This window comes from Dendrobates tinctorius, unplaced genomic scaffold (genome assembly GCF_039654945.1).
Source record: "Dendrobates tinctorius isolate UK_male_01 unplaced genomic scaffold, ASM3965494v1 ptg000020l, whole genome shotgun sequence".
Classification (NCBI taxonomy): Eukaryota; Metazoa; Chordata; class Amphibia; order Anura; family Dendrobatidae; genus Dendrobates; species Dendrobates tinctorius.
In genome coordinates, this window is record NW_027361688.1 from 27803627 (window position 1) to 27931036 (window position 127410).

A 127410-nucleotide genomic window follows, 5' to 3' on the forward strand; every position below is an offset into this window, starting at 1 on the left:
ATACACACAAGGTTCCGCTTTCTATGGTTCGCACACACACGGCTCCACTCAGTACACACATGGCTTCGCTCCGTAAACCTCATACACATGCGTGTTATGAGCTCATTTTCTCCTTCACCTCTGATGTCCGATGAACTCCCTCTGCTGGTGAAGGGAGGTAGTAAAAATGATCTGGATGGGAGAGACCTGTCTTCAGATCAGGTGGAGTGTGATTGGACATCCGGAATCTCTGAGTGGATATAAGGCTGCCGACGCCCTGCTGGGTTGCTGGTGATACTTCTCTGCTCAGAGCTCTGGCCTCCAGTTTATTCCAATCTTCTAAGAGCTAAGTTTGCTCTTCTGTTGTTTCATGAGATTTTGTCTGGTTTACTTAGTGCCTGTGTTCAGCCAGCCCTGGCTAGGACTGGCTGGACTCCATTTTTGTCTCTGATCAATTGCTCTTTTTTTTGCTCTGTTTGCAGAATATACCTGAGGGCTGATATAGGTATTTGGAAGTCTAGTGACTGCAGGGCCTTTTTTCTATCAGACGTGTTGGCATTATTTTTGGTAGGGTGTTTGCGTGATTGCAGACAGCCGCTTTTCTGTCCTGTCCTATCTAGTTAGTAAGGGCCCCATCGTTTGCTCAGCCTGTCTTTCTATCTGTGTTTGTGTTTTCTTCTGTTTTCACCGTCAATACATGTTGGGGGCTGCCTATTGCTTTGGGGTCTGCTCTGGGGCAGTTTAGATTTCCCCTTCCTTCTTTAGGTTTATTTAGCTCTCCGGCTGTGATCGAGGGGTCTAGGACCACCGTAGGAACCCCCCACGGCTACTGTTAGTTGTGGTGTATAGGATCAGGGGTCTGCAATCCACTAGCTACCAACCTCTCAGTTTTCTGGACTCAGCTTGTATTTTTGTTTTCCTCCTCCGGTGACTCAATCATAACAGAATCACAAGCCAAACTGCACATTCTAGGGTACTCAATAGCAGGAAAGAATTGTAAAAAAAAAAAAAAGTGTCATAATTTTTTTTGTATATTTTTTCCTCTTTTTCTCTGGGGCCGTAGGAGGAATTTTTCTTAATGGAGATTAAGCAATTGTCTGATCGTGTGGAGCAGCTGACTGCTGAAGTGCAGGGAATTTCCACCTATCTTTCTCATTCACACACTGCTGAACCAAAGATTCCTACTCCTGATGTGTTTTTTGGGGATCGGACTAAATTTTTGAATTTTAAGAATAATTGTAAATTATTTTTTGCCTTGAAGCCTAACTCATCAGGGAGCTCTGCGCAGCAGGTTAAAATGGTCATCTCTTTGCTGCGCAGCGATCCCCAGGATTGGGCGTTTTCTTTGACACCTGATGATCCTATTCTGGCTAATGTGGATGCATGTTTTCAAGCCTTGGGGTTGTTGTATGATGAACCTAATGCTATTTATCAAGCTGAGAAAGCCCTGTTGGCATTGAGCCAGGGTCAGGATTCTGCAGAGTTATACTGTCAAAAATTCCGAAAGTGGGCGGTCCTTACTACCTTGAATGATGGTGCCTTGGCAGCTCTCTTTCGGAGGGGTTTGTCAGAAACCGTAAAGGATACTATGGTGGGATTTCCTGTTCCCTCTGGTCTTGACGATTCTATGTCATTAGCCATTCAGGTTGATCGGCGTCTGCGTGAACGTAGAGGTACACGAGAAATGTTGCCTGTTGAACAAATGTCTGAACCTATGCAATGTGATAGTTTTTTCTAGGGCGCAACGTCAGGAGTTCAGAAGGCGTAATAAGCTGTGTTTTTTCTGTGGAGATGCCTCTCATATGATTTCTGTCTGCCCTAAACGAGAAAAACGTTTTGCACACACATTTGCTGTGGGTGGTGTTCAACCTAAGTTTCTTCTGGCAATTACTCTGATCTGCTCACTGTCCACATTTTCCGCCAAGGCTTTTGTGGATTCGGGAGCGGCTCTGAACCTGATGGACTTGGATTTTGCTAAACGTTGTGGGTTTCCTATGACACTTCTGCGGACGCCTATCCCTTTGAGGGGTATTGATGCTACTCCTTTGGCGAAAAATAAACCTCAGTTTTGGACCCAGGTGGTAATGCGGGTCGCCCCAGACCATCAGGAGAATTGCAGATTTTTGCAGAATTTGCATGATACCATTGTTCTGGGATTTCCCTGGTTGCAAATTAATAATCCAGTTTTGGATTGGAAATCTGTGTCTGTGGTGAGTTGGGGTTGTCGGTGTGCTATTGGTGACGCTCCTGTCTTCTCCACCTCTCCCCAGTCGCATAATGTTCCTGACTATTTGGCTGATTTTTATGATGTATTTAGTGAGAATAAGTCTGCGTCGTTACCTCCTCATAGGAGTTATGACTGTGCAATTGAGTTGAGCCCTGGGTGTAAATTTCCCAAGGGTCGACTTTTCAATTTATCTGTACCCGAGCACGAGGCTATGCGATCTTATGTTAAGGAGTCGTTGGAGAAGGGTCATATTAGACCATCCTCTTCACCCTTGGGTGCTGGTTTTTTTTTCGTGGCCAAGAAATATGGTTCATTAAGGCCTTGTATTGACTATCGTTCCCTCAACAAAATTACTGTTAAATATCAGTATCCGTTACCCCTGATATCTGATCTATTCTCCAGAGTTAAAGGTGCTTGCTGGTTTACCAAGCTTGACCTCAGGGGGGCGTATAATCTTATTCGCATTAAGCAGGAGGATGAATGGAAGACGGCGTTTAATACTCCGGAGGGACATTTTGAGTACCTGGTGATGCCTTTTTGGGCTCACTAATGCCCCTTCTGTCTTCCAGTGCTTCATGAATGATATTTTCCGGGACTTTGTGGATACATTTCTGATCATCTATCTGGATGATATTTTGATCTTTTCCAGGGATTGGGACTCTCATGTGGAACATGTTCGTACTGTGTTTCGGATTTTGAGGGAGAATTACCTGTATGTTAAGGGATCGAAATGCCTTTTTGGAGTACAGAGGATTTCATTTTTGGGGTTTATTTTGTCTCCGTCAACTATTGAAATGGACCCGGCCAAGGTACAGGCCATTTATGATTGGGTTCAACCCACTTCTTTGAAGGCCCTCCAGAAGTTTTTGGGTTTTGCTAATTTTTATCGCAAATTTATAGCTAATTTTTCTGGTATTGCCAAACCATTGACTGATTTGACTAAGAAGGGTGCTGATGTACTGAATTGGTCTCCAGAGACTGTTTCTTCCTTTCAAGAGCTGAAGCGGAGGTTCACTTCTGCTCCGGTTTTGCGGCAACATGATGTCTCACTCCCGTTTCAGGTAGAGGTGGACGCTTCTGAGATTGGTGCAGGAGCTGTTTTGTCCCAAAAGGATCCTGTGACATCTAAAATGAATCCCTGTGCTTTCTTTTCCCGAAAGTTCTCCCCATCTGAACGCAACTATGATGTGGGGAATCGGGAACTGTTGGCCATGAAATGGGCATTTGAGGAGTGGAGACATTGGTAGGAGGGAGCTAAACATCAAGTCGTGGTCCTTACTGACCACAAAAATGTGATTTATCTTGAGTCGGCCAAACGCTTGAATCCTAGACAGGCTAGGTGGGCCTTGTTTTTCACACGTTTTGATTTTGTGGTCTCTTTTCTTCCGGGCACTAAGAATGTCAAGGCAGACTCCCTCTCTAGGAGTTTCTTTGCTGACTCTCCTATTGTGACCAAGCCTGCTACCATCTTAGGTGAGGGGGTAGTTCTTTCTGCCATCTCGCCCGATTTGAGACGTGCTCTGGAAGAGTTTCAGGAGGACAAACCTGAGCGTTGTACCATTGGAAAATTGTATGTTCCTGACCAGTGGAGGAAGAGAGTGATGTCTGAAGTTCATTGCTCCGCATTGGCTGGTCATCCGGGTATTTTTGGTACTAGAGATTTGGTGAGTCGGTCTTTTTGGTGGCCCGCCTTGTCTCATGATGTCAGGAATTTTGTGCAGTCCTGTGGGACTTGCTCCCGGTTGAAACCTTGCTCTCGTTCTCGTGGGTTGTTGATGCCTTTGCCGGTGCCCAGGAGGCCATGGACCCATATTTCTATGGATTTTATTTCTGATATGCCTGTCTCTCAGAGAATGACTGTTATTTGGGTGATTTGCGATAGACTCTCTAAGATGGTCCATCTTGTACCACTCCCTAAGTTGCCATCTTCCTCAGAGTTGGTGCCCATGTTTTTGCAGCAAGTGGTTCGCTTGCATGGGATTCCTGAGAATATTGTGTCTGACAGAGGAGTTCAGTTTGTTTCTAGATTTTGGAGGACTTCTTGTTCCAAGCTGGGAATTCAGTTGTCCTTCTCCTCTGCGTTTCACCCTCAGACCAATGGGCAGACGAAGAGATCAAACCAGACTTTGGAGTCTTATTTCTGCTGATCAGGACGATTGGGTTTCATTTTTGCCCTTGGCCGAATTTGCTTTAAATAATAGAGCTAGTTCTGCCACTTTGATGTCACCTTTTTTTTGTAACTTTGGGTTTCATCCTCGATTTTCTTCAGGGCAGGTGGAGCCTTCTGCCTGCCCAGGTGTTGACACTGTGGTGGAGAGAATGCACCAGATCTGGGACCAAGTGGTGGATAAGTTGTCTCTCTCCCAGGAAAAGGCCCAGCGGTTTTCCAACCGGCATAGGACCATTGGTCCCCGGTTTAAGGTGGGTGATATGGTTTGGTTGTCATCAAAGAATATCTCTATGAAGGTGGCTTCTCCAAAGTTTAAACCTAGATTTATTGGACCTTACAAGATTTTGGAGATTCTTAATCCGGTCTCTTTTCGATTGTCTCTTCCTGTTACATTTAAGATCCATAACGTGTTTCATAAGTCTCTGTTGAAGAGGTTTGTTGAGCCAGTGGCTCCTGTGGTGGCACCTCCTGACCCTGTATTGGTTGATGGTAATATGGAATACGAGGTTGAGAAGATACTGGATTCTCGTGTGGCTAGACAGAGACTCCAGTATTTGGTTAAGTGGAAGGGTTATGGCCAGGAGGATAATTCTTGGGTCTCTGCATCCGATATTCATGCCGAAAGATTGGTTCGTGCTTTTCATTGGGCCTATCCTGATTGCCCTGGTGGCGTGGATGAGGGTTCGGTGACCCCTCCTCAAGGGGGTACTGTTATGAGCTCATTTTCTCCTTCACCTCTGATGTCCGATGAACTCCCTCTGCTGGTGAAGGGAGGTAGTAAAAATGATCTGGATGAGAAAGACCTGTCATCAGATCAGGTGGAGTGTGATTGGACATCCGGAATCTCTGAGTGGATATAAGGCTGCCGACGCCCTGCTGGGTTGCTGGTGATACTTCTCTGCTCAGAGCTCTGGCCTCCAGTTTATTCCAGTCTTCTAAGAGCTAAGTTTGCTCTTCTGTTGTTTCATGAGATTTTGTCTGGTTTACTTAGTGCCTGTGTTCAGCCAGCCCTGGCTAGGACTGACTGGACTCCATTTTTGTCTCTGATCAATTGCTCTTTTTTTTTGCTGTGTTTGCAGAATATACCTGAGGGCTGATATAGGTATTTGGAAGTCTAGTGACTTCAGGGCCTTTTTTCTATCAGACGTGTTGGCATTATTTTTGGTAGGGTTTTTGCGTGATTGCAGACAGCAGCTTTTCTGTCCTGTCCTATCTAGTTAGTAAGGGCCCCATCGTTTGCTCAGCCTGTCTTTCTATCTATGTTTGTGTTTTCTTCTGTTTTCACTGTCAATACATGTTGGGGGCTGCCTATTGCTTTGGGGTCTGCTCTGGGGCAGTTTAGATTTCCCCTTTCTTTCTTTAGGTTTATTTAGCTCTCCGGCTGTGATCGAGGGGTCTAGGACCACCGTAGGAACCCCCCACGGCTACTGTTAGTTGTGGTGCATAGGATCAGGGGTCTGCAATCCGCTAGCTACCAACCTCTCAGTTTTCTGGACTTAGCTTGTATTTTTGTTTTCCTCCTCCGGTGACTCAATAACACATGCGGCTCTGCTCAGTAAACCTTGTACACATGCGGCCACGCTCTGTACACACACGGCTCCACCCTGTACACACACAGCTCTGCTCCGCACACCCTGTGCACACATAGCTCCACTACGTACACACACAGCTCTGCTCCGCACACATATGGCTCAGTTCCGTACACCCCAGTACACGCACGGCTCCACTCCGTACACCCCGTACACACGCGGCTCCACTACGTACACACACAGCTCTGCAGACACACGGCTCCGCTCCGTACACCCTGTGCGCACACGGCTCCACTCCGTACACACCGTACATACTCGGCTCAGCTCCGTACACACAGGGCTCCGCTCAATACACTTCGTACAAACGCGGCTCCGCTCTGTACACCTCGTACACACATGGCTCCGCTCCGTACACCCTGTGCACACACGGCTCCGCTCCGTACACGCCGTACATACGCGGCTCAGCTCCGCACACACCGGGCTCCGCTCCGTACACCTCGTACACACGCGGCTCCGCTCCGTACACCTCGTACACACGCGGCCCCGCTCTGTACACCTCGTACACACGCGGCCCCGCTCCGTACACCTCGTACACACGCGGCCCCGCTCCGTACACCTCGTACACACGCGGCCCCGCTCCGTACACCTCGTACACACGCGGCCCCGCTCCGTACACACGCGGCTCCGCTCCGTACACCTCGTACACACGCGGCTCCGCTCCGTACACCTCGTACACACGCGGCCCCGCTCCGTACACCTCGTACACACGCGGCCCCGCTCCGTACACCTCGTACACACGCGGCCCCGCTCCGTACACCTCGTACACACGCGGCCCCGCTCCGTACACCTCGTACACACGCGGCCCCGCTCCGTACACCTCGTACACACGCGGCCCCGCTCCGTACACCTCGTACACACGCGGCCCCGCTCCGTACACCTCGTACACACGCGGCTCCGCTCCGTACACCTCGTACACACGCGGCTCCGCTCCGTACACCTCGTACACACGCGGCTCCGCTCCGTACACCTCGTACACACGCGGCTCCGCTCCGTACACCTCGTACACACGCGGCTCCGCTCCGTCCACCTCGTACACCCGCGGCTCCGCTCCGTACACCTCGTACACACGCGGCTCCGCTCCGTACACCTCGTACACACGCGGCTCCGCTCCGTACACCTCGTACACACGCGGACCCGCACCGTACACCTCGTACACACACGGCTCCGCTCCGTACACCTCGTACACACGCGGCTCCGCTCCGTCCACCTCGTACACACGCGGCTCCGCTCCGTACACCTCGTACACACACGGCTCCGCTCCGTACACCTCGTACACACACGGCTCCGCTCCGTACACCTCGTACACACGGCCCCGCACCGTACACCTCGTACACACACGGCTCCGCTCCGTACACCTCGTACACACACGGCTCCGCTCCGTACACCTCGTACACACACGGCTCCGCTCCATACACCTCGTACACACACGGCTCCGCTCCGTACTCCTCGTACACACACGGCTCCGCTCCGTACACCTCGTACACACGCGGCTCCGCTCCGTACACCTCGTACACACACGGCTCCGCTCCGTACACCTCGTACACACACGGCTCTGCTACATCCACACTGTAAACCCCTCCTGACCCCACTCTTCCTCATACAAATCACTGTTCACCCAGCTTTCCCCTATACAAATTATTATACACCTACAAATACCGCCACTCCATGACAAGACCACCCAGGGCTGGGCTGGGGGGCAGAGAGGCATTTGCCCCCCCACGAGGCCGGTTAATTAGCACCAGACAGGGCCTCGCCGCTTGCTCGCCAGCCCCGCAGCCACAGCGTGTACATACATGACAGAAAACAACATGGCCGCGGCAGTGGAGCGGAGAGTGAGCGGCCAACCACACACAGAGCAGACACAGCGCGGAGCGGGTGGGCGGGGCTCAGTCACGGCACTAACTGCAGGCTGAGAACGCGTTGCCGAGGCAGCCGGCGGCGCGCTGGGATTGGGGCAATGGCGTAGCTCAAATGCTCAAATCTCTTCTGTGTGCACAGGACCTGTGATGAGGTCACAGGAGGGGAGGAGTCAGGGGTCACATGATCAGGGGCCTCAGTGTAACTGTATGCAGGACTCTACTGTGCTGGTTGTCATTGTGCTGTATGAGGGGAAGTGGTGTATGTGTGAGGTAGGTACTGCTTTGTATGGAGGAAAGCTGGGTGGACACTGGTTTTATGGAGGAAAGCTGAGTGGATACCAATTTGTATGGGGGAAAGCTGGGTGGATACTGTTTTGTATGAAGGAAAGCTGCGTGAATACTGATCTGTAAGGGGGAAACTGCTTTACATTGTATTTGTTCTGGGGGGAAAGCTGGGTGAATAGTGATTTGTATGGCAAAAAGTTGGTGCATACTTATCTGTATGGTGGAAAACTGAGTGGATACTGATTTGTATGGGAAAAGCTGGGTGGATACTGTTTTGTATGTAGGAAAGCTGAGTGGATACCAATTTGTATGCGGGAAATTGGGTGGATACTGATTTGTATGGAGGAAAGCTGAGTGAATACTAATTTGTAGGGGGGAAACTGCCTTACATTGTCTTTGTTCTGGGGGGAAAGCTGGGTGAATAGTGATTTGTATGGCGGAAAGTTGGGTGCATACTGATGTCTATGGGGGAAAGCTGGGTGGATATTGATTTGTATGGAGGAAAGCTGAGTGGATACTTATTTGTATTGGGGAAAGCTCAGTGGATACTGTTTTGTATGTAGGAAAGCTGAGTGAATAATGATTTGTAAGGGGGAAACTGCTTTACATTGTATTTGTTCTTGGGGGGAAGCTGGGTGAATAGTGATTTGTATGGGGGAAACCTGGGTGGATACTGGTTTGTATGGGGGGGGGGGGAAGCTGGGTGAACACTATTTTGCATGGAGGAAAGCTGAGTGGATACCAATTTGTTTGGGGGAAAACTGGGTGGATACTGGTTTGCAAGGAGGAAAGCTGAGTGAATAATGATTTGTAAACTGCCTTACATTGTATTTGTTCTGGGGAGAAATCTGGGTGAATAGTTTTTTGTATGCCGGAAAGTTGGGTGCATACTGATTTGTATGGGTGAAAGCTTGGATACTGTTTTGTAAGGAGGAAATCTGAGTGAATACCAATTTGTATGTGGGAAATCTGGGTGGATACTGGTTTGTATGAGGAAAGCTGGGTGGATTCTGTTTTGTATGAAGGAAAGCTGAGTGAATACTGATTTGTAAGGAGGAAACTGCCTTACATTGTATTTGGTCTGGGGGGAAAGCTGGGTGAATAGTGATTTGTATGGAGGAAAGCTGAGTGAATACTGATCTGTATGGGGGAAAGCTGGGTGGATACTGTTTTGTATGGCGAAAAGCTGAGTGAATACTGATTTGTAAGGGGGAAACTGCCTTACATTGTATTTGTCCTGGGGGGAAAGCTGGGTGAACAGTTATTTGTATGGTGGAAAGTTGGGTGCATACTAATTTGTATGGGGGAAAGCTGGGTGGATACTGTTTTGTATGGAGGAAAGCTGAGTGGATGCCAATTTTTATGGGGGAAAACTGGGTGAATACTGGATTGTATGGGGGGAAAACTGGGTGAATACTGTTTTGTATAGACGAAAGCTGAGTGTATAGCAATTTGTATGGAGGAAACCTGAGTGAATACTGATTTGTATGAGGGAAAGCTGGGAGAATACTGTTTTATATGGAGGAAAGCTGAGTGAATACTGATTTGTAAGAGGGAAACTGCTTTACATTGTATTTGTTCTAGGGTGAAAGAAGGGTGAATAGTGATTTGTATAGCTGAAAGTTGGATGCATGCTGATTTGTATGGGGGAAAGCTGGTTGGATACTGTTTTGTATGGAGGAAAGCTGAGTGGATACCAATTTGTATGGGGGAAAGCTGGTTGGATACTGTTTTGTATGGAGGAAAGCTGAGTGGATACCAATTTGTATGGGGGAAAGCTGGGTGGATACTGTTTTTTATGGAGGAAAGCGAAGTGGATAGCAATTTGTATGAAGGAAAGCTGGGTGGATACTGTTTTGTATGGAGGAAAGCTGAGTGAATACTGATTTGTATGGGGAAAAACTGGGTGGATACTGTTTTGTATGGAGGAAAGCTGAGTGAATAATCATTTGTAAGGGGGAATCTTCCTTACATTGAATTATTTCTGGGGGGAAAGCTGAGTGAATAGTGATTTGAATTCTGGAAAGCTGGGTGGATACCAATTTGTATGGGGAAAAGCTAGGTGGATGCTCTTTTGTATGAAGGAAAGCTGAGTGGATACCAATTTGTATAGAGGAAAGCTGGGTGGATACTGGTTTGTATGGAGGAAAGCTGAGTGGATAACAATTTGTATGGAGGAAAGCTGAGTGGATACCAATTTGTATAGGGGAAAGCTGGGTGGATACTGTTTTGTATGGAGGAAAGCTGAGTGGATACCAATTTGTATAGGGGAAAGCTGGGTGGATACTGTTTTGTATGGAGGAAAGCTGAGTGGATAACAATTTGTATGGAGGAAAGCTAAGTGAATACTGATTTGTAAGGGGGAAGCTTCCTTACAGTGTATTTGTTCGGGGGGAAAGCTGGGTGAATAGTGATTTGTATGGCAAAAAGTTGGGTGCATTCTGATCTGTATGGGGTAAACCTGGGTGGATATTGTTTTGTATGGAGGAAAGCTGAGTGGATAACAATTTATATTTGGGAAAGCTGGGTGGATACTGTTTTGTATGGAGGAAAGCTGAGTGGATACCAATTTGTATGGAGGAAAGCTGAGTGAATACTGATTTGTAGGGGAGAAACTGCCTTGTATTTGTTTTGGGGGGAAAGCTGGGTGAATAGTGATTTGTATGGCAAAAAGTTAGGTGCATGCTGATTTGTATGGGGGAAAAGCTGAGTTGATACTGTTTTTTATGGAGGAAAGCTGTGAGGATACCAATTTGTATGGAGAAAAGCTGAGTGATTACTGATTTGTAAGGCTATGTGCACACGGTGTGGATTCTGCTACGGATCCGCAGCGTTTCTGGCCCTGCGGATCCGCAGTACCATTCTTTGCAATGGTAAAACCAAAAACGCTGTGCACATGCTGCAGATTTTTCCGCGCAGATTTCCTGCGGGTTACAATCCGCAGCATGTCAATTCTTTGTGTGGATTCCGCTGCGGTTTCACACCTTCACCATTGTAAGGTGATAAACCGCAGGCTAATCCGCAGGTAAACCGCAGGTATTTTGACCTGCGGATTTTCCCAAATCCGCAGCACCTAAAACTACGTGTGCACATAGCCTAAGGGGCAACTGCTTTACATTTTATTTGTTCTGGGTGAAAGCTGGGTGAAAAGTGATTTGTATAGCGGAAAGTAGGGTGCATACTAATTTGTATGGGGGAAAGCTGGGTGGATACCAATTTGTATGGAGGAAAGCTGAGAGGATAACAATTTGTATGGGGAAAGCTGGGTGGATAATGATTTGTATGGGAGAAGCTGGGTGAATACTGTTTTGTATGGAGGACAGCTGAGTGGATACCAATTTGTATGGCGGAAAGCTGGGTGGATACTGTTTTATATGGAGGAAAGCTGAGTGGATACCAATTTGTGGGGGGGGGGAGCTGAGTGGATACTGATTTGTATGGAGGAAAGCTGAGTGAATACTGATTTGTAAGGGGGAAACTGCCTTACATTGTATTTGGTCTGGGGGGAAAGCTGGGTGAATAGTGGTTTGTATGGAGGAAAGCTGTGTGGATACTGTTTTGCATGGAGGAAAGCTGAGTGGATACCAATTTGTATGGGGAAAGCTGGGTGGATACTGTTTTGTGTGGAGGAAAACTGAGTGGACACCAATTTGTTTGGAGGAAAGCTGAGTGAATACTGATTTGTATGGGGGAAACTGCCTTACATTGTAATGGTTCTGGGGGAAAGCTGGGTTAATAGTGATTTGTATGACGGAAAGTTAGGTGCATGCTGATTTGTATGGGGGAATGCAGGGTGGATACTGTTTTGTATGGGGAAAAAGCTGTGTGGATACTAATTTGTATGGGGGAAAGCTGGGTGGATACTGTTTTGTATGGAGGAAAGCTGAGTGGATACCAATTTGTATGGGGGAAAACTGGGTGAATACTGTTTTGTCTGGAGGAAAGCTGAGTGAATACTGATTTGTAAAGGGGAATCTGCCTTACATTGTATTTGTTCTGGGGGGGAAAGCTAGGTGAATCGTGATTTGTATGGCAGTAAGTTGGGTGCATACTGATTTGTATGGTGGAAAGCTGCGTGTATACTCTTTTGTATGAAGGAAAGCTGAGTGGATAGCAATTTGTATGGGGTTAAGCTGGGTGAAAACAGTTTTGTATGGAAGAAAGCTAAGTGAATACTGATTTGTATGTGGAAAGCTGGGTGGATACCAATTTGTATGGGGGGAAACTGGGTGGATACTGTTCTGTTTGGAGGAAAGCTGCGTGAATACTGATTTGTAAGGGGGAAACTGCCTTACATTGTATTTGGTCTGGGGGGAAAGCTGGGTGAAAAGTGATTTGTATGGAGGAAAGCTGAGTGAATACTGATCTGTATGGGGGAAAGCTGGGTGGATACTGTTTTGCATGGAGGAAAGCTGAGTGGATAACAATTTGTATGGGGAAAGCTGAGTGGATACCAATTTGTATGGAGGAAAACTGGGTGGATACTGATTTGTATGGGAATAGCTGGGTGGATACTTACTGTTTTGTACGTTGGAAAGCTGAGTGGATACCAATTTGTATGCGGGAAAACTGAGTGGATAATGATTTGTATGGAGGAAAGTTGAGTGAATACTGATTTGTAAGAGGGAAACTGCCTTACATTGTATTTGATCTGGGGAGAAAGCTGGGTGAATAGTGATTTGTATGGCGCAAGGTGGACGCATAGTGATTTCTATGGGGGAAAGCTGGGTAGATGATCTTTTGTATGAAGAAAAGCTTGGCTAATACAGTTTGTATGGAGGAAAGCTGAAAGGAAACCAATTTGTATGGGGGAAAGCTGGGTGGATACTGATTTGTATGGAGGGAAGCTTGGTGAATACTCTTTTGTATGGAAGAGAGCTGAGTGGATACCAATTTCTATGGAGGAAAGCTGAGTGAATACTGATTTGTAAGAGGGAAACTGCCTTACATTGAATTTGATCTGGGGAGAAAGCTGGGTGAATAGTGATTTGTATGGCGCAAGGTGGACGCATAGTGATTTCTATGGGGGAAAGCTGGGTAGATGATCTTTTGTATGAAGAAAAGCTTGGCTAATACAGTTTGTATGGAGGAAAGCTGAAAGGAAACCAATTTGTATGGGGGAAAGCTGGGTGGATACTGATTTGTATGGAGAGAAGCTTGGTGAATACTCTTTTGTATGGAAGAGAGCTGAGTGGATACCAATTTCTATGGAGGAAAGCTGAGTGAATACTGATTTGTAAGAGGGAAACTGCTTTACATTGTATTTGTTCTGGGGTGAAAGAAGGGTGAATAGTGATTTGTATAGTGGAAAGTTGGATGCATGCTGATTTGTATGGGGGAAACCTGGGTGGATACTGTTTTGTATGGAGGAAAGCTGAGTGGATACCAATTTGTATAGAGGAAAACTGGGTGGATACTGTTTTGTATGGAGGAAAGCTGAGTGAATACTGATTTGTAGGGGGGAAACTGCCTTACATTGTATTTGTTCTGTGGGAAAGCTGGGTGAATAGTGATTTATATGGCAGAAAGTTGGGTTCAAACTGATTTGTGTGTGGGAAAGCTGGGAGGATACCTATTTGTATGGGGGAAAGCTGCATGGATTCTGTTTTGTATGGAGAAAAGCTGAGTGGATGCCAATTTGTATGGGGAACAACTGAGTGGATACTGTTTTGTATGGAGAAAAGCTGAGTGAATACTGATTTGTAAGGGGGGAACTGCCTTACATTGTATTTGTCCTGGGGGGAGAGCTGGGTGAACAGTTAACTATTTGTATGGTGGAAAGTTGGGTGCATACTAATTTGTATGTGGGAAAGCTGGGTGGATACTGTTTTGTATGGAGGAAAGCTGAGTGGATGCCAATTTTTATGGGAGAAAACTGGGTGGTTACTGGATTGTATGGGGGAAAACTGGGTGAATACTGTTTTGTATAGAGGAAAGCTGAGTGTATAGCAATTTGTATGGAGGAAACCTGAGTGAATACTGATTTGTATGAGGGAAAGCTGGGAGAATACTGTTTTATATAGAGGAAAGCTGAGTGAATACTGATTTGTAAGAGGGAAACTGCTTTACATTGTATTTGTTCTGGGGTGAAAGAAGGGTGAATAGTGATTTGTATAGCGGAAAGTTGGATGCATGCTGATTTGTATGGGGGAAAGCTGGTTGGATACTGTTTTGTATGGAGGAAAGCTGAGTGGATACCAATTTGTATGGGGGAAAGCTGGGTGGATATTGTTTTGTATGGAGGCTAGCTGAGTGGATACCAATTTGTACGGGGGAAAGCTGCGTGGATACTGGTTTTTATGGGGGAAAGCTGGGTGAATACTGTTTTGTATGGAGGAAAGCTGAGTGGATACCAATTTGTATGGAGGAAGTCTAAGTGGGCCATGCCCCCAACCACACCCATTTCACAACTAGTCACACCCATGTCCACTCCCAACCTCACCCATTTAGCACTGCTGATCACACTGACTGGCATTGAGGGCACACTGACTGGTACTGAGGAAAACAGAGAAAGAACAGAGAGTGAAAGAAAGGAGAGAGAAAAAAGAAAGAAGAGGTTGAGAAATAAAGAAAGAATAGAGAGAGAAAGAAGAGGGGAAAGAAAGAACAGAGAGAGAACAAAGAGAAAGAAGGAGAACAGAGAGAGCAAGGAAGAACAGAGAGAAAAATGAAGGGAAAGAAAGAACAGAGAGATAAAGAAAGAGGGGAAAGAAAGAGAACAGAGAGAGAAAGAAAGACAGAAAGAGGGGACAGAAAAAAGAACAGAGAGTGAAAGAAGGGAAAGAAAAAAGAAAACAGAGAAAGAAAGAGAACACAGAAAATGAGAAAGAAAGAGGGGACAGAAAAAAAGAACAGGGAGAGCAAAAGAAAGAAAGAGGGGAAAGAGAAAGAAAGAGGGGAAAAAAAACAGAAAAAAGAAAGATTAGAGAGAGAAAGAAACAGAAACAAAGAAAGATTAGAGAGGGAAAGAAAGAACAGAGAAATAAATAGAGAGAAAGAAAGAACAGAGAAAGAAAGAAGGAAAGAAAGATTCTATAAAGATACTATAGCAGCCCGGCTCCCATTGTAGTGCCCACCTGAGCCTCCCATGCAAGACATATCATGATCCGCTCACATGGTCGGCATCCCCGATTTCAAGGCGATCCTGCTGTCCGCGCTGTCGGAGGAGGACATGGTGATGGATTTGAAGCATTCCCTGAAGTGCCTCCATGGTTTCGTCACAATTTCCTCATGAAATTACCTAATTTCCGGTCAGCTTTCAGCACATCACTTCCGGGGGACCGTCATGTGCGTGTTTTAAAGTGCTCCTCGGGGTTCTGCTGTGTACTACTGTGTGTGCGGGAAAAGTAAGCTCCCGGCCAGGACAGCGGGGCAGACTTTTAAAATCGGGACTGTCCTGCTGGATCTGGGATGGTTGGGAGGTATGAATGCTCCCCACCAAACACCTTGTACACGCACGGCTCCGCACACCTCATACATACACGGTTCCGCTTTGTATGCCTCATACACACATGGCTCCACTCCGTACACCTCGCATACACACGGCTCCACTCAGTACATACATGGCTCCACTCTGTAAACCTCGTACACACATGGCTCTGCTCTGCTCCGTACACACACGGCTCAGCGCCTTACATTTCGTACACACAGGGCTCAGTTTCGTACACACATGGTTCCGCTCCGTATACCTTGTACACACGGCTCCTCTCCACACACCCCATACACACGTGTTGTGATTGAGTCACCGGAGGAGGAAAACAAAATATAAGCTAAGTCCAGAAAAACCGAGAGGTTAGTAACTAGCGGATTGCAGACCCCTGATCCTAAACACACAACTAACAGTAGCCGTGGGGGGTTCCTACGGTGGTCCTAGACCACTCGATCACAGCCGGAGGACTAAATAAACCTAAAGAAAGAAAGGGGAAATCTAAACTTCCCCAGAGCAGACCCCAAAGCAATAGGCAGCCCCCAACATGTATTGACGGTGAAAACAGAAGAAAACACAAACACAGATAGAAAGACAGGCTGAGCAAACGATGGGGCCCGTACTAACTGAATAGGACAGGACAGAAAAGTTGCTGTCTGCAATCACGCAAAAACACTGCCAAAAAATAATGCCAACCGTCTGATAAGAAAAAGACCCTGAAGTCACTAGACTTCCAAATACCTATATCAGCTCTCAGGTAATTCCTGCAAACAGAGCAAAAAGGGCAATTGATCAGAGACCAAAAATGGAGTCCAGCCAGTCCTAGTCAGGGCTGGCTGAAAACAGGCACTAAGTAAACCAGACAAAATCTCATGAAACAACAGAAGAGCAAACTTAGCTTTTAGAAGACTGGAACAAACTGGAGGCCAGAGCTCTGAACAGAGAAGTATCACCAGCAACCCAGCAGGGCGTCGGCAGTCTTATATCCACTCAGAAACTCCGGATGTCCAATCACACTCCACCTGATCTGATGACAAGTCTCTCCCAGCCTGATCAGTTTTAATACCTCCTTTCACCAGCAGAGGGAGTTCATCGGACATCAGAGGTGAAGGAGAAAATGTGCTCATAACACACACGGCTCCGCTCAGTACACGTATACACACGGCTCCGCTCCGCACACTCCGTACACACTGCTCCGCTCCGCATACCCCATACACACACACACAGCTCCACTCTGCACACCTCGTACACACGCGGCTCCGCTCCGCACACTTCATACACACACGATTCTGCTCTGTACACCAAGTACACACACGGCTCCGCTGCGTACACCTTGTACACACACAGCTCCACTCCGTACACCTCGTACATGCATATCTCTGCTCCGTACACCACATACACACACGGCTCCACTCAGTACACCTCTTACACGCATATCTCTGCTCTGTACACCTCGTACACGCATATCTGCTCCGTACACCTCATACACACACGGCTCCGCTCCGTACATCCCATACACATGGCTCCGCTCGGTACACCTCGTACACGCATATTTCTGCTCTGTACACCCCATACACATACAGCTCTGCTCCGTACACCCCATACACACATATCTCCGCTCCGTACACCTCCTACACACGCGGCTCCACTCCGTACACCTCGTACACACAGGACTCCGCTCCATACACCTCATACACACACGGCTCCGCTCCGTTCACCTCGTACACACATGGCTCCGCTCTGTACACCTCGTACACACACGACTCCGCTCCTTACACCTCGTACACACACGGCTCCACGCCGTACACCTCGTACGCACGGCTCCGCTCTGTACACCTCGTACACACGGCTCCGCTCCATACACCTCATACACACATGACTCCGCACCGTACACCTCGTACACACATGACTCCGCACCGTACACCTCGTACACACACGCTCCGCTCCGTACATCTCGTACACACACACGGCTCCGCTCCATACACCTCGTACACATACAGGTCCGCACACCTCGTACACACACGGCTCCGCACACCTCGTACACACACGGCTCTGCTCCGTACACCTCGCACACACGGCTCCGCTCTGTACACCTTGTACACACACTGCTCTGCTACATCCACCCTGTAAACCCCTCCTGACCCCACACGTAAACTTTACCTCATCCAGCACCATTACAACCAGCACAGCAGAGTCCTGCAGACACAGAGGCCCATGATCATGTGACCCCCTGACTCCTCCTCTCTTGTGATCTCATCACAGGTCCTGTGCACACAGCCACAGAACAGCCTAGCGAAGTCATTGCAGGCTGCGGCGGCTCTCTGGGAGGGTGAGAATGGGGTCGGTGCATGGGGGGGGCGTGCGGCTTATCAGTGCAGTGCGGGAAAAATAGAGTCCCGGGTGGGACGCGGGGGGTAGGGGTCAAAAACGGGACTGTCCCGTGAGAATCGGGGTGGTTGGGAGGTATGGCAGCACCTGCTAACCGGAGCGCGGGAGACTAATGTGGATGGAGCCGAGGACGGGAGCAGGCTGCTGAACTCTGCCCTCACTGCCATGGACAGACGGAGCTCCATCTTCATTCGGGTAGTGGAAGGGAAGAACTTACCGGCCAAGGACATGTATGTAGCTGCGGTGCCCACAGAAGCATGGAGCGGCTGGGGAACATGGGCAGTGGAGGAGCGGGCTGTGTCTGGGGTCAGGCTGCAAAGTTCAGTAGCGACTGAGGAGGGTGGGTGAGCGGGCCAAACCCCGGACTGAAAATAAAAACAAACCTTGCTCAGGTGCTGCCCCCCCACATCCTGGCTCCCTAGGCACGTGCCTAGTGGCAAATATGTCTCTGCCTGCCCTGCTGCCAACTCATGTGCACCCCAATAAGCCTTTGAACTCACATACTGGATGGGCACAGGAAAATCCTCTAGACATTATTCATTTTGTACTCCCGTACTGTTTTCTTATGTATTATGCCCTGCCAGCAAATCATATGCACCCCAATAAGCCCAATCCCCCGTTGAAAGAAACATGGAGGCGGGCCTCTTAACAAAAAATGTCCCATTAAAAAGGAGCGTGTCTCCTAGACTTGTAATGCCCATACACTACGTGTGTTGGCTGGCAAACATTTAGCCCTGTGAGGTACACCTCAACCTTTTCCATAACAAGTATTTAACGCCCAGCAAAAACACCAACCCTTGTTAGGATTTTGACACTGGCTGTAGCAGCACGGAACACTTTAACCCTGGTCATCTAGTGGCGGAGAATGAGGAGACATTGATGAAGGCCTCAGTAAAAACTAGGCCCAATGTAAAGGATCGGCTCTCCTAGACTTGTAATGCCCATACACGCAGTGCCTGGGCTGACAAACATTTCCCCATGGGGGGTACATTATTTGAAAATCTACTATAGGCATCAGAGACACCCTTGGCAAAATTTGAGTGACTTTTGCATCATGGAATACATTCACCCGGGTGTTCTACTGGATGATGAGGATAAGGAGGAGGATAACACCAAACAGACCAAATCATGAAGCGGATAGATACCCATGTGTGGTTATGAAAAGGTTCATGAGAATACTCCACAAAAAAGACTATGTATTTGAGGTTATGTTTCGCTGCTTTCACTTGGTGGTGTACATAAGTCTGTCCCAATCCAGGCCTTGTTCATTTTTATAAGAGTCAGCCGGTCAGCATTGTCAGATGACAGTCGGATGCACTTATCTGTTGGAATTCCACCAGCGGCATTAAAAACCTGCTCTGACAGAACGCTAGCAGCAGGGCAGGCCAGGACCTCCAAGGCGTAGAGAGCCAGTTCATGCCACGTGTCCAGCTTGGATACCCAATAATTAAAAGGCACAGAGGACTCTCAGGGGACATTTGTACGGTCGGCAAGGAACTCCCTCAGCATATTCCCAAACATTGCACTTCTTGTGCCAGCACCCCTTGCCTCTGTGCCGGCACGATGGGAGGGTCTGAGAAAACTGTCCCAGAATTTTGCCATTGTTCCCCTGCCTGAGCTGGATTGTACTTCTGTCTCTTTTTCTTGGACTACTTGGCTGTACAACAAACTCTGACGTCTGCTGCCAGCGTTCTCACATAGGAATTTTTTCAGTATTTTCGTTACAAGGGCCCTCTGGTACAGCAACATATTTGTAAACCTCTCTGCCTCTGGAAGAAGAGATTGAAAGTTCTCCTTGTAGCGTGTGTCTAGTCGTGCAACCAACCAGTAATGAGTGTCACTGAAAATTTTTATAATGTGAGGGTCACGGGAAACGTAGCACAACATAAAGTCAGCCAAATGCACCCCAGACTGCTAACAGGCAACACTTCCGTGTCCTCACCAACAGGACGACTGACCATGCTGTCCTCCTCCCTGTCCTCAGACCATCCCCGGTGAACAGACGGTATGACAGCTGTGCTTGTAGTACCGTCTATAGCGCATGAAAGTAGCTCCTGTTCTTCCTCCTCCTCATTGTCTACCAATCCACGTTGCGACAACATGAGGCTGGGCTGAGTGTAATCACCCTGTTTGGTTCCTTGCTCCATGTCCTCGTGCTCTGCCTGCAATGCATCATCTTTAATTGTGAGCAGAGAGGTTTTCAGAATGCTGAGAAGCGGGATGGTGATGCTAATTATGGCGTCATCGCCGCTCACCATCTTGGTGCAGTCCTCAAAGTTCTGGAGGATGGTACATATGTCTGACATCCATGTCCACTTCTGAGGTCTTATGTGTGGAGTCTGAATTGAATATCGATGGCCTTGTTGAATCTGGTACTCAACAACTCCCCTCTTCTGCTCACAATCCTTCCCAACATATGCAGTGTAGTTCCAATTCTTTGGGACATCACACACCAGTCGGTGAGCCGAAAGCTGCAAACGCTGATGAAGCACGGCAAGGGCGGCTGAAGCTGTAGCTGACTTTCTAAAATGGGCAGACAGATGGTGTGCTTTCACTAGCAGATCCAGCAGCTCCAGGTAGCTTTTGAGAAAACATTGAACCACGAGGTTAAGTGGAGCACCCCCAGGGTTGTGGGTTTACTCACTCGGTACCAGGACAGTCTCTTAAAGGGGAGGTGTCGCGGCAGCGGTGACCCGGTCTGTGGCACTGGGCGCCCATGTAAAATAGGTGGACTGAAGCTGAATAAAGTTTATAGGTAGATAGTTCGTGACGCTACCTGTGGTATCTGGTCAGAAGGGGGGACCAGCGCTGCAATGCAGATCCTCTGGGACAGATGGTGTGGTGCATGAGATGTGCAAGATGTAATAGCTCTCCACAGGCAGAGCTGTAGTCCCAGGGCAGCAGTAGTAGATTTTGAGGTAGATTATGTGGTGTTAGGCACAGAGATGTAGCAGTGCTGAGTAGGTTGGCGCAGGAAGAAGGCAATGACACAGCTGAATGCAGTTCCGAAACTTTACTCACGTTTCTGGCATAGACAAATGCCCGCTTCAGTGCCGTCCTCTCCAGGTCAGTGGCTCAGCTAACTCCCAGGCAGATGGAATACACACTTCCAGCACTCCCTTCCGAATATGCCTTTTCTGAACGTCTCCTTTCTAGCGCTAATCTGAAGTACTTGTAGTTCTGACTTACACTCAAGTTCTTCCTTCTTGATGTTACGTATAACTCCACTCGCATGACAGGCAGCTGTAGCCTGCTTCAGGGACTCCTTACAATCATGTCCCGGCTCACACACGTTGCTGCTGTGTCTCAAAGTCGTATGTGGTAATATAGTGGTCACAACTTCTATTCCTCCGGTTTCTGCTGTAGGATCATTAGTATCACGCACAGCCTCGGATACCAGTTCCCGGCCTTTGGCGCTAAAACTTAGGAAAGTTCTCTGCTCTAGCCCTAATCCCCAGTCTCTCTCTCCTCACGTTTCGTACTTTTCTATCTTCCTTCTGAATAACTGATCTTCTCTTTCTCTCTCTTTCCTTGCTAGCAGCTCCAGCTCACCGGAGGCTGCTGCATCTATATCCTTACCCTCCTTCCCTCAGTGGGGAAACTGTCTTCCTCCCCCTCTATGGGGATTCTGACCTAACTTCCTGTCAGCTTTCCCCTCTTAGTGCAATCTAAACTCACTCACCACCCAGCACCCTTCATGAACCAAAGCAGCTGCCATAAAGGGTGCTCTGCTGTTCTGATCCTCTCTTGAGGTACCCAGCCGGAGCTGCAGCGGACCATCCTCATTGTATCTACTCCCACCGCCAGCCTGGCGCTCCCTTTGAAGCCGTCTACCTGACTCTGTCTACAAAGGTTCCGTCCGGTAAGGTTGGTAGTTTTGCTACCCCTGCTGATGCTGGCATGACAGGTGTTGCAAATGGCCTGTTTGGGTTTATCGGCAGAGTCTTTAAAAAATAACCAGACTCGGGAAGATCTAACAGTTGGAATGGCAACTACCATCCTGTTGGTGTTGTGGGGAACGGATGGACGCCTTCTGTCTGCGGTCACCACACTGCTTCTTCCTGCCTGTTGCGGTGATATGCCTCCTTCCCCATATGTGCTGCTGTCATCGCTCTGCATGTCCTCCTACCAAGTTGCGTTAGTCACTATGTCATCCACCACCTTGTCTTCCACATCCGCACCCTGCTCCTCCTCCTGACTTTCCGGCAATTGTGTCTCATCATCGTCCACCTCTTGTGACCGTGGTTGCTCAAAGATTTGTGCATCGCTACATGGAATATCATCTTGCCACGCTTCAAGTGGAGCGGGCGAGAGGCACGAATCTCCAAATGTGAAACTGAACAGCTCTTCGGAGTGTCCGAGTGTGGCATCACTTGTCTCAGGGCACTCGGCATGGTGGGAAGAAGGAGGATCAGGGTGAGTAATTTCCGGTCCACACTCACGGCTACTCAGACTTGACCGTGTGGAAGACATGGTGGTGTTGGTGGCTAAGTGACTGGAAGCATTATCCGCTATCCAACCAACAACCGTTTCACATTGCTCTTGCTTCAATAGTGGTGTGGTGCGGTCCCCTAGAAACTGGGACAAGAATTTCGATCGCGAAGATGTGGGTCTTTGCTGTGGCCCACTGTAAGCTTGGCCACGGCCTCGCCCTCTGCATGCACCATCAGCATCACGTCCACTTCCCCGTCCCTTGCCACTTGTCTTGCCCATTTTACATGGACTACTGAAATATTTGAAAAGCTCAATACAAATGGATTTATTTGGAGAAAAATTATATTTGATAAGTTTGCCTGCAAAGCGAAGATTTTTCCACCACAGAAACACCAAGCCTCAGCCTGAGATAACAGACTGTATTAATTTCTTTTTAGGTTTTGTGTTATTTTTTGAAAACACAAAGTAATGAGTAGAACAAGGCTAGCCAGTGCCGCCATCAGGGCATTACTGCCCTGACTGGTGTATGGGGCCCGGTGGGCAGAGGGGGCCTGCATCAGGCCCTGTCTCATCTGCTCACCGGGCACCTACCGGCAGGCTAAACTGGGCCCTTAGCGGCGCTGCGGTGCGGCAGTTGAACGCTATTGACATGCGGGCCCACCGGCCCACACGTCAATAGTTAACAGCCGCCAGCCAATTGGAGGCTGGCAGCTGACGTCAGCCGCAGCGCACACGTCGCCCGCGTCTGACGTCATTGTCAGTCGCCGGCGAGTGCGCGCTTCAGCAGCGTGGAGGGAGCTTCACCGCTGGAGCGCGGCTAGGTAAGAAGAACTTTTTTTTTGTTTGTTTGTTTTTTATTGAAAGCAGCAATCCGGGGGGCCCAGGGCAGACTGAGATACGTGGACAGAATGCCAGACATGGGGGCAGAATGCAGACATGGGGGCAAAATGGAAGACATGGGGGCAGAATAGAAGACATGGGGCAGAATGCAGACATGGGGGCAGATTGCAGACATGGCAGAATGCTGACATGATGGGGCAGAATGCAAGACATGATGGGGCAGAATGCAAGACATGATGGGGGCAGAATGCAGACATGATGGGGCAGAATGCAGACATGATGGGGGCAGAATGCAGACATGATGGGGGCAGAATGCAGACGTGATGGGGGCAGAATGCAGACATGATGGGGCAGAATGCAGACATGATGGGGCAGAATGCAAGACATGGGGGGAGAATGCAGACATGGGGCAGAATGCAAGACATGATGGGGCAGAATGCAAGATATGGGCACAGAATGCAAGACATGATGGGGGCAGAATGTGAGACACGGGGGCAGAATGCGAGACACGGGGGGGCAGAATGTGACAGTGAGACACAGGAGGGGGAAGAATGTGACAGTAAGACACAGGAGAGGGCAGCATGTGACAGTAAGACACAGGAGAGGACAGAATGTGACAGTGAGACAAGAGGGGGCAGAATGGACACGGGGGCGGAATGTGACAGTGAGACACAGGAGGGGGCAGGATGGGAGACACATGGTGCAGGATCATGGGGCAGGATGGATACGATGAAGACGGATCGGGAGATTTTATGGGGCACAATGAATACTCATGAGGGCGGGATATGAAAACATATGGCTGGAGCCAGGAATGAGGCACATGGGGGTCAGGATGGGGGATATTATTGCCATAGGGGCTAATTAAGGGATATTATTACTGCAGTGATGTATTTATTTTATTTTTTGAGTATACTGTTTTAAATGGGGGGGCGGTCCTGTTACTGTGTAGAGTGATACTGTGTTGCCTTTTTTTCTTCATGTGATGAAATGTAGAAGTTGGGAAAAAAATAAGTAATGTGTTCTGCAAGTGGAGCTCTAGATAACTGTGTTATTTCCTGCAGAGACGAGTCCTGGCTGGAAGACATGATGGCGATCTGTGCTGGATGAAAGATGAAAAGCAAGGATGAAGGACTTCACCTAGAGACATCACTGGTGAGTTAGTGTGTTACCTATACACTGACACTATATACTGTATACAGAGGTCCTGTGTATAATGTCTTTGATCACTGTAATACCTGTACACAGACACTGCATACTAAGTACAGGTCCTCTGTGTATAATGGGACTTATGGTGATAGTATTGGGTTTTTTTATTATTGATTAGTATTGTAGTATTCAGTCACTATGTGGTGGTAATATGTGGTCTGGACATGGTGTTGCAGTATTTGACCCTTGTATGTGCTATTATTTGGTCACTTTGTGGTGGTAATATGTGGTCTGGTCATGGTGCAGTGGTATTTGTTCCTTGTATGTGATATTATTCGGTCACTGTGGTAGTAATATGTGATCTGGTCATGGTGTGGCGGTATTTGTTCCTTGTATATGGTATTATAGGTCACTATATGGTGGTAATATGTGGTCTGGACATGGTGCGGTGGTATTTGTCCCTTATATGTGATATTATTGGTCATTTTAAAAATTGAAAAATAAATTAAAATATACCTAAACTGTATTGCATATTTTAACAAATATTTAATAGGTTACAGTAGAGTATAGCTCGGCCAAAAGTGTCTACCGTGTTGAGATGGCGGCTTAAAAAATCTTTTGGCCAAACCAAAAGCTGCCGGCTATATGTGTGATCTGGTGATGGGAACTATTAATGTGTGATTGGTGAGAAGTGGAATTTTTCCAAGAGAGGGCGGTGGGACTGTGGACAGTTTGAGGGGTGGAGGTGGGGCGGAGTCTAAAGGGGGCCCCGAAAATGTCAGTATGGGGCGCTGAAATTCCTAGTGGCAGCCCTGACCACACTAATAAATCCCCAAATCTGACCCTATCTCGGCAGCCGCTCTCCCTACACTCAATCCGGAGCTGAATGCGCCGAGCAGGGCGGCGTCCAGTCTCTTATACCCCTGATAATGCTGTGCGGCCAGCCGATCACTGCATGACCACAACAAAGATGGCTGCGTCGTTTTATTGCCTGGCAGACAATCCCTGCAGCGTGATTGAGTCTCTAAAGTCCGCCAAAAATGCTGGGTGGAGACCTGAGTTCCCGCCGAGTAATCCCGGAAATGCTCGGTGCTTGCCGAGTACACAGAGTGCAGTGATACTCGGGCAAGTAACGAGACATGGCGAGCACGTTCGCTCATCACTAGTCCTCACCATAAAATTAATGAGGTTAAAATAGAACTCTTTGGCCTTAATGACCAAAGGTATATGTGGAGAAAAAAAAGGTACAGAATTTCAGGAAAAGAACATGTCTCCAACCATTAAGCAAGGAGGTGAATCATGCTTTGGGGTTGTGTTGCAGCCAATGACACGGGGTACATTTCACAGTTGGAGGAAAGAATGGATTATATTAAATTTCAACAAATTCTTGATGCAAACATAACACCATCTGTAAAAAAGCTGAAGTTGGAAAGAGGATGGCTTCTACAAATGGATAATGGTCCTAAACACACGTCAAAATCCACAATAGACTACCTCAAAAGGCACAAGCTGAATGTTTTACAATGGTCCTCACAGTCCCCTAATCCAGACATCATTGAAAATCTGTGCCGTGGCTACTTGATAGATGAACGCTCTGTAGGAAGATCGATCTGGTGCAAGCCTAGATAGGTCCACCAGGGTCACAGGCCCACAAAGCAAGAGAAGGCTATAAGGAGATAAAAAAGCATTGTCAAGTTACCCTTTCCTCAGTTCGAAATATAATTAAGAAAAATGCAGTTAACAGGAGGACAAGATAAAGTCTGGAAGACCAAGAAAATTTTCAGTGAGAGCTGCTCGTAGGATTGCTAGAGAGGCAAATCAGAACCCCCCTTGATGGAAAAAGACCTTCAGAAAGATTTAGAAGACTCTGGTGTTGTGGTACATTATTCTACTGTTCAGAGATACCTGCACAAATATGGCCTTCATGGAAGATTCATTAGACGAAAAACTTCCCTGCTTCCTTACTAGTAATGGGCGAGCACTAAAATGCTCGGGTGCTCGTTGCTCGGGTCGAGCAAAGTGGAATACTCGGGTACTCGGACAGAACAACAAACCCCATGTAACTCTATGGGAGACCTGAGAATTTTTACCATGATCCCCCCCGGGGGTCCTTTTAAGATCTAAAAACATCTGAAAATGATGGAAACACTGCTCAGTTGACATGGGGACATCATAGGGATCGCCCCTGGAAGATTTCCTGACTCCTAGTTCACAGCTTTAAACAATGTTGTCAGGGTTTCATGCCATTTTTACCGGCGCACCAAAAAACATACCAAAACGTATTTTGCTGGGAAATATGTCAAGGTACATCTTTTCCAGGTGAATTACTTGTATATAAGGCAAAATAATTAACCCCAGACCAAAATGTTCCTCCGCCACTTGGACTATGTTCAGACGCAGCGTTTTTGAAGCGTTTTTCAACTTCAACATTGCTTTTAACCAATACAAATGCATTCACTGGGAAATGTCATTGTAACATTTACTAACCCTAGCTAGCCATGTGGTGTGTGACACATAAGAAGACCCATCTTGTTTCATTTATGAAGGAGAGACTCTTAAAGTCACAGAGCCTATTTTTACCAGGGCATCAGGCGGCATTAATCTTCTTAAAGGGCCATTATTAAACAGTGGGTCTCCTAAACTGTTGTAGCCTATGCAGTGAGTGGATGGGCTGACAAGAATTACGACGCACCCCAATACCCCTTTCACAAGATGTCCAGGAGGGCCTCCATAAAATATGTTCCAGTGACTGCAAGGCCTGCCCTGCTACCAAGTCATATGCACCCCAATAAGCCTTGAACACACATACTGGATGGGCACAGGAAAATCCACTTTACATTATTCATTTTGTACTCCCATTCTGTTTTCTTATGCATTGACAGCAAGGTCTGCCCTCAGAGACATATTTAGAGTTTATGCTGCCCTAGGCACTTTTAGTGCTGCCACCCCCATTGGTGAGTATGACTAAGGCTGGGGTCAGACATGCGATAAACTCGCACGAGTCTCGCATGTTAATACCCGGCACGGCTGTAAGGGGGTGGTGCTGTTATGGACAATAAGAAACACGCTGCAACTTTAAGAGACAGCACTCCCTTGTCTGGTGTGATGGAATGATCTGCTGCCCCTGTAAAGGACTGTGTTAATGAACTGCCCGAGGCTGAGGAGGGGAGCAGTTGAGCCTGTGAGAGCGTGAGCTGGAAGCTGCTGCTGAGAGCTGCTGTGCATGGAGCTGTGTAAAAAGGTCGCACATCCTGAGACTTAGTGGACTTGGGAGATTGAACAGACTCTTCTGTTGTTGCAAAGGTGGCTGTCCTGTGCCATTTTGAGAAGCCACGAAGAGACCGAGAAAGGGATTTACAGTTTCCAGGAGCACCTCCTGGACCCTGAAGCAAGGTGAAGAAAACGTTTAATGGATCTGCCTGGCAGAGGTGCGCACCACCGTTCAAGACTGTTGGGGGCCCTCGAGACTGGACCTGAGTCCCCAACATCATCGTGAGTTTGTTCCCATTTGTGGACATATCAGGACATAGTGTAGGCTTCAACAGACACAACACGGCAGCCGTGTGGCCTGTTTAGTAGAGGCCAGGGAGGCTACACTTAGAGCAGCATCATTCTTTGTTTATTGTTTGGTTTTGCTTGTGTGATATATATTGATCCTCTGGAGCACCGTGATATTTAACGGCCCAGCTAAAGAATACAAACTCTTGTAAACTATCTTTTGCCATTGCATACCCCTGTTTGCACCTTCCTTATCCACTTAATTCCTTGCCTTCCAATAATTTTACCCTTTGTTGTTTGCACTTCATCTTGTGTACCATTGTCTCCCTGCACCGTGGTGGCTCCTCGGCCATCGCTTCAAGTGGCGCTGCGAGCAGGGTACTGTCACCAAGATAGAGGCAGCAGACAGAAATGGCGGGAATGCTAATAATAATAATAATCTTTATTTTTATATAGCGCTAACATATTCCGCAGCGCTTTACAATTTACACACATTATCATCACTGTCCCCGATGGGGCTGACAATCTAAATTCCCTATCAGTATGTCTTTGGATAGTGGGAGGAAACCGGAGTACCCGGAGAAAACCCACGCAAACATGCTAATGTTAATGGGGATGCTGTGTGCATTGGTGGAACCCCTTCAAGGACACTCCCTATGGGCACCATATTTACTTTAGTGTGCTACCAAAGTTTGACGGCAATAATATGCCACTGTCCGACTGGGTGTCCCGGCTGCAAAGCACCCTGAAGATTTATAACATCAACCCAGACCTTGAAGTGGACATCGCTTTAACTGCCCTAGAGGGAGAAGCCCATATAAACAACTGCCTACAATCAGAACTCACCCGTAGTCCTCTGAAGGAGTTAGTGAAGTTACTGGAAGAGACCTACGGTGAAACTGCTAGCGCGGGACACCTCCGCAACAAATGTTTCTCGAGGCTGCAGCGGGAAGATGAAGGAATTTCTCAATATGCGACAGCACTGCAAGAAGTGATAGCGGAGGTGCAGAGAAAGGAGTCGGATGGACTTGGCAGCATGGGCTCTAAAGACCGGATACTCTGGGAACAATTCATTCTGGGACTGCACAACAAATTCTTGAGGCGAACACTGTCAGAACGGGTGCGGGTTAGATCCGGCTCTCATATTTTGTCAAATCCTGGCAGAAACAGTGGCCCAAAGCAAGGAAGAAAGCTACGCATCTGGGGTGATGCATGTCCAGGGCGCTAATACCTTAGGGGACCCAAACCATCAGGAGGTGCTGGTCCAGGTGGGGCAAGATTAAAACGGTCCCTTGCCAACGTGCAAGAGAAACTGACCCAGATGGAGCGAAGAATGGGAGATCTGTCCACTGAACGTCCCTACTCGGCCGTGCCGGCCCCCTGTCGGCCCAGCCCATCGCCTGCAGTGAGAGAACTACAAGAGGCACGAGGAAAGGCTCGAGGTGCCCCCAGGTGAGGAGGAGGCATCCAATGCTGGGAATGTCGAGGACGGGGGCACCTTGCCAGAGACTGTCGGAAATACTCTCAAGACCAGCGGAAGCCACCGTTAAACTACCAACCCCCGCAGTAGTGCAGCACTCTGCAGGGGAGGCGAGGAGAGAGGCCGCTCCCTATCATAACGAACACTTGATTGCTGGGTGTCCCATCCTGCATGCTGAATTTGAGGGTGTTCCAGTGGACTGCTTGATAGATACCGGGTCACAAGTGACGGCGATCCCCAAAACGCAATTCAAGCAGCATTTTCAGGCCCTGGCCAAGCCAGAAAAAGAGACATTGATCAGGGTGTTTGCTGCCAATCAACAACCGATCACGGTCACAGGGGTCATGTGGATGAATATTCGAATCTGTGGGAAAGAAGTGGGGAGAAAAGGGATCCTGCTAGTCCCTGAGCCCATCAAAGAAGATGTACCTGTAGTTCTGGGATGAGTATCCTACGTGAACTCAATCAGATTATTTTTACCAAACAATGACCCGGTAATTGGAAAATTGGAAGAAGGCTACTACACATCAGCCTACTCAAGAAGCCCTTCAGCGACTGATCCATGTCTGTGAGATGCAGAAGAGTGTGCCATCTTATCAGACGGTAGAGGTCATCGGGGACCAGACTTGCCAAAAACTAGAGTGGCTGGAGCATGATGGAATACGTTCACCCTGGTATTCTAAGGGTGGTGGATGGTGAAGATGAGGAGGAGGAGGACACTAAATAGCCAAAATCAGGAAGCGTATACCCATGTTTGGTTGTGAAGAGGTGCATGGGAATACACCTCCCAAAAAGACACTACATTGTAGTTTATGTTTCACTGTCATCATTTGGTGGTGTTGAGAAGTCTGGCCCAATCCAGCACTTGTTCATTTTTATAAGAGTCAGCCTGTTTGCATTTTCCGCTGACAGACAAATGCGCTTATCTGTGATTATTCCACCAGCGGCACTAAAAACTCGCTCAGACAAAACGCTAGCGGCAGGGTAGGCCAGGACCTCCAAGGCGTAGAGAGCCAGTTCATGCCACTTGTCCAGCTTGGATACCCAATAATTAAAAGGCACAGAGGAATCACGGAGGATGTTGGTACGGTCAGCAAGGTACTCCCTCAGCATCTTATAAAACACTCCATTCCTTGTGACATTACCCTGCGCCTCAGGGCCAGAGCGATGGGAGGGTCTGAGAAAACTGTCCCAGAACTTTGCCAGTGTTCCCCTGCCTCTGCTGGATTGCAGTTGTGTCTCTCTCGCCTGTACTTCTGGGCTGTCCAATGAACTGTTATGTCTGCCGCCAGCGTTTTGAAATGGGAATTTTTTTAATAATTCTGCAACAATGACCCTCTGGTATTGCACCATTTTAGTACACCTGTCTGCCTCTGGAACAAGAGAATGAAAGTTCTCCTTGTAGTGTTGGTCTAAAAGTGTCACTACCCAGTAATGACTGTTACTCTATATTTTTACAATACGAAGGTCACGGGAAAGATAGCGTAACATAAAGTCAGCCATGTGTGCCAGACTTGTAACAGGCAAGGCTTCCGTGTCCTCACCAACAGGACAACTGACCAAGGTGTCCTCCTCCTTGTCCTCAGACCATCCACGCTGAACAGACGGTATGACAGTTGTGCTTGTAGTACTATCTATTGCGCATGAAAGTAGCTCCTGTTCTTCCTCCTCTTCCTCACTGTCAACCAATCCACGTTGGGATGATATGAGGCTGGGCTGTGTGTAATCACCCTGTATGGTTCCTTGCTCCATGTACTTGTGCTCCGCCTGCAATGCATCCTCTTTCATTGTAAGCAGAGAGCTTTTCAGAATGCAAATGAGCAGGATGGTGACGCTAATGATGGCGTCATCGCCGCTCACCATAGTGGTGGACTCCTCAAAGTTTTGGCGGATGTTACATATGTCTGACATCCATGTCCACTCCTGAGGTCTTATGTGTGGAGTCAAACCTGAATAACGACGGCCTTGTTGATGCTGGTATTCAATAACTGCCCTCTTCTGCTCACAAATCCTTTCCAACATATGCAGTGGAGAGTTCCAACGTGTGGGGACAACACAACAGTCGATCGCTGCTGAAGCATGGCAAGGGCGGCTGAAGCTGTAGCTACAATAACTTTCTAAAACGGGCACACAGGTGGCGTACTTTCACAAGCAGATTCAGCAGCTCCGGGTAGCTTTTTAGAAAATGTTCAACAACGAGGTTAAGTACATGGGCCAGGCATGGTATATGTGTCAGTCCGCCTCGCCTCAGAGCCGCCACCAGGTTCCTACCATTGTCACACACAACCATGCCTGGCTGAAGGTTCAGCGGTGTCAGTCACACATCTGCCCGCTCTTTCAGAGCTGTCAACAACTCTTCAGCATTGTGTGGTTTGTCACCTAATCAAATTAGCTTCAGCATAGCCTGTTGCCGCTTGGCTTTGGCAGTGCTGCAATGTTTCCAGCTTGTAACTGATGTGCTCATTTCGGAGATGGAGTCTGAAGACGAGGAGGTGCAGGAGCTGTACACAGTGGGGGGCTACCCTGACTGACGTAGGGCCCGCAATCTATAGCGTCGGAAGGACGTGTTCCATCCCAAGGTCTGACGGGGTCCAGGCTTCCACTATATTAACCTAGTGTGCCGTCAGCAAGATGTACGATCCCTGGCCACAAGCACTTGTCCACGTGTCCGTGGTTAGATGTACTTTCCCAGTAACTGCATTGTTGAGGGCATGGGTAATGTTGTGGGACAAGTGCTTGTGTAATGCTGGGACGGCACAGCGTGAGAAATAGTGGCAGGTGGGGACCGAGTACCTTGGGATGGTTGCCGCTATCAGGTTGCGGAAAGCTTCCATCTCCACAAGCATAAAAGGCAACATTTCGAGCGCAAGCAGATGAGAAATGTGTGAATTTAGTACTGTGGATTGTGGGGCGTTGGCTGCAAATTTCCGCCTACATTCCAATGACTGGGGTATGGACAACTGAAGGCTGCGCTGGGACAAGGACGTGGATGTACTCGATGATGGTGCTATTTCACCGTGGGCAATGGCAGGTGCAGGGCATGAGGCATCTTCACATGCACCGTGGACAGGGGATTGGCTTGCACGCACAACAGTGGAAGAAGCAGTGGTATCACCAGCAGACTTTGTTCCTGGAGCCTGGGGTTGGGCCCACAAAGTCAGGTGCTTTGCTGCCACGTGCCTGATCATGCTGGTGGTGGTAAGGCTGGTAGTTTTGTTACCCCTGCTGATGCTGGCATGACAGGTGTTGCAAATGACCTGTTTGGGGTTATCGGCAGAATCTTAAAAAATAATCAGACTCGGGAAGACCTAACAGTTGGACTGGCAACTTCCGTCATGTTGGTGTTACGGGGAATGGTTGCCCGCCTTCTGTTTGCAGCCACAACACTGCTTCTTCCTGCCTGAATGGGTGCTATGCTTCCCTCCCCGTGTGCTGCTGTCCTCGCTCTATATGTCCTCTTGCCAGGTTGGGTCATCCACCACCTCATCTTCCACTTCCGCACCCTGGTCTGCCTCCTGACTTTCTGGCTATTGTGTCTCATCATTGTCAACCTCTTGTGATCATGGCTCAAATATTTGGGCATCGCTACATGGAATCTCATCTTGCCCCACTTCAAATGGACCAGGCGAGAGGAACGAATCTATAAATGGAAAACTTAACAGGTCTTCGGAGTGTCTGAGTGTGGGATCAGTTGTTTCTGGGCACTCAGCATTTTGGGAGGAAGGAAGATCAGGGTGAGGAATATGCAGTCCAGATTCACGACTGCTCAGACTATACCGTGTCGAAGACAGGGTGCTGGTGGTGGTGAATAAGTAACTGGAATTATTATCCGCTATCCAACCAACAACCTTTTCACACTGCTTGGGCTTCAATAGTGCTGTCTTGCTGCGGTCCACTAGGACTTCGGACACTAAGGTCCAGCGAGAAGATGTGGGTGTTTTTTGTGGCCCAATTTCAGCTTGCCCACGGCCTCGACCTCGGCATAAACCATGACGTCCACTTCCCCGTCCCTTGCCATGCGCCTTGCCCATTGTAAATGGACTAGAATATTATACATGTTCACTACAAATGGCTGAATTGGGAGCAAACTTGTATGTGATACGTGTGTGGGAAAACCACACTCTAAACTATCTAGACTGTAGTTAAAAAGGTTTTTTTTGCTATCAAATTGGTGGCAATAAGTACGGTAACAGACAGCAAAAACACTAGAATATGTAGGCCTAAAATGGCCAAAATTTTTGCACAGATAGATGAGGCCTGTCATTGAGATATCACACTGCCAAATATGTGGCCTGTTTTTTGTTTAAATTGCAAAATAGTGCTGTATATAACTAGAGTGACAGACAGGAAAACACTGGAATACCGGCCTAAAATGGCCAAACTTGGACCATGCAGATATATGAGGCCTGGCACGGAGATACCACACTGCCAAATATGTGGCTTGTATTTTTTAAAATGCAAAATAGTGCTGTATATAACTAGAGTGACAGACAGCAAAAAAATGGAATTTAGGCCTAAAATACCCAAATTTTTAGCACACAGATATATGAGACGTGTCACAGATATACCACACTGTAAAATATGTGGCCTGTATGTATTTTTTGGGGGGTTCAGCAAAATGGTGTCAAGAAATTGTGTAAGACACTCAAAAAAATTTCCACTCTACCATACCACATAAAAAATGAAAGATTTCTCTGCGCACTGAAAAGTGATGTTTGGGACCCCTTTAAAATGGCTGGATTTTTATGATGTGCTAGGAAAAGGATCTGGCTGTATTGTGCATTGTCAAAAAGCACATGCAGAAAAAAAAGGCTCTAGATTGCTTTACAATAAAATAATCTCTATTAATCTGGCAAAAAATTTTTCCTAGCCAATTAGACCTGGGGCTAGGTATATACGGTCAATATATGTTATAGATAGCAGCAGCACCAGCAGACAGGAAGGGAATGGACCCTCTTGATGTATGCAATAATATGTATATACATACAGTGCCTGCAGGCCTTGTACTGATATGTATAGAGTGACGTACACTACCCTGCCTGCCTAACACTGGAACCTATATACTCCAGAATTAGTCCTTAGAAGGACTGTTGGTTTAGCTGGATTTGAGTAGTTTACGAAGGTAGAACCCACACTGACTAATATATCCCCAAATCTAACCCTATCTCAGCAGCAGCTTTCCCTACACTATCTCAATCTGGAGCTGATTGCGCTGAGCAGGGCGGTGTCCGGTCTCTTATACCTCTGATGATGCCGTGCAGCCAGCCAATCACTGCATGACCACAACAAAGATGGCTGCGGCGTTTCATTGCCTAGCAGACAATCCCTGCATGCTGACTGGGTCTCTAAAGAACGGCAAAAATGCTGGGTGGAGATCCGAGTTCCCGCCGAGTAATCCTGGAAATGGTCGGTGCTCGCCGAGTACACTAAGTACAGTGATACTCGGGCGAGCACGTTCACTCATCACTACTTCCTAACAAAAAAAAATTTGGTTCTAAAATTGTGCTGCTGTAAAGTAAACATGTGGGAAATGTTACTTATTAAGTTTTTTGTGTGTCATATCTCTGTGATTTAAGGGCATAAAACTTCAAAGTTGGAAAATTGCGAAATTTTCAAAATTTTCGCCAAATTTCCACTTTTTCACAAATAAATGCAAGTCATATCAAAGAAATGTTACCACTATCATGAAGTACAAAATGTCACAAGAAAACAATGTCAGAATCACCGGGATCCATGGAAGCGTTCCAGAGTTATTACCTCATAAAGGGACAATGGTCAGAATTGTAAAAATTGGCCCGGTCATTAACGTGCAAACCACTAAAGGGGGTAAGATACAAAGATTATGACTTACAGTCGGAGCACATCACCGGTAAGTGTGGGAGCAGAAAAACAATATAAATGATCATATTCTTAGAAAAATACACAATGCATGCAGTCATTTCCATTAGAAGCGAGACATTTGTGATTTACACCGACCTTAACAACACCCCATATATTCTGAGGTGCTAGAATACATTTTAGGTAAATTATACCTGTGGATTAAGTTTAGATCCCTTCTAAGTGCACATATTACATGTGTGGAGCATGTTTTGTATAATGTCTAATTTGTCTTGCCTCAGCTCCCTAAATTCATAGTTTCTAATGTTATAAAAGTTTGTGCGCAATTTTTAGCTAATTTTGCCGATCCTGTAAGTTTGCTCCTTGAGCGCTCGTTCTAGGTATGGCATGTATACTTCAGGTTATGCTTACAGGTAAGAAGATATGAATGATAGGTTAGAATTACTCATCATGGTCTCTGTACCATTTTTCCAAAGCAGAAACATTTTATGAAGAATTTAATCATCCCGGTAGGGACAGACTGGGACTGAAATTCAGCCCTGGCATCTAAAAGCGCACAATCCCACACTGTCCCCACGAACAAAGCCCTGATAGGGATATCTATTAATAATATTACCCTGGAAGGAGGAAATCAAGATTTACTGCACAACCAATATTTCCAAAAATACTGCTATATAAGGTGCAATAATAATAGAAATATCACAATAATAATATACCCAAATATTACCAGCATATATAGTATTGATAATACCACCATACTGCTCATTAATGGGATTGTCCACTAGTAAGACAACCCCTTCTCAATCCGAACGTTTGCTCCTGTTAAAAATAAAACCCTTACACTCCCCTCTGGTGCCAGTGCTATTCCAGGGGTGTTTTTACTCACGTTCCCGGGGCTCATGTGATTTTGATACATTATACGAGCCATGCGGCAAATCAGTAGTGGCTTCACTCTCCCCATCTTCAGAGTAAGGCCAGGGTCAGACATGCGAGAAACTCGCACGAATCTCACATGTCAATACCCGGCACTGCCGCCGGCACTTGGGACCGGAGCGTGTGGCTGCAAAGAAATACATAGGGCCACACGCTCCTGTCCTAGTGCCGGCGGCAGTGCAGGGTGTTGACATGCGAGACTCGTCCGAGTTTCTCACATATCTGACCCCGGCCTAATAAGTAGTCAAGAGAAAGTCAGGGCTGTGGCTGGCCGCTCACTTTCTCTCGATTACTCAGAATCGAGCTGCGGATGTGACTTCTTCCAGCAGTGAGAACAGGTCGGTAGACTGGCATTAGTAGTACAATGTCAGGCTGCCTTACTTGTTCTCCCCGTCACTGCTCTGATGTCCGACCTCCTGTCACTGCTGAACACTGCAAGTACCGGTGACAGGAGGAAACTGGAGCTCAGCTCAAAGTGCTGGGCTGCAACAAGATGGCGCCAGCTACATGTACAGTAATGCACTGGGCAGCTCAGGAGACGTGCAATGTTTGCAGCTGCGATAGCACCAAGCATAGAAGTAGAGATGGACGCCTGGGTCCCTTATAGCCCGGGGCTTTAGTATTTGTGGTGTGTAAGTGTCATTCTATGACACACATAAGAGAAAAAATGGCAGACCCCAGTGGATGAGTAAAAAAGTAATAAAAAAATGTTAATGCAATAAATGTTATTATGCTTTGAAAATTATCACAAAAATAAAAATGCTGATACAGAGCCGTACAGCTAAAGCGTTTAACCCCTTCCTGACATATGACGTACTATCCGTCCATGTGCCCTGGGCCTTAATGCCCATGGACGGGATAGTACGTCATCGCAATCAGCTGCACTCACGGGGGAGCGCAGCTGATCGCGGCCGGTTGTCAGCTGATTATCACAGCTGACACCCGGCACTATGTGCCAGGAGCGGTTACGGACCGCTCCCGGCACATTAACCCCCGGCACACTGCGATCAAACATGATCGGTGTTCCGGTGGCATAAGGGAAGAATCACGCAGGCAGGGGGCACACTGCGTGCTTCCCTGAAACCCTCGGAACAACGTGTTGTTCTCACATTGTTCAGAGGGTCTCCTCCCTGCATGCCCCCGGATCCAAGATGGCCACGGTGGCCTTCCGGATCCTGCAGGGTGCTGGCTTCTCAGTGCTTGCTGAGATCAGGCACTGAGAAGCCGCCTGCAGTGCATGTCAGATCGCTGGTCTGACACAGTGCACTGCAAAATGTCAGATCAGCGATCTGACACTATATAGTAATGTTCCACACTGGGACAATGTAATAAAATAAAAAAAGTGTAAAAATTTTAAAAAAATTCACAACAAATTCTGTTTTTTGGTAAATAGTACACATATTTAATATCGCCGCGTCCGTAACGACCCGCCCTATAAAACTGTCTCACTAGTTAACCCCTTTAAAAAAAAAACAAGGCAAAAACCAATGCTTTATCATCATACCACCGAACAAAAACTGGAATAACACGCAATCAAAAAGAAGGCTATAAATAAACATGGTACCGCTAAAAATGTCATCTTGTCCCGCAAAATACGAGCTGCCATAGAGCATCAGCAGCGAAAAAGTAAAAAAGTTATAGCTCGCAGAATAAAGCGATGCAAAAATAATTAATTTTAATATAAAATTGTTTTTATTGTATAAAAGCGCCAAGACATAAGAAAATTATATAAATGAGTTATCGCGGTACTGACCCGAAGAATAAAACCGTTTTATCAATTTTACCACACACGGAACGGTGTAAACGTCCCCCCCCAAAAGAAATCCATGAAATGCTGGTTTTTGTTCATTCTGCCTCCCAAAAATCAGAATAAAAAGAGATCAAAAATGTCACGTGCCCGAAAATGGTACCAATAAAAACGCCAACTCTTCCCACAAAAAATAAGACTTCACATGACTCGGTGGGTCACAATATGGAAAAATTATAGCTCTCAAAATGTGGTGATGCAAAAACTATTTTTGCAATAAAAAAGCGTCTTTTAGCTTGTGACAGCTGCCAAACATAAAAACCTGCCATAAACAGTAAATCAAACCCCCCTTTATCACCCCCTTAGTTTGGGAAATATAATAAAATTTAAAAAAAATGTATTTATTTCCGTTTTCCCATTAGGGTTAGGGCTTGGGTTAGGATTAGGGGTGTGTTGGGGTTAGGGTTGGAGTTAGAATTGGGGGGTTTCCACTGTTTGGGCACATCAGGTGCTCTCAAAACGCGACATGATGTCTGATCTCAATTCCAGCCAATTCTGGATTTAAAAATTCAAACGGTGCTACTTCCCTTCCATGCTCTGCCATGCGCCCAAACAGTGGTTTACCCCCACATATGGGGCATCAGCCTACTCAGGACAAATTGGACAAGAACTTTTGGGGTCCAATTTCTCCTGTTACCCTTGAGAAAATAAAAAATTGGGGACTAAAAGATAATGTTTGTGGAGAAAATGTGATTTTTTTATTTTCACCCCAGGCGTTACAAACTTCTGTGAAGTCCTTGAGGGTGCAAAGTGCTCACCAGACATCTAGATAAGTTCCTTTGGGGATCTAGTTTCCAAAATGGGGTCACTTGTGGGAGGTTTCTACTGTTTAGGCATATTAGGGGCTCTCCAAATGCGATATGACACCCGCAGACCATTCCATCAAAGTCTGCATTCCAAAACGTCATTACTTCCTTATCGAGCCCCAACATGTGCCCATACAGTAGTTTTCTCCCACAATGGGGTATCAGCGTACTCAGGACAAATTGGACAACAGCTTTTGGGGTCCAAATTCTCCTGTTATCCTTGGGAAAAAAAATTGGGGACTAAAAGATCATGTTTGTGGAAAAAATATGTTTTTTTATTTTCAAGCCCGGGCATTGTAAACTTCTGTGAAGCACTTGGGGGTTCAAAGTGCTCTCCACACATCTAGATAAGTTACTTGGGGGTCTTGTTTCTAAAATGCGTCACTTGTGGGGGTTTCCACTGTTCAGGCACATCAGGGGCTCTCCAAACGCGACATAGCATCCGATCTCAATTCCAGCCAATTCTGCGTTGAAAAAGTCAAACGGCATTACTTCCCTTCCAAGCTCTGCCATGCGCCCAAACAGTTGTTTACCCCCACATATGGGGTATCAGCGTACTCAGGACAAATTGCACAATAACTTTTGGGGTCCTGTTTCCCTTGGGAAAATAAAAATTGGGGTGAAAAGATCATTTTTGTGGAAAAAATATGATTTTTTAATTTTACAGCTGTACGTTATAAACTTCTGTGAAGCCCTTGGGGGTTTAATTTTCTCACCACACATCTAGATAAGTTCCTTGAGGGGGGTCTAGTTTCTAAAATGGTGTCAATTGTGGGGGTTTTCCACTGTTTAGGCACATCAGTGGCTCTCCAAACGCGACATGGCGTCCAATCTCAATTCCAGCCAAATTTCCATCGAAAAAGTCAAACTGCGCTCCTTCCCTTCTGAGCTCTGCCATACACCCAAACAGTGGTTTACCTGTATATATGGGGTATCAGCGTGCTCATGAGAAATTGCACAATGACTTTTGGGGTCCAATTTCTCCTGTTTCCCTTGGTAAAATAAAAAAAATTGGACCTGAAGTAATTTTTTTGTGAAAAAAAGTTAAATGTTCATTTTTTTTAAACATTCAAAAAATTCCTCTGAAGCACCTGAAGGGTTAATAAACTTCTTGAATGTGGTTTTGAGCACCTTGAGGGGTGCAGTTTTTAGGATGGTGTCACTTTTGGGTATTTTCTATCATATAGACCCCTCAAAGTGACTTCAAATGTGATGTGGTCAGTAAAAATAAAATGGTGTAAAAATGAGAAATCGCTGGTCAAATTTTAACCCTTATACAGTGGGGCAAAAAAGTATTTAGTCAGTCAGCAATAGTGCAAGTTCCACCACTTAAAAAGGTGAGAGGCGTCTGTAATTTACATCATAGGTAGACCTCAACTATGGGAGACAAACTGAGAAAAAAAAATCCAGAAAATCACATTGTCTGTTTTTTTTTTCATTTGATTTGCATATTATGGTGGAAAATAAGTATTTGGTCAGAAACAAGCAAACAAGATTTCTGGCTCTCACAGACCTGTAACTTCTTCTTTAAGAGTCTCCTCTTTCCTCCACTCATTACCTGTAGTAATGGCACCTGTTTAAACTTGTTATCAGTATAAAAAGACACCTGTGCACACCCTCAAACAGTCTGACTCCAAACTCCACTATGGTGAAGACCAAAGAGTTGTCAAAGGACACCAGAAACAAAATTGTAGCCCTGCACCAGGCTGGGAAGACTGAATCTGCAATAGCCAACCAGCTTGGAGTGAAGAAATCAACTGTGGGAGCAATAATTAGAAAATGGAAGACATACAAGACCACTGATAATCTCCCTCGATCTGGTGCTCCACGCAAAATCCCACCCCGTGGGGTCAGAATGATCACAAGAACGGTGAGCAAAAATCCCAGAACCACGCGGGGGGACCTAGTGAATGAACTGCAGAGAGCTGGGACCAATGTAACAAGGCCTACCATAAGTAACACACTACGCCACCATGGACTCAGATCCTGCAGTGCCAGACGTGTCCCACTGCTTAAGCCTGTACATGTCCGGGCCCATCTGAAGTTTGCTAGAGAGCATTTGGATGATCCAGAGGAGTTTTGGGAGAATGTCCTATGGTCTGATGAAACCAAACTGGAACTGTTTGGTAGAAACACAACTTGTCGTGTTTGGAGGAAAAAGAATACTGAGTTGCATCCATCAAACACCATACCTACTGTAAAGCATGGTGGTGGAAACATCATGCTTTGGGGCTGTTTCTCTGCAAAGGGGCCAGGACGACTGATCCGGGTACATGAAAGAATGAATGGGGCCATGTATCGTGAGATTTTGAGTGCAAACCTCCTTCCATCAGCAAGGGCATTGCAGATGAAACGTGGCTGGGTCTTTCAACATGACAATGATCCAAAGCACACCGCCAGGGCAACGAAGGAGTGGCTTCGTAAGAAGCATTTCAAGGTCCTGGAGTGGCCTAGCCAGTCTCCAGATCTCAACCCTATAGAAAACCTTTGGAGGGAGTTGAAAGTCCGTGTTGCCAAGCGAAAAGCCAAAAACATCACTGCTCTAGAGGAGATCTGCATGGAGGAATGGGCCAACATACCAACAACAGTGTGTGGCAACCTTGTGAAGACTTACAGAAAACGTTTGACCTCTGTCATTGCCAACAAAGGATATATCACAAACTATTGAGATGAAATTTTGTTTCTGACCAAATACTTATTTTCCACCATAATATGCAAATCAAGTGAAAAAAAACAGACAATGTGATTTTCTGGATTTTTTTTTCTCAGTTTGTCTCCCATAGTTGAGGTCTACCTGTGATGTAAATTACAGACGCCTCTCATCTTTTTAAGTGGTGGAACTTGCACTATTGCTGACTGACTAAATACTTTTTTGCCCCACTGTAACTTCCTAACAAAAAAAATTGGTTCCAAAATTGTTTTGATGTAAAGTAAACATGTGGGAAATGTAACTTATTAAGTTTTTTGTGTGTCATATCTCTGTGATTTAAGGGCATAAAAATTCAAAGTTGGAAAATTGCGGAATTTTCGCCAAATTTCCATTTTTTTTTTACAAATTAACGCAAGTTATATGAATGAAATTTTACCACTATCATGAAGTACAATATGTTACGAGAAAAACATTATCAGAATCACCGGGATCCATGGAAGCGTTCCAGAGTTATTACCTCATAAAGGGACAGTGGTCAGAATTGTAAAAATTGGCCCGGTGTAACAGGCCAGATTAACCCCTCGCCCAAAATATACCGGGGTTAAAGTGGCCTAGGCCAGATTACACCCCGGGTATATTCTGGCCTAGGCCAAAGTATACCTCGGGGTATAAATTGGCCTAGGCCAGTTTATACCCCTCTGGGCCAGAATATATCACCTCGGGTATATTCTGACCTAGGCCAAACTATGCCCCGGGTATAAATTGGGCTAGGCCAGATTATATCCCTCCGGGTCAGAATATACCCCAGTTGCTGTAGATCAGATTTTTCACACTTTTGAGAACCATCAAAAATGGGGCCCCAGGCAGTGCACGGTGTCCCAGGCAGCACACGGGGCCCCAAGGTAGCAAACAGGGGCAGAGACAGTGAACGGGTTCCCAGGCAGCACACAAGGGGCAGAGACAGCACACGGGGCCCCAGGCAGCACAGGGGGCCCCAGGCAGCACACAGGGCCCCAGGTAGAGCACAGGAGCCACAAGCAGCACATGGGGGCCCCAGGCAGCTCACAGGGCCCCCCGCAGCACACAGCCCCAGACAGAGCACAGGGGCCCCAGGCAGTGCACAGGGCTCCAGGCAGCACACAGGGGCAGAGACAGTGAACAGGGTCCCAGGCAGCACACAGGGAGGCAGAGACAGAGTGCAGAGGGGGTAGAGACTGTCTCTGCCCCCCGTGTGCTGTCTGGGACCCCTGTGCAATGTTTGGGACCCCCTGTGCGCTGCCTGGGGCTCCGTGTGTTGCTTGGGGCCCCTGTACTCTGTCTGGGGCTCCGTGTGCTGCCGGTGGCCCCATGTGTTGCCTGGGGCCCTCATGTGCTGCCTGGGTCCCTGTGTGCTGTCTCTGCCCCTTGTGTGCTGCCTGGGGCCCCTGTACTCTGCCTGGGGGCCCTGTTTGCTCCCTGTGGCCCCTGTGCTCTGCCTTGGGCCCCGTGTTCTGCCTGTGGCCCCTATGCTCTGCCTGGGGTTTTGTGTGCTGCCTGGGGCCCTGTGCACTGCCTGGGGCCACGTTTTTGATGGTTCTCAAAAGTGTGAAAAATCTGATCTACAGCAGCTGGGGTATATTCTGAACCGGAGGGGTATAATCTGGCCTAGGCCAATTTATACCCCAGGTGTATTCTGGGCGGGGGGTTAATCTGGCCTGTTAACATGCAAACTACCATGGGGGTAAAGGGGTTAAAGGTAAAGTTCACATGTTGCATATATGGTGCTAATTGTTCCACAGCGTACCTACCGCTAATTTGGCATAACAGTCACAGGACAGAGATATATTATTTTAGTTGGGAGCTTTTTGTCAAGAGAACCTTATAGTTCCCCATGTCTAATGAGGGATAGTATAGAGTATACTCCAAATGATGCACAGTGGCTTGGTCAAAATTACTGTCATTGTGTGAACAATTAAGCAAGCTGAAGACAAAATGATCTCACGGCACATTTCCTTTGCATTTTATGCAAACAAAATTCTATATATTTTCATCTTTTACATTTTAAAAATTGCAAAAAAAGGAAAATTTGCTAATGCAAAAATTTGGGCACCCTTGGGGAGATTTGTGTGCTCAGATAATTTTGCCCAAAGTTTCAGACCGTAATTAGCCTTTTAGATTTATGACTTCTTCACTGTCATTGTTAGGAAAGGCCTGTTGATGGAAATGTCCCAGCTTTATAAAGCCCGGCCTCCTCTAACCTTGTGCCAAATACACAGCTGCCATAGATTCTTCTGAGTAGCTGCCAAGTAGAGACGAGCAAATCTTTCACGGTTTGGTTCGGTTGTGGGGTCATTATATCAAGACGTCTGGACAGAGCAGTATTCATATGGATGACCCCAGTGAGATTATATGCGAAACAGAGTGTGACCTCTGAAATATCGTTATGGACTGAAGGGAAGTCAGCACCGCGGGACTGACAGATATAAAGGCCACATTTATAGGGGTAATCAGGACCAATCAGAAAGTCCTCTGATCCTTCAGTTCTCCAGTTATTCCCTGACTATTGCATTTACTACTTGCCCCTGAGGATGGGCGTATTCCTGTGTAATGCTTTATTCTCATCAGTGATCTAGAGACAAAACTAGTAATATTAAGAAACACATATAAATGGATGCAGCTGCTTGATCTTTAATGGTTACAGGTATGTGACAACATTCGTGTTCCGCTGCTCGTCATGTCACAGTGAGATCACCATTATGACATCATTCGTTTTCCGCTCCTCTGTGATGTCACAATGAGATCACCATTGTGACCTCACGGACTGAGGGGTTATACGGAGTGACACTGCAGGAAGAGGCTTTGTCTGGAAAGACTCACTGTGTGTTACACACTTAGCGATATTCCTCCGGGATAATCTGCTGTTTTGATTTCTTCTGATTGTGACTGAGCTAATAAGATTTGTACAAGGCGCTCCTATCAACATCCGCCGCCAGCATTCCGGGGCTTTGGCCCCTGGAGGTAAGTGTTTTCCCAGATATTTATCCAATATGGGGTTATTGTTAGTAAGTTACATGGTACATTTTTTGGAGGATTCTTCATGTGTCACTTGTAATCCCGGAGCCTTCTCCCATCATGTATTCCCTATTCCAGGCTCAAACAAATTGTAAGCTTGAATGGAGATCCCCTGTAAGCGATAAAGAAGTCACGTGTATCTCTGATCTTCATATGTGTGACTTCATCAATACTTTGGGGGAAAATAATTACAAATTTATGGTAATGTCATGATCCAGGTCGGGGTTTGCTTCTTGCTTTTCTTTCCCCGGCCTGGTCATGGAGGGGTTAACTTTTCCTGCCTCTCTTCCGTTCTTGGGTGGCTATGTATTGGTGCTGTTTTTTTGTAGCCTTTGTCAGTGATAGCTCTGGTCCTTGGATTGAGTTTCTCCAACTTGTTGGGATTTACTATTTTCCTGATCTGTTCAGTCTTAGAGTTCAGGCTCCCACATGAGACCAGTGACAGACCAATTCCCCAATATCAGCAGCTCTGCCGACAGTCCAAGTGTTGATCTTTTTGTTCCCAGCTAAATAAGCCGTCGCCAGAGGAATCTGCCAGCGGCTTTCTTACATAGAACACAGGTGCGATCGGCAGACTTAGCGCTCCTGTGTATGGAGGAGTCAGGAGAAATATCTGCCGGCTGAACAGATCAGCTGAACCATGGGCCGACAGCTATGTGTTGTGTATGTGTCCCCTTACTCATAGGAATGATCCTAGGTCTGGTTACGTAAATGAGGTGCAAAGTATAATGTCTGTATTAGAAGCTCCAAATATCTGACATCTATTCTTTTCTTCCAATAGAATACTTCATTATGGTTATTCTACATCCTGCCGTCTACTTCTTCCTTGGATTCGTCTCCTGTGTCGTCTGTACCATCATCATCATCTGTGGGTAAGTCTTATACTGATTTGTGGGCTACACGGGAGTCTATAGAAGAAACATCCCATCTTTAGGTCATCACACGATTCAGGAAAGGGAATCATCTAGAGAAGATGTTTAGTGGGTCATAAACTGGCTCTGACCGGTCCGAGCACAATGGACTTTTCTGTATAATTGAAAAAAATGCTGATTGTCATAGATCACAAAAATGACTGCAGATCGGGAGAGACAAAATAGACGACGAAAAATAAATGTCTTCATAACATTCTGCAGAACACAGATAGACTTTACTTTACAATTTGCTACATGACTTCTGTTTTATCATTTTATAGACTTCTGATAGAGAAGAAATGCTGGAGAGAAGATACAGAGAATAGGGCTGATCCTTACGGTACGTACAGCCTCACTAATCTGACATTATCAGCGTCGGACTGGAGTACCTTGGGCCCACCAGAGAAAATCATTCTTGAGGCCCACTATGTAGCTACATAGAAATAAATACAAGACCACCAATTGTGTGGTAAAACACGCTAATATCAGGGTATAATATAAGGTAGTACATGTAGCAGGGTTTAGGGTAGCCCTCTCATAGAATATAATGTAGCCTCCCTCATAGAATATAATGTAGCCTCCCTCATGGAATATAATGTAGCCTCCCTCATAGAATATAATGCAGCCCCCCTCATAGAATATAATGCAGCCCCCTTCATAGAATATAATGCAGCCCAGCTCATAGAATATAATGTTGCACCCCACAAAATATAATGTAACCCCCTCATAAGGTATAATGCAATTCCTACCATAAAATATAATGTAGCACCCTCATAGGGTATACTGCAGCCCTCTCAAATAGAATAATGCGGCCCCCCAGAGTATACTGTAGCCCCCTCATAGGGCATAATGCTGCCCCATCATATAGTATGATGTAGTCCCCTGAGAGAATAATGCAGCCCCACCACAGAATATAATGCAGCCCCCATAGAGTATACTGTAGCCCTCCCAGAATATAATGTAGTTCCCTGACAGAATAATGCAGTCCCCCCACAGAAAACAATGTAGCCCCCACATAAAGAATACAGCCCCCTCAGAGCATAATTCAGCCCCTCTCCACCTCCATCATTGTCCTCATCGCCACCTCCATCATTGCCTTCTCCCGCACCACCCCCATCATTGCCCATTTCACCACCTCTATCTTTGCCTCCTTCCCCACCACCCTATCATTGCCAATCTCCAATACACACATCTCCAATACACACACATAGCACTACTCTCTCTCATACTCACACACAAAGCACCACACCGCATACACACAAACACACACGCATGCACACAGACACACAGCACACTCACCTCTCTGCAAGTTCCCCGCAGCACATCCCAGCAGCCACTTCTTTGCCGGCAGCTTTCTGTCTGAAACAGCTGCATGCTGAATGATGACATCCAGCTGCGTTGTCTCAGACAGGAAGCAGGATGCCGGGATGTGTGCGGGGAACTTGCGGAGAGGTGAGTGTGCTGTGTGTCTGCGTGCGTGTGTGTATGTGGTGCAGTGCGGTGCGATGCTTTGTGTGTGAGTGTGAGAGAGTGGAGCAGTGGTGGTGGGGTTTTACATGCAGGCAGTGCTAACTGCAGCCTGCGGCTAGCGCTGCTTACTATTAAAGTAAAATGGTATTCACTCCTCTCCACGCCCATGGGGGCATGGGTTGACGTGAATATTCATTTCTCTTTAGCAGCAGGGACAGGTTCCTGTCTCCAGCTGCTGCCCCGCAGGCTCAGGGCGGCCCCCTTCACTCAGGGGCCCTAAAGCCGCTGGCTGGGTGCCCCTTGACGAGTGGGGGCCCTAGGCAGCTGCTGGCCAGTATGCCAGCAGGTGTCAGTGCATGAGACCACCGGAGAATCGCAGTCCGCATTTTAAAGCTGAATAATTACTCTAGTCATATTCTGATTAGCTTCTTTCAATACATGAAATCTGTTTCAGAGTACGGTCACACTAGGCGTTTTTTTTCGGCAGCAAAACTTGATCTCTTGGCAGGAAAGAAGCTGCAGAAACAAAATCTGTTTTCCTTGTTTTGTTTCTTGCATTTTGTAGCGTTTTTGATGCTTTTTTGTGTGTTTTTTGCAGCGGTTTTGGCGTGCTCGATTTATCTCTTGTGCATGCTGAAACATATTGAAGCTTTTATTTTATCAATGCTAATGTCAATGTTCTGTGTTACAGATGATCCAGGTGATTATGCTCCTCATGGACTGACGGCCACAAAGACAGATGTCGTCAGAAACACTGATAACTCTTCATCTGGCCCTGGTTATACGGCCATCGATATAGACCCAGATGAGAATGTGATCGTCTCCTCTGATGGTAAGTTCTCAGATTTTCATATGTTTAACAGAAAAAAAACTGCCTAGTTAAAATAAAAAATCTCTAAAAGGAACATGTTGGTGAATAACCCCATACATCAAGGGCAGACATATCATTGATGCAACCACTGGGGCCCAAGAGGTAAGGGGGGCCATTACCGCCTACAAAGTAGGTGAAATTTTGCATTATGATGAGCTATTGGACTGTAAAGGGCCTTTATACTATTCTTGCACAGGGGCCCTTTTTGGTTTGTGTCCGCCAGTGTCATACATGAATGATACCCGGAGGATTTGGCCATTCTATTTTTCGTAATTAATAGTACCATTTAGAGATGATAATACGTTTGTCATTTTAATATTTGTAACAAACGTATAGAAGCTTTTATTTTAATGATGCTGATGTCAATGTTCTATGTTTCAGAAGAACAAGAGGATGACAACTCTAACGTCAGTGACGATGCTCCTCATGGACCAATGGCCGAAAAGAGAGATGTGTGTACAAACACCGATAACTCTTCTTCTGGCCCTGATTATGTGGTCATCGATATAGATCCAGATGAGAATATGATCATCTCCACTAACAGTAAGTTTTCATGTATTTATGATTTTTTTTAGCAGAAAACATCTGCCTAATATAAATAGTCTCTGAAAGAAGCGTGTAGGTGATTCCACCCTATACACAGAGGTAGATCTTGTGGTTTGCTCCCCTATTTTTATACTGTACTGTATCGTCAGCCTTTTTCCTTTGATCACACTCATCTTCATGATGCCCTACGCATGTCCGCCAAACAAAAAAAACTATTTGATTTTCTAATTTTTTTAAGAGACTATGATACTTTTAGATAGTCTCTTTTCACCCATATTCTAAAAAAAAATAACGGCTGTGTGAGGTCATTATAGCGGGATCTCTTGGCAGTGCAAGATTTATATTGATTACCCCAATGAGCTTATATGTGAAACAGAGTGTGACCACTGATATATGGTAATGGACTTAAAGGGGAAGTCAGCACCACGGGACCTACTGATATAAAGGCCACGCTATCTGTGTAATCAGGACTGATCAGAAAATCCTCTGATCCTTTAGTTCTCCAATTGTTCCATGCTTATTGCATTTACTTCTTGCTGCCTGGTGATAGTCATCTTCCAGCATGAATCCTGTCAGCGTCGGACTGGAGCACCTTGGGCCCACCAGAGAAAATTATTCTTGGGGCCCACTATGCAGCTACATAGCAATAAATACAAGACCACCAATATCACGCTAAACACGCTAATATCAGGATATAATGTAAGGTAGTAGATGTCTTAATTATGTAGCAGGGTTTGGGGTAGCCCTCTCATAGAATATAATGTAGCCTCCCTCATAGAATATAAAGTAGCCTCCCACATGGAATATAATGCAGCCCCCCTCATAGAATATAATGCAGCCCCCTCTCATAGAATATAATGCAGTCCACCTCATAGAATATTATGCAGCACCCCACAAAATATAATGCAACCCCCTCATAAGGTATAATGCAGTTCCTACCATAGAATATAATGTAGCCCCCTCATAGGGTATACTGCAGCCCCTCTCATATAGTATAATACAGCACCACCACAAAATATAATACAGCCCCCTCATAGGGCATAATGCTGCCCTCTCATATAGTATGATGTAGTTCCCTGAGAGAATAATGCAGTCCCCCACAGAATTTATATTGTAGCCTCCTCATAAAGAATAATGCAGCCCCCTCACAGAGTATAATGCACCTCCATCATTATTCTCCCCCTCCACCCCCATCATTGCCCATTCCACCACCTCAATCATTGCCTCCTCCCGCACAACGACCATTGTCCTTTCCAGCACTACCATCATTGTCCTTTACACCACAACCATCATTGTTTTCTCCCCCACAACACCCATTATTGACAATTTCAACACCTCCGTCATTGCCTCCCCCCACCACCATCATTGAGTATACTGTATCCCCAGAATATAATGTAGTCCCCTTAGAGAATAATGCAGTCCCCCCACAGAATATAATGTAGCCCCCACATAAAGAATAATACAGCCCCCCTCAGAGTATAGTGCAGCCCCTCTCCACCTCCTTCATTGTTCTCCCCCTCCACTCCCATCATTGTCCTCATCGCCACCTCCATCATTGCCTTATCCTCACCACCCCATCATTGCCCATTTCACCACCTCCATCATTGCCTTCTTCCCACCACCCCCATGATCCTTCCCCACCACCCTATCATTGCCAATCTCCAATACACACACAGCACCACTCTCACTCATACACACACAGCACACCACTCTCTCATACTCAAACACAAAGCACTGCACCGAATTACACACAAACACACACACATGCACGCAGACAGACACACGGCACACTCACCTCTCCGCAAGTTCCCCGCAGCACATCCCGACAGCCACTTTCTCACCGGCAGTTTTCTGTCTGAAACAGCCGCACGCTGAATGATGACATCATCCAGCTGCGTTGTCTCACACAGGAAGTGCCAGGCAGAAAGCAGGATGCCAGGATATGTGCGGGGAACTTGCGGAGACGTTAGTGTGCTGTGTGTCTGTCTGCATGCATGTGTGTATGTGGTGCAGTGCGGTGTGATGCTTTATGTGTGTGTGAGAGAGTGGATCGGTGGTGGTGGGGCTTTACATGCGGGCAGTGTTAGCTGCAGCCTGCTGCTAATACTGCCTGCCTGTTAAAGTAAAATGGTATTCACTCCTCTCCACACCCATGGGGGCATGGGGAGACGTGAATATTCATTTCTCTTTAGCAGCAGGGACAGGTTCCTATCTCCAGCTGCTACTCCGCAGGCACAAGGCGGTCCCCCTTCACTCAGGGGCACCATAACCACTCGCTGGGGTCCCCTGGAGCAGTGGAGGCCCTAGGCAGCTCCTGGTCAGTATGCCAGCAGGTGTCAGTGCCTGGGCCCACCTGAGAATCCTCCGGTTCTCCGGTGAACCAGTACGGCCCTGAATCTTGTGTAATCAGTGATTTAGAGACAAAACTAGTAGTATTAAGAAACACATAAAAATGGATGAAGCTGCTTTATTATTAGTGGCTAAAGGTATCTCAGGTACATCGTGACATCACCTGTGTGGACATACGATGCTCCCTGCCATGAGGTCACAACTGTGATATCGTTGGGGATCAATATTGTGTAAGAGAAAAAAAGTCACGTGCGTCTCTGATTTCCATATCTGTGATTTCATCAGTACTACGGGAGTAACAATTACAAATTTATTATAATTGGGGATTTTCTTCAACTCTGGACCCATGGCTGAAAAGAGAGTTAAACAACATCTCTAAGTCTGACCCCAGTTATGTAAATATCAGTATCGACCTAGATGAGGATGTGATCATCTCCTCTGACAGTAAGTTCTAGGCTTTTATAACATATATTTAATAGAAAAAAAAACAGTATAATAAAAAAACTCAAAGTAGATAGCTGGTTGTTTGATGCTTCTATTTTCATACTTTACAATTTAGCGGATATAATCTGTCACCAGGTTTCTGCTACCTCATCTGAGAGCAGCCTGATGTAGGCAAAGAGAAGCTGAATCCAACAATTTATAACTTGGATTACTGGGTGCAGCCATTCTCACACAATCAGAGCTTTTAGATTTAGCAATGAAGCAGAGTTGAGAAATCTTCCCCCGCCCACACCAGGCTCCGTCCATAGACAGTGAGCTGCTTATCACAGGAGGGGGCGTTGCCGGGCCAGGAGGCATGTGCTCCTGAGTCCCAGCAATACTAAGCTCCTGGTGCTAAAGCAACCATTAAAGGTAAACAACAGGATAGAGCTTGATAAGGGAGGCATCATTCAAATCTGTGTTTTCACCCCTACAGCAGGCTGTCTCCAGCTTACATAGCAAAAACCTACCGACAGATTACCTTTAATATTGATTATCAAACTCAGAAGCTTTGACTGTAAAAATGTTAATTTCAATGTTACACCTTACAGGAGAAAACTGGGATGAAATAATTATTGGACGCAATGTCGAAAACAAAGATGTCCTCGAAAACAACAAAATTTCTATTTTTGGTCCCGGATATGTAATCATCAATAAGCACCCAGATGAGGATGTGACCATCTCTGACAGTAAGTTCTCAGGCTTTTCTAACATATGCTTAATAGAAAAACAGCAGCCTAATAAAAAATCTCTACAAGGAGATAAATGGTTGTTTGATCCTTCTGTTTCCATACTTCACAATTTAGCGATTTTAAAACCAGTAATATTGATATATTGATATTCTTTAACAAAGAAGCTTTTATTTTAGTAATGTTAATTTGAGTGTTACACCTTACAGGAGAATATTTGGATAAAACAAATATTGAAATGAGGAAGATGCTCATGGACCCACTGCCGAAAACAGAGATGTCCTCGAAAACACCGACATCTCCACGCCTGGACCCCATTATGTAATCGTCACCGTGACGATTTAGACTGTGCTCGTCGCCTCGGACAGTAAGTTCCTTTTTTTCCATGTTGATAAGAAGAATGCTTACTACCATAAATATAATCTGTTCTAATCTGCATAACTTGCATAAACTAAAAATCTGCCATCCTAAGCAATATATTATTGAACTGCAATTCAAGCAATTTCTTAAAATTTCCTGGCCCTCAATCTCAGAGCGACAGAGTAGAATCAATGTCCATTAATAAACAACTAATTATTTATACACTATCATTTACAAAACAAGAGGGCAGAGGACTTATTCCGCCTCCTCCTCTGACTCCTCCTTTGTCTACTCCTCCGCCTCCTCAAAATTTTGAGAAACATCTTGTCCTGGACAAAGACAGAGAGAAATATAAAGTCGTCATGAAGTTTGTTTTTCAGGAACTTCTGGCCTATGCCAACAAAAACCGAATGTAAGGTTTTAGGCTGCGTGCACACGCTGCGGATTCCGCTGCGTTTCCGCAGCGGTTTTGGCCGCTGCGGACACGCAGCAGTTTTAGCTGCGGTGTACAGTACCATTCATTTGAATGGGAAAAAAAAAACGCTGTGCCGACGCTGCGGAAAAAACCGCGCGGATTTGCTGCGGTTTTGAATCCGCAGAAAGAATTGCATGTCAATTCTTTCTGCGGAAACCGCTGCGGGTTCCTATCTCCACCATTGTGGAGATAGTGAATCCGCAGGACCAAACCGCAGGCAAAACCGCAGATAATCCGCAGGTCTTTGGACCTGCGGATTATCTGCGGTTTTTGCAAAATCCGTGCGGATTAATCCGCAGCGGAATCCGCAGCGTGTGCACGCAGCCTTAGAGCTTTATAAATATATTTTACTAGATTAAGGCCAGATGCTATCGCATCGGGAGGATAGTGACACACCTCTTGCCATGTTAACCCTCAACACACACCTCCTCAACACACACTCCTCTCACCTTTCACCATCTCCACTCACGTCCCCCCCATCTTTCACTCCACATACGACCCTTTCTCTCACTCCGTCTCTCATACTCACGCCGTCATCGCCGCTGCTCCACGATCCCCGACATCTTCTTCCGCCGGCGCTATCCTGGATCCAGACGTTGTCCACGCCGGCGACATGTTCTGGCGTGGACAATGTCGGGATCCAAAATGGTGTCGGCGAAATCTTGTGAGATTTTGCCGACGCCATTTTGGATCCCGACTTCATCCACGTCAGCGACATGTTCTTGCGTCGAAGCCATCTTGAGTATTGCCGGATTTCACGATACTCAGGATGGCGTCGCCACAAGAACATGTTGCTGGCATGGACAACGTCTGGATCCAGGATGGCGCCGGCGGAAGATGTCGGGGATGGTGGAGCAGCGACGATGACGGCGTGAGAATGAGAGACGGAGTGAGAGAAAGGGTCGTATGTGGAGTGAAAGTGAGTGGACGTGAGTGGAGATGGTGAAAGGTGAGAGGAGTGTGGGTTGAGGAGTGGTGTGTTGAGGTTAACATGGCAAGAGGTGTTCTGTGACGTCACCAGTTACAACTGGATGGAAGTTGTTACAACCCGGAAGCTGCTTAGCGCATTTATTATTTTTTATGATCTATGTTATGTATTAGTTTTAACAGGAAATAGGCTAAATAATTAGGAATTGGGCACCAATGGCCTAAATATCGATGCGTTACTTTTTTTTATGCAAGCTATATCAGAAGTCTGTGAGCCAAGAAATGCTGGACTGCAGGAGAAAGGGAGTTGTCATTCTCAAATCACAAATACAATAAAGAATAATATAAATTATCTTTAATAAATCACAATACATAACAATATTGGATGAGTATATGACTACAAATAAAAAACACAAACTACAGTGGGTGGTCATGGCAAGAACAAACAGATGAATATTTAATCACGATCACATTTTATACATAGCAATACTGACTTAAAGTGCAAATGTAAAAAATCAAAAGAGCTGATGGCAGAAGAAAAAGTGCTCTATATCCAATGTACTACCAGATGCCATAAGCAAATACTTGTACTAATAACTAAGCCTTAGTAATACAGAAAACCAATAATAAAAACTCAAGTCAGTACCAAGTACAATTAAGCATGCTATAATTCCAAAACTGCCACTCCACCACTTAACCCTGACACTTGTTTCACCGTCAATCACAGCTTTTTTATGGGGCTATAGGAATGACATACTGATAGGGAATTTAGATTGTGAGCCTTCAGGGACAGCGATGCTAATGTGTGCAAAACTGTAAAGCGCTGCGGAATTTGTTAGCGCTATATAAAAATAAAGATTATTATAAAGATTATTAATGAGGTGCAGTGCTGTATATACCATGAGGGAGGGATTGCTAGTAAGCTGTGGTCTAAACACAGAAGATCCTAAAATAATAGGCAGGGTGCTATTATTCATATAACAGCACTGATAGGATGCAGAACATACCTGAACATAGACATTAAATAATACCCATTATGTATTATATAGTACAGTATTATAATCTATAGTTAAAGGATGACAAGTAAATGTCTTCTGTCGCCCCTGTCATTATAATCTGTCTGCTTGTACATGTATTAATCTTTACTGTTTTGCTAATTTTGTGACATTTATATTGCAGGTGAGGCAGAGTACGGTCTCGCTGTGAACCCACAATGAACATGGGATCCAGCTGGAGACAACAACTTTACATCAGCAAAAAGAGGCAGATTCCAGGCTTAGTCTCTGTTCTCCACCACTGGATACGACATTACTGGACTTTCTGCAGCTAGACGCACTCACTGAACAAGTGGGTTTCCTACTGCACAACAAGGCAGATTCCGGGCTCGGTCTCTGTTCTCCACTATTGGATATGACATTACTGGACTTTCCGCAGCTAGACGCACTCACTGAACAAGTGGGTGTGTCCTACTGCACAACAAGGCAGATTCCAGGCTTGGTCTCTGTTCTCCACCACTGGATACAACATTACTGGACTTTCTGCAGCTAGACGCACTCACTGAACAAGTGGGTTTCCTACTGCACAACGAGGCAGATTCCGGGCTCGGTCTCTGTTCTCCACTATTGGATATGACATTACTGGACTTTCCGCAGCTAGACGCACTCACTGAACAAGTGGGTGTGTCCTACTGCACAACAAGGCAGATTCCGGGCTCGGTCTCTGTTCTCCACCATTGGATATGACATTACTGGATTTTCCGCAGCTAGACGCACTCACTGAACAAGTGGGTTTCCTACTGCACAACAAGGCAGATTCCGGGCTCGGTCTCTGTTCTCATCAATGAACATCTACAGCTTAAGGGAAGTGCAGACTTTCAGCCATGGTGCCCTAGAGGTTTCCTCCACTGGAGGTTTTTCCTCTCCTGAGTGCTGAAGGTCCACTCTTCGTGAATCAAGTGCCCCTCATCATCATTATTATTACACAAAAGCGGGACTAACTCCTAGCCGCGGTCTACGGACCAAACATTGGGCATGGGCAGGGCCTTGGGGGCAGATCCCAAGTGCGCTCAACCATGTGAAATAGCTTACGCTCAGCAACATTGAGGGATAGCGCTATCGGATAGCTCTACCCGTTCATTTCCTTTAGAAATAGAACTATGGGATAGCTCTACCCGTTCACTTTCTTCATGGATAGCGCTATCGGGTAGCTCTAGCCAAACAGTATTAACGATAGAGCTTTTTCATACACAAGGTAGGAGTGGCAAGAGAGGTACACCAGGTATTTATGTTTGCTGTTAGTCTGCACATACGCCAGTCTGGTGCGTGGTTATACCCCTTTGCAAGGTCAGTCTGAAGCATGGTTACACCCTATTGCGTGGTTCATAATCACAGCGCGCACCCAGCTTGAATGTAGTTAATAAAGAAGTCAGTAAAAAATATGTAGCAGTGTATCTGAGCTTCTATGGATCTTTACAATACATCAGAATATATACAATAATATGAGGTGGGAATATTTTATGTAGTAGTTAAACACATGGCAGATTATATTTGTGTTTTCTAACAAACTTATCTAATACAAATTTAATGTTGCTCTTTAATCGTGCCCATCATCTTTGTCCTGTTTTATAATGGAGATGGGACTTCCAGCTTGACCAGGACTTTAACATCAATGTATATGTTACCGTCTTGACGCACATGATGACATAAGAATGTTATGACTTGCATTACCCAAGGTATAGTTTGTTAGGGCTGGCGGAACACACCAAATTATAAAGTAGTAGTAGGTGCGTTCGCAGCCCGGGGTCCTCCGTGCAGAGATGGTACACTGCTGCTAGAAAATGACGGAAGAATAGAGCAGCGTAAAAACAGTCACACGTGGGTTACATCACCCAATGTGAACAGGAGCGGACTCTGTTAATTCACAGAGCCGCGCAGTCGCTGAACGTGGATGCCGGAGTCTGTTTAACTCACAGAGCCCAGCCAAAGAGCGCACAGCAAGCGGCCACAGAACTCACAGCAAGCGGCCACAGAACTCTACCCCAAGGACACGGGGTTAGAGTCCTTCTAGGACCACTGAGCGCGTAGTATCGCTGCCATGAGCGCCGCTATAGACGCTGGCTATGGAGTGTGGAGCCCGGGCACTGAGGTGTGCCGAGTCACTGATGACTAATGCCTGACTCAAACTCTGACCTACCTACGCCTAAGCCTGGGCGCTAGCAGGCTAGGCTGCACAACACATGCGTACCAAGGGTAGGGGTTTCATAATGAGTCAGTCACCAGAGACATTCATACGTGCATACACCACTCACTCCTTATAGTCTGAACATACAGTCTATCCTAGCACATGGCCGAGCGGCCATGCGAACCTTTTATAGCCACGAGCGTCTGGGACCTTCCTGGCTTCTCGGATGGGCCAATCAGAACACGAGCAGGACTTGAGCACGTGACCTTCGATCTCCAATGGGAGATCACTCCACGGGCATGCTCAGTGGTCCGACATGAGGACTTAGTCCCTGGAGAATCTCGCTGCTGAGCAGCATGCATTGCCATAGCTGTGCCAGAGGTGGCAGCAGCAAGCAAACCCATGGAGCTGGTCTGGGCAGAGCGCCGGGACCGACGAGTTTGCTGTGCAACCTCCTCTGCGGCTGGAGAGGAATGGGAGACCGCCGGAAGTAAGGCTCGGGATTCCCGCTGTGCAGCGACAGGAACCCGACGCCTAACATAGTTATTGTCTCTGAGGAGGCATGCCACTGGCAATTGGCACTGTAACGGTATGGCTCACAGAGGCCAGACTGAGCTGGATGTTCCAAACCAGGGTGAAATAGACAGACGATGGTTGCAACAAGAGATAGCAAAATAAACTTTTGCCATCTATGGTTCAACAAAATGGTGGAACTCACCATATTGCTCTATTTACAAGGAGAAAATTGAAAAAAAAAAATCTGTATTCTGGTGAATATGAATTTTTGCAGAATAGGAGTTGAATTGTCTCATCTCTATTAAATAATCTTTAACCTCTCTCTGAAATCTGACATACTATCCTGTTCATGTGCCCTGGGCCTGTCTGACCATGGACGGGATAGTATGTCATCGCCGCGCACACGGGTGGTGTGTGGCTTATCGCGGCTGGGTTTCAACTGATTCTCACAGCTGAGACCCGGCACTAAGTGCCAGGAGGGGTCACAGACCGCTCCCGGCTAGTGATGAACAAGCACTAAAATGCTTGGGTGCTCGTTGCTAGGGTCGAGCAAATTGGAATACTTGGGTACTCAGACAGAACAATGAGCCCAATGTAAGTCTATGGGAGACCGAAGAATTTTCACCGTGATCCCCCCCGGGGGTCCTTTTAAGGTCTACAAACGTCTGAAAATTATGGAAGCACTGCTCAAATGACACGGGGACATCATGGGGATCGCCTCTGGAAGCATTTCTGACTCCTTGTTCACAGTTTTAAACAATGTTGTCAGAGTTTCATGAAATTTTTACCGGCGCACCACAAACATACAAAAACGAAACCAAAACGGATTTTGCTGGGAAAAATGTTAAGGTACATCCTTTCCAGGATAATGACTTGTCTACAAAGCAAAATAATTAACCCCAGACCAAAATGTTCCTCCCCCACTTGGGCTATGTTCAGACACAGGGTTTTTCACCTTTAACATTGCTTTCAACCAAAACAAATGCATCTACTTGGAAATGTCATTGTAACATTTAACAACCCTAGCTGGCCATGTGGTGTGTGACACATAAGCAGACACATGTTGTTTCATTTATGAAGGAGGGACTCTTAAAGTCACAGAGCCTTATTTTAACCGGGGTATCAGGCGGCATTAATCTTCTTAAAGGGCCATTATTAAACAGTGGGTCTCCTTAACTGTTATTGCCTATGCAGTGAGTGGATGGGCTGCCAAGAATTATGACGCACCACAATACCCCTTTCACAAGAGGTACTGGAGGGATTCCAGAAAAAATGTTGCACTGAATACAAGGCCTGGCTTTCCCCAAAGTTACATGCACCGCAATAAGCTTTTCAAGCCACATACTGGATGGTCACCGGAAACTACACTTCATATTATTCATTTCATAATCCCAAACTCTTTTCTTAGGCATTGACTGAAAAGCCTGCCCTGCTACTGTGGCGCCCTGTGTCTTTGCCACCACAAAAGGGTTAAATATGTATTGTTTTGTATGTGTTTTTTAAGCAATGGGAGTTATGCTTTCTCTGCTAGAGACCACAACACACACACATAATTGACCTCACTCCCTTACTTGTCTGAAGCTTAGAGATTTGCAGACATGCCCTAATTGGGAGGGGGAGGGGCCGAGTTGTTGTTTTCAGGGTGAAGAAGGAGGAAGAACATCTTGGAAGCCATGATTAGACATGTGCTCAATCCAGGAGTGAGAGCTAAGAAGCATCAGGGTGTCAGCCCCTAGACCATCCATGCTTTCAGAGCAGGGTGGTAAGCTGAGAGACTGTGTGGGATTATACAACCAACAGCATCTTGTTTTTCCATGAGAAAACTGCAGCAAACTAGGATCAGTAAAGGATAGTGCAAGTGGGAACTTGAGCTGCTCACACACAGGATCCATGCTGCAAGTTGCCAAAGGAGAAATACACAGTGAGTAGAGGCGATACTGCAAGTTCCAAACTCTGGGAAGCCTTGGTCCCAGAAGGAATTAGAATAGCAGGAAGTTACACTGAGTCACAGCAGAGAGGATAACTCCCATTCTCCAGAGAAGACTGTAATCTGGTGAGAGTTGTAATTACTCCTCTGAACTGCACCTGAACTACAGTAAATTATAAAGTGACTTTCCTTGTCTCCTGCCTTATTACTCCGTACCTTCCACTTTCATCACAATCTCTGGGGGTCTGCCCTGGTTGGAGAGGGTTTAACATCTGCACTGCCATCACCATCTACTCCCCCAGGGATCATCTGCAGTGCCGGCTATACTACAGTCGAACACTCCAACTGGCGTCACGAATCACTACATAAACGTTATCCCCATTCCATTCTTCCCCTTTTACAAGACCGTCTGGGGCCACGGACTGGGTCAATGCCACAGTGTCATTTCCCATTGAAGTTAATGGGCCCGGTACAGAGTATCCCACAGCCCCTCGGGCGCGTCACTGCCAAGTCATATGCACCCCAATATGCCTTTTAACCCACATACTGGATGGGCACAGGGAAATCCACTTCACATTTTTCAGTTGGTCATGCCATACTGTTTCCTTATGCATTGACAGCAAGGCCTGCCCTGCTGCCAAGTCATCTGCACCCCAATATGCCTTTGATCCCAGGTACTGGAAGGGCACAGAAAATCCACTTCAAATTATTCATTTTGTACTGCCATACTTTTTTCTTATGCATCGACTGCAAGGCCTGCGCTGCTGCCAAGTCATCTGCAACCCAATAAGCCTTTGAACCCAGGTACTGGATGGCCACAGGAAAAAACACTACACATTATTCATTTTGTACTCCCATTCTGTGTTCTTATGCATTGACTGCAAGGCCTGCCCTGCTACCAAGTGATATGTACCCAAATAACCACAATCCCCTCTTGTAAGAAACATGGAGGAGGGCCTCTTAACCAAAAATGTTCCATTAAAAAGGAGCGGGTCTCCTACACTTGTAAAGCCCATATGGGCTGGCAAACATTTCTCCTGTGGGGTACAACTCAACCTTCTTCAGAACCAGTATTTTACACACAGCATACCACCGACCCTTGTAAATAATTCGACACTGGCTGTAGCAGCATGGAACACGTTAACCCTGTTGATCTAGTGGCGGTGGATGATGAGACGTGGAGGAAGGCTTGATTAAAAAATAGGCCCAATTTCCAAGAGCGGGTCTCATAGACTTGTAATGCCCACACACTTAGTGTATGGGCTGTCAAACATTTCCCCTGTGGGGTATACCTCAACCTTTTTCAGAACAAGTATTTTACGTACAGCATACCCACCGACCCTTGTTAATAATTCGACACTGACTGTAGCTGCATGGAACACGTTAACCCTTTTGATCTAGTGGTGGTGGATTATGAGACGTGGAGGAAGGCCTGATTAAAAATAGGCTCAATTTCTAGGAGCGGGTCTCCCAGACTTGGAATGCCCATACCCTTAGTGTATGGGCTGGCAAACATTTCCCCTTGGGGGTGTACATATTTCTTGTATTTTGGAGACGGGCATCATAACACCATTGACAAAAATAGAGTGGCTGGAGCATGACGGAATATGTTCACCCTGGTGTTAATAATAATAATAATAATCTGCCAACATATTCCGCAGCGCTTTACAGTTTAATAACTCCAAACATAAGTCGTAAGTAACAAGGTTAACAATACAATAATTAAATCAAAATAAGGAGACCCTGCTTGTGAGAGCTTACAATCTACAATGATGGTGTTCGAGTGGTGGTGGACGGTGAGGGTGAGGATAAGGAGGAGGACACCAAATAGCCAAAATCAGGAAGCGTATACCCATGTTTGATTGTGAAGAGGTGCATGGGAATACACCTCCCTAAAAAAGACACTACATTGGAGTTTATATTTCACTGTCATCATTTGGTGGTGTTGAGAAGTCAGGCCCAATCCATCCCTTGTTCATTTTTATAAGAGTCAGCCTGTCTGCATTTTCCGTTGAAAGGCGAATGCGCTTATCTGTGATAATTCCACCAGCGGCACTAAAAACCCGCTCTGACAAAACGCTAGAGGCAGGGCAGGCCAGGACCTCCAAGGCATAGAGAGCCAGTTCATGCCACGTGAAAACACGTTCATGCCACGTAAAATACGTGAGAGCCAGTTCAGCTTAGATACCCAATAATTAAAATGCACAGAGGAATCACGGAGGACGTTGGTACGGTCAGCAAGGTACTCTCTCAGCATCTTAGAAAACATTGCATTCCTTGTGAGATTACCCCGCACCTCAGTGCCAGGGCGATGGGAGGGTCTTAAAAAGCTATCCCAGAACTTTGACAGTGTTCCCTTGCCTCTGCTGGATTGGAGTTGTGTCTCTCTTGCCTGTCCTCCTTGGTTGGCCAACAAACTGTTATCTCTGCTGCCAGCGTTTTGAGATGGGAATTTTTTGAATAATTCTGCAACAATGGCCCTCTGGTACTGCACCATTTTGGTAAACCTGTCTGCCTCTGGAACAAGAGAATAAAAGTGTCACTAGCCAGTAATGACTGTTACCCAATATTATGACAATACGAGGGTCACGGGAAAGGCAGCACAACATAAAGTCAGGAATTCGTACCTGACTGGTAACAGGCAAGCCTTCCGTGTCCTCACCAAGAGGACGATTGATCAAGGTGTCCTCCTCTTCTTCTTCCCTGTCCTCAGGCCATCCATGCTGAACAGACGGTATGACTAGGGATGAGCGACTTTGCCTTTTTTCGGGTCGAGTCGGGTTTCATGAAACCCGACTTTCTCAAAAGTCGGGTCGAACGAAATCGGCCGATTATAGTGAAAAGTCGAAGGCCAACTGAAACACGAAACCCAATGCAAGTCAATGGGGAAGAAAAGTCGGCAGTGAGTGGAGGACAGGAAACACACCTACAGTGCCCATTTTAATGCCAAAAACATCAATTCTTATTACTTAAGCTTGTCAACCTTAATTTACTTTATAATAATAGTTAGGCACTGAAAACTGGGGGTTATTTGGCTAAAGTTGTGGGGGGGTGTGATGAAGGAGCAGCAGCCATCTTAGATATGGGGCCTCATGTCTGAGCTTGGCATCCATTTTGGTCTGAGTTCAAGAATTACATGCAGCTAACTGCTCCTATACCCCCCAGGTGCTGTATGCATAGTGAATAAAGCAGGATTTAGTGTTCCAATGCTAATTAGCAAGGCCAATAAGTATGATAATGAGATAAGGCCCAAAACAGAACTTCAAAGCTTAGGCAAGGAGCCACACCAGCATGAGGCAGGGAAATGCCTGAGGGCTTTAATTAGAATGTACCTGTCAGCCAGACACAGGAATACCCATCCATTGTGTTTACCAGTCTGTTATGAGCTCATTTTCTGCTCCACCAGCTGGGAGTTCTCCTTCCGTTCTCCTTCTGGTGGTGACAGGAGGTAGTGAGGTTGGTTTAATTGGTAATGGTCTGCCACCAGACGAGGAGGATAATGATTGGATCTCTGGAGTATCAGACTGGATATAAGACAGCCGACGCCCTATCCTGGTGCTGGTGATTCAGTCTGCTTCTCAGGTCTTGGACTTCAGCTGTGCTCCAGTCTTCTCAAGTTAACTTTGTTTTTGCTAATGTTCACACTTGCTCTTGTTGGTCAACTCAGTTTTTGTGTGGTCAGCCAGCCCGGCTGGGCTGTGCTGAATTTTCACTCTTATTTATCTGTATTTGCCAATTTGGCTTTTTGTCCTTTGTTAGATTGGCCTCTTTTTTTGCTCTGTCTCAGAATATTTCAGAGTGCTGATATAGTGGGAGAAGTCTAGTGACTTCAGGGTTTTGTTATCAGAAGTGTTGGACATTATTTTGGGTAGGGTTTTTTAGCAGATTGCAGACAGTTTCTTTCCTTTCCTGTCCTTTCAAGTTAGTTTGACCCCATCGTTTGCTCAGCCTATTTTTCTGCCTTTGTTTGTGTTTTCATCTTGCTTCACTGTCAATACATATGGGGGGCTGTCTTTCCTTTGGGGTCTGCTCTGGGGAAGTTAGTTTTCCTCTTTTCTTACTTTAGGCTTATTTAGCTCTCCGGTTGTGATGAGGCGTCCAGGACCATCGTAGACAGGCTCCACGACTACTGCTAGTTGTGTGTTAAGATCAGGGATCTGAAATCTGCATAGTTACCAACCTCTCTGGTTTTCTGAGTCTTAGCGTGTGTTGCATTTTTTCTCCTCGGTGACCCATTCATAGCAGAATCACCAGCCATACCGCAGATTCTAGGGTACTCAAAAGCAGGAAAAAATTGTTTAGAAAAAAAAAGGGAGAAATAAATAATTGTAAATTATTTCTTGCCTTGAAGCCTAACTCATTGGGGAGCTCCGTGCAGCAGGTTAAAATTGTCATCTCCTTGCTGCGCGGCGATCCCCAGGATTGGGCTTTTTCTCTGACACCTGAAAATCCTATTCTGACTAATGTGGAGGCATTTTTTCAAGCCTTGGGGTTGTTGTATGATGAACCTAATGCTGTTGATCAAGCTGAGAGAACCCTGTTGGCATTAAACCAGGGTCAGGATCCTGCAGAGTTATATTGTCAAAAATTCCGAAAGTGGGCGGTCCTTACTACATGGAATGATAGTGCACTGGCAGCTCTCTTTCGGAAAGGTTTATCAGAAAACATAAAAGATGTTATGTTGGGATTTCCTGTTCCCTCTAGTCTGGATAATTCTATGTCATTAGCCATTCAAGTTGATCGGCGTTTACGTGAACGTAAAACTACATGGGAGGCACTGCCACCTTTTGAACAAATGTCTGAACCTATGCAATGTGATGGGGTGTTGTCTAGGGCGCAACGTCAGGAGTTTAGAAGGCATAATAAGCTGTGTTTTTTCTGTGGAGACGCCTCTCATACTATTTCTGTCTGCCCTAAATGAGAGAAACGTTTTGCACACACATTTGCTGTGGGCAGTGTACAACCTAAGTTCCTTTGGCAATTACTTTGATCTGCTCCTTGTCCACGTTTTCCACTAAGGCTTTTGTGGATTCAGGAGCAGCTTTGAATCTGATGGATTTGGACTTTGCTAAACGTTGTGGTTTGTCCATGATGCCTCTGCAGACGCCTATTCTTTTGAGGGGTATTGATGCCACTCCTTTGGCAGAGAATAAACCTCAGTTTTGGACCCAGGTGATAATGCAAGTTGCCCCAAACCACCAAGAAAATTGTAAATTTTTGGTGCTGCATAATTTGCATGATACAATTGTTCTGGGTTTCCCCTGGTTGCAAACTCATAACCCAGTTTTGGATTGGAAATCTGTGTCTGTGGTGAGTTGGGGTTGTCAGTGTGTTCTTAGGGACACTCCTGTTTTCTCCACCTCTCCTCAGTCTCATGATATTCCTGATTATCTGGCTGATTTCTCTGATGTATTTAGTGAGAGTAAGTCTGCATCTTTACCTCCTCATAGGAGTTATGACTGTGCAATTGAGTTGATGCCTGGGTGTAAATTTCCCAAGGGTCGGCTTTTCAACTTATCTGTACCCAAACATGATGCTATGCGATCCTATATTAAGGAGTCATTGGAGAAGGGTCATATTAGGCCATCCTCGTCACCTTTAGGCGGTTTTTTTTGTGGCCAAGAAAGATGGTTCATTAAGACCGTGTATCGATTATCGTTCCCTTAACAAGATGACGGTTAAATATCAGTACCCGTTACCTCTGATGTCTGATTTATTCTCCAGAGTTAAAAGTGCCTGCTGGTTTACTAAGCTTGACCTCAGGGGGGGCGTATAATCTTATTCGCATCAAGCACGGGGATGAAGGGAAGACAGCGTTTAATACTCCGGAGGGACATTTTGAGTACCTGGTGATGCCTTTTGGGCTCTCTAATGCCCCTTCTGTCTTCCAGTTCTTTATGAATGATATTTTTCGAGACTTTGTAGATACGTTTTTGATCATCTATCTGGATGATATTTTGATCTTTTCTAGTGATTGGGATTCCCATGTGGAACATGTCCGGACTGTGTTCCGGATTTTGAGGGAGAATTCCCTGTTTGTTAAGGGATCGAAATGCCACTTTGGTGTACAGAGGATTTCATTTTTGGGATTTATCTTGTCTCCATCGACTATTGAAATGGACCCGGCCAAGGTACAGGCAATTTATGATTGGGTTCAGCCTACTTCTTTGAAGGCTCTCCAGAAGTTTTTGGGTTTTGCTAATTTCTATCGTAAACTTATAGGTAATTTTTCTAGTATTGTCAAACCACTGACTGATCTGACCAAGAAGGGAGCTGATGTGCTGAATTGGTCTCCTGAGGCTGTCTCAGCATTTCTGGAGCTTAAGCGGAGATTTACTTCAGCTCCAGTTCTACGGCAACCTGATGTCTCACTTCCATTTCAAGTGGAGGTAGACGCTTCTGAGATTGGTGCAGGAGCTGTTTTGTCCCAAAAAGACCCTGTGACTTCTAAGATGAATCCCTGTGCCTTCTTTTCTCGAAAGTTCTCCCCATCTGAACGCAACTATGACGTGGGGAATCGGGAATTGTTGGCCATGAAATGGGCATTTGAGGAGTGGAGACATTGGTTGGAGGGAGCTAGACATCAATTTGTGGTCCTCACCAATCACAAGAATCTGATTTATCTGGAGTCAGCTAAACGCTTGAATCCTAGACAGGCTAGATGGGCCTTGTTTTTCACGCGTTTTAATTTTGTGGTCTCTTTTCTTCTGGGCACTAAGAATGTTAAGGCAGACGCTCTTTCTATGAGTTTCTTTGCTGATTCTCTTAATGTGACTGAGCCTACTACTATCCTAGGTGAGGGGGTAGTTCTTTCTGCCATTTCGCCTGATTTGAGACGCGCCCTGGAGGAATTTCAGGAGGATAAACCTGAGCGTTGCCCTATGGGAAGATTGTATGTTCCTGACCAGTGGAGAAAGAGAGTGATGTCTGAAGTCCATTGCTCCGCATTGGCTGGTCATCCAGGTATTTTTAGTACCAGAGATTTGGTGAGTCGGTCGTTTTGGCAGCCTGCCTTATCTCGTGATGTCAGGAATTTTGTACAGTCCTGCGGGACTTGTTCTCGGTCTAAACCCTGTTCTCGTTCTAGTGGATTGCTGATGCCCCTCCTGGTGCCCAAGAGGTCATGGACCCATATCTCAATGGATTTTATTTCTGATCTTCCTGTGTCTCAGAGAATGACTGTTATCTGGGTGATTTGTGAAGATGGTCCATCTTGTACCACTCCCAAAGTTGCCATCTTCCGCTGAGTTGGTACCCTTGTTTTTACAACAGGTGGTTCGGTTACACGGGATTCCTGAGAACATTGTGTCCGATAGAGGGGTCCAGTTTGTTTCCAGATTTTGGAAAGCCTTTTTTTCCAATCTGGGAATTCAGTTATCCTTCTCCGCGTTTCATCCCCAGACCAATGGGCAGACTGAGAGAACAAACCAGACCCTGGAGTCTTATTTAAGATGTTTTATATCTGCTGATCAAGATGATTGGGTCTCATTTTTGCCTTTGGCCGAATTTGCGCTGAACAATAGAGCTAGTTCTGCCACTTTGATGTCACCCTTTTTCTGTAATTATGGGTTTCATCCTCGATTCTCTTCAGGACAAGTGGAATCTTCATTCTGCCCAGGTGTGGACACTGTGGTTGTGAGAATGCAGCAGATATGGGACCAAGTGGTGGATAAGTTGTCACTCTCTCAGGAAAGGCCCAGCGTTTTTCTAACCGGCATAGGAGCGTTGGTCCCCGGTTTAAAGTGGGTGATATGGCTTGGTTGTCGTCTAAGAATATTCCTATGAAGGTTGCATCTCCAAAATTTAAGCAAAGATTTATTGGACCTTATAAGATTTTGGAGATTCTTAATCCTGTTTCCTTTCGATTGGCTCTTCCAGTTACGTTCAAAATCCATACCGTATTTCACAAATCACTGTTGAAGAGGTTTGTTGAGCCAGTAGTTCCTGTGGCGGCACCTCCTGACCCTGTTTTGGTTAAAGGCAATGTGGAATATGAGGTAGAGAAAATATTGGATTCTCGTTTGGTCAGACGGAGACTCCAGTATTTGGTCAAATGGAAGGGTTATGGCCAGGAGGATAATTCTTGGGTCTCTGCCTCAGATATTCATGCCAATAAATTGGTTCGTGCTTTTCACCGGGCCATCGTAATCGGCCTGGTGGCGTGGATGAGGGTTCGGTGACCCCTCCTCAAGGGGGGGTACTGTTATGAGCTCATTTTCTGCTCCACCAGCTGGGAGTTCTCCTTCCGTTCTCCCTCTGGTGGTGACAGGAGGTAGTGAGGTTGGTTTAATTGATAATGGTCTGCCACCAGACGAGGAGGATAATGATTGGATCTCTGGAGTATCAGACTGGATATAAGACAGCCGACGCCCTATCCTGGTGCTGGTGATTCAGTCTGCTTCTCAGGTCTTGGACTTCAGCTGTGCTCCAGTCTTCTCAAGTTAACTTTGTTTTTGCTAATGTTCACACTTGCTCTTGTTGGTCAACTCAGTTTTTGTGTGGTCAGCCAGCCCGGCTGGGCTGTGCTGAATTTCCACTCTTATTTATCTGTATTTGCCAATTTGCCTTTTTGTCCTTTATTAGATTGGCCTCTTTTTTGCTCTGTCTCAGAGTATTTCAGAGTGCTGATATAGTGGGAGAAGTCTAGTGACTTCAGGGTTAATTTTGTCATCAGAAGTGTTGGACATTATTTTGGGTAGGGTTTTTTGGCAGATTGCAGACAGTTTCTTTCCTTTCCTGTCCTTTCAAGTTAGTTTGGCCCCATCGTTTGCTCAGCCTATTTTTCTGCCTTTGTTTGTGTTTTCATCTTGATTCACCGTCAATACATGTGGGGGGCTGTCTTTCCTTTGGGGTCTGCTCTGGGGAAGTTAGTTTTCCTCTTTTCTTACTTTAGGCTTATTTAGCTCTCCGGTTGTGAGGAGGCATCCAGGACCATCGTAGGCACGCTCCACGACTACAGCTAGTTTTGTGTTAAGATCAGGGATCTGCAATCTGCATAGTTACCAACCTCTCTGGTTTTCTGAGACTTAGCGTGTGTTGCTTTTTTTCTCCTCGGTGACACATTCATAACACCAGTCGCTTCGGCTCCATCCTAGGATCATGGATTATGAACTCATCTTTCGAGTTATGGACACATGAAAATATCTGAGTGACCCTGAGGGAATCGCGCATCTGGCAGTGTGACTCCCGAGTCGGTGAGGGCGCTGATTCCTGAGATATAGAGATTGGCCCTCCACAGTGACCCAATGGGGCCATGTTTGCCCTCCACACGACAGGCAAAACAAACCGCATTCACTGGTACCTCTCATGTTCTGATCCGATCCTGCTGTAGAAAGTTACCCCCTTTCTTAGATATTGTGAATAAGTTCTGCAGAGAGCTAAAGGGTGGAGATTATTAGCCCACCCTCTGACACAGGGGGAGGAACCTAGCATGTTTAAGGACTAGCAGCCCCTGGCAGAGAGTCATTCACAAAGAAGAACCAGACTGTTGTGAGTTCAATGTCCCCTTCATCACTGAGGCCCGAGGAACTCCCTCTTCTGGTAAGGAGAGGTAGTGAGTCTGATTATCAGACACCTGAGATTAATGATGATGACTGGCTGAGTGGAGTCACAGACTGGATATAAGGCTGCATACGCCCATTCTCCCTGCGGGTGATTTCTCTGTGGTATCCTTGGAGTCCAGTCTGAATTCCTGCTCTGCTAAAGCTAAGTTTTCTTCCTTGCTTTTTGCATTTGTGCTTTGCTTTGTTTTTTCTGGATTTCAGCCATTCCCTGCTGGGGTGAGCTGAACTCCTTAGCTCTGTCTCCTGAAAATACCAGAGTGCTGATTTAGTTTTGAAGCTTAGTTGCTTCAGGGTCTTTTTCCATTTCAGCTTGCTGGCCTATGTTTTTGATAGGGTTTTTTGCCGATTGCAGACAGCAGCTTTCCTTTCCTGTTTAGATTAGATTGGGCCCCAACGTTTGCTCAGCCTATCTTTCTATCTGTGTCAGTGTTTTTTCATCTTGCTTCACCGTCATTATATGTTGGGGGCTGCCTTTTACTTTAGGGGTCTGCTCTGGGGCAGTTTAGATTTCCCTTTCTATCTTTAGGCTATATAGTTCTCCGGCTGTGTTTGAGGGGTCTAGGGCACCGTAGGTACCCCCCACGGCTACTGCTAGTTGTGTTGATAGGTTCAGGGGTCTGCAATCGGATAGTTGCCAGCTCCTCTGGTTTTCTGGACGTAGCTTCTATTTTGGTGTCTGCCTCCTATGGTTACTCAATCATAACAGAATCACCCGCCTGACCGCAGATCCTAGGGTACTCAATAGCAGGAAAGAATTGCAAAAAAAAAAAAAAAGTGTGTATATTTTTTCCTCTATATCTCTGAGGCCGTAGGGGGAATTTTTTTTTCTCTCAATGGAGATAAAGCAATTGTCTGATCATGTGGAGCAGCTCGCTGCGGAAGTGCGGGGAATTTCCGCCTACCTTGCTCATTCACATGCTGCTGAACCAAAGATTCCTACACCTGATGTATTTTGTGGTGATCGGTCTAAATTTTTGAATTTCAAAAATAATTGTAAATTATTTTTTGCCTTGAAGCCTAACTCGTCAGGGAGCTCCGCGCAGCAGGTTAAAATTGTCATCTCTTTGCTGCGTGGCGATCCCCAGGATTGGGCGTTTTCTTTGAAACCAGATGATCCTATTCTGACTAATGTGAACGCATTTTTTCAAGCCTTGGGCTTGTTGTATGATGAACCTAATGCCATTGATCAGGCTGAAAAGACCCTGCTGGCATTGAATCAGGGTCGAGATTCTGCAGAATTGTACTGTCAAAAATTCCGAAAGTGGGCGGTACTTACTACTTGGAATGATAATGCCTTGGCTGCTCTCTTTCGGAAGGGTTTGTCAGAAGCCGTAAAAGATACTATGGTGGGATTTCCTGTTCCCTCTGGTCTTGACGATTCTATGTCATTAGCCATTCAGGTTGATCGGCGTTTGCGCGAACGCAAGACTGCACGAGAGGTGTTGCCACCTGTTGAACAAATGACTGAACCTAGCCAATATGATAGAGTTTTCTCCAGAGAGCAGCGTCAGGAGTTCAGAAGGCGTAATAAGTTGTGTTTTTTCTGTGGAGATGCCTCGCATATTATTTCTGTCTGTCCTAAACGAGAGAAACGCTTTGCACACACGTTTGCTGTTGGTGGTGTTCAACCTAAATTTCTTCTGGCTATTACTCTGATCTGCTCCCTGTCCACATTTTCCGCCAAGGCATTTGTGGATTCGGGAGCAGCTCTAAACCTAATGGACTTGGATTTTGCTAAACGTTGTGGATTTCCTATGACACCTCTACGGACGCCTATCCCTTTGAGGGGGATTGATGCTACTCCTTTGGCTAAAGATAAACCTCAGTTTTGGACCCAGGTGGTAATGCGGGTCGCCCCAGACCATCAGGAAAATTGCAGATTTTTGGTGTTGCATAATCTGCATGATACCATTGTTCTGGGGTTTCCCTGGTTACAAATCCATAATCCAGTTCTGGATTGGAAATCTTTGTCTGTGGTGAGTTGGGGTTGTCGGTGTGCCCTTAGTGATGCTCCTATTTTCTCCACCTCTCCCCAGTCACATGATGTTCCTGACTATTTGGCTGACTTTTATGATGTATTTAGTGAGAATGAGTCTGCATCTTTGCCTCCTCATAGGAGTTATGACTGTGCTATTGAGCTGAACCCGGGGTGTAAATTCCCCAAGGGTCGGCTTTTCAATTTATCTGTACCCGAGTACGAGGCTATGCGATACTATATTAAGGAGGCATTGGAGAAGGGTCATATTAGACCATCCTCTTCACCCTTAGGTGCTGGGTTTTTTTTTGTAGCAAAAAAGGATGGATCATTAAGACCTTGTATTGATTATCGTGCCCTCAACAAGATTACTGTCAAATATCAGTATCCGTTACCCCTGATTTCGGATCTATTCTCTAGAGTTAAAGGTGCTTGCTGGTTTACCAAGCTTGACCTCAGGGGGGCGTATAATCTTATTCGCATTAAGCATGGGGATGAATGGAAGACGGCGTTTAATACTCCGGAGGGACATTTTGAGTACCTGGTGATGCCTTTTGGGTTCACTAATGCCCCTTCTGTCTTCCAGTGCTTCATGAACGATATTTTCCGAGATTTTGTGGATAAATTTTTGATTATCTATCTGGATGATATTTTGATCTTCTCCAAGGATTGGGATTCTCATGTGGAACATGTTCGGACTGTGTTCCGGATCTTGAGGGAGAATTCCCTGTATGTCAAGGGATCTAAATGCCTTTTTGGGGTACAGAGGATTTCATTTTTGGGATTTATTTTGTCTCCGTCAACTATTGAAATGGATCCAGCCAAGGTACAGGCCATTTATGATTGGGTTCAGCCCACTTCTTTGAAGGCCCTCCAGAAGTTTTTGGGTTTTGCTAATTTTTATCGGACATTTATAGCAAAATTTTCTAGTATTGCCAAGCCATTGACTGATCTGACTAAGAAGGGTGCTGATGTGTTAAATTGGTCTCCGGAGGCTGTTTCTTCCTTTCAGGAGTTGAAGCGAAGATTCACCTCCGCCCCGGTTTTGCGGCAACCTGATGTCTCACTTCCGTTCCAGGTAGAGGTGGATGCTTCTGAGATTGGTGCAGGAGCTGTTTTGTCCCAAAAGGATCCTGTAACATCTAAAATGAATCCCTGCGCTTTCTTTTCCCGAAAGTTCTCTCCATCTGAACGTAACTATGATGTGGGGAATTGGGAACTGTTGGCCATGAAATGGGCATTTGAGGAGTGGAGACATTGGTTGGAGGGAGCTAAGCATCAAGTCGTGGTCCTCACCGACCACAAGAATTTGATTTATCTAGAGTCGGCTAAGCTCTTGAACCCTAGACAGGCTAGGTGGGCCTTGTTTTTTACACGTTTTGATTTTGCGGTTTCTTTTCTTCCTGGAACTAAGAATGTCAAGGCAGACGCACTCTCTAGGAGATTCTTTGCTGATTCTCCTGTGGTGACGAAACCTGCTACCATCTTAGGCGAAGGGGTAGTTCTTTCTGCCATCTCGCCCGATTTGAGACGTGCTCTGGAAGAGTTCCAGAGAGACAAGCCTGAGCGTTGTCCCAGTGGAAAGTTGTATGTTCCTGACCAGTGGAAGAAGAGAGTGATGTCTGAAGTTCATTGCTCTGATTTGGCTGGTCATCCAGGTATTTTTGGTACTAGAGATCTTGTGAGTCGGTCTTTTTGGTGGCCCTCCTTGTCTCGTTATGTCAGGAATTTTGTGCAGTCCTGTGGGACGTGCTCCCGGTCTAAATCATGCTCCCGCTCTAGTGGGTTGTTGATGCCTTTGCCTGTCCCCAAGAGGCCATGGACCCATATTTCAATGGATTTCATCTCTGATATGCCTGTCACTCAAAGGATGACTGTTATTTGGGTGATTTGTGATAGGTTCTCTAAGATGGTTCATCTTGTACCACTCCCTAAGTTGCTGTCTTCCTCTGAGTTGGTGCCCCTGTTTTTGCAACAGGTGGTTCGCTTGCACGGGATTCCTGAGAACATTGTGTCTGACAGAGGAGTTCAGTTTGTGTCTAGATTTTGGAGAACTTTCTGTTCCAAGCTGGGAATTCAGTTGTCCTTCTCCTCTGCCTTTCACCCTCAGACCAATGGGCAGATAGAGAGAACAAACCAGACCTTGGAGTCATATTTGAGATGTTTTATTTCCGCTGATCAGGATGATTGGGTTTCATTTTTACCCTTGGCCGAATTTGCTTTAAATAACAGAGCTAGTTCTGCCACTTTGATGTCACCTTTTTTTTGTAACTTTGGGTTTCATCCTCGATTTTCTTCAGGGCAGGTGGACCCGTCTGCCTGCCCAGGGGTTGACACTGTGGTGGAGAGAATGCACCAGATCTGGGACCAAGTGGTGGATAAGTTATCTCTCTCCCAGGAAAAGGCCCAGCGGTTTTCCAACCGACATAGGACCATTGGTCCCCAGTTTAAGGTTGGTGATTTGGTGTGGTTATCATCAAAAAAAATTGCTATGAAGGTGGCTTCTCCTAAATTTAAGCCTAGATTTATTGGACCTTACAAGATTTTGGAGATTATTAATCCGGTCTCTTTTCGTTTGGCTCTTCCTGTCACATTTAAAATCCATAATGTGTTTCATAAGTCCTTGTTGAAGAGATTTGTTGAACCTGTTGTTCCGGGAGTGGCACCTCCAGACCCTGTATTGGTTGAAGGTAACATTGAATATGAGGTAGAGAAAGTACTGGATTCTCGTCTGGTTAGACGGAGACTCCAGTATTTGGTTAAGTGGAAGGGTTATGGTCAGGAGGATAATTCCTGGGTCTCTGCCTCTGATGTTCATGCTAAAAGACTGGTGCGTGCCTTTCATTAGGCACACCCTGATCGCCCTGGTGGCGTGGTTGAGGCTTTGGTGACCCCTCCTCAAGGGGGAGGTACTGTTGTGAGTTCATTTTCTCCTACATCATTGATGCCCGAGGAACTCCCTCTTCTAGTAAGGAGAGGTAGTGAGTCTGATTATCAGACACCTGAGATTAATGATGATGACTGGCTGAGTGGAGTCACAGACTGGATATAAGGCTGCATACGCCCATTCTCCCTGCGGGTGATTTCTCTGTGGTATCCTTGGAGTCCAGTTTGAATTCCTGCTCTGCTAAAGCTAAGTTTTCTTCCTTGCTTTTTGCATTTGTGCCTTGCTTTGTTTTTTCTGGATTTCGGCCATTCCCTGCTGGGGTGAGCTGAACTCCTTAGCTCTGTCTCCTGAAAATACCAGAGTGCTGATTTAGTTTTGAAGCTTAGTTGCTTCAGGGTCTTTTTCCATTTCAGCTTGCTGGCTTATGTTTTTGATAGGGTTTTTTGCCGATTGCGGACAGCAGCTTTCCTTTCCTTTCCTGTTTAGATTAGATTGGGCCCCAACGTTTGCTCAGCCTATCTTTCTATCTGTGTCAGTGTTTTTTCATCTTGCTTCACCGTCATTATATGTTGGGGGCTGCCTTTTACTTTGGGGTCTGCTCTGGGGCAGTTTAGATTTCCCTTTCTATCTTTAGGCTATATAGTTCTCCGGCTGTGTCGAGGGGTCTAGGGCACCGTAGGTACCCCCCACGGCTACTGCTAGTTGTGTTGATAGGTTCAGGGGTCTGCAATCGGATAGTTGCCAGCTCCTCTGGTTTTCTGGACGTAGCTTCTATTTTTGTGTCTGCCTCCTACGGTCACTCAATCATAACAAAGTACGTTAACAGACAGCAAAAAAATACAATATGTAGGCCTAAAATGGCCAAATTATTGGCACAGATAAATGAGGCCTGTTAGGGAGATACCACAACGACAAATGTGTGGCTTGTATTTTTTTTATTTTTTGACTAAATAGTGCTGTATATAAGTACAGTGACACACAGGACAAAAAAAGGAAAACCAGGCTAAACTGGCCAAAATTTGAGCACGCACAGATATGAGCTGGCACGGAGATACCACACCAACAAATGTGTGGCATGTATTTATTGCATTTTTGGCTAAATAGTGCTGTATATAAGTACAGTGACACACAGGACAAAAATGGAAAACCAGCCTAAACTGGCCAAACTTTGAGCATGCACAGATATAAGCTGGCACGGAGATACTGGAGCACCTGCCAGGGCAGTAGGGTACTCAGTACCGGGCCGGTGTCTTAAAGGGATGTGTCACAGAGGCAGCGGTGACCCAGTCCATGGCCCTGGGCATCCAATAAAAGGGGTTTATTTACAGGGGATGAAATAAAGAGTTTTCGTATTAAGTGTTCGTTACGCCACCCATGGTATCTGATCAGAATTGACCAGCGCTGCAGTGCAGATCCTCTGAGACTGATGATGTGATGCAGCAAAGTTGGAATAGCTCTCCACATGCAGAGCTGTTGTCCCAGGGCAGTTGTAGTAGATGTTAAGGGAGATGATGATGTAGTGTGAGGTAAAGGTTGTAGCAGTGCTGAGTGGGTGAGCGGGAAGAATTCAGAGGACACAACAGAGTGCAGTTTCTTTTACCTTTTATTGTGCTTTGTAGGTACAGTCCAGGGCTCAAGTTGCAATTGGTACAGGAGTTGGTCAGCCTGGAAGCAATTTGGGAATCTCTCTATACAGAAGGGTTGTGAGGTCTCCTTTCTAGCGCTATTCTGAAGTACTTGCGGTTCTAAACTGCACACAAGTTCCTCTTTCTGTCCGTTGCTTAGAACTCCAGTCGCATGACAGGCAGCTGTAGCCTACTTTTCTCTGGCTCACACATGTTGCTGCTGTGTCGTCGAGTCTCAGTTGGGAACAGAGCATTTACAGCCTCTATTCCTCCAGTTTCTGCTGTGGGACCTTTAGTATCCACACAACCTCGGACTCCAGCGTCCGGTCTCTGCGCTTGAGCTGGGGATGAGCTCTCCTTTAGCTCCAATCCCTTCAGCTCTCTATTCCTCCATCCTCTCTCTTCCCTGTCCACACTTCAACCCTCTAACTTCCCACCCCTGACCACAGACAGCAGCTCCTCTTCTGTTCTGTTCAGAGCTCCCTCTGCTGGCCAGGACGGGGAACAGTGTTGTGTGCTGGAACTATCTGATAAAGAAATCCTTCCTTACTCCCAGGCATGACATCACTATCCCTTAGAGGGAGGTAAGGTCACTGTGGCAACCGTACTCCTGGGGGCTCCACAATACCACACTGACAAATGTGTGGCCTGTATTTTTTGCTTTTTTGGCTAAACAGTGCTGTATATAAGTACAGTGACAGACAGCAAAAAAAAAAATTGAATTTAGGGCAAAAAAGGACAAACCTTTTAGCAGACGGATGGATGAGGTGTGTCACAGATATACCGCACTGTAAAATATGTGGCTCTATTAAGCTTGGCCTAAAAAATTTTCCAAGCCAATTACACCTGGGGCTAGGTATATATGGTCAATATATGCTATAGGTAGCAGCAGCAGCACCAGCAGACAGGAAGGGAATGGACCCTCTTGATGTATGCAATGATATGTATATACAACACACATACAGTGCCTGCAGGCCTTGCACTGATATGTATAGAGCGACATACTCTACCCTGCCTGCCTAACACTGGAACCTATATACTCCAGAATTAGTCCTTAGAAGGACTGTTGGTTTAGCTGGATTTGAGTTTTTTATGAAGGTAGAACCCACACTGACTAATAAATCCCCAAATCTGACCCTATCTCGGCAGCAGCTCTCCCTACACTTTCTCAATCTGGAGCTGAAAGCGCCGAGCAGAGTGGCGTCTGGTCTCTTATACCCCTGATGATGCTGTGCGGCCAGCCAATCACTGCAAGACCACAACAAAGATGGCTGCGGCGTTTCATTGCCTGGCAGACAATCCCTGCATCGTGATTGGGTCTCTAAAGTCCGCCAAAAAAGCTGGGTGGAGACCTGAGTTCCTGCCGAGTAATTCCGTAAATGCTCGGTGTTCGCCGAGTACACCGAGTACCGTGATACTCGGAAGAGTAACGAGTAGTGGCGAGCACGTTCGCTCATCACTACTTCTGGCACTTTAACCCCAGAAATGCTGCAATCGAACATGATCACAGCATTCCGGGAGAAGGCAGAGGGCTAACAGCCCCTCTGCCTTTGGATCAGAGACCCAGCAGTGTGACGCAGGGTCCCGATCGTTGCCAAGGAGACCTGATGTCGTCATGACGACACCCGGGTCTCCAGAGCTGAGAAACTTCCTGTCATGCGCACCTATAAAACTGTCCCACTACTTAACCCCTTTAGTGAACACCATAAAATAAAAACAAGGCAAAAAACAATGCTTTATCATCATACCTTCTTCTCCACTCACTTCCTCAAGCTCAAGGTGGACAAATCTGAACTCATCATTTTTCCTCCATCTCACAGATCTTCCTTACCAGACCTATCTATAACAGTTAATGACATCATGCTTTCCCCAGTACCGGCAGTCCGCTGCCTCGGAGTAACCCTTGACTCTGCCCTGTCCTTCAAACAGCACATCCAAGCTCTTTCTACCTCCTGTCGCCTCCAGCTCAAAAAAATATTTCCAGAATCCGTCCTTTCCTCAACCCTCAATCTACTAAAATGCTTGTGCATGCCCTCATCATCTCCCGCCTCGACTACTGCAACATCTTTTTCTGTGGTCTCCCTGCTAACACCCTCGCACCTCTCCAGTCCATCCTTAACTCTGCTGCCCGAATAATTCATCTTTCTCCTCGCTACTCCTCCGCTTCTCCCCTCTGCAAATCTCTTCACTGGCTCCCATTCCCTCAGTGTATCCAGTTCAAATCACTAATACTGACCTACAAGCCATCTATAACCTGTCTCCCCCATATGTCTCTGAACTAATCTCCCGATACCTTCCCTCACGTAATCTCCGGTTCTCCCAAGACCTCCTTCTCTCCTCCACACTTATTCGCTCCTCACCCAACCGCCTCCAAGACTTCCCCCGAATTGCCCCTATCCTCTGGAATTCTTTGCCCCAACAAGTCCGACTATCAACCACATTTGGATCCTTCAGATGGAACCTGAAAACCCACCTCTTCAAGAAAGCTTACAGCCTGCAATGACCCCGCTACCTCCTTCTCTCTCACCACTACCGAAGATATCACCTCAACCAACACTGGAACTGCTGCAACCCCCCAACCTACTGTCTCCTTCCCCACCATCCTGTAGCATGTAAGCCCAACAAGTCAGGGTCATCTTCCCTCTGTATCAGTCTGCCATTGTTATTTTGTTTACTGTAAGTGATATCTGTAATTTGTATGTAACCCCTTCTCATGTACAGCACCATGGAATCAATGGTGCTATATAAATAAATAAATAATAATAATAAAATAATACCGCCGAACAAAAAGTGGAATAACACGCGATCAAAAAGACAGACATAAATAAACATGGTACACGCTGAAAACATCATCTTGTCCCGCAAAAAAAGCTGCCATATAGCTCCATCCCCAGAAAAATAAAAAAGTTATAGCTCTCAGAGTAAAGCGATGCAAAACTAATTATTTTTTCTATAAAATAGGTTTTATTGTATAAAAGCGCCAAAACATAAAAAAAGATATAAATGATGTATCGCTGTAATCGTACTGACCCGAAGAATAAAACTGCCTTATCAATTTTAACACACGCGGAACGGTATAAACTCCCCCCCCAAAAGAAATTCATGAATTGCTGGATTTTGTTCATTCTGCCTCCCAAAAATCGGAATAAAAAGCGATCAAAAAAGTCATGTGCCCGATAACGGTACCAATAAAAACATCAACTCGTCCCGCAAAATACAAGACCTCACATGACTCTGTAGGCCAAAATATGGAAAAATTATAGCTCTCAAAATATGGTGATGCAAAAACTATTTTTTGCAATAAAAAGCATATTTTAGTGTGTGACAGCTGCCAAACAAAAAAACCCGCTCTAAGGCCTCTTTCACACGTCCTGATATTTCTGGTACCGGAGATGTCAGTGTCCGTGTGTGCAATACTTGCGGCACACGTGTGCCGCATCAGTAGCACAGTTACGGGTGCCAGGGAAGAAGTGTTACAGTAAGCGCTGTTCCTCGACGCCGGGTGCTGAACACGGCTCTCATCATTCTCCCCTGCTCTGCCGGCGATCGGCACAAGCATGGGAGAATGATGAGAGCCGTGTTCATCACCCAGTGCCGGGAACGACGCTTACTGTAACTCTTCTTCCCCGGCGCCAATGCATTTCACATGGATAACATTCATGTGTTATGTGTATGCACGTGTGCTGGATGTTTTGTGGCCCGTGCTGACATTAATAAACTGACATATCAGCGTGTTTTTCCCACGGACACACAACCCATGGAAACACACTGACATGTGCACAGACCCATTCACTTGAATAGACAAATAGCGTTTCGTTCCTTCCGTGTCTCTCCACATGGCTAAGTAGCACTGTACATCTACGTATGGGGTATTGCCACGTTCAATAGAAATTGTGGGACAATCTTTGTTGCCATTTTTACCCACTTCTTGTGTGAAAATGTAAAATTTTTGACTAAAACAAAATTTTGGTGGTGAAAATGTAGTTATTATGTCCTCACTGCCCAATGGTATAAAATTCTGTGACACACCCATGGTGTCAATATGATCACTGCACCCCAGATGAATTCATTGAAAGGTGTAGTTCATAAAATGGGGTCACATTTTGGGGATTCTGTTGTTTTGGCACCTCATGGGCTCTCCCAGTGGGTCATGACACCTGTGCAAACCATAACAGTAAAATCTGGTGCTCCTTCCGTTCTGAACTCTGCCATGTGCCCAAACAGTGGTTTACCCCCACATGTGAGGTATAAGCATACTCACGACAAATTGTAAAATAACGTTTGGGGTCAAATGTCAACTTTACCCTTGGGAAAATAAAAAAATTAGGGGGAAAAAGATCATTTTTGTGGAAAAAAACATGATTTTTTATTTTTACGGCTCTACGTTATAAACTTCTGTGAAGCATTTGGGGATTTAAAGTGCTCACCACTAGAGTTGAGCGACTTTTGTTTTTTTAGGGTCGCGTTTCGTTTCGTGAAACCCGACTTTTCCAAAAGTCGGGTCGAGCAAGATCGTCCGATTATAGGGAAAAGTCGGGGTCGTCCCGAAACACGAAACCCAATGTAAGTCAATGGGGAATAAAAGTCGGCAGTGAGAGGAGGACAGGAAACACACCAACAGTGCCCATTTGAATGCCAAAAGCATCAATTCTTCTTACTTAAGCTTGTCAACCTTAATTAACTTCATAATACAAGTTACGCACTGAAAAATGGGGGTTATTTGGCTACAGTTGTGGGGGGGAGGGCTGGCTCCAGGTTTTCATGTGCCCTGGGCGAAAGAGCGCCCCTTTAACACATACCACAACTCATCATGCTCCGATACGGCAGAGAAATAGCGGTATAGTACAATGAAAAATACTTCACTTTTTACAGCTCATGACGAGGCCCATCTATTTCTCCATACAGAATCATTGGTCCCATATAATGTTTGAAACAGTATATGATGAGCTCCACATAATGCTACAGTATATGTTGGTCCCCATGGATGAAGCTCCACTGTCTTATGGGCCCAAATAATGCTCCAAACATAATGGGCCCCATTTCTAATGCTCTAGTGTATAATGGGCCCTGTAAATGCTGCTCCAGTGTCTGATGTTCACCTTTGGAATGTTCCAGTGTATGGTGGGCCCCATCTATCATTCTCCAGAGTATAGTGCTCCCCAAAAATTGCTGTCCCAACATTGAAAACAATGAAATAAGTCTCCTCGCTAGGGAATCCCTGTACTAGTCTGGACTCCTCGTCGTTCCCATCTTCCATCTCACTGCACAGTATTTCAACCTTGCAAGTGCTGTGATCCTGAGCAAGCAGGGGGGGCCCACTCGTTGGCGACGGCACTGGCACAGGGCCCCTGATAGTACGGTGGTGTGTCTGATGGCGGGTGGGCCGAACCTGCACTTTCATCTGCAGCTTCCTCTTTGTCACCGTGTAAGATGGAACTGTATATGGGAAGGGTAACCTGAGTTTCATCAGGGTCAGATTCAGGCCGTGTAGCGTGCGAGGGGAATGTAGTGGTCTGGGTCAATGTACCAGCAGATTCATCGAGCAGTGGCTGGGCATCAGTGCACTTGTGTCGCCCCCAGGAGTACGGTCGCCACAGTGGCATTACCTTCCTCCTAGGGAGTGTGATGTCATGCTTGGGAGCAACGAAGGATCTCTCTAGCAGGTTAACTGATTGGGCGGCGTTATTCCCATGAGTCATGACCCTCCAAACAGCGTTCATGAAGGCAAAGTGTTTGTTTTACGTGGGCAGTATGGTTGCAAAGCTGAACCTTAAAGGAATGTCCAGAAGGGCACCACCAGGAGTGGAGCCTACGGTTTAATTCGACTCCACCTGGGAAACCTCAACCATGCAAGCTACAGAACAGATGCACACATTGCAAGCTTAATTCCGTTAACGAACGAGACTCCGTCATGCCCCGCGGTCCGAGTCCGGCTTGCTAGAGGGACACGTGAGGCTCTGGCACATGAGATTGGCCAATAACTGGTGTGTCATGCCCTTACATGTCCGTGGCTGCATGTGCGCTACACTGTAAAGGCCAGCGTTTGTCGCTTACAGGTGCAGATAACCCGCTGAACAATGTTATCGATGGGGATCTGTGATTACAATTATTACCCACGAACGATGATTTCCCAGTAAGTGCAGGTCAACCGCAGTTCCGGAATTAGGCCTAACCGTCATTCCTGAAAAAATGAAAAACTTACGTGTGCAAACCACAGGTGCTGTAGCTTGCTTAACAGCTCGCCAGCCGTTCTCAGGCCCAGTATGGATTACACGTGATTGCACAAAGATGAGAAAGGGTACCGTATCCCCGGATAACATGTATGGATAGCATAGTGTACACATTCAAAATATATGTCTATACATCAGGAGGCAGGCTCAGACGGTGTTAGGCCCAGTATGGATTGCACGTGATTGCACAAAGGTGAGAAAGGGTTCCGTATCCCCAGATAACATGTATGGATAGCGTACACATTCAAAATATATGTCTATACATCAGGAGGCAGGCTCAGACGGTGTTAGGCCCAGTATGGATTGCACGTGATTGCACAAAGGTGAGAAAGGGTTCCGTATCCCCAGATAACATGTATGGATAGCGTACACATTCAAAATATATGTCTATACATCAGGAGGCAGGCTCAGACGGTGTCAGGCCCAGTATGGATTGCACGTGATTGCACAAAGGTGAGAAAGGGTTCCGTATCCCCAGATAACATGTATGCATAGCGTACACATTCAAAATATATGTCTATACATCAGGAGGCAGGCTCAGACGGTGTCAGGCCCAGTATGGATTGCACGTGATTGCACAAAGGTGAGAAAGGGTTCCGTATCCCCAGATAACATGTATGGATAGCGTACACATTCAAAATATATGTCTATACATCAGGAGGCAGGCTCAGACGGTGTCAGGCCCAGTATGGATTGCACGTGATTGCACAAAGGTGAGAAAGGGTTCCGTATCCCCAGATAACATGTATGGATAGCGTACACATTCAAAATATATGTCTATACATCAGGAGGCAGGCTCAGACGGTGTCAGGCCCAGTATGGATTGCACGTGATTGCACAAAGGTGAGAAAGGGTTCCGTATCCACAGATAACATGTATGGATAGCGTACACATTCAAAATATATGTCTATACATCAGGAGGCAGGCTCAGACGGTGTTAGGCCCAGTATGGATTTGACGGCCCAGACTACACAGCGGAGGAGCAGGGAGAGGTAAAGATTGCAAATGCTGGGGCCCTGCCCAAGCAAGGGGGGCCCACTCGTGGGCGTCGGTACTGGCACTGGGCCCCTCATAGTACGGCGGTGTGTCTGACGGCGGGTGTGCACCACCACCGTCAGAGACACTTGATTGCACTATGAGGGACCCTGTGCCAGTGCCCGCGCCCAAGAGTCGGCCTACCCACCTGTCCAGGGCAACGGCACTCGCACGGTGTCGTGCGCTAGGTGGTGACTCCGGCCATGGGGGGGGAGGCAGCACAGTTAGGGAGTTTTAGAAAGTGGCATATGTTGATGTTGGACATTCAGCTGATGCAAAAGGTGAAATAGGTCAAGTCCCAGGAAGAGGTGGACCAAAGCAAGCCATTTTTCTGTCACCCTATGTGTCATCAGGGGAAGGTGGGACAAAATCCTTGGAAACCCATGCGTGGTTCATTTTAATGAAGGTTAGATCATCCACATTTTGGGTTGACAGACGGGTCCTTTTTTCCGTCAGGATTGATCCAGCTGCACTGAAGACTCTTTCCGATAGCACACTTGCAGCTGGGCAAGCGAGCTCCTGTAAGGCATATTGTGCCAATTCAGGCCAGGTGTCCAGTTTAGCGGCCCAATAGTCAAAGGGGAATGACCTGTGTGGGAGAACATCGATATGGGAGGAAAAGTAGTTTGTAACCATAGTTGACAACTGCTGTCTCCTGTCACTTTCCATCGATGCAGTATTACCAGTTGTGTGAGCGGTACTTGAAAAATCAGTCCACAACATTGTCATGAAACCCCTGTCTCCAACGCCACTTCTGCTGTGTGCACCACGAACACCTCTGCCAAGCTGACCCCGGCCCGTACGGCTCGTGTGAGAACCATCACCGCTGCTGTGTGCTGGGAATGCCTCAAGCAACCGATTTACCAGAGTTGCTTGTTTATTAGCCAATATTAGGTCAAGGTTCTCCTGTGGCATGATGTTTTGTAATTTGCCTTTATAGCGTGGATCCAGGATGCTGGCCAACCAGTAGTCGTCATCGTTCATCATTTTGGCAATGCGGGGGTCCCTTTTTAGGATCTGCAAGGCATAATCTGACATGTGGGCCAATGTTCCCGGTGTCAATGATGCACTGCGAGTGCTGGTTGGAGGAGCACTTTCTGGCAAATCCACATCCCTCCAGTCACGCACAAACCCTGTACCAGACCTTGCCACGCCAACATTTTCACTTGCCACACGAGATGCATCCTCCTCCCCTAAGTAATCATCCCCATCATCCTCCTCCTCCTCTTCTTCCTCCACCTCGTCCAGGAGAGGTCCCTGAGCAGACAATGGCTGAATGTCATCAAGGATTCCCTCCTCCTCTTCCTCCTCATCAACATTGGCTGCAGAAGTCTGCTCCTTAAGGTGCGTCAAAGTTTGCATGAGCAGACGCATAAGTGGGATGCTCATGCTTAGGATGGCGTCGTCTGCACTTACCAGCCGTGTGCATTCCTCAAAACACTGAAGGACTTTACAGAGGTCTTTCAGCTTCGACCACTGCACACCGGTCAACTCCATGTCTGCTCTCAAAGTGCCTGGCCGTGTATCCTCCCACAAATGCATTATGGCCTGCCTCTGCTCGCACAGCCGCTCCACCATGTGCAGGGTGGAGTTCCACCTTGTTGCAATGTCGATAATGAGGCGGTGGTTGGGAAGGTGGAGCAATCGCTGCAGCTTCTGCATACGAACGGAGTGTACAGGCGACCGGCGGATGTGCACGCACAGTCTTCGCACCTTCTGGAGCAGGGCTGTTAACTCTGGATAATTTTTGAGGAAGCACTGCACCACCAGGTTCAAGTGTGAGCCAAGCAAGGTATGTGGCTGAGTTTTGAAAGAGCTATGGCTGCCACAAAATTACGCCCGTTATCACTAACTACCTTGCCTGCCTCAAGATGTACACTGCCCAGCCATGACTCAGTTTGTCGCTGAAAGTACTCGGCCAGCACCTCGGCGGTGTGTCTGTCGCCCAAACACATCATCTGCAACACAGTCTGCTGACGCTTTCCACTAGCTGCTCGATAGGGGGACACCTCGTGTGCAACAGTGGCAGCTGCAGATGGAGTGCTCGTACGACTGCGCTCTGTGGACGAGCTTTCGCTTCTGGAGGAGGAGGAGGAGGGTCGAACGCCTACAGCCAACTATTTCCTATACCGTGGGCTAGGCAGCACTGTCCCACCACCGCTGTCCCCTGTGGACCCTGCATCCACCACATTAACCCAGTGCGCAGTGATGGACACGTAACGGCCCTGGCCATGCCGACTGGACCATGCATCAGTTGTGAGGTGCACCTTTCCGCTCACTGACTGCTTGAGTGCATGGACAATGCGGTCTTTCACATGATGGTGGAGGGCTGGGATGGCTTTGCGAGAGAAGAAGTGGCGACTGGGTAGGTCATAGCATGGTACTGCATAGGCCATGAGTTCGCGGAAAGCTGCGCTTTCCACCAACCGAAAGGGCATCATCTCAAACGAGATTAGTTTGGCAATGTGGGCGTTCAAACCCAGTGTACGCGGATGAGAGACTGAGTACTTTCTTGACCTACTCTTAGTGTCTGGGAGGGTGAGCTGGACTTGAGAGCTGCATATGGTGGAAGTAGCGGTGGACAGGGCAGACTGAGAGAGGGTTGATGATGGTGATGGAGTTGGTGTTCTTTCTGATGGCCTAGAATCAGTCTTTCGTTGATATAACAGTGGGATTCCCTGACTGCTGTGGCCTTGCAACGACACCTCAACATTTGCTGCTGTGCTAACCGGTGGGCTTACAGTGGGGGAAACAATGTAGCATTGCTGACTACCTTCGTTGTGATCAGTTGCACATGTGGCACTTGAGGTTTGGTGTTGTGTCCACGCTTGCAAGTGCATGCTGGTTAAATGTCTAAGCATGCAACTGGTATTCAAATTTTTCAGATTTTTCCCTCGGCTAAAGGTCTTTGCGCACTTCTTACAGATAACCTTGGCCTGATCATGAGGATTTTGTTCAAAAAAGTGCCACACTGCACTCTTCCTACTTTGGCAGACATTTTGCGGCCTAGCACGCTGTGATCTTTTGACCCTCTGGACAAGCTGTCCAGCAACTCTTTTGATTTTTGGAACCTGTCTTTGGAGTGCTCCGGGCCTGCCGGATAACAGCTGTTGCGATGTCGATGTCTGCTGTGGATGCTCCTCATCTGAGCTATTGGAAGCAGCACCCTCTTCCCCCAATGGATGCCAATCTGGGTCAACAACTGGGTCATCCATCACCTCCTCTTCAATGTCATGTGCACCTTCCTCTGTGTCACCGTGTATGGTGGTATAGTGTGCGGGAAGGGGCACCTGAGTCTCATCAGGGTCAGAATCTGGCTCTGTACACTGCGAGGACAATGTAGTGCTCTGAGTGAATGTACCAGCAGAATCATCCATCAGCGGCTGTGCATCAGTGCACTCCATGTCAGATTCATCTTGGCCTGGGTAATTCACCATTTCACTTGATAATCCAGGCATGGTATGTGAAAACAGCTCCATGGAGTAATCAGTAGTATGGCCTGCGTCATCCTTCAATCTTGGTTGGGGTGAAGGACACAAGGAAAGGTGTGGTTCATGAACATGAGCCTCCAATGACGACTCAGTGCTTTTACTTTTTACAACTGAAGAAGAGGAGGCGATAGAGCTGGAGGCTGAGTCAGCAATGTAAGACAAAACTTTTTCCTGATGCTCTGGCTTTAAAAGCGGTTTGCCAACTCCTAGAAAACTAAGCCTTCGAAGCCTTATGGAGCCAGACGATGACGCAGGCTCAACACCTCCTGCATTCGGTCCTATTTTGCTCTTGCCACTACCATCAGATCCACCACCAACACCATCATTACCAGCTGCCAACCCCCGCCCAATTCCACGGCCTCTTCCACCAGCCTTCCTCATTTTTGGTAAAAATGTAGACAAAATCCAACAAACTATATAGTAATGTAAAACAAGGTACAAGGTGTCTATAGGACAGGGGAGATTTTGAATTTCTGCTTACACTAGTGGACACTGGACACTTTTGGATTGTGTGAGGCCCAATGAATATCTGAGCGCTATGTGACAGGCTCGATGGCACAGCTGTGACCAATGTGACTAGAGGATAAGTGAGATTTTGAATTTCAGCAGACACTTGTGGACACTGGACACTTTTGGATTGTGTGAGGCCCAATGAATATCTGAGCGCTATGTGACAGGCTCGATGGCACAGCTGTGACCAAAGTGACTAGAGGATAAATGAGATTTTGAATTTCAGCAGACACTTGTGGACACTGGACACTTTTGGATTGTGTGAGGCCCAATGAATATCTGAGCGCTATGTGACAGGCTCGATGGCACAGCTGTGACCAAAGTGACTAGAGGATAAGTGAGATTTTGAATTTCAGCAGACACTTGTGGACACTGGACACTTTTGGATTGTGTCAGGCCCAATGAATATCTGAGCTCTATGTGACAGGCTCGATGGCACAGCTGTGACCAAAGTGACTAGAGGATAAGTGAGATTTTGAATTTCAGCAGACACTTGTGGACACTGGACACTTTTGGATTGTGTGAGGCCCACTGATATCTGAGCGCTATGTCACAGGCTCGATGGCACAGCTGTGACAAAAGTGACTAGAGGATAAGGGAGATTTTGAATTTCTGCAGACACTTGTGGACACTGGACACTTTTGGATTGTGTGAGGCCCACTGATATCTGAGCGCTATGTCACAGGCTCGATGGCACAGCTGTGACAAAAGTGACTCGAGGATAAGGGAGATTGGATTGCTTTTAAAAAAGCAGTTTGCAGAGCAGTGGGTAAACAGCAATGCCAGCCTGTCAGGAAGCCTTAAAAGGCAGCCCAACAACCAACACCACTGATACACCACAATATAGCCTCCCCTTGCACTGCACACACAGTGACTGGTGTGTTGTGCAGGCCAAATCGCTAGCAGCAGAAGCAGTTTTTTTGTCTTCTTCCCTGCCTAACGCTCTCCCTACAGAATCAGCAGCAACCTCTCCCTATACTGAGATCGGCAGAAGTAAGATGGCGGTCGGCGTGCACGCCCTTTTATACCCCCTGTGACGCCCACCAAAGCAAGCCAATCACTTGCATGCCCTTCTGAAAGATGGTGGTGACCCGTGCCTATGTCATCACGTTGCCCACAGTGTCCGTGGATCCTGATTGGCTGAAAAAGAGCGCAAAACAAACTTTTGAAACGCGACTTTGGCGCGTAAGTCGCCGACCTCGTGGCCGACCTCATCCTAGGGTCGGGTTTCGTTTCATGAAACCCGACTTTGCCAAAAGTCGGCGACTTTTGAAATTTTTCGACCCGTTTCGCTCATCCCTACTCACCACACATCTAGATAAGTTCACTGGGGGTCTAGTTTCCAAAATGGGGTCACTTGTGAGGGATTTCCAATGTTTAGGCACATCAGGGGCTCTCCAAATGCAACATGATGCCTGCAGACCAAAGTCTTCATTCCAAAATGTCACTTCTTCCCTTCCGAGCCCCGTCATGTGCCCATACATTAGTTTTCTCCCACATACGGAATATCAGCATACTGAGGAAAAAATGCACAATAACTTTTGGGGTCCTATTTCTCCTGTTACCCTTGGGAAAATAAAAAATTAGAGACTAAAAGATCATGTTTGTGGAAAAAATATGATTGTTTTATTTTCACGCCCGGGTGTTATAAACTTCTGTGAAACACCTGGGGGTTCAAAGTGCTCACCACACATCTTGATAAGTTCCCTGGGTGGTCTAGTTTCCAAAATGGGGTCACTTGAGAGGGGTTTCCACTGTTTAGGCACGACATGGCATCCGATCTCAATTCCAGCCACTTTTACGTTGAAAAAGTCAAACGTCGCTCCTTCCCTTCCGAGCTCTGGTTAATAAACTTCTTGATTGCGGTTTTGAGCACCGTGAGAGGTACATTTTTAGAATGGTGTCACTTTTTAAGTGTTTTCTATCATATAGACCCTCAGAGTGACTTCAAATGTGATGTGGTCCCTAAAATTAAATGGTGTTGTAAAAATGAGAAATCGCTGTTTACCTTTTAACCCTTATAACTTCCTAATAGTGATAAGCGAGCACTAAAATGCTCGGGTCAAGCAAATTGGAATACTCGGGTTCTCAGACAGAACAACAAGCCCAATGTAAGTCTATGGGAGATCCGAGCATTTTTACCGCGATCCCCCCCGGGGGTCCTTTGAAAGTCATGGGAAAACTGCTCAAGTGACACGGGAACATCATGGGGATCGCCACTGGAAGCATTTCTGACTCCTAGGTCACAGCTCAAAACAATGTTGTCAGAGTTTCATGCCCTTTTTACAGACGCACGAAAAAACCTACAAAAACGAAACCAAAATGGACCAAAATTGGCCTGGGAAAGAGCCTGTAATCTGCCTCCCGAGCGAGAAAATATATTACACCTTCCAGTGGGGACTCATCGCAACCCGACGGGTTGGAAGTAATTGTTCAGCCTGTTGTAGGCGGAGGAGTGGACCAAGAAGTCATGATAGCTCGTACGATAGCTGCGGTCCAGCGAGGACATGTCCCCATAAGAGCTTTGAATGTGGGCCCTGGGGAGGTCACCTTGTCACGAGGGTCAGATCTGGCCCTGGTATAGCTACATAAGAGTGTAGTGGTGAGACAGAAGGAGATGTCTTCTTTATCACCGATAGAAGGTGCGGGGTGGACCCTAGCAGTTGCTGTGGGAGCCGAAGAGACGCCATCCCCGGAGTGGAGTGGACGGGTCATCCTAGATCAAAAGGAAGTGGATGTGAAGGCTCTAGGCCCTGAGCATGTGCAAGAGATAGAAGCTATGCTGCGGGAAAATCAGGCCACATTTGCCCATCACGCCGAAGATTTCGGCTGTACTGAAGCCATCACGCGCGAGATATCGACCTAGGAAGCTCGTCCAATTCGAGAACGATACCAGCAGATCCTGCCCAAGATGTACCAAGAGATGAAGACATTACTGAAGCATATACTGGATTCAGGAATAGTGTAGAGTAGTCAGAGCCCTTGGGCCGCCCGGTGGTGCTCATCAAGAAAAAGGATGGGACCATCCGGTTCTGTGTAAATTACAGGAAACGCAATGCCTGCACTGTGCAAGACTGATATCCGTTACCCCGCATCGAAGAATCCTTGACAGTGTTGGGGAAAGCCAAGTACTTCTCCACCTTGGACCTAGCAAGTGAATACCGGCAAGTAGCCGTGGCAGAGAAAGACAAAGCAAAAACCGCCTTTATCCTCCCTATGGGATTCTTTGAGTTTAACCGGATGCCCTTCGGGCTCTGCAATGCTCCGGGCACGTTTCAACGGCTGATGGAAAAGTGTTTGGGAGACTTAAATTTTGAAACTACCCTGATCTATCTGGATGACATCATTGTTTTTTCTGCCTCGTTCGAAGAGCACCTTGCCCGGCTTGGACAGGTACTCGGAAGACTGCGGGCTCATAACCTGAAGGGGAAGCCAAAGAAATGCCACCTCTTCAAGAGGGATATCGAGTACCTTGGCCACATAGTGTCACAAGATGGAGTTCTACCCTCACCAGAAAAAGTGGCTGCTATCCAGAAGTGGCCAGTCCCTCGAACAGAGAGAGAACCCCCAGGCCTTTCTTGGGCTCGCCAGGTACTACCACCAGTTTGTCACAGACTTCGCGAAGGTGGCGGGTCCTGTTATGAATGGGTCACTGAGGAGAAAGCAGGCCTGAGCTGAGCCACAGAACACCAGAGAGGTTGGTAACTCAGCGGATCCTATCCACACAACTAGCAGTAGCCGTGGAGCGTGCCTATGATGCCCTAGATGCCTCAGCACAGCCGGAGAGCTAACTAAGCCTAAAGCAAGAAAGGGGAAATCTAAACTGCCCCAGAGCAGACCGCAAAGGAATAGATAGCCCCCAAACATATATTGTCGGTGAGACAAGATGAAAACACAAACGCAGGTAGGAAAATAGTCTGAGCAAATGAAGGGGCCCACACTGACTAGACAGGACAGGAAAGGATAGATACTGTCTGCAATCACGCACAAAAAACCCTGCAAAATGTCCAACACGACTGACGCAAAAAACCCTGAAGTCACACGACGTTGCCTCCCACTATATCAGTACTCTGGTAGATTCTGAAAGCAAAGCAACAGAGACCAACATACCAGGAGGAAAAAACAAACTGGCACAAGCAACAACATATGGCGGTGATGCAGCACAGCCCCAGCCGGAGCTGGCCGACCCGTACAAAGCAGGAATAGACAGAACCTGAACAAATGCAAACATAAAAGCAAATTAATCACTTAGCTGGACAATGCAGGGAAAGAGCTGGATACGTCAGACCACAGGAGGCAAGGCAGCAAAAATCACCAGCCGAGGGCATCGGCTGTCTTAAATCCCATTCTGAAGCCTCAGATCTCCAATCGTTGTCCTCATTATCAGGTGGTAAGCCTCTGTCAATCAAATCAGCTCCACTACCTCCATTAACCACCAGAGGGAGCCCAGAAAGAGAATTAACAACAGGGTCCTCTGAACGAGCTGCTGAGGAGGACTGCTGGTGTGCCGAAAAACCAGTGCCTCCCTTGGGCCCAGAGACAGGATGAGGCCTTCCAGGCCATAAAGAATGCCCTTACTTCAGCCCCGATTTTGGCCTACGCAGATTTCGATCAACCGTTCCTGTTCTACACAGACAGTAGCCTTCATGGGCTCGGTGCAGTACTCTCTCAGATACAGGATGGATATGAGAGAGTCATCGGGTATGCCAGTAGGTCCCTGCAGGACAGCAAAAGAAACCCCCACAATTACAGCTCCTTCTGGTTAGAGCTCCTGGCCCTAGTGTGGGCCATGACAGAGAAGTTAGCAGGCTTCCGGACAGGGACCAAGAATCAAGTTCGAACAGACAATAATCCCCTGGCCCACCTAGAGAATGCTAAATTGGGGCCTTAGAACAACGGTGGGTGGCTCACCTAGCCAAGTTTGACTTTACCATCCGTTATCGCTCTGCTACCGAAAACATAAATGCTGACGGGCTGTCAAGAGTGACTGTGGAGACTCCAGTGGGGATCTCGATGAACAACTTGAAGAGGAAAAAAAACCAGACTTTTGTAAGTTTAAGCCCCCAGTGGTTGCGGCCCAGTCAAGTAGGGAGGCCTACGCATTACCCCGGTCCCTGGGGAGAACCAATGAGGAATGGGGACATGTTCAGGATGAAGATGAAGGGCTGAGACAGACGCAATGGTGGGTAACTTGGAAGTGGAAGCCTAGCAAACAAGAAAGAGATGATCTGGATGCTGAGATGAAGTGTCTTACACCAGTGGGATAGACTGGAAGTGCGAGAATCAGTGTTATATCGTAAGAGACAATAGCCAAAAGATATGGAAGCAATGTGGCAGGTGGTCATCCCAGGAAAAATGGCTCAAGTAGCTAAAGAAGCCCACGAATTTGGAGCTCACTTCGGGCCCACAAAGACCTACCAATGGTTACAGCGGTATGTATACTACCCCCGGTTGTAGTCTGTGGTGGAAGAGTTTTGCTGGCAATGTCGAGTATGTGACCTTATCAAGAGTACCAAACAAAGGGCACCCATCCAGACCATACAAACTAAGGAACCGCTAGAAGTCTTGATGATCGACTATCTCCTCGTGGGACACTCGGCCCGGGGGCTACAGAACTGTTTGGTGATGACCAATCATTTCTCCAAGTTTGCAGTAGTCACCCCGACTAGAGATCAGACTGCTGAGTTGGCGATGCGGGCCATCTGTCAAGACTTCATCCAGGTGTATGAGTGCCCAAAGCACATCCACTCTGACCAAGGCACATGTTTCCAAGGCAAGGTGATGGAAGAACTGTAAATTATGTATGGCATCAAGCGGTCCCAGACCACCCCTTACCATCCTCAAGGCAATGGAGCATGTGAACACTTCAACCAAACCCTACTTCAAATGCTGAGAATGTTGGAGGAGGATAAGAAGTCATGTTGGAAAGACTACCTGACAGGGTTGGTCTGGACCTACAACAATCGGGTCCACTCCACCACAGGTTACACCCCATATATACTGCTGGTTGGAAGAGCTGGACGAGAAATCATTGAGCTGAATTTGGAACAGCCAGAGAAGCTGATGGAGCGAACTGTCACTTCATGGATGAAAGAGCATCGGCAACAATTACAAATGATATGGCGGTTGGCAGGTCAGCAGTTGCAGGAAAAAAACCACACGGGCCGTAAACCGACTCAAGAGATACCGCTCCAACCCGGGGACCGAGTATTAGTCAGAGAGAAACGCCCCAAGGGAAAACTAAGTGAGAGATGGGAAGTACATCCTTACAGAGTAATCGAGAGAGTGTATGGTGACGGCCCGATCTACAAGGTGCAGATTGAAAGTGGGGTGTCCGCCCCTAGGGTACTTCACAGAAATATGCTGCGGCCCTGCCGGTCTGAGGTCTGTTCTGCGCCATTGCCGTCTGAAGGCGCTACTCCTCTTCCTGAATCTTTCTTGCCTGATCGTGAAATCGATGATGAGTGGTGGACCGTCCCTGACACAGCGGAGGGTTCTCAGCCGTACAGAGATGGTAATCCCATGGATGTACCACTACCACCACATGAGGACGAGACCCGACAAGAGCTCACTACGACTCGTGCAGCAAGTGTTCCTCTGGAAGATAGTCAAGCCTTGCCTGATAGCCAAGAACTTCAGAGATCCCAGAGGTCTACTGCAGGGGTTCCACCAGTCTGATACGTAGAACAGTGTACTCTGTCTGTTTTTCTGACTTTGTTCCCTCCTCTATAGGTGCTGTTTCCACATTGCACGTTCCTTCATTGCACCTTGACCTTGATGCTGTTATGGCTGAGGATGACCATCAATAAGTAGGAAGGCATGTAAGGGGGTGGTGCTGTTATGGACAGTAAGAAACACGCTGCAACTTTAAGAGACAGCACCCCCTTGTCTGGTGAGATGAAATGATTTGCTCCCCCCTGTAAAGGACTATGTTACTGAACTGCCCAAGGCTGAGGAGGGGAGGAGATGAGCCTGTGAGAGCGTGTGAGCTGGAAGTTGCTGCTGAGAGCTGCTGTGCATGGAGCTGTGTAAAAAGGTCACACAGTCTGAGACTAAGTGGACTTGTGATATTGAACAGACTCTTCAGGTGTAGCAAAGGTGGCTGTCCTGTGCTATTTTGAGAAGCCACGAAGAGATCGAGAATGGGATTTAGTTTCCAGAAGCACCTCCACGACTCTGAAGCAAGGACAAGACCACATTTCACTTATCTGCCAGACAGACGTGTGCACCACCGTTCAAGACTGTTGGGGCCCCCCCGGGACTGGACCTGAGTCCCCAACATCACCGTGAGTTTGTTATCAGGGCCTAGTGTAGGCTTCAACAAACAGAACACGGCAGCCGTGTGGCCTTTTTAGTAGGGGCCAGGGAGACTACACTTACAGCAGCATCATTCTTTGTTTATTGTTTGGTTTTGCCTGTATGATATATATTGATCCTGTAATAGCTGGAGCACCGTGCTATTTGACGGCCCAGCTAAAGAATACAAACTCTTATAAACCATCTTTTGCCATTGCATACCACTTGCTTATCCACTTCATTCCTTGCCTTCCAAAAAATTTACCCTTTGTTGTTTGCACCTCATCTTGTGTACCGTAGTCTCCCTGCACCGTGGTGGTTCCCCGGCCATCGCTTCACTGCCACCGGCACTCGGGACCGGAGCATGCAGCTGCCAGCTGCAAAGAAATACATGGAGCCACACGCTCCTGTCAGAGTTCCGGCGGCAGTACCGGGTATTGACATGCGAAACTCGTGCAAGTTTCTCGCATGTCTGACCCCGGCCTAATGCAGACACTGTCGGCAGTGACTTAGGCTACTTTCACGTCAGCAATTTTTGCCATTCGTGGCAGATCCGGCAGTTTCTCCGCATATGCCGCGTAATGGATCACTTACAGCAACACTGCGCTCGGCCTCATTCATCCCTATAGGACTTGTGGACATGTGCGGCACTTGCGGTTTTACCGCGATCCGGCAAATGCGTTACTTGCAGCAACAACAAAAAACCCGCTGCTAGCAGTGTTTTTCTGTCTCACTGCAAATGCAAAACCACAAGTCACAGGGGCTGGCTGGCAAATTTTAGCCTGGGGGGCAAGCACGATGCAGTGGCCAATAATGAAGAGATAAAAGAAGGATTTTCCAGCTTCCAAAAAAAATTCCAATTTACTGTGGATAAAACAACATGAAAAAATAGACAGCAGCTCACATGGTGTGAGATAAGGCTACGCGTTTCAACAGAATACTGTTCTTTCTCAAAGCTGCTCAATGCTGAGAATAGCGTGATTAAATACTTGCTGCAACCAATGAACACGGTGCAGCACTCACACGGTGAATAATTAGTGAATCACAAAAGACATCAATACAAATGCATACAAATTTACACATCATAACAAGGAAAAATGTTAAAATTTCGTATCTCTGAACACATCACTGACATTGTTTCTTCCACTAGTTGGAATCGCTCGATGTCATTTGCATCTAAGCACTTTATTAATCATCATCATAGAGACACAGCGTTTCTTCAGGTTTTTGGCATTGAGAGACTGAATATACAGACAAGAGGAGGAGATAATAGAAGACGGCTCATGATGCGTGAAGCATACTGGATATTTTGTCTTAATACCTGTTATCCTAACGGCCTGAATGCAAGAAAGGAGACAATGTTCCATTACTAGATCTGTTTGTATATTCTATAAGGAAAAAGGAGTTTTTTTCTTTTTTTTTTCTTTCATCTTTACTCACTTATTGTATTTTATATGCATTTTTCCTTGTTATGATGTGTAAATTTGTATGCATTTGTATTGATGTCTTTTGTGATTTTATGTGATTCACTAATTATTCACCGTGTGAGTGCTGCACCGTGTTCATTGGTTGCAGCAAGTATTTAATCACGCTATTCTCAGTATTGAGCAGCTTTGAGAAAGAACAGTGTTCTGTTCGAAACGCGCAGCCTTATCTCACACCATGTGAGCTGCTGTCTATTTTTTCATGTTGCTTTAGCTACAATAAATTGGAATTTTTTTTGGAAGCTGGAAAATCCTTCTTTCATCTCTTCATTATTATCCATGACGAATCTATGGCTTCCGTGCTTCCCCGCTCCACAGGCTATTAAGGAAAGCTTGTGTTTTTTTTTTCTTCTTTGGCACAATGCAGTGGCCCACTGTGACGCGGGCCGCGGCCCATCTTAAGGCTTGGGTCTCCTGTAGTAGCACTTGAGTATAGCTCATGTGCGGCAGAGGTACACCTTCTAACAACCCATTTCATAAAAATGGTTGAGGAACAATAAATACTTAGCAATAGAAAAAAGGCTCTGTTAGTGTATAACCACTGAAAACATAAGTAAGGCTAGTTTCACACTAGCGTTTCTGCCTGCAGCGCATGGCGCCGCTAAGCCCCGCCCCCTGCCGCGCCCCCTCCGGTCATCTCCGCCTAGTGTCGCACAGCGCTGCATGCGATCTGCACACCCTATCTTTAGCATAGGGTGCGTTAGTAGGATTTTGCTTGCGCTGCGCCCTTTTGACGGTGCACCGATGCGCGCTGAACGCACCATGTTGCATTTTGGTGCGCTCGGAGCACCGTCAAAAGGGCGCAGCGCACTCAAAATCCTACTAGCGCACGGCCAGCGCACCCTATGCTAAAGATAGGGTATGCAGATCACATGCAGCGCTGTGCGACACTAGGCGGAGATGACGGAAGGGGGCGGGGCTTAGCGGCGCCGTGTGCTGCGGGCAGAAACGCTAGTGTGAAACTAGCCTTAGTGCTCAATTAACAAATGTATTTCTCTCATTTGCTTCATATCAGCGTGTCAGCCAGGGGTCCACAGCATACCATAAATTGATATCAGCACAAGTCCTGCCATGCTGCCTGCAGGCCCAGCTCTCTGAACCCTCGGCACGCTATACCACCACCGTCACTACATGGTAATACTATAATAATTTTACTAAATTATCGCTAGTGGTTGTAGTAGTGCCTATACAACCGGCTGATATCTCAGCCCCATATTTTCAGCGCTGTGATATATATATATATACAGTATATATTTATAAAAAAAAAAATTAAGAGACCACCACATCAAATCCCGGTCATGGCCGGCCCATTCTCCAGACCTGATCCCCATTGAAAACCTCTGGAATGTAATCAAGAGGAAGATGGATAGTCACAAGCCATCAAACAAAGAAGAACTGCTTACACTATTGTACCAGGAGTGACATAAGGTCACCCAAAAGCAGAGTGAGAGACTGGTGGACAGCAGCCAAGACACATGAAAGCTGTGATTAACAATCATGGCTATTCCACAAAATATTGATTTCTGAACTCTTCCTGAGTTAAAACATTAATATTGTTGTTTCTAAATGATTATGAACTTGTATTTCTTTGCATTATTTGAGGTCTGCAAGCACTGAATTATTTTTTCTAATTTTGACCATTTCTCATTTTCAGAAAAAAAATACAAAATTTATTGCTTGGAAATTCAGAGACATGTTGTCAGTAGTTTAAAGAATAAGGCTGTGTGCACACGTACCTTTTTTTGAGTTTTCGTGGTGTTTCTTAGTGCGCGATTTTGCCGTGAAAACGCAAAAAAAAAGCATCCCATGCAATCCTATGGCATTCTGCACATGCTGTGCTAATGCTGCGTATTTTTCTGCGGCGGAATGGCATAGCGGAAAAATACGCAGCATGCTCATTCTTTGTGCAGAATCGCGGGAATTCCGCACACATAGGAATGCATTGTTCCGCTTACTTTCCGCATGTGGCTATGGCTATCATTCGCAAAGTAAGCGGAAAATGTGCGGATGGTACCCAGGGTGTGGAGGAGAGGAGATTCTCCTCCAGGCTCTGGGTACCATATCCCTGTAAAAATACAAATGAAAATAAAAAATGGTGATATTCTCACCTTCCGGAGTCACTCGCAGCGTCACCAGGTCTCAGCGATGCTCCCGGCAAGTCAAGTTCCCAGCGATGCCTTGCGACAATGACCTTTGATGAAGTTGCGGTCTCGCGATACCGTAGCAGTCTCGCAAGACTGCGACGTCATCAAAGGTCATTGTCGCAAGGCATCACTGGGAACTGGACTTGCCGGGAGCATCGCTGAGACCTGGTGACGTTGCGTGGGACTCCGGAAGGTGAGAAAAACACCATTTTTTATTTTTTTTATTATTTTTAACTTTATATCTTTTTAATACTGATGCTGCATAGGCAGCCTGAATAGTAAGAAGTCGGTCACACTTGTCAAACACTATGTTTGACGAGTGTGACCAACCTGTCAATCAGTTTTCCAAGCGAAGCTACAGATCGCTTGGAGAACGCTAGTTAAAACGCGGGAAATACACATGCGGAATTCTAGCGTATTTCCCACGGCAGGGAGTTGCGGAATTCCCGCAGAAATTTCCGCAGCAATTCCGCAACGTGTGCACATTGCCTAAAACAGCAATTTACATTTTACTCAAAAATATACCTATAAAGAGAAAAATCAGACAAACTGAACATTTTAAAGTGGTCTTTTGATTTTTGCCAGAGCTGTATATACTGTATATATATTCTTTACAATCAGCTATAGTGTCCTATGCGCTACAGTACCGAAGCACCCTCAGGGATAGCACCCAGTTGTCAAATAGGGATAATATTGGGCTTGGACACCACTTACCGCAGGGCGCAGGCACTAGGCAGCAGGGACTGGAGCAGGAGAGGGACTCAGACTGGCCTGTGGGCTGTGGCACACTGTAACCTAGAGGGTCACATCCACATTACAGAGGGTCACATTCATATTACAGAGGTTCAAATCCACATTGCAGAGGATCACATCCACATTATAGAGAACATCTGGGCAAAGTGCGACCCGGGGGCCACATCTGTGTGTGAAACAGCTGACACGATGAAATGACGTCATCGCGCCAGCTGTTTACTCCGGAGAGTCCGCGCACCGGAGGCAGGAAGAGAAGCACACTGACAGGGAACGGGACGAGGTGAGTATGTGGTGGTTTTTTTCCTTATGTGTAAGGGCCATTTTGGTGGGCATGGGGAGGCTATGGGGGTGACGACATGGTGGTGCACACCTGGAGTGGGTGACGACATGGTGCTGCACACCTGGGGTGGGTGACGACATGGTGCTGCACACCTGGGGTGGGTGACGACATGGTGCTGCACACCTGGAGTGAGTGACGACATGGTGCTGCACACCTGGGGTGGGTGACGACATGGTGCTGCATACCTGGAGTGGGTGACGACATGGTGCTGCACACCTGGGGTGGGTAACGACATGGTGCTGCGCACCTGGGGTGGGTGACGACATGGTGCTGCACACCTGGAGTGGGTGACGACATGGTGCTGCACACCTGGGGTGGGTGACGACATGGTGCTTCACACCTGGGGTGGGTGACGACATGGTGCTGCACACCTGGAGTGGGTGACGACATGGTGCTGCACACCTGGGATGGGTGACGACATGGTGCTGCACACCTGGGGTGGGTGACGACATGGTGCTGCACACCTGGGGTGGGTGACGACATGGTGCTGCACACCTGGAGTGGGTGACGACATGGTGCTGCACACCTGGGGTGGGTGACGACATGGTGCTGCACACCTGGGGTGGGTGACGACATGGTGCTGCACACCTGGGGTGGGTGACGACATGGTGCTGCACACCTGGGGTGGGTGACGACATGGTGCTGCACACCTGGGGTGGGTGACGACATGGTGCTGCACACCTGGGGTGGGTGACGACATGGTGCTGCACACCTGGGGTGGGTGACGACATGGTGCTGCACACCTGGGGTGACATGAGGGGGTGATATGGTGCTGCTGCACATGTCGTATATGGGGAGGCTATGTGGGCCTCATGCAGTATATAGGGAGGCTGTTTGGGCCTCATGCAGTATATAGCGAGGCTGTGGGCTCCTCATGCAGTATATAGAGAGGCTGTGGGCTCCTCATGCAGTATATAGGGAGGCTGTGTGGCGCTCATGCAGTATATAGGGAGGCTGGGTGGCGCTCATGCAGTATATAGGGAGGCTATGTGGGTCTCATGCAGTTTATGGGGAGGCTGTGTGGGGCTCATGCTGTGTATAGGGAGGCTGTGTGGGTTTCATGGAGTATATGGGGAGGCTGTGTGGCGCTCATGCAGTATATGGGGTGGCTGTGTGGGTTTCATGGAGTATATGGGGAGGCTGTGTGGGGCTCATGCAGTATATGGGGAGGCTGTGTGGGGCTCATGCAGTATATGGGGAGGCTATGTGGGGCTCATGCTGTGTATAGGGAGGCTGTGTGGGGCTCATGCTGTATATAGGGAGGCTGTGTGGGCCTCATGCAGTATATAGGGAGGCTGTGCGGGGTTCATGCAGTATATAGGGAGGCAGTGTGTGTCTCATGCAGTATATGGGGAGGCTGTGGGCTCCTCATGCACTATATAGAGAGGCTGTGTGGGCCTCATGCAGTATATGGGGAGGCTGTGTGGCGCTCATGCAGTATATAGGGAGGCTGTGGGGGCCTCATGCAATATATAGAGAGGCTGTGAGCTCCTCATGCAGTATATAGAGAGGCTGTGTGGCGCTCATGCAGTATATGGGGAGGCTGTGTGGGTCTCATGCAGTATATGGGGAGGCTGTGTGGGGCTCATGCAGTATATGGGGAGGCTGTGTTGGGCTCATGCAGTATATGGGGAGGCTATGTGGGGCTCATGCTGTGTATAGGGAGGCTGTGTGGGGCTCATGCTGTATATAGGTAGGCTGTGTGGGCCTCATGCAGTATATAGGGAGGCTGTGCGGGGTTCATGCAGTATATAGGGAGGCCGTGTGGGCCTCATGCAGTATATGGGGAGGCTGTGTGGCACTCATGCAGTATATAGGGAGGCTGTGGGGGCCTCATGCAGTATATAGGGAGGCTGTGGGCTCCTCATGCAGTATATAGAGAGGCTGTGAGCTCCTCATGCAGTATATAGAGAGGCTGTGTGGCGCTCATGCAGTATATGGGGAGGCTGTGTGGGTCTCATGCAGTATATGGGGAGGCTGTGTGGGGCTCATGCAGTGTATAGGGAGGCTGTGTGGGGCTCATGCACAGTATATGGGGAGGCTGTGTGGGGCTCATGCAGTATATGGGGAGGCTGTGTGGGGCTCATGCAGTATATGGGGAGGCTGTGTGGGGCTCATGCAGTATATGGGGATGCTGTGTGGGGCTCATGCAGTATATAGGGAGGCTGCGTGGGTCTCATGCAGTATATGGGAACACTGTGTGGGTCTCATGCAGTATATGGGGAGGCTGTGTGTGTCTCATGCAGTATATGGGGAGGCTGTTTGGGGCTCATGCTGTATATAGGAGGCTGTGTGGGTCTCATGCAGTATATAGGGAGGCAGTGTGGGGCTCAAGCAGTATATGGGGAGGTTGTATGGGGCTCATGCAGTATATGGGGAGGCTGTTGTTTTGGGCTCATGCAGTATATGGGGAGGCTGTGTGGGGATCAAGCAGTATCTGGGGAGGCTGTGTGGGGCTCATGCTGTGTATAGGGAGGCTGTGTGGGGCTCATGCAGTATATGGGGAGGCTGTGTGGCGCTCATGCAGTATATGGGGAGGATGTTTGGGTCTCATGCAGTATATGGGGAGGCTGTGTGGGTCTCATACAGTATATGGGGAGGCAGTCTGGGGCTCATGCAGTATATGGGGAGGCTGTGTGGGGCTCATGCTGTGTATAGGGAGGCTGTGTGGGGCTCATGAAGCATATGGGGAGGCTGTGTGGGGCTCATGCAGTATATAGGGAGGCTGTGTGGGGCTCATGCTGTATATAGGGAGGCTGTGTGGGGCTCATGCAGCATATGGGGAGGCTGGGTCTCATGCAGTATATAGGGAGGCTGTGTGGGGCTCATGTTGTATATAGGGAGGATGTGTGGGCCTCATGCAGTATATAGGGAGGCTGTGCGGGGCTCATGCAGTATATAGGGAGGCTGTGAGGGGCTCATGCAGTATATGGGAAGGCTGTGTGGGGCTCATGCAGTATATGGGGAGGCTATGTGGGGCTCATGCAGTATATGGGGAGGCTGTGTGGGGCTCAAGCAGTATATGGGGAGGCTGTGTGGGGCTCATGCTGTGTATAGGGAGGCTGTGTGGGGCTCATGCAGTATATGGGGAGGCTGTGGGGCGCTCATGCAGTATATGGGGAGGCTGTTTGGGTCTCATGCAGTATATGGGGAGGCTGTGTGGGTCTCATACAGTATATGGGGAGGCTGCGTGGGGCTCATGCAGTACAAGGGGAGGCTGTGTGGGGCTCATGCAGTATATGGGGAGACTGCGTGGGGCTCATGCAGTATATGGGGAGGCTGTGTGGGGCTCATGCAGTATATGGGGAGGCTGTGTGGGGCTCATGCAGTATATGAGGAGGCTGTGTGGGGCTCATGCTGTGTATAGGGAGGCTGTGTGGGGCTCATGCAGCATAGGGGGAGGCTGTGTGGGGCTCATGCAGTATATGGGGAGGCTGTGTGGGGCTCATGCAGTATATGGGGAGGCTGTGTGGGGTTCATGCTGTGTATAGGGAGGCTGTGAGGGTCTCATGCAGTATATGGGGAGGCTGTGTGGCGCTCATGCAGTATATGGGGAGGCTGTGTGGCGCTCATGCAGTATATGGGGAGGCTGTGTGGGGCTCATGTAGTATATGGGAAGGCTGTGTGGGGCTCATGCAGTATATTGGGAGGCTGTGTGGGTCTCATGCAGTATATGGGGAGGCTGTGTGGGGCTCATGCAGTATATGGGGAGGCTGTGTGGGGCTCATACCGTATATGGGGAGGCTGTGTGGGTCTCATGCAGTATATGGGGAGGCTGTGTGGGGCTCATGCTGTGTATAGGGAGGCTGTGTGGGGCTCATGCAGTATATGGGGAGGCTGTGTGGGGCTCATGCAGTATATGGGGAGGCTGTGTGGGGCTCATGCAGTATATGGGGAGGCTGTGTGGGGCTCATGCAGTATATGTTGAGGCTGTGTGGGGCTCATGCTGTGTATAGGGAGGCTGTGTGGGTCTCATGCAGTATATGGGGACGCTGTGTGGAGCTCATGCAGTATATGGGGAGGCTGTGTGGCGCTCATGCAGTATATGGGGAGGCTGTGTGGGGCTCATGCAGTATATGGGGAGGCTGTGTGGGGCTCATGCAGTATATGTTGAGGCTGTGTGGGGCTCATGCTGTGTATAGGGAGGCTGTGTGGGTCTCATGCAGTATATGGGGACGCTGTGTGGAGCTCATGCAGTATATGGGGAGGCTGTGTGGCGCTCATGCAGTATATGGGGAGGTTGTGTGGGGCTCATGCTGTATATATAGGGAGGCTGTGTGGGGCTCATGCTTTATATAGGGAGGCTGTGTGGGGCTCATGCCGCATATAAGGGGCTGTTGGGGGCGCTCATGCAATATACTGAAAGGGCTGTGCTCGGGTTCAAACGATATATAGGGGGGTGTCGGCATTCTTAATTCTGCTAAATATACAATTCTAATACACTTAAAAGTAATAAAATTATCAATAATATAATAATTATAAAATATCAATATTAATATTGAGAAGAATTAATTTTGGCCTATTGTTTTGGCCCTCCATGACAGTCATGGTCTTTCATGTGGCTTCTCAGGAAAATTAATTGCCCATCCCTGTTATAGAGGGTCACATCCACATTACAGTGGGTCACATCCACAATACAGAGGGTCACATCCACTTTATAGAGGGTCACATCCACAATATAGAGGGTCACATCCACATTGTAGAGTCACATCCACATTGTAAAGGGTCACATGTGGATGTGGTCCTCTAAAATGTGAATGTGGCCCCCAAAATGTGGATATGACCCTCTAAAATGTGGATGTGACTCTGTGTAATGGGGATGTGACCCTCTGTAATGGGGATGTGACCCTCTAAAATGTGGAGAGAGAAAGAACAAAGAGAAAGTAAGAACAGAGAAAGAGAGGAAAGAAAGAACAGAGACAAAGAAAGAGGGGAAAGAACGAGAACAGAGAAAGGAAGAACAGAGAGAGAAAGAAAGATTAGAGAAAGAAAGAAAAAGGGGAAAGAAAGAACAGAGCGAAAGAAAGAACAGATAGAGAAAGGAAGAGAAGAACAGAGAGAAAGAAAGAACAGAGAAAGAAAGGAAGAGAAGAAAGAAATAACAGAGAGAAAGAACAGAGAGAAAGAAAAAAAAGAAAGATTAGAGAGAAAGAACAGAGAGAAAGAAACAGAGAGAAAGAAACAGAGAGAAAGAAAGATTAGACAGAGAAAGAAAGACTAGACAGAGAAAGAGGGGAAAGAAATAACAGAGAGAAAGAAAGAACAAAGAGAGAAAGAAAAAAAGAAAGATTAGAGAGAGAGAAAAAAAGAACAGAGAAAAAGAAACAGAGAAAAAGATTCTATAAAGATACTATAGCAGCCCGGCCTCCATTGTAGTGCCCACCTGAGCCTCCCGGTGCAGGACACATCATGATCCGCTCACATGGCCGGCATTCCTGATTCCAAGACGATCCCGCTGTCCGCGCTGTCAGAGAACACAGTGATGGATCTGAAGCATTCCCTGAAGTGCCTCTATGGTTCCGCCACAATCTCCTCCCAAAATTACCTAATTTCCGGTCAGCTTCTAGCACGTCATTTCCAGTGGAACGTCACGTGCAAATTTTAAAGCGCTCCTCGGGGCTCCGCCTTGTACTCCTGTGTCCGTGGGAAAAGTAAGCTCCCAGCCGGGGCAGACTCTCCCTCAAAATCGGGACTGTCCAACTGGATCTGGGACAGTTGGGAGGTATAAATGCTCCCCACCATACACCTTGTATATGCATGGCTCCGCACACCTCATACACACAAGGTTCCGCTTTCTATGGTTCGCACACACACGGCTCCACTCAGTACACACATGGCTTCGCTCCGTAAACCTCATACACATGCGTGTTATGAGCTCATTTTCTCCTTCACCTCTGATGTCCGATGAACTCCCTCTGCTGGTGAAGGGAGGTAGTAAAAATGATCTGGATGGGAGAGACCTGTCATCAGATCAGGTGGAGTGTGATTGGACATCCGGAATCTCTGAGTGGATATAAGGCTGCCGACGCCCTGCTGGGTTGCTGGTGATACTTCTCTGCTCAGAGCTCTGGCCTCCAGTTTATTCCAGTTTTTTAAGAGCTAAGTTTGCTCTTCTGTTGTTTCATGAGATTTTGTCTGGTTTACTTAGTGCCTGTGTTCAGCCAGCCCTGGCTAGGACTGGCTGGACTCCATTTTTGTCTCTGATCAATTGCTCTTTTTTTTTGCTCTGTTTGCAGAATATACCTGAGGGCTGATATAGGTATTTGGAAGTCTAGTGACTTCAGGGCTTTTTTCTATCAGACGTGTTGGCATTATTTTTGGTAGGGTGTTTGCGTGATTGCAGACAGCAGCTTTTCTGTCCTGTCCTATCTAGTTAGTAAGGGCCCCATCGTTTGCTCAGCCTGTCTTTCTATCTGTGTTTGTGTTTTCTTCTGTTTTCACCGTCAATACATGTTGGGGGCTGCCTATTGCTTTGGGGTCTGCTCTGGGGCAGTTTAGATTTCCCCTTCCTTCTTTAGGTTTATTTAGCTCTCCGGCTGTGATCGAGGGGTCTAGGACCACCGTAGGAACCCCCCACGGCTACTGTTAGTTGTGGTGTATAGGATCAGGGGTCTGCAATCCACTAGCTACCAACCTCTCAGTTTTCTGGACTTAGCTTGTATTTTTGTTTTCCTCCTCCGGTGACTCAATCATAACAGAATCACAAGCCAAACTGCAGATTCTAGGGTACTCAATAGCAGGAAAGAATTGTAAAAAAAAAAAAGTGTCAGAATTTTTTTTGTATATTTTTTCCTCTTTTTCTCTGGGGCCGTAGGAGGAATTTTGTCTGATCGTGTGGAGCAGCTGACTGCTGAAGTGCAGGGAATTTCCGCCTATCTTGCTCATTCACACACTGCTGAACCAAAGATTCCTACTCCTGATGTGTTTTTTGGGGATCGGACTAAATTTTTGAATTTTAAGAATAATTGTAAATTATTTTTTGCCTTGAAGCCTAACTCATCAGGGAGCTCTGCGCAGCAGGTTAAAATGGTCATCTCTTTGCTGCGCAGCGATCCCCAGGATTGGGCGTTTTCTTTGACACCTGATGATCCTATTCTGGCTAATGTGGATGCATGTTTTCAAGCCTTGGGGTTGTTGTATGATGAACCTAATGCTATTTATCAAGCTGAGAAAGCCCTGTTGGCATTGAGCCAGGGTCAGGATTCTGCAGAGTTATACTGTCAAAAATTCCGAAAGTGGGCGGTCCTTACTACCTTGAATGATGGTGCCTTGGCAGCTCTCTTTCGGAGGGGTTTGTCAGAAACCGTAAAGGATACTATGGTGGGATTTCCTGTTCCCTCTGGTCTTGACGATTCTATGTCATTAGCCATTCAGGTTGATCGGCGTCTGCGTGAACGTAGAGGTACACGAGAAATGTTGCCTGTTGAACAAATGTCTGAACCTATGCAATGTGATAGTTTTTTCTAGGGCGCAACGTCAGGAGTTCAGAAGGCGTAATAAGCTGTGTTTTTTCTGTGGAGATGCCTCTCATATGATTTCTGTCTGCCCTAAACGAGAAAAACGTTTTGCACACACATTTGCTGTGGGTGGTGTTCAACCTAAGTTTCTTCTGGCAATTACTCTGATCTGCTCACTGTCCACATTTTCCGCCAAGGCTTTTGTGGATTCGGGAGCGGCTCTGAACCTGATGGACTTGGATTTTGCTAAACGTTGTGGGTTTCCTATGACACCTCTGCGGACGCCTATCCCTTTGAGGGGTATTGATGCTACTCCTTTGGTGAAAAATAAACCTCAGTTTTGGACCCAGGTGGTAATGCGGGTCGCCCCAGACCATCAGGAGAATTGCAGATTTTTGCATAATTTGCATGATACCATTGTTCTGGGATTTCCCTGGTTGCAAATTCATAATCCAGTTTTGGATTGGAAATCTGTGTCTGTGGTGAGTTGGGGTTGTCGGTGTGCTATTGGTGACGCTCCTGTCTTCTCCACCTCTCCCCAGTCGCATAATGTTCCTGACTATTTGGCTGATTTTTATGATGTATTTAGTGAGAATAAGTCTGCGTCGTTACCTCCTCATAGGAGTTATGACTGTGCAATTGAGTTGAGCCCTGGGTGTAAATTTCCCAAGGGTCGACTTTTCAATTTATCTGTACCCGAGCACGAGGCTATGCGATCTTATGTTAAGGAGTCGTTGGAGAAGGGTCATATTAGACCATCCTCTTCACCCTTGGGTGCTGGTTTTTTTTTCGTGGCCAAGAAATATGGTTCATTAAGGCCTTGTATTGACTATCGTTCCCTCAACAAAATTACTGTTAAATATCAGTATCTGTTACCCCTGATATCTGATCTATTCTCCAGAGTTAAAGGTGCTTGCTGGTTTACCAAGCTTGACCTCAGGGGGGCGTATAATCTTATTCGCATTAAGCAGGGGGATGAATGGAAGACGGCGTTTAATACTCCGGAGGGACATTTTGAGTACCTGGTGATGCCTTTTTGGGCTCACTAATGCCCCTTCTGTCTTCCAGTGCTTCATGAATGATATTTTCCGGGACTTTGTGGATACATTTCTGATCATCTATCTGGATGATATTTTGATCTTTTCCAGGGATTGGGACTCTCATGTGGAACATATTCGTACTGTGTTTCGGATTTTGAGGGAGAATTACCTGTATGTTAAGGGATCGAAATGCCTTTTTGGAGTACAGAGGATTTCATTTTTGGGGTTTATTTTGTCTCCGTCAACTATTGAAATGGACCCGGCCAAGGTACAGGCCATTTATGATTGGGTTCAACCCACTTCTTTGAAGGCCCTCCAGAAGTTTTTGGGTTTTGCTAATTTTTATCGCAAATTTATAGCTAATTTTTCTGGTATTGCCAAACCATTGACTGATTTGACTAAGAAGGGTGCTGATGTACTGAATTGGTCTCCAGAGACTGTTTCTTCCTTTCAAGAGCTGAAGCGGAGGTTCACTTCTGCTCCGGTTTTGCGGCAACATGATGTCTGACTCCCGTTTCAGGTAGAGGTGGACGCTTCTGAGATTGGTGCAGGAGCTGTTTTGTCCCAAAAGGATCCTGTGACATCTAAAATGAATCCCTGTGCTTTCTTTTCCCGAAAGTTCTCCCCATCTGAACGCAACTATGATGTGGGGAATCGGGAACTGTTATCCATGAAATGGGCATTTGAGGAGTGGAGACATTGGTAGGAGGGAGCTAAACATCAAGTCGTGGTCCTTACTGACCACAAAAATGTGATTTATCTTGAGTGGGCCAAACGCTTGAATCCTAGACAGGCTAGGTGGGCCTTGTTTTTCACACGTTTTGATTTTGTGGTCTCTTTTCTTCCGGGCACTAAGAATGTCAAGGCAGACTCCCTCTCTAGGAGTTTCTTTGCTGACTCTCCTATTGTGACCAAGCCTGCTACCATCTTAGGTGAGGGGGTAGTTCTTTCTGCCATCTCGCCCGATTTGAGACGTGCTCTGGAAGAGTTTCAGGAGGACAAACCTGAGCGTTGTACCATTGGAAAATTGTATGTTCCTGACCAGTGGAGGAAGAGAGTGATGTCTGAAGTTCATTGCTCCGCATTGGCTGGTCATCCGGGTATTTTTGGTACTAGAGATTTGGTGAGTCGGTCTTTTTGGTGGCCCGCCTTGTCTCATGATGTCAGGAATTTTGTGCAGTCCTGTGGGACTTGCTCCCGGTTGAAACCTTGCTCTCGTTCTCGTGGGTTGTTGATGCCTTTGCCGGTGCCCAGGAGGCCATGGACCCATATTTCTATGGATTTTATTTCTGATATGCCTGTCTCTCAGAGAATGACTGTTATTTGGGTGATTTGCGATAGACTCTCTAAGATGGTCCATCTTGTACCACTCCCTAAGTTGCCATCTTCCTCAGAGTTGGTGCCCATGTTTTTGCAGCAAGTGGTTCGCTTGCATGGGATTCCTGAGAATATTGTGTCTGACAGAGGAGTTCAGTTTGTTTCTAGATTTTGGAGGACTTCTTGTTCCAAGCTGGGAATTCAGTTGTTCTTCTCCTCTGCGTTTCACCCTCAGACCAATGGGCAGACGAAGAGAACAAACCAGACTTTGGAGTCTTATTTCTGCTGATCAGGACGATTGGGTTTCATTTTTGCCCTTGGCCGAATTTGCTTTAAATAATAGAGCTAGTTCTGCCACTTTGATGTCACCTTTTTTTTGTAACTATGGGTTTCATCCTCGATTCTCTTCAGGGCAGGTGGAGTCTTCTGCCTGCCCAGGTGTTGACACTGTGGTGGAGAGAATGCACCAGATCTGGGACCAAGTGGTGGATAAGTTGTCTCTCTCCCAGGAAAAGGCCCAGCGGTTTTCCAACCGGCATAGGACCATTGGTCCCCGGTTTAAGGTGGGTGATATGGTTTGGTTGTCATCAAAGAATATCTCTATGAAGGTGGCTTCTCCAAAGTTTAAACCTAGATTTATTGGACCTTACAAGATTTTGGAGATTCTTAATCCGGTCTCTTTTCGATTGTCTCTTCCTGTTACATTTAAGATCCATAACGTGTTTCATAAGTCTCTGTTGAAGAGGTTTGTTTAGCCAGTGGCTCCTGTGGTGGCACCTCCTGACCCTGTATTGGTTGATGGTAATATGGAATACGAGGTTGAGAAGATACTGGATTCTCGTGTGGCTAGACAGAGACTCCAGTATTTGGTTAAGTGGAAGGCTTATGGCCAGGAGGATAATTCTTGGGTCTCTGCATCCGATATTCATGCCGAAAGATTGGTTCGTGCTTTTCATTGGGCCCATCCTGATTGCCCTGGTGGCGTGGATGAGGGTTCGGTGACCCCTCCTCAAGGGGGTACTGTAATGAGCTCATTTTCTCCTTCACCTCTGATGTCCGATGAACTCCCTCTGCTGGTGAAGGGAGGTAGTAAAAATGATCTGGATGAGAGAGACCTGTCATCAGATCAGGTGGAGTGTGATTGGACATCCAGAATCTCTGAGTGGATATAAGGCTGCCGACGCATTGCTGGGTTGCTGGTGATACTTCTCTGCTCAGAGCTCTGGCCTCCAGTTTATTCCAGTCTTCTAAGAGCTAAGTTTGCTCTTCTGTTGTTTCATGAGATTTTGTCTGGTTTACTTAGTGCCTGTGTTCAGCCAGCCCTGGCTAGGACTGACTGGACTCCATTTTTGTCTCTGATCAATTGCTCTTTTTTTTTGCTGTGTTTGCAGAATATACCTGAGGGCTGATATAGGTATTTGGAAGTCTAGTGACTTCAGGGCTTTTTTCTATCAGACGTGTTGGCATTATTTTTGGTAGGGTTTTTGCGTGATTGCAGACAGCAGCTTTTCTGTCCTGTCCTATCTAGTTAGTAAGGGCCCCATCGTTTGCTCAGCCTGTCTTTCTATCTATGTTTGTGTTTTCTTCTGTTTTCACTGTCAATACATGTTGGGGTCTGCTCTGGGGCAGTTTAATTTCCCCTTTCTTTCTTTAGGTTTATTTAGTTCTCCGGCTGTGATCGAGGGGTCTAGGACCACCGTAGGAACCCCCCACGGCTACTGTTAGTTGTGGTGCATAGGATCAGGGGTCTGCAATCCGCTAGCTACCAACCTCTCAGTTTTCTGGACTTAGCTTGTATTTTTGTTTTCCTCCTCCGGTGACTCAATAACACATGCGGCTCTGCTCAGTAAACCTTGTACACATGCGGCCACGCTCTGTACACACACGGCTCCACCCTGTACACACACAGCTCTGCTCCGCACACCCTGTGCACACATAACTCCACTACGTACTCACACAGCTCTGCTCCGCACACATATGGCTCAGTTCCGTACACCCCAGTACACGCACGGCTCCACTCCGTACACCCCGTACACACGCGGCTCCACTACGTACACACAGAGCTCTGCAGACACACGGCTCCGCTCCGTACACCCTGTGCGCACACGGCTCCACTCCGTACACACCGTACATACTCGGCTCAGCTCCGTACACACAGGGCTCCGCTCAATACACTTCGTACAAACGCGGCTCCGCTCTGTACACCTCGTACACACATGGCTCCGCTCCGTACACCCTGTGCACACACGGCTCCACTCCGTACACGCCGTACATACGCGGCTCAGCTCCGCACACACCGGGCTCCGCTCCGTACACCTCGTACACACGCGGCTCCGCTCCGTACACCTCGTACACACGCGGCCCCGCTCCGTACACCTCGTACACACGCGGCCCCGCTCCGTACACCTCGTACACACGCGGCCCCGCTCCGTACACACGGCTCCGCTCCGTCCACCTCGTACACATGGCTCCGCTCCGTCCACCTCGTACACACGGCTCCGCTCCGTCCACCTCGTACACACGGCTCCGCTCCGTCCACCTCGTACACACGCGGCTCCGCTCCGTCCACCTCGTACACACGCGGCTCCGCTCCGTCCACCTCGTACACACGCGGCTCCGCTCCGTCCACCTCGTACACACGCGGCTCCGCTCCGTCCACCTCGTACACACGCGGCCCCGCTCCGTACACCTCGTACACACGCGGCCCCGCTCCGTACACCTCGTACACACGCGGCCCCGCACCGTACACCTCGTACACACGCGGCTCCGCTCCGTACACCTCGTACACACGCGGCTCCGCTCCGTACACCTCGTACACACGCGGCTCCGCTCCGTACACCTCGTACACACGCGGCTCCGCTCCGTACACCTCGTACACACGCGGCTCCGCTCCGTACACCTCGTACACACGCGGCTCCGCTCCGTACACCTCGTACACACGCGGCCCCGCTCCGTACACCTCGTACACACGCGGCCCCGCTCCGTACACCTCGTACACACGCGGCCCCGCACCGTACACCTCGTACACACGCGGCCCCGCACCGTACACCTCGTACACACGCGGCCCCGCACCGTACACCTCGTACACACGCGGCCCCGCTCCGTACACCTCGTACACACGCGGCCCCGCTCCGTACACCTCGTACACACGCGGCCCCGCTCCGTACACCTCGTACACACGCGGCCCCGCACCGTACACCTCGTACACACGCGGCCCCGCACCGTACACCTCGTACACACGCGGCCCCGCACCGTACACCTCGTACACACGCGGCCCCGCTCCGTACACCTCGTACACACGCGGCTCCGCTCCGTACACCTCGTACACACGCGGCTCCGCTCCGTACACCTCGTACACACGCGGCCCCGCACCGTACACACGCGGCTCCGCTCCGTACACCTCGTACACGCGCGGCTCCGCTCCGTACACCTCGTACACACGCGGCTCTGCTCCGTACACCTCGTACACACGCGGCTCCGCTCTGTACACCTCGTACACACGCGGCTCCGCTCCGTACACCTCGTACACACACGGCTCCGCTCCGTACACCTCGTACACACACGGCTCCGCTCCGTACACCTCGTACACACACGGCTCTGCTCCGTACACCTCATACACACGCGGCTCTGCTACATCCACACTGTAAACCCCTCCTGACCCCACTCTTCCTCATACAAATCACTGTTCACCCAGCTTTCCCCTATACAAATTATTATACACCTACAAATACCGCCACTCCATGACAAGACCACCCAGGGCTGGGCTGGGGGGCAGAGAGGCATTTGCCCCCCCACGAGGCCGGTTAATTAGCACCAGACAGGGCCTCGCCGCTTGCTCGCCAGCCCCGCAGCCACAGCGTGTACATACATGACAGAAAACAACATGGCCGCGGCAGTGGAGCGGAGAGTGAGCGGCCAACCACACACAGAGCAGACACAGCGCGGAGCGGGTGGGCGGGGCTCAGTCACGGCACTAACTGCAGGCTGAGAACGCGTTGCCGTGGCAGCCGGCGGCGCGCTGGGATTGGGGCAATGGCGTAGCTCAAATGCTCAAATCTCTTCTGTGTGCACAGGACCTGTGATGAGGTCACAGAAGGGGAGGAGTCAGGGGTCACATGATCAGGGGCCTCAGTGTAACTGTATGCAGGACTCTACTGTGCTGGTTGTCATTGTGCTGTATGAGGGGAAGTGGTGTATGTGTGAGGTAGGTACTGCTTTGTATGGAGGAAAGCTGGGTGGACACTGGTTTTATGGAGGAAAGCTGAGTGGATACCAATTTGTATGGGGGAAAGCTGGGTGGATACTGTTTTGTATGAAGGAAAGCTGCGTGAATACTGATCTGTAAGGGGGAAACTGCTTTACATTGTATTTGTTCTGGGGGGAAAGCTGGGTGAATAGTGATTTGTATGGCAAAAAGTTGGTGCATACTTATCTGTATGGTGGAAAACTGAGTGGATACCAAATTATATGGGGAAAACTGGGTGGATACTGATTTGTATGGGAAAAGCTGGGTGGATACTGTTTTGTATGTAGGAAAGCTGAGTGGATACCAATTTGTATGCGGGAAATTGGGTGGATACTGATTTGTATGGAGGAAAGCTGAGTGAATACTAATTTGTAGGGGGGAAACTGCCTTACATTGTCTTTGTTCTGGTGGGAAAGCTGGGTGAATAGTGATTTGTATGGCGGAAAGTTGGGTGCATACTGATGTCTATGGGGGAAAGCTGGGTGGATATTGATTTGTATGGAGGAAAGCTGAGTGGATACTTATTTGTATTGGGGAAAGCTCAGTGGATACTGTTTTGTATGTAGGAAAGCTGAGTGAATAATGATTTGTAAGGGGGAAACTGCATTACATTGTATTTGTTCTTGGGGGGGAAGCTGGGTGAATAGTGATTTGTATGGGGGAAACCTGGGTGGATACTGGTTTGTATGGGGGGGGCGGAAGCTGGGTGAACACTATTTTGCATGGAGGAAAGCTGAGTGGATACCAACTTGTTTGGGGGAAAACTGGGTGGATACTGTTTTGCAAGGAGGAAAGCTGAGTGAATAATGATTTGTAAACTGCCTTACATTGTATTTGTTCTGGGGAGAAATCTGGGTGAATAGTTTTTTGTATGCCGGAAAGTTGGGTGCATACTGATTTGTATGGGTGAAAGCTTGGATACTGTTTTGTAAGGAGGAAATCTGAGTGAATACCAATTTGTATGTGGGAAATCTGGGTGGATACTGGTTTGTATGAGGAAAGCTGGGTGGATTCTGTTTTGTATGAAGGAAAGCTGAGTGAATACTGATTTGTAAGGGGGAAACTGCCTTACATTGTATTTGGTCTGGGGGGAAAGCTGGGTGAATAGTGATTTGTATGGAGGAAAGCTGAGTGAATACTGATCTGTATGGGGGAAAGCTGGGTGGATACTGTTTTGTATGGAGTAAAGCTGAGTGAATACTGATTTGTAAGGGGGAAACTGCCTTACATTGTATTTGGTCTGGGGGGGAAAGCTGGGTGAATAGTGATTTGAATGGTGGAAAGATGGGTGCATACTTATTTGTATGGGGGAAAGCTGCATGGATTCTGTTTTGTATGGAGGAAAGCTGAGTGGATGCCAATTTGTATGGGGAACAACTGAGTGGATACTGTTTTGTATGGCGAAAAGCTGAGTGAATACTGATTTGTAAGGGGGAAACTGCCTTACATTGTATTTGTCCTGGGGGGAAAGCTGGGTGAACAGTTATTTGTATGGTGGAAAGTTGGGTGCATACTAATTTGTATGGGGGAAAGCTGGGTGGATACTGTTTTGTATGGAGGAAAGCTGAGTGGATGCCAATTTTTATGGGGGAAAACTGGGTGGATACTGGATTGTATGGGGGGAAAACTGGGTGAATACTGTTTTTTATAGACGAAAGCTGAGTGTATAGCAATTTGTATGGAGGAAACCTGAGTGAATACTGATTTGTATGAGGGAAAGCTGGGAGAATACTGTTTTATATGGAGGAAAGCTGAGTGAATACTGATTTGTAAGAGGGAAACTGCTTTACATTGTATTTGTTCTGGGGTGAAAGAAGGGTGAATAGTGATTTGTATAGCGGAAAGTTGGATGCATGCTGATTTGTATGGGGGAAAGCTGGTTGGATACTGTTTTGTATGGAGGAAAGCTGAGTGGATACCAATTCGTATGGGGGAAAGTTGGTTGGATACTGTTTTGTATGGAGGAAAGCTGAGTGGATACCAATTTGTATGGGGGAAAGCTGGGTGGATACTGTTTTTTATGGAGGAAAGCGAAGTGGATAGCAATTTGTATGAAGGAAAGCTGGGTGGATACTGTTTTGTATGGAGGAAAGCTGAGTGAATACTGATTTGTATGAGGAAAAACTGGGTGGATACTGTTTTGTATGGAGGAAAGCTGAGTGAATAATCATTTGTAAGGGGGAATCTTCCTTACATTGAATTATTTCTGGGGGGAAAGCTGAGTGAATAGTGATTTGAATTGCGGAAAGCTGGGTGGATACCAATTTGTATGGGGAAAAGCTAGGTGGATGCTCTTTTGTATGAAGGAAAGCTGAGTGGATACCAATTTGTATAGAGGAAAAATGGGTGGATACTGGTTTGTATGGAGGAAAGCTGAGTGGATAACAATTTGTATGGAGGAAAGCTGAGTGGATACCAATTTGTATAGGGGAAAGCTGGGTGGATACTGTTTTGTATGGAGGAAAGCTGAGTGGATAACAATTTGTATGGAGGAAAGCTAAGTGAATACTGATTTGTAAGGGGGAAGCTTCCTTACAGTGTATTTGTTCGGGGGGCAAGCTGGGTGAATAGTGATTTGTATGGCAAAAAGTTGGGTGCATTCTGATCTGTATGGGGTAAACCTGGGTGGATATTGTTTTGTATGGAGGAAAGCTGAGTGGATAACAATTTATATTTGGGAAAGCTGGGTGGATACTGTTTTGTATGGAGGAAAGCTGAGTGGATACCAATTTGTATGGAGGAAAGCTGAGTGAATACTGATTTGTAGGGGAGAAACTGCCTTGTATTTGTTTTGGGGGGAAAGCTGGGTGAATAGTGATTTGTATGGCAAAAAGTTAGGTGCATGCTGATTTGTATGGGGGAAAAGCTGAGTTGATACTGTTTTTTATGGAGGAAAGCTGAGAGGATACCAATTTGTATGGAGAAAAGCTGAGTGATTACTGATTTGTAAGGCTATGTGCACACGGTGTGGATTCTTCTACGGATCCGCAGCGTTTCTGGCCCTGCGGATCCGCAGTACCATTCTTTGCAATGGTAAAACCAAAAACGCTGTGCACATGCTGCAGATTTTTCCGCGCAGATTTCCTGCGGGTTACAATCCGCAGCATGTCAATTCTTTGTGTGGATTCCGCTGCGGTTTCACACCTTCACCATTGTAAGGTGATAAACCGCAGGCTAATCCGCAGGTAAACCGCAGGTATTTTGACCTGCGGATTTTCCCAAATCCGCAGCACCTAAAACTACGTGTGCACATAGCCTAAGGGGCAACTGCTTTACATTTTATTTGTTCTGGGTGAAAGCTGGGTGAAAAGTGATTTGTATAGCGGAAAGTAGGGTGCATACTAATTTGTATGGGGGAAAGCTGGGTGGATACCAATTTGTATGGAGGAAAGCTGAGAGGATAACAATTTGTATGGGGAAAGCTGGGTGGATAATGATTTGTATGGGGAAAGCTGGGTGGATAATGATTTGTATGGGAGAAGCTGGGTGAATACTGTTTTGTATGGAGGACAGCTGAGTGGATACCAATTTGTATGGCAGAAAGCTGGGTGGATACTGTTTTATATGGAGGAAAGCTGAGTGGATACCAACTTGTGGGGGGGGGGAAGCTGAGTGGATACTGATTTGTATGGAGGAAAGCTGAGTGAATACTGATTTGTAAGGGGGAAACTGCCTTACATTGTATTTGGTCTGGGGGGAAAGCTGGGTGAATAGTGGTTTGTATGGAGGAAAGCTGTGTGGATACTGTTTTGCATGGAGGAAAGCTGAGTGGATACCAATTTGTATGGGGAAAGCTGGGTGGATACTGTTTTGTGTGGAGGAAAACTGAGTGGACACCAATTTGTTTGGAGGAAAGCTGAGTGAATACTGATTTGTATGGGGGAAACTGCCTTACATTGTAATGGTTCTGGGGGAAAGCTGGGTTAATAGTGATTTGTATGACGGAAAGTTAGGTGCATGCTGATTTGCATGGGGGAATGCAGGGTGGATACTGTTTTGTATGGGGAAAAAGCTGTGTGGATACTAATTTGTATGGGGGAAAGCTGGGTGGATACTGTTTTGTATGGAGGAAAGCTGAGTGGATACCAATTTGTATGGGGGAAAACTGGGTGAATACTGTTTTGTCTGGAGGAAAGCTGAGTGAATACTGATTTGTAAAGGGGAATCTGCCTTACATTGTATTTGTTCTGGGGGGGAAAGCTAGGTGAATCGTGATTTGTATGGCAGTAAGTTGGGTGCATACTGATTTGTATGGTGGAAAGCTGCGTTTATACTCTTTTGTATGAAGGAAAGCTGAGTGGATAGCAATTTGTATGGGGGAAAGCTGGGTGAAAACAGTTTTGTATGGAAGAAAGCTAAGTGAATACTGATTTGTATGTGGAAGGCTGGGTGGATACCAATTTGTATGGGGGAAAACTGGGTGGATACTGTTCTGTTTGGAGGAAAGCTGCGTGAATACTGATTTGTAAGGGGGAAACTGCCTTACATTATATTTGGTCTGGGGGGAAAGCTGGGTGAAAAGTGATTTGTATGGAGGAAAGCTGAGTGAATACTGATCTGTATGGGGGAAAGCTGGGTGGATACTGTTTTGCATGGAGGAAAGCTGAGTGGATAACAATTTGTATGGGGAAAGCTGAGTGGATACCAATTTGTATGGAGGAAAACTGGGTGGATACTGATTTGTATGGGAATAGCTGGGTGGATACTTACTGTTTTGTACGTTGGAAAGCTGAGTGGATACCAATTTGTATGCGGGAAAACTGGGTGGATAATGATTTGTATGGAGGAAAGTTGAGTGAATACTGATTTGTAAGAGGGAAACTGCCTTACATTGTATTTGATCTGGGGAGAAAGCTGGGTGAATAGTGATTTGTATGGCGCAAGGTGGACGCATAGTGATTTCTATGGGGGAAAGCTGGGTAGATGATCTTTTGTATGAAGAAAAGCTTGGTTAATACAGTTTGTATGGAGGAAAGCTGAAAGGAAACCAATTTGTATGGGGGAAAGCTGGGTGGATACTGATTTGTATGGAGAGAAGCTTGGTGAATACTCTTTTGTATGGAAGAGAGCTGAGTGGATACCAATTTCTATGGAGGAAAGCTGAGTGAATACTGATTTGTAAGAGGGAAACTGCTTTACATTGTATTTGTTCTGGGGTGAAAGAAGGTTGAATAGTGATTTGTATAGTGGAAAGTTGGATGCATGCTGATTTGTATGGGGGAAACCTGGGTGGATACTGTTTTGTATGGAGGAAAGCTGAGTGGATACCAATTTGTATAGAGGAAAACTGGGTGGATACTGTTTTGTATGGAGGAAAGCTGAGTGAATACTGATTTGTAGGGGGGAAACTGCCTTACATTGTATTTGTTCTGTGGGAAAGCTGGGTGAATAGTGATTTGTATGGCAGAAAGTTGGGTTCAAACTGATTTGTGTGTGGGAAAGCTGGGAGGATACCTATTTGTATGGGGGAAAGCTGCATGGATTCTGTTTTGTATGGAGAAAAGCTGAGTGGATGCCAATTTGTATGGGGAACAACTGAGTGGATACTGTTTTGTATGGAGAAAAGCTGAGTGAATACTGATTTGTAAGGGGGGAACTGCCTTACATTGTATTTGTCCTGGGGGGAAAGCTGGGTGAACAGTTAACTATTTGTATGGTGGAAAGTTGGGTGCATACTAATTTGTATGTGGGAAAGCTGGGTGGATACTGTTTTGTATGGAGGAAAGCTGAGTGGATGCCAATTTTTATGGGAGAAAACTGGGTGGTTACTGGATTGTATGGGGGAAAACTGGGTGAATACTGTTTTGTATAGAGGAAAGCTGAGTGTATAGCAATTTGTATGGAGGAAACCTGAGTGAATACTGATTTGTATGAGGGAAAGCTGGGAGAATACTGTTTTATATGGAGGAAAGCTGAGTGAATACTGATTTGTAAGAAGGAAACTGCTTTACATTGTATTTGTTCTGGGGTGAAAGAAGGGTGAATAGTGATTTGTATAGCGGAAAGTTGGATGCATGCTGATTTGTATGGGGGAAAGCTGGTTGGATACTGTTTTGTATGGAGGAAAGCTGAGTGGATACCAATTTGTATGGGGGAAAGCTGGGTGGATATTGTTTTGTATGGAGGCTAGCTGAGTGGATACCAATTTGTACGGGGGAAAGCTGCGTGGATACTGGTTTTTATGGGGGAAAGCTGGGTGAATACTGTTTTGTATGGAGGAAAGCTGAGTGGATACCAATTTGTATGGAGGAAGTCTGAGTGGGCCATGCCCCCAACCACACCCATTTCACAACTAGTCACACCCATGTCCACTCCCAACCTCACCCATTTAGCACTGCTGATCACACTGACTGGCATTGAGGGCACACTGACTGGTACTGAGGAAAACAGAGAAAGAACAGAGAGTGAAAGAAAGGAGAGAGAAAAAAGAAAGAAGAGGTTGAGAAATAAAGAAAGAATAGAGAGAGAAAGAAGAGGGGAAAGAAAGAACAGAGAGAGAACAAAGAGAAAGAAGGAGAACAGAGAGAGCAAGGAAGAACAGAGAGAAAAATAAAGAAGGGAAAGAAAGAACAGAGAGATAAAGAAAGAGGGGAAAGAAAGAGAACAGAGAGAGAAAGAAAGACAGAAAGAGGGGACAGAAAAAAGAACAGAGAGTGAAAGAAGGGAAAGAAAAAAGAAAACAGAGAGAAAGAAAGAGGGGAAAGAAAGAAAGAGAACACAGAAAATGAGAAAGAAAGAGGGGACAGAAAAAAAGAACAGGGAGAGCAAAAGAAAGAAAGAGGGGAAAGAAAAAACAGAAAAAAGAAAGATTAGAGAGAGAAAGAAACAGAGAAACAAAGAAAGATTAGAGAGGGAAAGAAAGAACAGAAATAGAGAGAAAGAAAGAACAGAGAAAGAAAGAAGGAAAGAAAGATTCTATAAAGATACTATAGCAGCCCGGCTCCCATTGTAGTGCCCACCTGAGCCTCCCATGCAGGACATATCATGATCCGCTCACATGGCCGGCATCCCCGATTTCAAGGCGATCCTGCTGCCCGCGCTGTCGGAGGAGGACATGGTGATGGATTTGAAGCATTCCCTGAAGTGCCTCCATGGTTTCGTCACAATTTCCTCATGAAATTACCTAATTTCCGGTCAGCTTTCAGCACATCACTTCCGGGGGACCGTCATGTGCGAGTTTTAAAGTGCTCCTCGGGGTTCCGCTGTGTACTACTGTGTGTGCGGGAAAAGTAAGCTCCCGGCCAGGACAGCGGGGCAGACTTTTAAAATCGGGACTGTCCTGCTGGATCTGGGATGGTTGGGAGGTATGAATGCTCCCCACCAAACACCTTGTACACGCACGGCTCCGCACACCTCATACATACACGGTTCCGCTTTGTATGCCTCATACACACATGGCTCCACTCCGTACACCTCGCATACACACGGCTCCACTCAGTACATACATGGCTCCACTCTGTAAACCTCGTACACACATGGCTCTGCTCTGCTCCGTACACACACGGCTCAGCGCCTTACATTTCGTACACACAGGGCTCAGTTTCGTACACACATGGTTCCGCTCCGTATACCTTGTACACACGGCTCCTCTCCACACACCCCATACACACGTGTTGTGATTGAGTCACCGGAGGAGGAAAACAAAATATAAGCTAAGTCCAGAAAAACCGAGAGGTTAATAACTAGCGGATTGCAGACCCCTGATCCTAAACACACAACTAACAGTAGCCGTGGGGGGTTCCTACGGTGGTCCTAGACCACTCGATCACAGCCGGAGGACTAAATAAACCTAAAGAAAGAAAGGGGAAATCTAAACTTCCCCAGAGCAGACCCCAAAGCAATAGACAGCCCCCAACATGTATTGACGGTGAAAACAGAAGAAAACACAAACACACACATAGAAAGACAGGCTGAGCAAACGATGGGGCCCGTACTAAATGAATAGGACAAGACAGAAAAGTTGCTGTCTGCAATCACGCAAAAACACTGCCAAAAAATAATGCCAACCGTCTGATAAGAAAAAGACCCTGAAGTCACTAGACTTCCAAATACCTATATCAGCTCTCAGGTAATTCCTGCAAAAAGGGCAATTGATCAGAGACCAAAAATGGAGTCCAGCCAGTCCTAGTCAGGGCTGGCTGAAAACAGGCACTAAGTAAACCAGACAAAATCTCATGAAACAACAGAAGAGCAAACTTAGCTTTTAGAAGACTGGAACAAACTGGAGGCCAGAGCTCTGAACAGAGAAGTATCACCAGCAACCCAGCAGGGCGTCGGCAGTCTTATATCCACTCAGAAACTCCGGATGTCCAATCACACTCCACCTGATCTGATGACAAGTCTCTCCCAGCCTGATCAGTTTTAATACCTCCTTTCACCAGCAGAGGGAGTTCATCGGACATCAGATGTGAAGGAGAAAATGTGCTCATAACACACACGGCTCCGCTCCGTACACGTTGTATACACACGGCTCCGCTCCGCACACTCCGTACACACTGCTCCGCTCCGCATACCCCATACACACACACACAGCTCCACTCTGCACACCTCGTACACACGCGGCTCCGCTCCGCACACTTCATACACACACGATTCTGCTCTGTACACCAAGTACACACGGCTCCGCTGCGTACACCTTGTACACACACAGCTCCACTCCGTACACCTCGTACATGCATATCTCTGCTCCGTACACCTCATACACACACGGCTCCACTCAGTACACCTCTTAAACGCATATCTCTGCTCTGTACACCTCGTACACGCATATCTGCTCCGTACACCTCATACACACACGGCTCCGCTCCGTACATCTCATACACATGGCTCCGCTCAGTACACCTCGTACACGCATATTTCTGCTCTGTACACCCCATACACATACAGCTCTGCTCCGTACACCCCATACACACATATCTCCGCTCCATACACCTCCTACACACGCGGCTCCACTCCGTACACCTCGTACACACAGGACTCCGCTCCATACACCTCATACACACACGGCTCCGCTCCGTTCACCTCGTACACACATGGCTCCGCTCTGTACACCTCGTACACACACGACTCCGCTCCTTACACCTCGTACACACACGGCTCCACGCCGTACACCTCGTACGCGCGGCTCCGCTCTGTACACCTCGTACACGCGGCTCCGCTCTGTACACCTCGTACACACGGCTCCGCTCCGTACACCTCATACACACATGACTCCGCACCGTACACCTCGTACACACATGACTCCGCACCGTACACCTCGTACACACACGGCTCCGCTCCGTACATCTCGTACACACACACGGCTCCGCTCCATACACCTCGTACACATACAGGTCCGCACACCTCGTACACACACGGCTCCGCACACCTCGTACACACACAGCTCTGCTCCGTACACCTCGCACACACGGCTCCGCTCTGTACACCTTGTACACACACTGCTCTGCTACATCCACCCTGTAAACCCCTCCTGACCCCACACGTAAACTTTACCTCATCCAGCACCATTACAACCAGCACAGCAGAGTCCTGCAGACACAGAGGCCCATGATCATGTGACCCCCTGACTCCTCCTCTCTTGTGATCTCATCACAGGTCCTGTGCACACAGCCACAGAACAGCCTAGCGAAGTCATTGCAGGCTGTGGCGGCTCTCTGGGAGGGTGAGAATGGGGTCGGTGCATGGGGGGGGCGTGCGGCTTATCAGTGCAGTGCGGGAAAAATAGAGTCCCGGGTGGGACGCGGGGGGTAGGGGTCAAAAACGGGACTGTCCCGCGAGAATCGGGGTGGTTGGGAGGTATGACAGCACCTGCTAACCGGAGCGTGGGAGACTAATGTGGATGGAGCCGAGGACGGGAGCAGGCTGCTGAACTCTGCCCTCACTGCCATGGACAGACGGAGCTCCATCTTCATTCGGGTAGTGGAAGGGAAGAACTTACCGGCCAAGGACATGTATGTAGCTGCGGTGCCCACAGAAGCATGGAGCGGCTGGGGAACATGGGCAGTGGAGGAGCGGGCTGTGTCTGGGGTCAGGCTGCAAAGTTCAGTAGCGACTGAGGAGGGTGGGTGAGCGGGCCGAACCCCGGACTGAAAATAAAAACAAACCTTGCTCAGGTGCTGCCCCCCCCACATCCTGGCTCCCTAGGCACGTGCCTAGTGGCAAATATGTCTCTGCCTGCCCTGCTGCCAACTCATGTGCACCCCAATAAGCCTTTGAACTCACATACTGGATGGGCACAGGAAAATCCTCTAGACATTATTCATTTTGTACTCCCGTACTGTTTTCTTATGTATTATGCCCTGCCAGCAAATCATATGCACCCCAATAAGCCCAATCCCCCGTTGAAAGAAACATGGAGGCGGGCCTCTTAACAAAAAATGTCCCATTAAAAAGGAGCGTGTCTCCTAGACTTGTAATGCCCATACACTAAGTGTGTTGGCTGGCAAACATTTAGCCCTGTGAGGTACACCTCAACCTTTTCCATAACAAGTATTTAACGCCCAGCAAAAACACCAACCCTTGTTAGGATTTTGACACTGGCTGTAGCAGCACGGAACACTTTAACCCTGGTCATCTAGTGGCGGAGAATGAGGAGACATTGATGAAGGCCTCAGTAAAAACTAGGCCCAATGTAAAGGATCGGCTCTCCTAGACTTGTAATGCCCATACACGCAGTGCCTGGGCTGACAAACATTTCCCCATGGGGGGTACATTATTTGAAAATCTACTATAGGCATCAGAGACACCCTTGGCAAAAATTGAGTGACTTTTGCATCATGGAATACATTCACCCGGGTGTTCTACTGGATGATGAGGATAAGGAGGAGGATAACACCAAACAGACCAAATCATGAAGCGGATAGATACCCATGTGTGGTTATGAAGAGGTTCATGAGAATACTCCTCCACAAAAAAAAAAAAAAAGACTATGTATTTGAGGTTATGTTTCGCTGCTTTCACTTGGTGGTGTACATAAGTCTGTCCCAATCCAGGCCTTGTTCATTTTTATAAGAGTCAGCCTGTCAGCATTGTCAGATGACAGTCGGATGCACTTATCTGTTGGAATTCCACCAGCGGCATTAAAAACCTGCTCTGACAGAACGCTAGCAGCAGGGCAGGCCAGGACCTCCAAGGCGTAGAGAGCCAGTTCATGCCACGTGTCCAGCTTGGATACCCAATAATTAAAAGGCACAGAGGAATCTCAGGGGACATTTGTACGGTCGGCAAGGAACTCCCTCAGCATATTCCCAAACATTGCACTTCTTGTGCCAGCACCCCTTGCCTCTGTGCCGGCACGATGGGAGGGTCTGAGAAAACTGTCCCAGAATTTTGCCATTGTTCCCCTGCCTGAGCTGGATTGTACTTCTGTCTCTTTTTCTTGGACTACTTGGCTGTACAACAAACTCTGACGTCTGCTGCCAGCGTTCTCACATAGGAATTTTTTCAGAATTTTCGTTACAAGGGCCCTCTGGTACAGCAACATATTTGTACACCTCTCTGCCTCTGGAAGAAGAGATTGAAAGTTCTCCTTGTAGCGTGTGTCTAGTCGTGCAACCAACCAGTAATGAGTGTCACTGAAAATTTTTATAATGTGAGGGTCACGGGAAACGTAGCACAACATAAAGTCAGCCAAATGCACCCCAGACTGCTAACAGGCAACACTTCCGTGTCCTCACCAACAGGACGACTGACCATGCTGTCCTCCTCCCTGTCCTCAGACCATCCCCGGTGAACAGACGGTATGACAGCTGTGCTTGTAGTACCGTCTATAGTGCATGAAAGTAGCTCCTGTTCTTCCTCCTCATTGTCTACCAATCCACGTTGCGACAACATGAGGCTGGGCTGAGTGTAATCACCCTGTTTGGTTCCTTGCTCCATGTCCTCGTGCTCTGCCTGCAATGCATCATCTTTAATTGTGAGCAGAGAGGTTTTCAGAATGCTGAGAAGCGGGATGGTGATGCTAATTATGGCATCATCGCCGCTCACCATCTTGGTGCAGTCCTCAAAGTTCTGGAGGATGGTACATATGTCTGACATCCATGTCCACTTCTGAGGTCTTATGTGTGGAGTCTGAATTGAATATCGATGGCCTTGTTGAATCTGGTACTCAACAACTCCCCTCTTCTGCTCACAATCCTTCCCAACATATGCAGTGTAGAGTTCCAATTCTTTGGGACATCACACACCAGTCGGTGAGCCGAAAGCTGCAAACGCTGATGAAGCATGGCAAGGGCGGCTGAAGCTGTAGCTGACTTTCTAATATGGGCAGACAGATGGTGTGCTTTCACTAGCAGATCCAGCAGCTCCAGGTAGCTTTTGAGAATACATTGAACCACGAGGTTAAGTGGAGCACCCCCAGGGTTGTGGGTTTACTCACTCGGTACCGGGACAGTCTCTTAAAGGGGAGGTGTCGCGGCAGCGGTGACCCGGTCTGTGGCCCTGGGCGCCCATGTAAAATAGGTGGACTGAAGCTGAATAAAGTTTATAGGTAGATAGTTTGTGATGCTACCTGTGGTATCTGGTCAGAAGGGGGGACCAGCGCTGCAATGCAGATCCTCTGGGACAGATGGTGTGGTGCATGAGATGTGCAAGATGTAATAGCTCTCCACAGGCAGAGCTGTAGTCCCAGGGCAGCAGTAGTAGATTTTGAGGTAGATTATGTGGTGTTAGGCACATAGATGTAGCAGTGCTGAGTAGGTTGGCGCAGGAAGAAGGCAATGACACAGCTGAATGCAGTTCCGAAACTTTACTCACGTTTCTGGCATAGACAAATGCCCGCTTCAGTGCCGTCCTCTCCAGGTCAGTGGCTCAGCTAACTCCCAGGCAGATGGAATACACACTTCCAGCACTCCCTTCCGAATATGCCTTTTCTGAACGTCTCCTTTCTAGCGCTAATCTGAAGTACTTGTAGTTCTGACTTACACTCAAGTTCTTCCTTCTTGATGTTACGTATAACTCCACTCGCATGACAGGCAGCTGTAGCCTGCTTCAGGGACTCCTTACAATCATGTCCCGGCTCACACACGTTGCTGCTGTGTCTCAAAGTCGTATGTGGTAATATAGTGGTCACAACTTCTATTCCTCCGGTTTCTGCTGTAGGATCATTAGTATCACGCACAGCCTCGGATACCAGTTCCTGGCCTTTGGCGCTAAAACTTAGGAAAGTTCTCTGCTCTAGCCCTAATCCCCAGTCTCTCTCTCCTCACGTTTCGTACTTTTCTATCTTCCTTCTGAATAACTGATCTTCTCTTTCTCTCTCTTTCCTTGCTAGCAGCTCCAGCTCACCGGAGGCTGCTGCATCTATATCCTTACCCTCCTTCCCTCAGTGGGGAAACTGTCTTCCTCCCCCTCTATGGGGATTCTGACCTAACTTCCTGTCAGCTTTCCCCTCTTAGTGCAATCTAAACTCACTCACCACCCAGCACCCTTCATGAACCAAAGCAGCTGCCATAAAGGGTGCTCTGCTGTTCTGATCCTCTCTTGAGGTACCCAGCCGGAGCTGCAGCGGACCATCCTCATTGTATCTACTCCCACCGCCAGCCTGGCGCTCCCTTTGAAGCCGTCTACCTGACTCTGTCTACAAAGGTTCCGTCCGGTAAGGTTGGTAGTTTTGCTACCCCTGCTGATGCTGGCATGACAGGTGTTGCAAATGGCCTGTTTGGGTTTATCGGCAGAGTCTTTAAAAAATAACCAGACTCGGGAAGATCTAACAGTTGGAATGGCAACTACCGTCCTGTTGGTGTTGTGGGGAACGGATGGACGCCTTCTGTCTGCGGCCACCACACTGCTTCCTGCCTGTTGCGGTGATATGCCTCCTTCCCCATATGTGCTGCTGTCATCGCTCTGCATGTCCTCCTACCAAGTTGCGTCAGTCACTATGTCATCCACCACCTTGTCTTCCACATCCGCACCCTGCTCCTCCTCCTGACTTTCCGGCAATTGTGTCTCATCATCGTCCACCTCTTGTGACCGTGGTTGCTCAAAGATTTGTGCATCGCTACATGGAATATCATCTTGCCACGCTTCAAGTGGAGCGGGCGAGAGGCACGAATCTCCAAATGTGAAACTGAACAGCTCTTCGGAGTGTCCGAGTGTGGCATCACTTGTCTCAGGGCACTCGGCATGGTGGGAGGAAGGAGGATCAGGGTGAGTAATTTCCGGTCCACACTCACGGCTACTCAGACTTGACCGTGTGGAAGACATGGTGGTGTTGGTGGCTAAGTGACTGGAAGCATTATCCGCTATCCAACCAACAACCGTTTCACATTGCTCTTGCTTCAATAGTGGTGTGGTGCGGTCCCCTAGAAACTGGGACAAGAATTTCGATCGCGAAGATGTGTGTCTTTGCTGTGGCCCACTGTAAGCTTGGCCACGGCCTCGTCCTCTGCATGCACCATCAGCATCACGTCCACTTCCCCGTCCCTTGCCACTTGTCTTGCCCATTTTACATGGACTACTGAAATATTTGAAAAGCTCAATACAAATGGATTTATTTGGAGAAAAATTATATTTGATAAGTTTGCCTGCAAAGCGAAGATTTTTCCACCACAGAAACACCAGGCCTCAGCCTGAGATAACAGACTGTATTAATTTCTTTTTAGGTTTTGTGTTATTTTTTGAAAACACAAAGTAATGAGTAGAACAAGGCTAGCCAGTGCCGCCATCAGGGCATTACTGCCCTGACTGGTGTATGGGGCCCGATGGGCAGAGGGGGCCTGCATCAGGCCCTGTCTCATCTGCTCACCGGGCACCTACCGGCAGGCTAAACTGGGCCCTTAGCGGCGCTGCGGTGCGGCAGTTGAACGCTATTGACATGCGGGCCCACCGGCCAACACGTCAATAGTTAACAGCCACCAGCCAATTGGAGGCTGGCAGCTGACGTCAGCCGCAGCGCACACGTCGCCCGCG

The 127410-nt window shown here is 47.2% G+C and overlaps 2 long non-coding RNA genes across 2 annotated transcripts; one reads left to right on the top strand and one right to left on the bottom strand.

Annotated features, from left to right (window-relative positions):
* Positions 1–23255: 23255 nt before the first annotated feature.
* LOC141083578 (uncharacterized) lies at positions 23256–104188 on the bottom strand. The gene is made up of 3 exons (XR_012230757.1): positions 103827–104188; positions 98065–98145; positions 23256–26009 (listed from the first exon to the last, which is right to left on the bottom strand). It is a non-coding gene; the product is annotated as an uncharacterized lncRNA (long non-coding RNA).
* Positions 51215–56236, top strand: LOC141083577 (uncharacterized). The gene is made up of 3 exons (XR_012230756.1): positions 51215–51725; positions 51935–52092; positions 54667–56236. It is a non-coding gene; the product is annotated as an uncharacterized lncRNA (long non-coding RNA).
* Positions 104189–127410: the final 23222 nt, after the last annotated feature.